Genomic DNA, 144179 nt, shown 5'->3' with positions numbered 1-144179 from the left:
TAGTGGGCCTAGAGCAGTGGTGTGCAGGTGTGTGATAGAACATCTGTGGTGGGGCCATGTGGATCTGCCATTGGCTTCCAAATGGCTTGTGACTGACATGGTGCAGCGAGCAGACCCTTCTATGTAAAGGCATCTTGTTATATGGAGAGGTTTCAGGGCAATGTTCAGAATCAGGTTGCTATGGTCAAGGGGGCAAGCTCTGTGGGATAGAAGCCTGGCTGGTGCATTCTCCTAGGACCTTGACCCACCACACGTGACAGAACTCCCTCCAGCACTGTGTCCCAGTGGAACTCCTTGTATTTCCTGAAGCAAATTCCAAACTCCCAGTGCAGCAGCAAGAAACACCACGAAAAGTGGAGGATGACCAAATGGCTTCACAGTCCACACAGGGAGACACTTAGACCCCAGTGGCCACAGTTTACCTGCAAAGAGAGAATTCAGCACTTCTGCCTCATGTTCATTGGAAAATCAGAAACCATGTCCTCCAGGTCACATAGATGCAGACCTGGTTTGATGGTCTCACTACAAAGGAAGCTAAAGCTCCTGACAACAACATATATTTCAAGTGCCCAACCTCAGAAGCAGTTTCTCACGAAGTCTTTAGGCCAGCAGAGCTCCACGTTTGTGGAGTGTTTACCCTGTCCCTTACTCATGGAAAGTAGTCTACCACCTCCAAGGTTGTGAACTCCTGAGCATTTTCCATTCCACATATGTATTCACAGCATTTCTAACTCTTCTCCTCAAATTGTGTCTTACTTATTGTGAAGGTAATGTCAAGGCAATGTTCTGGATGAGAGTGGGAAGATTTTTTTGTAGCACATATTGGCCTACACATTGGATTCATTTTCCTATTTTCCGTTCGAAATACTGAATCCCTGACACTAACCCATACCCTACTAGATTGTGACTACGAATACTAATATGATGGAGAAAAATAACTCAAACAGAATAGAAATACAGGCAGTTCAGAGGAGGCCTGGTGTATAGTTGGACTGGCCTTTGGCATTATAAAGGGTAGGTGTTATAAATCTAGTCCAATTTAGTAGAAATAGTTCTCCATGTGTTTTGAATGTTAACAAATATGTGAATTCCTGTCTCCCTTTCTCTGTAGCCTATTCAGCAACATGCATTTTTACATGCACATATAGAATCCTACCTCCTATCCCACGTCCATTCTTGTGAGGTGGCTGACTTGGCAGATACAAACTGTGAGAAGAGATCACTCCTCCTAAACGCTGTTGGAACTGAAAATTCAACCTCCAGGTGAGCTTCCCACATGAACAACATGATACATAAATACATGTTCAGTAAAATAAATATTTTTGGATCTGTGGATGATAAATATTTCATGATGAATTTCGATTGGCATATATATTTCTACTCTTTAATGTCTGTGTTTGTGTGTGTGTTTTTCTTTTGTGTATATATATATATATATATATATATATATATATATATATATATATATATATATACATATACACACACACACACACACATACACACACTCTCCAGATTTTTCAAAATATGAAATGTATGTGTCATATTATATACTCCCTAAATTCATTCATGTTCATATATGTGGATTTATAATCAACTTTTCACAAGATTATTCTCAGAAATAGTCATCCACCTGAAATACATATTTGTTTCCTAGTGCTGAAATCCTAATATTTCTACAGTAACTGACCCAGTTTAACATGAATGCAAGTAGATTCCTATGGGACATGATGTGTATTTTGACGTTCATTTTTATTCAACACTGGTACATTACTATTTCTTCAGTTGATGCACATCATAGGATATGTATTTCATCCGCAAGTTCACAAATTTCTAGGCATTCATTTCCCTTTCAATCACTTCCTGCTTCAGAACACATGTATTCCTCCACGTTTCTTGACTGGTCTTTTCATGAGACTTCTTTCCAAACACATTCTTTTCCATTTCCATAATCCCTTGTGAAGCAAAACTCACACCCCCTTCATGGTAAACCATAACCCCAATATCACCATTAGATGTATAACTGGTTAGAATGAATGGTTGTGTATCAATATTAGATTTCCTATATATTTTCAGATATCAATGCAATCCATTATTTAAATTGGAACCTGTTATACTATTTATTCACAGTATGGTCTATTCATGCATTATCTCTATATTCATAGACCCAGGGTACACCTATTTGTACCCCCAAAGGCTAATTTATATGTCTTCAACATATTACTCCCAGAAATGGTGGAAGAAACACTCATGTCACCTGATCTACATATACATTTTATCACAGTGATATTCTGGACACAAAATGCAAAGGTCACACTTATGATTGCACCAACGCCTCATTGGAAAGTGAGCATGGATTACTAAAAACATCCTTGTCCAGGTTGCCTAATGCTCTCAAATGTCAATGCTATTGGTGACTACACATTTGTTTCTTCCTAAGATGATATATTCAACCTCAACCCTGTTGAAAATGTCTAATCCACTCACTCACTTTATACTTTGCCTGATTTCCTAATGTCTCTATTGATATCTGCTTTCCTACATATGTTCCCCAGTTCATCATTGTGACTGACTCTTCACATGTGCTGACGTTTACATTCACTCTCTAACCGACACCCTATTGCTAAAGAACTTTTGGTCCAAATTGCATACTCACTCTTCTTCCAAAACTTACCAACTATCTTCCTAATCCTACCTACTATCCCTTTTTGACTGGATGTTCTCTTCTACATTCAATCATCCAAGGTACAAGGTCCTATGCCATTGTGTACCGATTTATCTGAGACATCTGTGCAGAAAGTCATTCAAAGCTAAGTATCCCAATCAAGGGCCCAATGCCCTTCTGGCCTTCAAATCTTACTTGGATTTCTGTTTTCATACATATATTTCACCTATATATTATTATAAATATCCCAGGTTGCCAATACCATTCTTCATCCAGCAGAGTGATTCCTAAGCCACATCAAACAGGTTCTTAACCCTAACCATACACTGTTCCCTCAATCTAACTTTACAGAAGAGCAGGGACAGAGTGGGTCTTACAATACAGGAATGTGGGGGATCTTCCACCTGCTGAGAACCTCAAAGGTCCATGCAGAAATGATCCCTGGAGAAGATGTAGGCAGCTATGAAGGACCTGAGAGAGCAGAAGTCATCTTCCATGGCAAACAACCTGGTCAGGATGAAGGGATGTGTCTGAATGAGCCTCTCTCTTCTTAATGTAGACAAGATGGACCAAAGCAGGCCTGTGTGGAGAGCTGTTCCTTGGTGCCTATGGTTGATATTCCATTCTAACTTGTGAAAGTGTCACAGGAAGGAGGGGCAGCCTCCATCTCATGGGAGCCTTGGAAGCAACTGTTAGGACACAGTGGTTGCCAAGGCAGTGACCTCATTCAGTTCCTGAAGGAAGTGACCTCACCTCACTTCCTTGGTGATGGAACTCTCTGAACTTGGGATCCAGGAAGCCAGGCACCCAGAGCCAGTCCCAGTCCCAGTCCCAGTGGGCTCACTTGTTTGGATTTACCAAGGACAGAGTCAGTCTTTCTTGGTACCCACTGAGGTGAGGATTGCCAAATGCCAGGAAAGCTCTGCAGAGGGGCCTTTCCTGAGAAAGCAGGTAGTGGCTCACCGCTGGCTCCTGACAACTTCACAGAGTTGGCCAAGGAGGCCAGATGTGAGACAGGACAGGCCCTTTCGGGGGAACATAGTATGGCCCACCAGTCAGACGACACTCCGGGTAGTCACAGACCAACTTGGAAGGAGGTGCCTTTGTGGGTGTGGGTGTGAGTTTGTGGTTTTGTCTCATGTTCTGAGAATAGGTAGGAAAGGCGGTTTGTTTGGGTTGGAGTGGACTGTTTCTAGTAAGGCTTTTGACAAGGCGAGTGTTTCTATGTTTGTGTATCCCACTGTGTCCCTGGTTGTAGACATTAGAAAAGAGAATGCATCAATGGATGTGTCCTGTCTAGTAGAAAGCTTCCCAGCATTCATCCTGCCCAATTTATGAATGGACTGCGGCTTGCCTTATGGATGGGCAACGCCTACTATCTTCCTAAGTTCCTGTTTTCTTCCTGAATTCTGGCCACTCTCCAGAATAGGCTCATGGTTTTGTGTCCAAGATATGTACCACCTCCAAGCTCGGTGACATGGCCATGTACTGGATAGTTGAAAGAAATGGTGAGCATCTCAGAAAACTCAGATATCAGTGTGATCAGTAAAGTCTCCCTAGAGAAACCCTGCTTTGGGCCTTTGGCTTACCTATCCTTTTGTGGCCCTGAATGTCAGGAAGGCCTTTGCCTCAGGGCACCCCTTTGTGAAGCCTGAAGAAAACAAACAGTTTTCAAATGGAAATGAATGGGCATCACCTGTGGCTCTTTGCTTAATTGCTTTGCAAAGGGATGTGTCTGAATCAGCCTCTTGGCCCTGTGTGAGGCTGTGGCTTACATTGTCAGCACCTGGTGGATCCAAAGAAAGATCCCATGCGTGCATCCAAGGCCAAATTGGCACAAAAGCAGTCATCCTGGATGAGGTCTCTCGCCTTCCTCTGTAAGGTTCCTGACCTCCATCAAGTGAGAATAGGGATCCTTTGTGTCAAATGAGTCCTTCAAAGCCATGCAGAGGCTAGCCCATAGGTGCTTGGGTTTTCTCATGACTCCAGTTCACACAAAGAATCTATACCCGGCAGTCAGTAGGCCTCCAATTGGAGAAGTAGAGCAGTATTAAAGGCAGGCCTATTTGATCACTCCAGGTCCAAAGGAAGGGTGTCCAGGCCACCCTGACATTAGGCAAATGAGAGGCAAGGGAGCTTATTGTGGACACTGTCTTGGGCTGTGCCCCTCATGGAAACCTCCAGCCAGAGGTTATGATGAGTGTCTGTATGGAAGAAGATGAGGGCCATGTGGCAGTGTTTTGGTTTGAATTGTGGTGTGGCAGTGGGAAGAGATGACTGGGTCCACCTGGGCTTGAACTCTGGTGTGATTCCCCTTGGAGACTGAGTTCTGGAACTGACCTCAGAGAAGTATTGCCGTGAATTGTGTCGGGATGTTAGGAGGCCACGCATGAGAGTCGCCCTTGGAAACTGAGATCTAGGCCCAGGCTGGCTTTCCACAGAGCACTGGGAATCTCAGCCCGGATATCACATGATTTTATTCTTAAAGACCTGGCAGCCATCGTGGAGAGTCCAAACACACGTGGACCTCACATTGTAGACCTCAATGGGCCTGGCTTCCTGTGACCTTTTGGCCACTCCTTGGGAAGCCTTGTTTGTGAGAGTTCTCCAGAGCTTTCGTTGAAATGAGCTTCCTCACCATTTAATGGTTCCTGAAGGAATGGAAACCCACAGTGCCTCCAACTTCATCCTTTAAAAATGGCTAGCTAGATAAATACCATGACATTTTTGAAATTCCCATGACCAGGTGGCACTGGAGAACCTTTGGATGTCCTGTTGCTGATCATGAGTGTACCAGACAGTGCCTTGATTGACTGGGTTTCATGAAAATGGTGTAGAACAGAGATGCCAGTGAGTTGGGGCCTGCTGAGTAGTGGGCCTAGAGCAGTGGTGTGCAGGTGTGTGATAGAACATCTGTGGTGGGGCCATGTGGATCTGCCATTGGCTTCCAAATGGCTTGTGACTGACATGGTGCAGCGAGCAGACCCTTCTATGTAAAGGCATCTTGTTATATGGAGAGGTTTCAGGGCAATGTTCAGAATCAGGTTGCTATGGTCAAGGGGGCAAGCTCTGTGGGATAGAAGCCTGGCTGGTGCATTCTCCTAGGACCTTGACCCACCACACGTGACAGAACTCCCTCCAGCACTGTGTCCCAGTGGAACTCCTTGTATTTCCTGAAGCAAATTCCAAACTCCCAGTGCAGCAGCAAGAAACACCACGAAAAGTGGAGGATGACCAAATGGCTTCACAGTCCACACAGGGAGACACTTAGACCCCAGTGGCCACAGTTTACCTGCAAAGAGAGAATTCAGCACTTCTGCCTCATGTTCATTGGAAAATCAGAAACCATGTCCTCCAGGTCACATAGATGCAGACCTGGTTTGATGGTCTCACTACAAAGGAAGCTAAAGCTCCTGACAACAACATATATTTCAAGTGCCCAACCTCAGAAGCAGTTTCTCACGAAGTCTTTAGGCCAGCAGAGCTCCACGTTTGTGGAGTGTTTACCCTGTCCCTTACTCATGGAAAGTAGTCTACCACCTCCAAGGTTGTGAACTCCTGAGCATTTTCCATTCCACATATGTATTCACAGCATTTCTAACTCTTCTCCTCAAATTGTGTCTTACTTATTGTGAAGGTAATGTCAAGGCAATGTTCTGGATGAGAGTGGGAAGATTTTTTTGTAGCACATATTGGCCTACACATTGGATTCATTTTCCTATTTTCCGTTCGAAATACTGAATCCCTGACACTAACCCATACCCTACTAGATTGTGACTACGAATACTAATATGATGGAGAAAAATAACTCAAACAGAATAGAAATACAGGCAGTTCAGAGGAGGCCTGGTGTATAGTTGGACTGGCCTTTGGCATTATAAAGGGTAGGTGTTATAAATCTAGTCCAATTTAGTAGAAATAGTTCTCCATGTGTTTTGAATGTTAACAAATATGTGAATTCCTGTCTCCCTTTCTCTGTAGCCTATTCAGCAACATGCATTTTTACATGCACATATAGAATCCTACCTCCTATCCCACGTCCATTCTTGTGAGGTGGCTGACTTGGCAGATACAAACTGTGAGAAGAGATCACTCCTCCTAAACGCTGTTGGAACTGAAAATTCAACCTCCAGGTGAGCTTCCCACATGAACAACATGATACATAAATACATGTTCAGTAAAATAAATATTTTTGGATCTGTGGATGATAAATATTTCATGATGAATTTCGATTGGCATATATATTTCTACTCTTTAATGTCTGTGTTTGTGTGTGTGTTTTTCTTTTGTGTGTATATATATATATATATACATATATATATATATATATATATATATACATACACACACACACACACACACATACACACACTCTCCAGATTTTTCAAAATATGAAATGTATGTGTCATATTATATACTCCCTAAATTCATTCATGTTCATATATGTGGATTTATAATCAACTTTTCACAAGATTATTCTCAGAAATAGTCATCCACCTGAAATACATATTTGTTTCCTAGTGCTGAAATCCTAATATTTCTACAGTAACTGACCCAGTTTAACATGAATGCAAGTAGATTCCTATGGGACATGATGTGTATTTTGACGTTCATTTTTATTCAACACTGGTACATTACTATTTCTTCAGTTGATGCACATCATAGGATATGTATTTCATCCTCAAGTTCACAAATTTCTAGGCATTCATTTCCCTTTCAATCACTTCCTGCTTCAGAACACATGTATTCCTCCACGTTTCTTGACTGGTCTTTTCATGAGACTTCTTTCCAAACACATTCTTTTCCATTTCCATAATCCCTTGTGAAGCAAAACTCACACCCCCTTCATGGTAAACCATAACCCCAATATCACCATTAGATGTATAACTGGTTAGAATGAATGGTTGTGTATCAATATTAGATTTCCTATATATTTTCAGATATCAATGCAATCCATTATTTAAATTGGAACCTGTTATATTATTTATTCACAGTATGGTCTATTCATGCATTATCTCTATATTCATAGACCCAGGGTACACCTATTTGTACCCCCAAAGGCTAATTTATATGTCTTCAACATATTACTCCCAGAAATGGTGGAAGAAACACTCATGTCACCTGATCTACATATACATTTTATCACAGTGATATTCTGGACACAAAATGCAAAGGTCACACTTATGATTGCACCAACGCCTCATTGGAAAGTGAGCATGGATTACTAAAAACATCCTTGTCCAGGTTGCCTAATGCTCTCAAATGTCAATGCTATTGGTGACTACACATTTGTTTCTTCCTAAGATGATATATTCAACCTCAACCCTGTTGAAAATGTCTAATCCACTCACTCACTTTATACTTTGCCTGATTTCCTAATGTCTCTATTGATATCTGCTTTCCTACATATGTTCCCCAGTTCATCATTGTGACTGACTCTTCACATGTGCTGACGTTTACATTCACTCTCTAACCGACACCCTATTGCTAAAGAACTTTTGGTCCAAATTGCATACTCACTCTTCTTCCAAAACTTACCAACTATCTTCCTAATCCTACCTACTATCCCTTTTTGACTGGATGTTCTCTTCTACATTCAATCATCCAAGGTACAAGGTCCTATGCCATTGTGTACCGATTTATCTGAGACATCTGTGCAGAAAGTCATTCAAAGCTAAGTATCCCAATCAAGGGCCCAATGCCCTTCTGGCCTTCAAATCTTACTTGGATTTCTGTTTTCATACATATATTTCACCTATATATTATTATAAATATCCCAGGTTGCCAATACCATTCTTCATCCAGCAGAGTGATTCCTAAGCCACATCAAACAGGTTCTTAACCCTAACCATACACTGTTCCCTCAATCTAACTTTACAGAAGAGCAGGGACAGAGTGGGTCTTACAATACAGGAATGTGGGGGATCTTCCACCTGCTGAGAACCTCAAAGGTCCATGCAGAAATGATCCCTGGAGAAGATGTAGGCAGCTATGAAGGACCTGAGAGAGCAGAAGTCATCTTCCATGGCAAACAACCTGGTCAGGATGAAGGGATGTGTCTGAATGAGCCTCTCTCTTCTTAATGTAGACAAGATGGACCAAAGCAGGCCTGTGTGGAGAGCTGTTCCTTGGTGCCTATGGTTGATATTCCATTCTAACTTGTGAAAGTGTCACAGGAAGGAGGGGCAGCCTCCATCTCATGGGAGCCTTGGAAGCAACTGTTAGGACACAGTGGTTGCCAAGGCAGTGACCTCATTCAGTTCCTGAAGGAAGTGACCTCACCTCACTTCCTTGGTGATGGAACTCTCTGAACTTGGGATCCAGGAAGCCAGGCACCCAGAGCCAGTCCCAGTCCCAGTCCCAGTGGGCTCACTTGTTTGGATTTACCAAGGACAGAGTCAGTCTTTCTTGGTACCCACTGAGGTGAGGATTGCCAAATGCCAGGAAAGCTCTGCAGAGGGGCCTTTCCTGAGAAAGCAGGTAGTGGCTCACCGCTGGCTCCTGACAACTTCACAGAGTTGGCCAAGGAGGCCAGATGTGAGACAGGACAGGCCCTTTCGGGGGAACATAGTATGGCCCACCAGTCAGACGACACTCCGGGTAGTCACAGACCAACTTGGAAGGAGGTGCCTTTGTGGGTGTGGGTGTGAGTTTGTGGTTTTGTCTCATGTTCTGAGAATAGGTAGGAAAGGCGGTTTGTTTGGGTTGGAGTGGACTGTTTCTAGTAAGGCTTTTGACAAGGCGAGTGTTTCTATGTTTGTGTATCCCACTGTGTCCCTGGTTGTAGACATTAGAAAAGAGAATGCATCAATGGATGTGTCCTGTCTAGTAGAAAGCTTCCCAGCATTCATCCTGCCCAATTTATGAATGGACTGCGGCTTGCCTTATGGATGGGCAACGCCTACTATCTTCCTAAGTTCCTGTTTTCTTCCTGAATTCTGGCCACTCTCCAGAATAGGCTCATGGTTTTGTGTCCAAGATATGTACCACCTCCAAGCTCGGTGACATGGCCATGTACTGGATAGTTGAAAGAAATGGTGAGCATCTCAGAAAACTCAGATATCAGTGTGATCAGTAAAGTCTCCCTAGAGAAACCCTGCTTTGGGCCTTTGGCTTACCTATCCTTTTGTGGCCCTGAATGTCAGGAAGGCCTTTGCCTCAGGGCACCCCTTTGTGAAGCCTGAAGAAAACAAACAGTTTTCAAATGGAAATGAATGGGCATCACCTGTGGCTCTTTGCTTAATTGCTTTGCAAAGGGATGTGTCTGAATCAGCCTCTTGGCCCTGTGTGAGGCTGTGGCTTACATTGTCAGCACCTGGTGGATCCAAAGAAAGATCCCATGCGTGCATCCAAGGCCAAATTGGCACAAAAGCAGTCATCCTGGATGAGGTCTCTCGCCTTCCTCTGTAAGGTTCCTGACCTCCATCAAGTGAGAATAGGGATCCTTTGTGTCAAATGAGTCCTTCAAAGCCATGCAGAGGCTAGCCCATAGGTGCTTGGGTTTTCTCATGACTCCAGTTCACACAAAGAATCTATACCCGGCAGTCAGTAGGCCTCCAATTGGAGAAGTAGAGCAGTATTAAAGGCAGGCCTATTTGATCACTCCAGGTCCAAAGGAAGGGTGTCCAGGCCACCCTGACATTAGGCAAATGAGAGGCAAGGGAGCTTATTGTGGACACTGTCTTGGGCTGTGCCCCTCATGGAAACCTCCAGCCAGAGGTTATGATGAGTGTCTGTATGGAAGAAGATGAGGGCCATGTGGCAGTGTTTTGGTTTGAATTGTGGTGTGGCAGTGGGAAGAGATGACTGGGTCCACCTGGGCTTGAACTCTGGTGTGATTCCCCTTGGAGACTGAGTTCTGGAACTGACCTCAGAGAAGTATTGCCGTGAATTGTGTCGGGATGTTAGGAGGCCACGCATGAGAGTCGCCCTTGGAAACTGAGATCTAGGCCCAGGCTGGCTTTCCACAGAGCACTGGGAATCTCAGCCCGGATATCACATGATTTTATTCTTAAAGACCTGGCAGCCATCGTGGAGAGTCCAAACACACGTGGACCTCACATTGTAGACCTCAATGGGCCTGGCTTCCTGTGACCTTTTGGCCACTCCTTGGGAAGCCTTGTTTGTGAGAGTTCTCCAGAGCTTTCGTTGAAATGAGCTTCCTCACCATTTAATGGTTCCTGAAGGAATGGAAACCCACAGTGCCTCCAACTTCATCCTTTAAAAATGGCTAGCTAGATAAATACCATGACATTTTTGAAATTCCCATGACCAGGTGGCACTGGAGAACCTTTGGATGTCCTGTTGCTGATCATGAGTGTACCAGACAGTGCCTTGATTGACTGGGTTTCATGAAAATGGTGTAGAACAGAGATGCCAGTGAGTTGGGGCCTGCTGAGTAGTGGGCCTAGAGCAGTGGTGTGCAGGTGTGTGATAGAACATCTGTGGTGGGGCCATGTGGATCTGCCATTGGCTTCCAAATGGCTTGTGACTGACATGGTGCAGCGAGCAGACCCTTCTATGTAAAGGCATCTTGTTATATGGAGAGGTTTCAGGGCAATGTTCAGAATCAGGTTGCTATGGTCAAGGGGGCAAGCTCTGTGGGATAGAAGCCTGGCTGGTGCATTCTCCTAGGACCTTGACCCACCACACGTGACAGAACTCCCTCCAGCACTGTGTCCCAGTGGAACTCCTTGTATTTCCTGAAGCAAATTCCAAACTCCCAGTGCAGCAGCAAGAAACACCACGAAAAGTGGAGGATGACCAAATGGCTTCACAGTCCACACAGGGAGACACTTAGACCCCAGTGGCCACAGTTTACCTGCAAAGAGAGAATTCAGCACTTCTGCCTCATGTTCATTGGAAAATCAGAAACCATGTCCTCCAGGTCACATAGATGCAGACCTGGTTTGATGGTCTCACTACAAAGGAAGCTAAAGCTCCTGACAACAACATATATTTCAAGTGCCCAACCTCAGAAGCAGTTTCTCACGAAGTCTTTAGGCCAGCAGAGCTCCACGTTTGTGGAGTGTTTACCCTGTCCCTTACTCATGGAAAGTAGTCTACCACCTCCAAGGTTGTGAACTCCTGAGCATTTTCCATTCCACATATGTATTCACAGCATTTCTAACTCTTCTCCTCAAATTGTGTCTTACTTATTGTGAAGGTAATGTCAAGGCAATGTTCTGGATGAGAGTGGGAAGATTTTTTTGTAGCACATATTGGCCTACACATTGGATTCATTTTCCTATTTTCCGTTCGAAATACTGAATCCCTGACACTAACCCATACCCTACTAGATTGTGACTACGAATACTAATATGATGGAGAAAAATAACTCAAACAGAATAGAAATACAGGCAGTTCAGAGGAGGCCTGGTGTATAGTTGGACTGGCCTTTGGCATTATAAAGGGTAGGTGTTATAAATCTAGTCCAATTTAGTAGAAATAGTTCTCCATGTGTTTTGAATGTTAACAAATATGTGAATTCCTGTCTCCCTTTCTCTGTAGCCTATTCAGCAACATGCATTTTTACATGCACATATAGAATCCTACCTCCTATCCCACGTCCATTCTTGTGAGGTGGCTGACTTGGCAGATACAAACTGTGAGAAGAGATCACTCCTCCTAAACGCTGTTGGAACTGAAAATTCAACCTCCAGGTGAGCTTCCCACATGAACAACATGATACATAAATACATGTTCAGTAAAATAAATATTTTTGGATCTGTGGATGATAAATATTTCATGATGAATTTCGATTGGCATATATATTTCTACTCTTTAATGTCTGTGTTTGTGTGTGTGTTTTTCTTTTGTGTATATATATATATATATATATATATATATATATATATATATACATATACACACACACACACACACATACACACACACACACACACACATACACACACTCTCCAGATTTTTCAAAATATGAAATGTATGTGTCATATTATATACTCCCTAAATTCATTCATGTTCATATATGTGGATTTATAATCAACTTTTCACAAGATTATTCTCAGAAATAGTCATCCACCTGAAATACATATTTGTTTCCTAGTGCTGAAATCCTAATATTTCTACAGTAACTGACCCAGTTTAACATGAATGCAAGTAGATTCCTATGGGACATGATGTGTATTTTGACGTTCATTTTTATTCAACACTGGTACATTACTATTTCTTCAGTTGATGCACATCATAGGATATGTATTTCATCCGCAAGTTCACAAATTTCTAGGCATTCATTTCCCTTTCAATCACTTCCTGCTTCAGAACACATGTATTCCTCCACGTTTCTTGACTGGTCTTTTCATGAGACTTCTTTCCAAACACATTCTTTTCCATTTCCATAATCCCTTGTGAAGCAAAACTCACACCCCCTTCATGGTAAACCATAACCCCAATATCACCATTAGATGTATAACTGGTTAGAATGAATGGTTGTGTATCAATATTAGATTTCCTATATATTTTCAGATATCAATGCAATCCATTATTTAAATTGGAACCTGTTATACTATTTATTCACAGTATGGTCTATTCATGCATTATCTCTATATTCATAGACCCAGGGTACACCTATTTGTACCCCCAAAGGCTAATTTATATGTCTTCAACATATTACTCCCAGAAATGGTGGAAGAAACACTCATGTCACCTGATCTACATATACATTTTATCACAGTGATATTCTGGACACAAAATGCAAAGGTCACACTTATGATTGCACCAACGCCTCATTGGAAAGTGAGCATGGATTACTAAAAACATCCTTGTCCAGGTTGCCTAATGCTCTCAAATGTCAATGCTATTGGTGACTACACATTTGTTTCTTCCTAAGATGATATATTCAACCTCAACCCTGTTGAAAATGTCTAATCCACTCACTCACTTTATACTTTGCCTGATTTCCTAATGTCTCTATTGATATCTGCTTTCCTACATATGTTCCCCAGTTCATCATTGTGACTGACTCTTCACATGTGCTGACGTTTACATTCACTCTCTAACCGACACCCTATTGCTAAAGAACTTTTGGTCCAAATTGCATACTCACTCTTCTTCCAAAACTTACCAACTATCTTCCTAATCCTACCTACTATCCCTTTTTGACTGGATGTTCTCTTCTACATTCAATCATCCAAGGTACAAGGTCCTATGCCATTGTGTACCGATTTATCTGAGACATCTGTGCAGAAAGTCATTCAAAGCTAAGTATCCCAATCAAGGGCCCAATGCCCTTCTGGCCTTCAAATCTTACTTGGATTTCTGTTTTCATACATATATTTCACCTATATATTATTATAAATATCCCAGGTTCCCAATACCATTCTTCATCCAGCAGAGTGATTCCTAAGCCACATCAAACAGGTTCTTAACCCTAACCATACACTGTTCCCTCAATCTAACTTTACAGAAGAGCAGGGACAGAGTGGGTCTTACAATACAGGAATGTGGGGGATCTTCCACCTGCTGAGAACCTCAAAGGTCCATGCAGAAATGATCCCTGGAGAAGATGTAGGCAGCTATGAAGGACCTGAGAGAGCAGAAGTCATCTTCCATGGCAAACAACCTGGTCAGGATGAAGGGATGTGTCTGAATGAGCCTCTCTCTTCTTAATGTAGACAAGATGGACCAAAGCAGGCCTGTGTGGAGAGCTGTTCCTTGGTGCCTATGGTTGATATTCCATTCTAACTTGTGAAAGTGTCACAGGAAGGAGGGGCAGCCTCCATCTCATGGGAGCCTTGGAAGCAACTGTTAGGACACAGTGGTTGCCAAGGCAGTGACCTCATTCAGTTCCTGAAGGAAGTGACCTCACCTCACTTCCTTGGTGATGGAACTCTCTGAACTTGGGATCCAGGAAGCCAGGCACCCAGAGCCAGTCCCAGTCCCAGTCCCAGTGGGCTCACTTGTTTGGATTTACCAAGGACAGAGTCAGTCTTTCTTGGTACCCACTGAGGTGAGGATTGCCAAATGCCAGGAAAGCTCTGCAGAGGGGCCTTTCCTGAGAAAGCAGGTAGTGGCTCACCGCTGGCTCCTGACAACTTCACAGAGTTGGCCAAGGAGGCCAGATGTGAGACAGGACAGGCCCTTTCGGGGGAACATAGTATGGCCCACCAGTCAGACGACACTCCGGGTAGTCACAGACCAACTTGGAAGGAGGTGCCTTTGTGGGTGTGGGTGTGAGTTTGTGGTTTTGTCTCATGTTCTGAGAATAGGTAGGAAAGGCGGTTTGTTTGGGTTGGAGTGGACTGTTTCTAGTAAGGCTTTTGACAAGGCGAGTGTTTCTATGTTTGTGTATCCCACTGTGTCCCTGGTTGTAGACATTAGAAAAGAGAATGCATCAATGGATGTGTCCTGTCTAGTAGAAAGCTTCCCAGCATTCATCCTGCCCAATTTATGAATGGACTGCGGCTTGCCTTATGGATGGGCAACGCCTACTATCTTCCTAAGTTCCTGTTTTCTTCCTGAATTCTGGCCACTCTCCAGAATAGGCTCATGGTTTTGTGTCCAAGATATGTACCACCTCCAAGCTCGGTGACATGGCCATGTACTGGATAGTTGAAAGAAATGGTGAGCATCTCAGAAAACTCAGATATCAGTGTGATCAGTAAAGTCTCCCTAGAGAAACCCTGCTTTGGGCCTTTGGCTTACCTATCCTTTTGTGGCCCTGAATGTCAGGAAGGCCTTTGCCTCAGGGCACCCCTTTGTGAAGCCTGAAGAAAACAAACAGTTTTCAAATGGAAATGAATGGGCATCACCTGTGGCTCTTTGCTTAATTGCTTTGCAAAGGGATGTGTCTGAATCAGCCTCTTGGCCCTGTGTGAGGCTGTGGCTTACATTGTCAGCACCTGGTGGATCCAAAGAAAGATCCCATGCGTGCATCCAAGGCCAAATTGGCACAAAAGCAGTCATCCTGGATGAGGTCTCTCGCCTTCCTCTGTAAGGTTCCTGACCTCCATCAAGTGAGAATAGGGATCCTTTGTGTCAAATGAGTCCTTCAAAGCCATGCAGAGGCTAGCCCATAGGTGCTTGGGTTTTCTCATGACTCCAGTTCACACAAAGAATCTATACCCGGCAGTCAGTAGGCCTCCAATTGGAGAAGTAGAGCAGTATTAAAGGCAGGCCTATTTGATCACTCCAGGTCCAAAGGAAGGGTGTCCAGGCCACCCTGACATTAGGCAAATGAGAGGCAAGGGAGCTTATTGTGGACACTGTCTTGGGCTGTGCCCCTCATGGAAACCTCCAGCCAGAGGTTATGATGAGTGTCTGTATGGAAGAAGATGAGGGCCATGTGGCAGTGTTTTGGTTTGAATTGTGGTGTGGCAGTGGGAAGAGATGACTGGGTCCACCTGGGCTTGAACTCTGGTGTGATTCCCCTTGGAGACTGAGTTCTGGAACTGACCTCAGAGAAGTATTGCCGTGAATTGTGTCGGGATGTTAGGAGGCCACGCATGAGAGTCGCCCTTGGAAACTGAGATCTAGGCCCAGGCTGGCTTTCCACAGAGCACTGGGAATCTCAGCCCGGATATCACATGATTTTATTCTTAAAGACCTGGCAGCCATCGTGGAGAGTCCAAACACACGTGGACCTCACATTGTAGACCTCAATGGGCCTGGCTTCCTGTGACCTTTTGGCCACTCCTTGGGAAGCCTTGTTTGTGAGAGTTCTCCAGAGCTTTCGTTGAAATGAGCTTCCTCACCATTTAATGGTTCCTGAAGGAATGGAAACCCACAGTGCCTCCAACTTCATCCTTTAAAAATGGCTAGCTAGATAAATACCATGACATTTTTGAAATTCCCATGACCAGGTGGCACTGGAGAACCTTTGGATGTCCTGTTGCTGATCATGAGTGTACCAGACAGTGCCTTGATTGACTGGGTTTCATGAAAATGGTGTAGAACAGAGATGCCAGTGAGTTGGGGCCTGCTGAGTAGTGGGCCTAGAGCAGTGGTGTGCAGGTGTGTGATAGAACATCTGTGGTGGGGCCATGTGGATCTGCCATTGGCTTCCAAATGGCTTGTGACTGACATGGTGCAGCGAGCAGACCCTTCTATGTAAAGGCATCTTGTTATATGGAGAGGTTTCAGGGCAATGTTCAGAATCAGGTTGCTATGGTCAAGGGGGCAAGCTCTGTGGGATAGAAGCCTGGCTGGTGCATTCTCCTAGGACCTTGACCCACCACACGTGACAGAACTCCCTCCAGCACTGTGTCCCAGTTGAACTCCTTGTATTTCCTGAAGCAAATTCCAAACTCCCAGTGCAGCAGCAAGAAACACCACGAAAAGTGGAGGATGACCAAATGGCTTCACAGTCCACACAGGGAGACACTTAGACCCCAGTGGCCACAGTTTACCTGCAAAGAGAGAATTCAGCACTTCTGCCTCATGTTCATTGGAAAATCAGAAACCATGTCCTCCAGGTCACATAGATGCAGACCTGGTTTGATGGTCTCACTACAAAGGAAGCTAAAGCTCCTGACAACAACATATATTTCAAGTGCCCAACCTCAGAAGCAGTTTCTCACGAAGTCTTTAGGCCAGCAGAGCTCCACGTTTGTGGAGTGTTTACCCTGTCCCTTACTCATGGAAAGTAGTCTACCACCTCCAAGGTTGTGAACTCCTGAGCATTTTCCATTCCACATATGTATTCACAGCATTTCTAACTCTTCTCCTCAAATTGTGTCTTACTTATTGTGAAGGTAATGTCAAGGCAATGTTCTGGATGAGAGTGGGAAGATTTTTTTGTAGCACATATTGGCCTACACATTGGATTCATTTTCCTATTTTCCGTTCGAAATACTGAATCCCTGACACTAACCCATACCCTACTAGATTGTGACTACGAATACTAATATGATGGAGAAAAATAACTCAAACAGAATAGAAATACAGGCAGTTCAGAGGAGGCCTGGTGTATAGTTGGACTGGCCTTTGGCATTATAAAGGGTAGGTGTTATAAATCTAGTCCAATTTAGTAGAAATAGTTCTCCATGTGTTTTGAATGTTAACAAATATGTGAATTCCTGTCTCCCTTTCTCTGTAGCCTATTCAGCAACATGCATTTTTACATGCACATATAGAATCCTACCTCCTATCCCACGTCCATTCTTGTGAGGTGGCTGACTTGGCAGATACAAACTGTGAGAAGAGATCACTCCTCCTAAACGCTGTTGGAACTGAAAATTCAACCTCCAGGTGAGCTTCCCACATGAACAACATGATACATAAATACATGTTCAGTAAAATAAATATTTTTGGATCTGTGGATGATAAATATTTCATGATGAATTTCGATTGGCATATATATTTCTACTCTTTAATGTCTGTGTTTGTGTGTGTGTTTTTCTTTTGTGTATATATATATATATATATATATATATATATATATACATATACACACACACACACACACATACACACACACACACACACACATACACACACTCTCCAGATTTTTCAAAATATGAAATGTATGTGTCATATTATATACTCCCTAAATTCATTCATGTTCATATATGTGGATTTATAATCAACTTTTCACAAGATTATTCTCAGAAATAGTCATCCACCTGAAATACATATTTGTTTCCTAGTGCTGAAATCCTAATATTTCTACAGTAACTGACCCAGTTTAACATGAATGCAAGTAGATTCCTATGGGACATGATGTGTATTTTGACGTTCATTTTTATTCAACACTGGTACATTACTATTTCTTCAGTTGATGCACATCATAGGATATGTATTTCATCCGCAAGTTCACAAATTTCTAGGCATTCATTTCCCTTTCAATCACTTCCTGCTTCAGAACACATGTATTCCTCCACGTTTCTTGACTGGTCTTTTCATGAGACTTCTTTCCAAACACATTCTTTTCCATTTCCATAATCCCTTGTGAAGCAAAACTCACACCCCCTTCATGGTAAACCATAACCCCAATATCACCATTAGATGTATAACTGGTTAGAATGAATGGTTGTGTATCAATATTAGATTTCCTATATATTTTCAGATATCAATGCAATCCATTATTTAAATTGGAACCTGTTATACTATTTATTCACAGTATGGTCTATTCATGCATTATCTCTATATTCATAGACCCAGGGTACACCTATTTGTACCCCCAAAGGCTAATTTATATGTCTTCAACATATTACTCCCAGAAATGGTGGAAGAAACACTCATGTCACCTGATCTACATATACATTTTATCACAGTGATATTCTGGACACAAAATGCAAAGGTCACACTTATGATTGCACCAACGCCTCATTGGAAAGTGAGCATGGATTACTAAAAACATCCTTGTCCAGGTTGCCTAATGCTCTCAAATGTCAATGCTATTGGTGACTACACATTTGTTTCTTCCTAAGATGATATATTCAACCTCAACCCTGTTGAAAATGTCTAATCCACTCACTCACTTTATACTTTGCCTGATTTCCTAATGTCTCTATTGATATCTGCTTTCCTACATATGTTCCCCAGTTCATCATTGTGACTGACTCTTCACATGTGCTGACGTTTACATTCACTCTCTAACCGACACCCTATTGCTAAAGAACTTTTGGTCCAAATTGCATACTCACTCTTCTTCCAAAACTTACCAACTATCTTCCTAATCCTACCTACTATCCCTTTTTGACTGGATGTTCTCTTCTACATTCAATCATCCAAGGTACAAGGTCCTATGCCATTGTGTACCGATTTATCTGAGACATCTGTGCAGAAAGTCATTCAAAGCTAAGTATCCCAATCAAGGGCCCAATGCCCTTCTGGCCTTCAAATCTTACTTGGATTTCTGTTTTCATACATATATTTCACCTATATATTATTATAAATATCCCAGGTTCCCAATACCATTCTTCATCCAGCAGAGTGATTCCTAAGCCACATCAAACAGGTTCTTAACCCTAACCATACACTGTTCCCTCAATCTAACTTTACAGAAGAGCAGGGACAGAGTGGGTCTTACAATACAGGAATGTGGGGGATCTTCCACCTGCTGAGAACCTCAAAGGTCCATGCAGAAATGATCCCTGGAGAAGATGTAGGCAGCTATGAAGGACCTGAGAGAGCAGAAGTCATCTTCCATGGCAAACAACCTGGTCAGGATGAAGGGATGTGTCTGAATGAGCCTCTCTCTTCTTAATGTAGACAAGATGGACCAAAGCAGGCCTGTGTGGAGAGCTGTTCCTTGGTGCCTATGGTTGATATTCCATTCTAACTTGTGAAAGTGTCACAGGAAGGAGGGGCAGCCTCCATCTCATGGGAGCCTTGGAAGCAACTGTTAGGACACAGTGGTTGCCAAGGCAGTGACCTCATTCAGTTCCTGAAGGAAGTGACCTCACCTCACTTCCTTGGTGATGGAACTCTCTGAACTTGGGATCCAGGAAGCCAGGCACCCAGAGCCAGTCCCAGTCCCAGTCCCAGTGGGCTCACTTGTTTGGATTTACCAAGGACAGAGTCAGTCTTTCTTGGTACCCACTGAGGTGAGGATTGCCAAATGCCAGGAAAGCTCTGCAGAGGGGCCTTTCCTGAGAAAGCAGGTAGTGGCTCACCGCTGGCTCCTGACAACTTCACAGAGTTGGCCAAGGAGGCCAGATGTGAGACAGGACAGGCCCTTTCGGGGGAACATAGTATGGCCCACCAGTCAGACGACACTCCGGGTAGTCACAGACCAACTTGGAAGGAGGTGCCTTTGTGGGTGTGGGTGTGAGTTTGTGGTTTTGTCTCATGTTCTGAGAATAGGTAGGAAAGGCGGTTTGTTTGGGTTGGAGTGGACTGTTTCTAGTAAGGCTTTTGACAAGGCGAGTGTTTCTATGTTTGTGTATCCCACTGTGTCCCTGGTTGTAGACATTAGAAAAGAGAATGCATCAATGGATGTGTCCTGTCTAGTAGAAAGCTTCCCAGCATTCATCCTGCCCAATTTATGAATGGACTGCGGCTTGCCTTATGGATGGGCAACGCCTACTATCTTCCTAAGTTCCTGTTTTCTTCCTGAATTCTGGCCACTCTCCAGAATAGGCTCATGGTTTTGTGTCCAAGATATGTACCACCTCCAAGCTCGGTGACATGGCCATGTACTGGATAGTTGAAAGAAATGGTGAGCATCTCAGAAAACTCAGATATCAGTGTGATCAGTAAAGTCTCCCTAGAGAAACCCTGCTTTGGGCCTTTGGCTTACCTATCCTTTTGTGGCCCTGAATGTCAGGAAGGCCTTTGCCTCAGGGCACCCCTTTGTGAAGCCTGAAGAAAACAAACAGTTTTCAAATGGAAATGAATGGGCATCACCTGTGGCTCTTTGCTTAATTGCTTTGCAAAGGGATGTGTCTGAATCAGCCTCTTGGCCCTGTGTGAGGCTGTGGCTTACATTGTCAGCACCTGGTGGATCCAAAGAAAGATCCCATGCGTGCATCCAAGGCCAAATTGGCACAAAAGCAGTCATCCTGGATGAGGTCTCTCGCCTTCCTCTGTAAGGTTCCTGACCTCCATCAAGTGAGAATAGGGATCCTTTGTGTCAAATGAGTCCTTCAAAGCCATGCAGAGGCTAGCCCATAGGTGCTTGGGTTTTCTCATGACTCCAGTTCACACAAAGAATCTATACCCGGCAGTCAGTAGGCCTCCAATTGGAGAAGTAGAGCAGTATTAAAGGCAGGCCTATTTGATCACTCCAGGTCCAAAGGAAGGGTGTCCAGGCCACCCTGACATTAGGCAAATGAGAGGCAAGGGAGCTTATTGTGGACACTGTCTTGGGCTGTGCCCCTCATGGAAACCTCCAGCCAGAGGTTATGATGAGTGTCTGTATGGAAGAAGATGAGGGCCATGTGGCAGTGTTTTGGTTTGAATTGTGGTGTGGCAGTGGGAAGAGATGACTGGGTCCACCTGGGCTTGAACTCTGGTGTGATTCCCCTTGGAGACTGAGTTCTGGAACTGACCTCAGAGAAGTATTGCCGTGAATTGTGTCGGGATGTTAGGAGGCCACGCATGAGAGTCGCCCTTGGAAACTGAGATCTAGGCCCAGGCTGGCTTTCCACAGAGCACTGGGAATCTCAGCCCGGATATCACATGATTTTATTCTTAAAGACCTGGCAGCCATCGTGGAGAGTCCAAACACACGTGGACCTCACATTGTAGACCTCAATGGGCCTGGCTTCCTGTGACCTTTTGGCCACTCCTTGGGAAGCCTTGTTTGTGAGAGTTCTCCAGAGCTTTCGTTGAAATGAGCTTCCTCACCATTTAATGGTTCCTGAAGGAATGGAAACCCACAGTGCCTCCAACTTCATCCTTTAAAAATGGCTAGCTAGATAAATACCATGACATTTTTGAAATTCCCATGACCAGGTGGCACTGGAGAACCTTTGGATGTCCTGTTGCTGATCATGAGTGTACCAGACAGTGCCTTGATTGACTGGGTTTCATGAAAATGGTGTAGAACAGAGATGCCAGTGAGTTGGGGCCTGCTGAGTAGTGGGCCTAGAGCAGTGGTGTGCAGGTGTGTGATAGAACATCTGTGGTGGGGCCATGTGGATCTGCCATTGGCTTCCAAATGGCTTGTGACTGACATGGTGCAGCGAGCAGACCCTTCTATGTAAAGGCATCTTGTTATATGGAGAGGTTTCAGGGCAATGTTCAGAATCAGGTTGCTATGGTCAAGGGGGCAAGCTCTGTGGGATAGAAGCCTGGCTGGTGCATTCTCCTAGGACCTTGACCCACCACACGTGACAGAACTCCCTCCAGCACTGTGTCCCAGTTGAACTCCTTGTATTTCCTGAAGCAAATTCCAAACTCCCAGTGCAGCAGCAAGAAACACCACGAAAAGTGGAGGATGACCAAATGGCTTCACAGTCCACACAGGGAGACACTTAGACCCCAGTGGCCACAGTTTACCTGCAAAGAGAGAATTCAGCACTTCTGCCTCATGTTCATTGGAAAATCAGAAACCATGTCCTCCAGGTCACATAGATGCAGACCTGGTTTGATGGTCTCACTACAAAGGAAGCTAAAGCTCCTGACAACAACATATATTTCAAGTGCCCAACCTCAGAAGCAGTTTCTCACGAAGTCTTTAGGCCAGCAGAGCTCCACGTTTGTGGAGTGTTTACCCTGTCCCTTACTCATGGAAAGTAGTCTACCACCTCCAAGGTTGTGAACTCCTGAGCATTTTCCATTCCACATATGTATTCACAGCATTTCTAACTCTTCTCCTCAAATTGTGTCTTACTTATTGTGAAGGTAATGTCAAGGCAATGTTCTGGATGAGAGTGGGAAGATTTTTTTGTAGCACATATTGGCCTACACATTGGATTCATTTTCCTATTTTCCGTTCGAAATACTGAATCCCTGACACTAACCCATACCCTACTAGATTGTGACTACGAATACTAATATGATGGAGAAAAATAACTCAAACAGAATAGAAATACAGGCAGTTCAGAGGAGGCCTGGTGTATAGTTGGACTGGCCTTTGGCATTATAAAGGGTAGGTGTTATAAATCTAGTCCAATTTAGTAGAAATAGTTCTCCATGTGTTTTGAATGTTAACAAATATGTGAATTCCTGTCTCCCTTTCTCTGTAGCCTATTCAGCAACATGCATTTTTACATGCACATATAGAATCCTACCTCCTATCCCACGTCCATTCTTGTGAGGTGGCTGACTTGGCAGATACAAACTGTGAGAAGAGATCACTCCTCCTAAACGCTGTTGGAACTGAAAATTCAACCTCCAGGTGAGCTTCCCACATGAACAACATGATACATAAATACATGTTCAGTAAAATAAATATTTTTGGATCTGTGGATGATAAATATTTCATGATGAATTTCGATTGGCATATATATTTCTACTCTTTAATGTCTGTGTTTGTGTGTGTGTTTTTCTTTTGTGTATATATATATATATATATATATATATATATATATATACATATACACACACACACACACACATACACACACACACACACACACATACACACACTCTCCAGATTTTTCAAAATATGAAATGTATGTGTCATATTATATACTCCCTAAATTCATTCATGTTCATATATGTGGATTTATAATCAACTTTTCACAAGATTATTCTCAGAAATAGTCATCCACCTGAAATACATATTTGTTTCCTAGTGCTGAAATCCTAATATTTCTACAGTAACTGACCCAGTTTAACATGAATGCAAGTAGATTCCTATGGGACATGATGTGTATTTTGACGTTCATTTTTATTCAACACTGGTACATTACTATTTCTTCAGTTGATGCACATCATAGGATATGTATTTCATCCGCAAGTTCACAAATTTCTAGGCATTCATTTCCCTTTCAATCACTTCCTGCTTCAGAACACATGTATTCCTCCACGTTTCTTGACTGGTCTTTTCATGAGACTTCTTTCCAAACACATTCTTTTCCATTTCCATAATCCCTTGTGAAGCAAAACTCACACCCCCTTCATGGTAAACCATAACCCCAATATCACCATTAGATGTATAACTGGTTAGAATGAATGGTTGTGTATCAATATTAGATTTCCTATATATTTTCAGATATCAATGCAATCCATTATTTAAATTGGAACCTGTTATACTATTTATTCACAGTATGGTCTATTCATGCATTATCTCTATATTCATAGACCCAGGGTACACCTATTTGTACCCCCAAAGGCTAATTTATATGTCTTCAACATATTACTCCCAGAAATGGTGGAAGAAACACTCATGTCACCTGATCTACATATACATTTTATCACAGTGATATTCTGGACACAAAATGCAAAGGTCACACTTATGATTGCACCAACGCCTCATTGGAAAGTGAGCATGGATTACTAAAAACATCCTTGTCCAGGTTGCCTAATGCTCTCAAATGTCAATGCTATTGGTGACTACACATTTGTTTCTTCCTAAGATGATATATTCAACCTCAACCCTGTTGAAAATGTCTAATCCACTCACTCACTTTATACTTTGCCTGATTTCCTAATGTCTCTATTGATATCTGCTTTCCTACATATGTTCCCCAGTTCATCATTGTGACTGACTCTTCACATGTGCTGACGTTTACATTCACTCTCTAACCGACACCCTATTGCTAAAGAACTTTTGGTCCAAATTGCATACTCACTCTTCTTCCAAAACTTACCAACTATCTTCCTAATCCTACCTACTATCCCTTTTTGACTGGATGTTCTCTTCTACATTCAATCATCCAAGGTACAAGGTCCTATGCCATTGTGTACCGATTTATCTGAGACATCTGTGCAGAAAGTCATTCAAAGCTAAGTATCCCAATCAAGGGCCCAATGCCCTTCTGGCCTTCAAATCTTACTTGGATTTCTGTTTTCATACATATATTTCACCTATATATTATTATAAATATCCCAGGTTCCCAATACCATTCTTCATCCAGCAGAGTGATTCCTAAGCCACATCAAACAGGTTCTTAACCCTAACCATACACTGTTCCCTCAATCTAACTTTACAGAAGAGCAGGGACAGAGTGGGTCTTACAATACAGGAATGTGGGGGATCTTCCACCTGCTGAGAACCTCAAAGGTCCATGCAGAAATGATCCCTGGAGAAGATGTAGGCAGCTATGAAGGACCTGAGAGAGCAGAAGTCATCTTCCATGGCAAACAACCTGGTCAGGATGAAGGGATGTGTCTGAATGAGCCTCTCTCTTCTTAATGTAGACAAGATGGACCAAAGCAGGCCTGTGTGGAGAGCTGTTCCTTGGTGCCTATGGTTGATATTCCATTCTAACTTGTGAAAGTGTCACAGGAAGGAGGGGCAGCCTCCATCTCATGGGAGCCTTGGAAGCAACTGTTAGGACACAGTGGTTGCCAAGGCAGTGACCTCATTCAGTTCCTGAAGGAAGTGACCTCACCTCACTTCCTTGGTGATGGAACTCTCTGAACTTGGGATCCAGGAAGCCAGGCACCCAGAGCCAGTCCCAGTCCCAGTCCCAGTGGGCTCACTTGTTTGGATTTACCAAGGACAGAGTCAGTCTTTCTTGGTACCCACTGAGGTGAGGATTGCCAAATGCCAGGAAAGCTCTGCAGAGGGGCCTTTCCTGAGAAAGCAGGTAGTGGCTCACCGCTGGCTCCTGACAACTTCACAGAGTTGGCCAAGGAGGCCAGATGTGAGACAGGACAGGCCCTTTCGGGGGAACATAGTATGGCCCACCAGTCAGACGACACTCCGGGTAGTCACAGACCAACTTGGAAGGAGGTGCCTTTGTGGGTGTGGGTGTGAGTTTGTGGTTTTGTCTCATGTTCTGAGAATAGGTAGGAAAGGCGGTTTGTTTGGGTTGGAGTGGACTGTTTCTAGTAAGGCTTTTGACAAGGCGAGTGTTTCTATGTTTGTGTATCCCACTGTGTCCCTGGTTGTAGACATTAGAAAAGAGAATGCATCAATGGATGTGTCCTGTCTAGTAGAAAGCTTCCCAGCATTCATCCTGCCCAATTTATGAATGGACTGCGGCTTGCCTTATGGATGGGCAACGCCTACTATCTTCCTAAGTTCCTGTTTTCTTCCTGAATTCTGGCCACTCTCCAGAATAGGCTCATGGTTTTGTGTCCAAGATATGTACCACCTCCAAGCTCGGTGACATGGCCATGTACTGGATAGTTGAAAGAAATGGTGAGCATCTCAGAAAACTCAGATATCAGTGTGATCAGTAAAGTCTCCCTAGAGAAACCCTGCTTTGGGCCTTTGGCTTACCTATCCTTTTGTGGCCCTGAATGTCAGGAAGGCCTTTGCCTCAGGGCACCCCTTTGTGAAGCCTGAAGAAAACAAACAGTTTTCAAATGGAAATGAATGGGCATCACCTGTGGCTCTTTGCTTAATTGCTTTGCAAAGGGATGTGTCTGAATCAGCCTCTTGGCCCTGTGTGAGGCTGTGGCTTACATTGTCAGCACCTGGTGGATCCAAAGAAAGATCCCATGCGTGCATCCAAGGCCAAATTGGCACAAAAGCAGTCATCCTGGATGAGGTCTCTCGCCTTCCTCTGTAAGGTTCCTGACCTCCATCAAGTGAGAATAGGGATCCTTTGTGTCAAATGAGTCCTTCAAAGCCATGCAGAGGCTAGCCCATAGGTGCTTGGGTTTTCTCATGACTCCAGTTCACACAAAGAATCTATACCCGGCAGTCAGTAGGCCTCCAATTGGAGAAGTAGAGCAGTATTAAAGGCAGGCCTATTTGATCACTCCAGGTCCAAAGGAAGGGTGTCCAGGCCACCCTGACATTAGGCAAATGAGAGGCAAGGGAGCTTATTGTGGACACTGTCTTGGGCTGTGCCCCTCATGGAAACCTCCAGCCAGAGGTTATGATGAGTGTCTGTATGGAAGAAGATGAGGGCCATGTGGCAGTGTTTTGGTTTGAATTGTGGTGTGGCAGTGGGAAGAGATGACTGGGTCCACCTGGGCTTGAACTCTGGTGTGATTCCCCTTGGAGACTGAGTTCTGGAACTGACCTCAGAGAAGTATTGCCGTGAATTGTGTCGGGATGTTAGGAGGCCACGCATGAGAGTCGCCCTTGGAAACTGAGATCTAGGCCCAGGCTGGCTTTCCACAGAGCACTGGGAATCTCAGCCCGGATATCACATGATTTTATTCTTAAAGACCTGGCAGCCATCGTGGAGAGTCCAAACACACGTGGACCTCACATTGTAGACCTCAATGGGCCTGGCTTCCTGTGACCTTTTGGCCACTCCTTGGGAAGCCTTGTTTGTGAGAGTTCTCCAGAGCTTTCGTTGAAATGAGCTTCCTCACCATTTAATGGTTCCTGAAGGAATGGAAACCCACAGTGCCTCCAACTTCATCCTTTAAAAATGGCTAGCTAGATAAATACCATGACATTTTTGAAATTCCCATGACCAGGTGGCACTGGAGAACCTTTGGATGTCCTGTTGCTGATCATGAGTGTACCAGACAGTGCCTTGATTGACTGGGTTTCATGAAAATGGTGTAGAACAGAGATGCCAGTGAGTTGGGGCCTGCTGAGTAGTGGGCCTAGAGCAGTGGTGTGCAGGTGTGTGATAGAACATCTGTGGTGGGGCCATGTGGATCTGCCATTGGCTTCCAAATGGCTTGTGACTGACATGGTGCAGCGAGCAGACCCTTCTATGTAAAGGCATCTTGTTATATGGAGAGGTTTCAGGGCAATGTTCAGAATCAGGTTGCTATGGTCAAGGGGGCAAGCTCTGTGGGATAGAAGCCTGGCTGGTGCATTCTCCTAGGACCTTGACCCACCACACGTGACAGAACTCCCTCCAGCACTGTGTCCCAGTGGAACTCCTTGTATTTCCTGAAGCAAATTCCAAACTCCCAGTGCAGCAGCAAGAAACACCACGAAAAGTGGAGGATGACCAAATGGCTTCACAGTCCACACAGGGAGACACTTAGACCCCAGTGGCCACAGTTTACCTGCAAAGAGAGAATTCAGCACTTCTGCCTCATGTTCATTGGAAAATCAGAAACCATGTCCTCCAGGTCACATAGATGCAGACCTGGTTTGATGGTCTCACTACAAAGGAAGCTAAAGCTCCTGACAACAACATATATTTCAAGTGCCCAACCTCAGAAGCAGTTTCTCACGAAGTCTTTAGGCCAGCAGAGCTCCACGTTTGTGGAGTGTTTACCCTGTCCCTTACTCATGGAAAGTAGTCTACCACCTCCAAGGTTGTGAACTCCTGAGCATTTTCCATTCCACATATGTATTCACAGCATTTCTAACTCTTCTCCTCAAATTGTGTCTTACTTATTGTGAAGGTAATGTCAAGGCAATGTTCTGGATGAGAGTGGGAAGATTTTTTTGTAGCACATATTGGCCTACACATTGGATTCATTTTCCTATTTTCCGTTCGAAATACTGAATCCCTGACACTAACCCATACCCTACTAGATTGTGACTACGAATACTAATATGATGGAGAAAAATAACTCAAACAGAATAGAAATACAGGCAGTTCAGAGGAGGCCTGGTGTATAGTTGGACTGGCCTTTGGCATTATAAAGGGTAGGTGTTATAAATCTAGTCCAATTTAGTAGAAATAGTTCTCCATGTGTTTTGAATGTTAACAAATATGTGAATTCCTGTCTCCCTTTCTCTGTAGCCTATTCAGCAACATGCATTTTTACATGCACATATAGAATCCTACCTCCTATCCCACGTCCATTCTTGTGAGGTGGCTGACTTGGCAGATACAAACTGTGAGAAGAGATCACTCCTCCTAAACGCTGTTGGAACTGAAAATTCAACCTCCAGGTGAGCTTCCCACATGAACAACATGATACATAAATACATGTTCAGTAAAATAAATATTTTTGGATCTGTGGATGATAAATATTTCATGATGAATTTCGATTGGCATATATATTTCTACTCTTTAATGTCTGTGTTTGTGTGTGTGTTTTTCTTTTGTGTATATATATATATATATATATATATATATATATATATATATATATATATATACATATACACACACACACACACACATACACACACTCTCCAGATTTTTCAAAATATGAAATGTATGTGTCATATTATATACTCCCTAAATTCATTCATGTTCATATATGTGGATTTATAATCAACTTTTCACAAGATTATTCTCAGAAATAGTCATCCACCTGAAATACATATTTGTTTCCTAGTGCTGAAATCCTAATATTTCTACAGTAACTGACCCAGTTTAACATGAATGCAAGTAGATTCCTATGGGACATGATGTGTATTTTGACGTTCATTTTTATTCAACACTGGTACATTACTATTTCTTCAGTTGATGCACATCATAGGATATGTATTTCATCCTCAAGTTCACAAATTTCTAGGCATTCATTTCCCTTTCAATCACTTCCTGCTTCAGAACACATGTATTCCTCCACGTTTCTTGACTGGTCTTTTCATGAGACTTCTTTCCAAACACATTCTTTTCCATTTCCATAATCCCTTGTGAAGCAAAACTCACACCCCCTTCATGGTAAACCATAACCCCAATATCACCATTAGATGTATAACTGGTTAGAATGAATGGTTGTGTATCAATATTAGATTTCCTATATATTTTCAGATATCAATGCAATCCATTATTTAAATTGGAACCTGTTATACTATTTATTCACAGTATGGTCTATTCATGCATTATCTCTATATTCATAGACCCAGGGTACACCTATTTGTACCCCCAAAGGCTAATTTATATGTCTTCAACATATTACTCCCAGAAATGGTGGAAGAAACACTCATGTCACCTGATCTACATATACATTTTATCACAGTGATATTCTGGACACAAAATGCAAAGGTCACACTTATGATTGCACCAACGCCTCATTGGAAAGTGAGCATGGATTACTAAAAACATCCTTGTCCAGGTTGCCTAATGCTCTCAAATGTCAATGCTATTGGTGACTACACATTTGTTTCTTCCTAAGATGATATATTCAACCTCAACCCTGTTGAAAATGTCTAATCCACTCACTCACTTTATACTTTGCCTGATTTCCTAATGTCTCTATTGATATCTGCTTTCCTACATATGTTCCCCAGTTCATCATTGTGACTGACTCTTCACATGTGCTGACGTTTACATTCACTCTCTAACCGACACCCTATTGCTAAAGAACTTTTGGTCCAAATTGCATACTCACTCTTCTTCCAAAACTTACCAACTATCTTCCTAATCCTACCTACTATCCCTTTTTGACTGGATGTTCTCTTCTACATTCAATCATCCAAGGTACAAGGTCCTATGCCATTGTGTACCGATTTATCTGAGACATCTGTGCAGAAAGTCATTCAAAGCTAAGTATCCCAATCAAGGGCCCAATGCCCTTCTGGCCTTCAAATCTTACTTGGATTTCTGTTTTCATACATATATTTCACCTATATATTATTATAAATATCCCAGGTTGCCAATACCATTCTTCATCCAGCAGAGTGATTCCTAAGCCACATCAAACAGGTTCTTAACCCTAACCATACACTGTTCCCTCAATCTAACTTTACAGAAGAGCAGGGACAGAGTGGGTCTTACAATACAGGAATGTGGGGGATCTTCCACCTGCTGAGAACCTCAAAGGTCCATGCAGAAATGATCCCTGGAGAAGATGTAGGCAGCTATGAAGGACCTGAGAGAGCAGAAGTCATCTTCCATGGCAAACAACCTGGTCAGGATGAAGGGATGTGTCTGAATGAGCCTCTCTCTTCTTAATGTAGACAAGATGGACCAAAGCAGGCCTGTGTGGAGAGCTGTTCCTTGGTGCCTATGGTTGATATTCCATTCTAACTTGTGAAAGTGTCACAGGAAGGAGGGGCAGCCTCCATCTCATGGGAGCCTTGGAAGCAACTGTTAGGACACAGTGGTTGCCAAGGCAGTGACCTCATTCAGTTCCTGAAGGAAGTGACCTCACCTCACTTCCTTGGTGATGGAACTCTCTGAACTTGGGATCCAGGAAGCCAGGCACCCAGAGCCAGTCCCAGTCCCAGTCCCAGTGGGCTCACTTGTTTGGATTTACCAAGGACAGAGTCAGTCTTTCTTGGTACCCACTGAGGTGAGGATTGCCAAATGCCAGGAAAGCTCTGCAGAGGGGCCTTTCCTGAGAAAGCAGGTAGTGGCTCACCGCTGGCTCCTGACAACTTCACAGAGTTGGCCAAGGAGGCCAGATGTGAGACAGGACAGGCCCTTTCGGGGGAACATAGTATGGCCCACCAGTCAGACGACACTCCGGGTAGTCACAGACCAACTTGGAAGGAGGTGCCTTTGTGGGTGTGGGTGTGAGTTTGTGGTTTTGTCTCATGTTCTGAGAATAGGTAGGAAAGGCGGTTTGTTTGGGTTGGAGTGGACTGTTTCTAGTAAGGCTTTTGACAAGGCGAGTGTTTCTATGTTTGTGTATCCCACTGTGTCCCTGGTTGTAGACATTAGAAAAGAGAATGCATCAATGGATGTGTCCTGTCTAGTAGAAAGCTTCCCAGCATTCATCCTGCCCAATTTATGAATGGACTGCGGCTTGCCTTATGGATGGGCAACGCCTACTATCTTCCTAAGTTCCTGTTTTCTTCCTGAATTCTGGCCACTCTCCAGAATAGGCTCATGGTTTTGTGTCCAAGATATGTACCACCTCCAAGCTCGGTGACATGGCCATGTACTGGATAGTTGAAAGAAATGGTGAGCATCTCAGAAAACTCAGATATCAGTGTGATCAGTAAAGTCTCCCTAGAGAAACCCTGCTTTGGGCCTTTGGCTTACCTATCCTTTTGTGGCCCTGAATGTCAGGAAGGCCTTTGCCTCAGGGCACCCCTTTGTGAAGCCTGAAGAAAACAAACAGTTTTCAAATGGAAATGAATGGGCATCACCTGTGGCTCTTTGCTTAATTGCTTTGCAAAGGGATGTGTCTGAATCAGCCTCTTGGCCCTGTGTGAGGCTGTGGCTTACATTGTCAGCACCTGGTGGATCCAAAGAAAGATCCCATGCGTGCATCCAAGGCCAAATTGGCACAAAAGCAGTCATCCTGGATGAGGTCTCTCGCCTTCCTCTGTAAGGTTCCTGACCTCCATCAAGTGAGAATAGGGATCCTTTGTGTCAAATGAGTCCTTCAAAGCCATGCAGAGGCTAGCCCATAGGTGCTTGGGTTTTCTCATGACTCCAGTTCACACAAAGAATCTATACCCGGCAGTCAGTAGGCCTCCAATTGGAGAAGTAGAGCAGTATTAAAGGCAGGCCTATTTGATCACTCCAGGTCCAAAGGAAGGGTGTCCAGGCCACCCTGACATTAGGCAAATGAGAGGCAAGGGAGCTTATTGTGGACACTGTCTTGGGCTGTGCCCCTCATGGAAACCTCCAGCCAGAGGTTATGATGAGTGTCTGTATGGAAGAAGATGAGGGCCATGTGGCAGTGTTTTGGTTTGAATTGTGGTGTGGCAGTGGGAAGAGATGACTGGGTCCACCTGGGCTTGAACTCTGGTGTGATTCCCCTTGGAGACTGAGTTCTGGAACTGACCTCAGAGAAGTATTGCCGTGAATTGTGTCGGGATGTTAGGAGGCCACGCATGAGAGTCGCCCTTGGAAACTGAGATCTAGGCCCAGGCTGGCTTTCCACAGAGCACTGGGAATCTCAGCCCGGATATCACATGATTTTATTCTTAAAGACCTGGCAGCCATCGTGGAGAGTCCAAACACACGTGGACCTCACATTGTAGACCTCAATGGGCCTGGCTTCCTGTGACCTTTTGGCCACTCCTTGGGAAGCCTTGTTTGTGAGAGTTCTCCAGAGCTTTCGTTGAAATGAGCTTCCTCACCATTTAATGGTTCCTGAAGGAATGGAAACCCACAGTGCCTCCAACTTCATCCTTTAAAAATGGCTAGCTAGATAAATACCATGACATTTTTGAAATTCCCATGACCAGGTGGCACTGGAGAACCTTTGGATGTCCTGTTGCTGATCATGAGTGTACCAGACAGTGCCTTGATTGACTGGGTTTCATGAAAATGGTGTAGAACAGAGATGCCAGTGAGTTGGGGCCTGCTGAGTAGTGGGCCTAGAGCAGTGGTGTGCAGGTGTGTGATAGAACATCTGTGGTGGGGCCATGTGGATCTGCCATTGGCTTCCAAATGGCTTGTGACTGACATGGTGCAGCGAGCAGACCCTTCTATGTAAAGGCATCTTGTTATATGGAGAGGTTTCAGGGCAATGTTCAGAATCAGGTTGCTATGGTCAAGGGGGCAAGCTCTGTGGGATAGAAGCCTGGCTGGTGCATTCTCCTAGGACCTTGACCCACCACACGTGACAGAACTCCCTCCAGCACTGTGTCCCAGTGGAACTCCTTGTATTTCCTGAAGCAAATTCCAAACTCCCAGTGCAGCAGCAAGAAACACCACGAAAAGTGGAGGATGACCAAATGGCTTCACAGTCCACACAGGGAGACACTTAGACCCCAGTGGCCACAGTTTACCTGCAAAGAGAGAATTCAGCACTTCTGCCTCATGTTCATTGGAAAATCAGAAACCATGTCCTCCAGGTCACATAGATGCAGACCTGGTTTGATGGTCTCACTACAAAGGAAGCTAAAGCTCCTGACAACAACATATATTTCAAGTGCCCAACCTCAGAAGCAGTTTCTCACGAAGTCTTTAGGCCAGCAGAGCTCCACGTTTGTGGAGTGTTTACCCTGTCCCTTACTCATGGAAAGTAGTCTACCACCTCCAAGGTTGTGAACTCCTGAGCATTTTCCATTCCACATATGTATTCACAGCATTTCTAACTCTTCTCCTCAAATTGTGTCTTACTTATTGTGAAGGTAATGTCAAGGCAATGTTCTGGATGAGAGTGGGAAGATTTTTTTGTAGCACATATTGGCCTACACATTGGATTCATTTTCCTATTTTCCGTTCGAAATACTGAATCCCTGACACTAACCCATACCCTACTAGATTGTGACTACGAATACTAATATGATGGAGAAAAATAACTCAAACAGAATAGAAATACAGGCAGTTCAGAGGAGGCCTGGTGTATAGTTGGACTGGCCTTTGGCATTATAAAGGGTAGGTGTTATAAATCTAGTCCAATTTAGTAGAAATAGTTCTCCATGTGTTTTGAATGTTAACAAATATGTGAATTCCTGTCTCCCTTTCTCTGTAGCCTATTCAGCAACATGCATTTTTACATGCACATATAGAATCCTACCTCCTATCCCACGTCCATTCTTGTGAGGTGGCTGACTTGGCAGATACAAACTGTGAGAAGAGATCACTCCTCCTAAACGCTGTTGGAACTGAAAATTCAACCTCCAGGTGAGCTTCCCACATGAACAACATGATACATAAATACATGTTCAGTAAAATAAATATTTTTGGATCTGTGGATGATAAATATTTCATGATGAATTTCGATTGGCATATATATTTCTACTCTTTAATGTCTGTGTTTGTGTGTGTGTTTTTCTTTTGTGTGTGTATATATATATATATATATATATATATATATATATATATATATATATATATATATATACACACACACACACACACACACACACATACACACACTCTCCAGATTTTTCAAAATATGAAATGTATGTGTCATATTATATACTCCCTAAATTCATTCATGTTCATATATGTGGATTTATAATCAACTTTTCACAAGATTATTCTCAGAAATAGTCATCCACCTGAAATACATATTTGTTTCCTAGTGCTGAAATCCTAATATTTCTACAGTAACTGACCCAGTTTAACATGAATGCAAGTAGATTCCTATGGGACATGATGTGTATTTTGACGTTCATTTTTATTCAACACTGGTACATTACTATTTCTTCAGTTGATGCACATCATAGGATATGTATTTCATCCTCAAGTTCACAAATTTCTAGGCATTCATTTCCCTTTCAATCACTTCCTGCTTCAGAACACATGTATTCCTCCACGTTTCTTGACTGGTCTTTTCATGAGACTTCTTTCCAAACACATTCTTTTCCATTTCCATAATCCCTTGTGAAGCAAAACTCACACCCCCTTCATGGTAAACCATAACCCCAATATCACCATTAGATGTATAACTGGTTAGAATGAATGGTTGTGTATCAATATTAGATTTCCTATATATTTTCAGATATCAATGCAATCCATTATTTAAATTGGAACCTGTTATACTATTTATTCACAGTATGGTCTATTCATGCATTATCTCTATATTCATAGACCCAGGGTACACCTATTTGTACCCCCAAAGGCTAATTTATATGTCTTCAACATATTACTCCCAGAAATGGTGGAAGAAACACTCATGTCACCTGATCTACATATACATTTTATCACAGTGATATTCTGGACACAAAATGCAAAGGTCACACTTATGATTGCACCAACGCCTCATTGGAAAGTGAGCATGGATTACTAAAAACATCCTTGTCCAGGTTGCCTAATGCTCTCAAATGTCAATGCTATTGGTGACTACACATTTGTTTCTTCCTAAGATGATATATTCAACCTCAACCCTGTTGAAAATGTCTAATCCACTCACTCACTTTATACTTTGCCTGATTTCCTAATGTCTCTATTGATATCTGCTTTCCTACATATGTTCCCCAGTTCATCATTGTGACTGACTCTTCACATGTGCTGACGTTTACATTCACTCTCTAACCGACACCCTATTGCTAAAGAACTTTTGGTCCAAATTGCATACTCACTCTTCTTCCAAAACTTACCAACTATCTTCCTAATCCTACCTACTATCCCTTTTTGACTGGATGTTCTCTTCTACATTCAATCATCCAAGGTACAAGGTCCTATGCCATTGTGTACCGATTTATCTGAGACATCTGTGCAGAAAGTCATTCAAAGCTAAGTATCCCAATCAAGGGCCCAATGCCCTTCTGGCCTTCAAATCTTACTTGGATTTCTGTTTTCATACATATATTTCACCTATATATTATTATAAATATCCCAGGTTGCCAATACCATTCTTCATCCAGCAGAGTGATTCCTAAGCCACATCAAACAGGTTCTTAACCCTAACCATACACTGTTCCCTCAATCTAACTTTACAGAAGAGCAGGGACAGAGTGGGTCTTACAATACAGGAATGTGGGGGATCTTCCACCTGCTGAGAACCTCAAAGGTCCATGCAGAAATGATCCCTGGAGAAGATGTAGGCAGCTATGAAGGACCTGAGAGAGCAGAAGTCATCTTCCATGGCAAACAACCTGGTCAGGATGAAGGGATGTGTCTGAATGAGCCTCTCTCTTCTTAATGTAGACAAGATGGACCAAAGCAGGCCTGTGTGGAGAGCTGTTCCTTGGTGCCTATGGTTGATATTCCATTCTAACTTGTGAAAGTGTCACAGGAAGGAGGGGCAGCCTCCATCTCATGGGAGCCTTGGAAGCAACTGTTAGGACACAGTGGTTGCCAAGGCAGTGACCTCATTCAGTTCCTGAAGGAAGTGACCTCACCTCACTTCCTTGGTGATGGAACTCTCTGAACTTGGGATCCAGGAAGCCAGGCACCCAGAGCCAGTCCCAGTCCCAGTCCCAGTGGGCTCACTTGTTTGGATTTACCAAGGACAGAGTCAGTCTTTCTTGGTACCCACTGAGGTGAGGATTGCCAAATGCCAGGAAAGCTCTGCAGAGGGGCCTTTCCTGAGAAAGCAGGTAGTGGCTCACCGCTGGCTCCTGACAACTTCACAGAGTTGGCCAAGGAGGCCAGATGTGAGACAGGACAGGCCCTTTCGGGGGAACATAGTATGGCCCACCAGTCAGACGACACTCCGGGTAGTCACAGACCAACTTGGAAGGAGGTGCCTTTGTGGGTGTGGGTGTGAGTTTGTGGTTTTGTCTCATGTTCTGAGAATAGGTAGGAAAGGCGGTTTGTTTGGGTTGGAGTGGACTGTTTCTAGTAAGGCTTTTGACAAGGCGAGTGTTTCTATGTTTGTGTATCCCACTGTGTCCCTGGTTGTAGACATTAGAAAAGAGAATGCATCAATGGATGTGTCCTGTCTAGTAGAAAGCTTCCCAGCATTCATCCTGCCCAATTTATGAATGGACTGCGGCTTGCCTTATGGATGGGCAACGCCTACTATCTTCCTAAGTTCCTGTTTTCTTCCTGAATTCTGGCCACTCTCCAGAATAGGCTCATGGTTTTGTGTCCAAGATATGTACCACCTCCAAGCTCGGTGACATGGCCATGTACTGGATAGTTGAAAGAAATGGTGAGCATCTCAGAAAACTCAGATATCAGTGTGATCAGTAAAGTCTCCCTAGAGAAACCCTGCTTTGGGCCTTTGGCTTACCTATCCTTTTGTGGCCCTGAATGTCAGGAAGGCCTTTGCCTCAGGGCACCCCTTTGTGAAGCCTGAAGAAAACAAACAGTTTTCAAATGGAAATGAATGGGCATCACCTGTGGCTCTTTGCTTAATTGCTTTGCAAAGGGATGTGTCTGAATCAGCCTCTTGGCCCTGTGTGAGGCTGTGGCTTACATTGTCAGCACCTGGTGGATCCAAAGAAAGATCCCATGCGTGCATCCAAGGCCAAATTGGCACAAAAGCAGTCATCCTGGATGAGGTCTCTCGCCTTCCTCTGTAAGGTTCCTGACCTCCATCAAGTGAGAATAGGGATCCTTTGTGTCAAATGAGTCCTTCAAAGCCATGCAGAGGCTAGCCCATAGGTGCTTGGGTTTTCTCATGACTCCAGTTCACACAAAGAATCTATACCCGGCAGTCAGTAGGCCTCCAATTGGAGAAGTAGAGCAGTATTAAAGGCAGGCCTATTTGATCACTCCAGGTCCAAAGGAAGGGTGTCCAGGCCACCCTGACATTAGGCAAATGAGAGGCAAGGGAGCTTATTGTGGACACTGTCTTGGGCTGTGCCCCTCATGGAAACCTCCAGCCAGAGGTTATGATGAGTGTCTGTATGGAAGAAGATGAGGGCCATGTGGCAGTGTTTTGGTTTGAATTGTGGTGTGGCAGTGGGAAGAGATGACTGGGTCCACCTGGGCTTGAACTCTGGTGTGATTCCCCTTGGAGACTGAGTTCTGGAACTGACCTCAGAGAAGTATTGCCGTGAATTGTGTCGGGATGTTAGGAGGCCACGCATGAGAGTCGCCCTTGGAAACTGAGATCTAGGCCCAGGCTGGCTTTCCACAGAGCACTGGGAATCTCAGCCCGGATATCACATGATTTTATTCTTAAAGACCTGGCAGCCATCGTGGAGAGTCCAAACACACGTGGACCTCACATTGTAGACCTCAATGGGCCTGGCTTCCTGTGACCTTTTGGCCACTCCTTGGGAAGCCTTGTTTGTGAGAGTTCTCCAGAGCTTTCGTTGAAATGAGCTTCCTCACCATTTAATGGTTCCTGAAGGAATGGAAACCCACAGTGCCTCCAACTTCATCCTTTAAAAATGGCTAGCTAGATAAATACCATGACATTTTTGAAATTCCCATGACCAGGTGGCACTGGAGAACCTTTGGATGTCCTGTTGCTGATCATGAGTGTACCAGACAGTGCCTTGATTGACTGGGTTTCATGAAAATGGTGTAGAACAGAGATGCCAGTGAGTTGGGGCCTGCTGAGTAGTGGGCCTAGAGCAGTGGTGTGCAGGTGTGTGATAGAACATCTGTGGTGGGGCCATGTGGATCTGCCATTGGCTTCCAAATGGCTTGTGACTGACATGGTGCAGCGAGCAGACCCTTCTATGTAAAGGCATCTTGTTATATGGAGAGGTTTCAGGGCAATGTTCAGAATCAGGTTGCTATGGTCAAGGGGGCAAGCTCTGTGGGATAGAAGCCTGGCTGGTGCATTCTCCTAGGACCTTGACCCACCACACGTGACAGAACTCCCTCCAGCACTGTGTCCCAGTGGAACTCCTTGTATTTCCTGAAGCAAATTCCAAACTCCCAGTGCAGCAGCAAGAAACACCACGAAAAGTGGAGGATGACCAAATGGCTTCACAGTCCACACAGGGAGACACTTAGACCCCAGTGGCCACAGTTTACCTGCAAAGAGAGAATTCAGCACTTCTGCCTCATGTTCATTGGAAAATCAGAAACCATGTCCTCCAGGTCACATAGATGCAGACCTGGTTTGATGGTCTCACTACAAAGGAAGCTAAAGCTCCTGACAACAACATATATTTCAAGTGCCCAACCTCAGAAGCAGTTTCTCACGAAGTCTTTAGGCCAGCAGAGCTCCACGTTTGTGGAGTGTTTACCCTGTCCCTTACTCATGGAAAGTAGTCTACCACCTCCAAGGTTGTGAACTCCTGAGCATTTTCCATTCCACATATGTATTCACAGCATTTCTAACTCTTCTCCTCAAATTGTGTCTTACTTATTGTGAAGGTAATGTCAAGGCAATGTTCTGGATGAGAGTGGGAAGATTTTTTTGTAGCACATATTGGCCTACACATTGGATTCATTTTCCTATTTTCCGTTCGAAATACTGAATCCCTGACACTAACCCATACCCTACTAGATTGTGACTACGAATACTAATATGATGGAGAAAAATAACTCAAACAGAATAGAAATACAGGCAGTTCAGAGGAGGCCTGGTGTATAGTTGGACTGGCCTTTGGCATTATAAAGGGTAGGTGTTATAAATCTAGTCCAATTTAGTAGAAATAGTTCTCCATGTGTTTTGAATGTTAACAAATATGTGAATTCCTGTCTCCCTTTCTCTGTAGCCTATTCAGCAACATGCATTTTTACATGCACATATAGAATCCTACCTCCTATCCCACGTCCATTCTTGTGAGGTGGCTGACTTGGCAGATACAAACTGTGAGAAGAGATCACTCCTCCTAAACGCTGTTGGAACTGAAAATTCAACCTCCAGGTGAGCTTCCCACATGAACAACATGATACATAAATACATGTTCAGTAAAATAAATATTTTTGGATCTGTGGATGATAAATATTTCATGATGAATTTCGATTGGCATATATATTTCTACTCTTTAATGTCTGTGTTTGTGTGTGTGTTTTTCTTTTGTGTATATATATATATATATATATATATATATATATATATACATATACACACACACACACACACATACACACACACACACACACACATACACACACTCTCCAGATTTTTCAAAATATGAAATGTATGTGTCATATTATATACTCCCTAAATTCATTCATGTTCATATATGTGGATTTATAATCAACTTTTCACAAGATTATTCTCAGAAATAGTCATCCACCTGAAATACATATTTGTTTCCTAGTGCTGAAATCCTAATATTTCTACAGTAACTGACCCAGTTTAACATGAATGCAAGTAGATTCCTATGGGACATGATGTGTATTTTGACGTTCATTTTTATTCAACACTGGTACATTACTATTTCTTCAGTTGATGCACATCATAGGATATGTATTTCATCCGCAAGTTCACAAATTTCTAGGCATTCATTTCCCTTTCAATCACTTCCTGCTTCAGAACACATGTATTCCTCCACGTTTCTTGACTGGTCTTTTCATGAGACTTCTTTCCAAACACATTCTTTTCCATTTCCATAATCCCTTGTGAAGCAAAACTCACACCCCCTTCATGGTAAACCATAACCCCAATATCACCATTAGATGTATAACTGGTTAGAATGAATGGTTGTGTATCAATATTAGATTTCCTATATATTTTCAGATATCAATGCAATCCATTATTTAAATTGGAACCTGTTATACTATTTATTCACAGTATGGTCTATTCATGCATTATCTCTATATTCATAGACCCAGGGTACACCTATTTGTACCCCCAAAGGCTAATTTATATGTCTTCAACATATTACTCCCAGAAATGGTGGAAGAAACACTCATGTCACCTGATCTACATATACATTTTATCACAGTGATATTCTGGACACAAAATGCAAAGGTCACACTTATGATTGCACCAACGCCTCATTGGAAAGTGAGCATGGATTACTAAAAACATCCTTGTCCAGGTTGCCTAATGCTCTCAAATGTCAATGCTATTGGTGACTACACATTTGTTTCTTCCTAAGATGATATATTCAACCTCAACCCTGTTGAAAATGTCTAATCCACTCACTCACTTTATACTTTGCCTGATTTCCTAATGTCTCTATTGATATCTGCTTTCCTACATATGTTCCCCAGTTCATCATTGTGACTGACTCTTCACATGTGCTGACGTTTACATTCACTCTCTAACCGACACCCTATTGCTAAAGAACTTTTGGTCCAAATTGCATACTCACTCTTCTTCCAAAACTTACCAACTATCTTCCTAATCCTACCTACTATCCCTTTTTGACTGGATGTTCTCTTCTACATTCAATCATCCAAGGTACAAGGTCCTATGCCATTGTGTACCGATTTATCTGAGACATCTGTGCAGAAAGTCATTCAAAGCTAAGTATCCCAATCAAGGGCCCAATGCCCTTCTGGCCTTCAAATCTTACTTGGATTTCTGTTTTCATACATATATTTCACCTATATATTATTATAAATATCCCAGGTTGCCAATACCATTCTTCATCCAGCAGAGTGATTCCTAAGCCACATCAAACAGGTTCTTAACCCTAACCATACACTGTTCCCTCAATCTAACTTTACAGAAGAGCAGGGACAGAGTGGGTCTTACAATACAGGAATGTGGGGGATCTTCCACCTGCTGAGAACCTCAAAGGTCCATGCAGAAATGATCCCTGGAGAAGATGTAGGCAGCTATGAAGGACCTGAGAGAGCAGAAGTCATCTTCCATGGCAAACAACCTGGTCAGGATGAAGGGATGTGTCTGAATGAGCCTCTCTCTTCTTAATGTAGACAAGATGGACCAAAGCAGGCCTGTGTGGAGAGCTGTTCCTTGGTGCCTATGGTTGATATTCCATTCTAACTTGTGAAAGTGTCACAGGAAGGAGGGGCAGCCTCCATCTCATGGGAGCCTTGGAAGCAACTGTTAGGACACAGTGGTTGCCAAGGCAGTGACCTCATTCAGTTCCTGAAGGAAGTGACCTCACCTCACTTCCTTGGTGATGGAACTCTCTGAACTTGGGATCCAGGAAGCCAGGCACCCAGAGCCAGTCCCAGTCCCAGTCCCAGTGGGCTCACTTGTTTGGATTTACCAAGGACAGAGTCAGTCTTTCTTGGTACCCACTGAGGTGAGGATTGCCAAATGCCAGGAAAGCTCTGCAGAGGGGCCTTTCCTGAGAAAGCAGGTAGTGGCTCACCGCTGGCTCCTGACAACTTCACAGAGTTGGCCAAGGAGGCCAGATGTGAGACAGGACAGGCCCTTTCGGGGGAACATAGTATGGCCCACCAGTCAGACGACACTCCGGGTAGTCACAGACCAACTTGGAAGGAGGTGCCTTTGTGGGTGTGGGTGTGAGTTTGTGGTTTTGTCTCATGTTCTGAGAATAGGTAGGAAAGGCGGTTTGTTTGGGTTGGAGTGGACTGTTTCTAGTAAGGCTTTTGACAAGGCGAGTGTTTCTATGTTTGTGTATCCCACTGTGTCCCTGGTTGTAGACATTAGAAAAGAGAATGCATCAATGGATGTGTCCTGTCTAGTAGAAAGCTTCCCAGCATTCATCCTGCCCAATTTATGAATGGACTGCGGCTTGCCTTATGGATGGGCAACGCCTACTATCTTCCTAAGTTCCTGTTTTCTTCCTGAATTCTGGCCACTCTCCAGAATAGGCTCATGGTTTTGTGTCCAAGATATGTACCACCTCCAAGCTCGGTGACATGGCCATGTACTGGATAGTTGAAAGAAATGGTGAGCATCTCAGAAAACTCAGATATCAGTGTGATCAGTAAAGTCTCCCTAGAGAAACCCTGCTTTGGGCCTTTGGCTTACCTATCCTTTTGTGGCCCTGAATGTCAGGAAGGCCTTTGCCTCAGGGCACCCCTTTGTGAAGCCTGAAGAAAACAAACAGTTTTCAAATGGAAATGAATGGGCATCACCTGTGGCTCTTTGCTTAATTGCTTTGCAAAGGGATGTGTCTGAATCAGCCTCTTGGCCCTGTGTGAGGCTGTGGCTTACATTGTCAGCACCTGGTGGATCCAAAGAAAGATCCCATGCGTGCATCCAAGGCCAAATTGGCACAAAAGCAGTCATCCTGGATGAGGTCTCTCGCCTTCCTCTGTAAGGTTCCTGACCTCCATCAAGTGAGAATAGGGATCCTTTGTGTCAAATGAGTCCTTCAAAGCCATGCAGAGGCTAGCCCATAGGTGCTTGGGTTTTCTCATGACTCCAGTTCACACAAAGAATCTATACCCGGCAGTCAGTAGGCCTCCAATTGGAGAAGTAGAGCAGTATTAAAGGCAGGCCTATTTGATCACTCCAGGTCCAAAGGAAGGGTGTCCAGGCCACCCTGACATTAGGCAAATGAGAGGCAAGGGAGCTTATTGTGGACACTGTCTTGGGCTGTGCCCCTCATGGAAACCTCCAGCCAGAGGTTATGATGAGTGTCTGTATGGAAGAAGATGAGGGCCATGTGGCAGTGTTTTGGTTTGAATTGTGGTGTGGCAGTGGGAAGAGATGACTGGGTCCACCTGGGCTTGAACTCTGGTGTGATTCCCCTTGGAGACTGAGTTCTGGAACTGACCTCAGAGAAGTATTGCCGTGAATTGTGTCGGGATGTTAGGAGGCCACGCATGAGAGTCGCCCTTGGAAACTGAGATCTAGGCCCAGGCTGGCTTTCCACAGAGCACTGGGAATCTCAGCCCGGATATCACATGATTTTATTCTTAAAGACCTGGCAGCCATCGTGGAGAGTCCAAACACACGTGGACCTCACATTGTAGACCTCAATGGGCCTGGCTTCCTGTGACCTTTTGGCCACTCCTTGGGAAGCCTTGTTTGTGAGAGTTCTCCAGAGCTTTCGTTGAAATGAGCTTCCTCACCATTTAATGGTTCCTGAAGGAATGGAAACCCACAGTGCCTCCAACTTCATCCTTTAAAAATGGCTAGCTAGATAAATACCATGACATTTTTGAAATTCCCATGACCAGGTGGCACTGGAGAACCTTTGGATGTCCTGTTGCTGATCATGAGTGTACCAGACAGTGCCTTGATTGACTGGGTTTCATGAAAATGGTGTAGAACAGAGATGCCAGTGAGTTGGGGCCTGCTGAGTAGTGGGCCTAGAGCAGTGGTGTGCAGGTGTGTGATAGAACATCTGTGGTGGGGCCATGTGGATCTGCCATTGGCTTCCAAATGGCTTGTGACTGACATGGTGCAGCGAGCAGACCCTTCTATGTAAAGGCATCTTGTTATATGGAGAGGTTTCAGGGCAATGTTCAGAATCAGGTTGCTATGGTCAAGGGGGCAAGCTCTGTGGGATAGAAGCCTGGCTGGTGCATTCTCCTAGGACCTTGACCCACCACACGTGACAGAACTCCCTCCAGCACTGTGTCCCAGTTGAACTCCTTGTATTTCCTGAAGCAAATTCCAAACTCCCAGTGCAGCAGCAAGAAACACCACGAAAAGTGGAGGATGACCAAATGGCTTCACAGTCCACACAGGGAGACACTTAGACCCCAGTGGCCACAGTTTACCTGCAAAGAGAGAATTCAGCACTTCTGCCTCATGTTCATTGGAAAATCAGAAACCATGTCCTCCAGGTCACATAGATGCAGACCTGGTTTGATGGTCTCACTACAAAGGAAGCTAAAGCTCCTGACAACAACATATATTTCAAGTGCCCAACCTCAGAAGCAGTTTCTCACGAAGTCTTTAGGCCAGCAGAGCTCCACGTTTGTGGAGTGTTTACCCTGTCCCTTACTCATGGAAAGTAGTCTACCACCTCCAAGGTTGTGAACTCCTGAGCATTTTCCATTCCACATATGTATTCACAGCATTTCTAACTCTTCTCCTCAAATTGTGTCTTACTTATTGTGAAGGTAATGTCAAGGCAATGTTCTGGATGAGAGTGGGAAGATTTTTTTGTAGCACATATTGGCCTACACATTGGATTCATTTTCCTATTTTCCGTTCGAAATACTGAATCCCTGACACTAACCCATACCCTACTAGATTGTGACTACGAATACTAATATGATGGAGAAAAATAACTCAAACAGAATAGAAATACAGGCAGTTCAGAGGAGGCCTGGTGTATAGTTGGACTGGCCTTTGGCATTATAAAGGGTAGGTGTTATAAATCTAGTCCAATTTAGTAGAAATAGTTCTCCATGTGTTTTGAATGTTAACAAATATGTGAATTCCTGTCTCCCTTTCTCTGTAGCCTATTCAGCAACATGCATTTTTACATGCACATATAGAATCCTACCTCCTATCCCACGTCCATTCTTGTGAGGTGGCTGACTTGGCAGATACAAACTGTGAGAAGAGATCACTCCTCCTAAACGCTGTTGGAACTGAAAATTCAACCTCCAGGTGAGCTTCCCACATGAACAACATGATACATAAATACATGTTCAGTAAAATAAATATTTTTGGATCTGTGGATGATAAATATTTCATGATGAATTTCGATTGGCATATATATTTCTACTCTTTAATGTCTGTGTTTGTGTGTGTGTTTTTCTTTTGTGTATATATATATATATATATATATATATATATACATATACACACACACACACACACATACACACACACACACACACACATACACACACTCTCCAGATTTTTCAAAATATGAAATGTATGTGTCATATTATATACTCCCTAAATTCATTCATGTTCATATATGTGGATTTATAATCAACTTTTCACAAGATTATTCTCAGAAATAGTCATCCACCTGAAATACATATTTGTTTCCTAGTGCTGAAATCCTAATATTTCTACAGTAACTGACCCAGTTTAACATGAATGCAAGTAGATTCCTATGGGACATGATGTGTATTTTGACGTTCATTTTTATTCAACACTGGTACATTACTATTTCTTCAGTTGATGCACATCATAGGATATGTATTTCATCCGCAAGTTCACAAATTTCTAGGCATTCATTTCCCTTTCAATCACTTCCTGCTTCAGAACACATGTATTCCTCCACGTTTCTTGACTGGTCTTTTCATGAGACTTCTTTCCAAACACATTCTTTTCCATTTCCATAATCCCTTGTGAAGCAAAACTCACACCCCCTTCATGGTAAACCATAACCCCAATATCACCATTAGATGTATAACTGGTTAGAATGAATGGTTGTGTATCAATATTAGATTTCCTATATATTTTCAGATATCAATGCAATCCATTATTTAAATTGGAACCTGTTATACTATTTATTCACAGTATGGTCTATTCATGCATTATCTCTATATTCATAGACCCAGGGTACACCTATTTGTACCCCCAAAGGCTAATTTATATGTCTTCAACATATTACTCCCAGAAATGGTGGAAGAAACACTCATGTCACCTGATCTACATATACATTTTATCACAGTGATATTCTGGACACAAAATGCAAAGGTCACACTTATGATTGCACCAACGCCTCATTGGAAAGTGAGCATGGATTACTAAAAACATCCTTGTCCAGGTTGCCTAATGCTCTCAAATGTCAATGCTATTGGTGACTACACATTTGTTTCTTCCTAAGATGATATATTCAACCTCAACCCTGTTGAAAATGTCTAATCCACTCACTCACTTTATACTTTGCCTGATTTCCTAATGTCTCTATTGATATCTGCTTTCCTACATATGTTCCCCAGTTCATCATTGTGACTGACTCTTCACATGTGCTGACGTTTACATTCACTCTCTAACCGACACCCTATTGCTAAAGAACTTTTGGTCCAAATTGCATACTCACTCTTCTTCCAAAACTTACCAACTATCTTCCTAATCCTACCTACTATCCCTTTTTGACTGGATGTTCTCTTCTACATTCAATCATCCAAGGTACAAGGTCCTATGCCATTGTGTACCGATTTATCTGAGACATCTGTGCAGAAAGTCATTCAAAGCTAAGTATCCCAATCAAGGGCCCAATGCCCTTCTGGCCTTCAAATCTTACTTGGATTTCTGTTTTCATACATATATTTCACCTATATATTATTATAAATATCCCAGGTTCCCAATACCATTCTTCATCCAGCAGAGTGATTCCTAAGCCACATCAAACAGGTTCTTAACCCTAACCATACACTGTTCCCTCAATCTAACTTTACAGAAGAGCAGGGACAGAGTGGGTCTTACAATACAGGAATGTGGGGGATCTTCCACCTGCTGAGAACCTCAAAGGTCCATGCAGAAATGATCCCTGGAGAAGATGTAGGCAGCTATGAAGGACCTGAGAGAGCAGAAGTCATCTTCCATGGCAAACAACCTGGTCAGGATGAAGGGATGTGTCTGAATGAGCCTCTCTCTTCTTAATGTAGACAAGATGGACCAAAGCAGGCCTGTGTGGAGAGCTGTTCCTTGGTGCCTATGGTTGATATTCCATTCTAACTTGTGAAAGTGTCACAGGAAGGAGGGGCAGCCTCCATCTCATGGGAGCCTTGGAAGCAACTGTTAGGACACAGTGGTTGCCAAGGCAGTGACCTCATTCAGTTCCTGAAGGAAGTGACCTCACCTCACTTCCTTGGTGATGGAACTCTCTGAACTTGGGATCCAGGAAGCCAGGCACCCAGAGCCAGTCCCAGTCCCAGTCCCAGTGGGCTCACTTGTTTGGATTTACCAAGGACAGAGTCAGTCTTTCTTGGTACCCACTGAGGTGAGGATTGCCAAATGCCAGGAAAGCTCTGCAGAGGGGCCTTTCCTGAGAAAGCAGGTAGTGGCTCACCGCTGGCTCCTGACAACTTCACAGAGTTGGCCAAGGAGGCCAGATGTGAGACAGGACAGGCCCTTTCGGGGGAACATAGTATGGCCCACCAGTCAGACGACACTCCGGGTAGTCACAGACCAACTTGGAAGGAGGTGCCTTTGTGGGTGTGGGTGTGAGTTTGTGGTTTTGTCTCATGTTCTGAGAATAGGTAGGAAAGGCGGTTTGTTTGGGTTGGAGTGGACTGTTTCTAGTAAGGCTTTTGACAAGGCGAGTGTTTCTATGTTTGTGTATCCCACTGTGTCCCTGGTTGTAGACATTAGAAAAGAGAATGCATCAATGGATGTGTCCTGTCTAGTAGAAAGCTTCCCAGCATTCATCCTGCCCAATTTATGAATGGACTGCGGCTTGCCTTATGGATGGGCAACGCCTACTATCTTCCTAAGTTCCTGTTTTCTTCCTGAATTCTGGCCACTCTCCAGAATAGGCTCATGGTTTTGTGTCCAAGATATGTACCACCTCCAAGCTCGGTGACATGGCCATGTACTGGATAGTTGAAAGAAATGGTGAGCATCTCAGAAAACTCAGATATCAGTGTGATCAGTAAAGTCTCCCTAGAGAAACCCTGCTTTGGGCCTTTGGCTTACCTATCCTTTTGTGGCCCTGAATGTCAGGAAGGCCTTTGCCTCAGGGCACCCCTTTGTGAAGCCTGAAGAAAACAAACAGTTTTCAAATGGAAATGAATGGGCATCACCTGTGGCTCTTTGCTTAATTGCTTTGCAAAGGGATGTGTCTGAATCAGCCTCTTGGCCCTGTGTGAGGCTGTGGCTTACATTGTCAGCACCTGGTGGATCCAAAGAAAGATCCCATGCGTGCATCCAAGGCCAAATTGGCACAAAAGCAGTCATCCTGGATGAGGTCTCTCGCCTTCCTCTGTAAGGTTCCTGACCTCCATCAAGTGAGAATAGGGATCCTTTGTGTCAAATGAGTCCTTCAAAGCCATGCAGAGGCTAGCCCATAGGTGCTTGGGTTTTCTCATGACTCCAGTTCACACAAAGAATCTATACCCGGCAGTCAGTAGGCCTCCAATTGGAGAAGTAGAGCAGTATTAAAGGCAGGCCTATTTGATCACTCCAGGTCCAAAGGAAGGGTGTCCAGGCCACCCTGACATTAGGCAAATGAGAGGCAAGGGAGCTTATTGTGGACACTGTCTTGGGCTGTGCCCCTCATGGAAACCTCCAGCCAGAGGTTATGATGAGTGTCTGTATGGAAGAAGATGAGGGCCATGTGGCAGTGTTTTGGTTTGAATTGTGGTGTGGCAGTGGGAAGAGATGACTGGGTCCACCTGGGCTTGAACTCTGGTGTGATTCCCCTTGGAGACTGAGTTCTGGAACTGACCTCAGAGAAGTATTGCCGTGAATTGTGTCGGGATGTTAGGAGGCCACGCATGAGAGTCGCCCTTGGAAACTGAGATCTAGGCCCAGGCTGGCTTTCCACAGAGCACTGGGAATCTCAGCCCGGATATCACATGATTTTATTCTTAAAGACCTGGCAGCCATCGTGGAGAGTCCAAACACACGTGGACCTCACATTGTAGACCTCAATGGGCCTGGCTTCCTGTGACCTTTTGGCCACTCCTTGGGAAGCCTTGTTTGTGAGAGTTCTCCAGAGCTTTCGTTGAAATGAGCTTCCTCACCATTTAATGGTTCCTGAAGGAATGGAAACCCACAGTGCCTCCAACTTCATCCTTTAAAAATGGCTAGCTAGATAAATACCATGACATTTTTGAAATTCCCATGACCAGGTGGCACTGGAGAACCTTTGGATGTCCTGTTGCTGATCATGAGTGTACCAGACAGTGCCTTGATTGACTGGGTTTCATGAAAATGGTGTAGAACAGAGATGCCAGTGAGTTGGGGCCTGCTGAGTAGTGGGCCTAGAGCAGTGGTGTGCAGGTGTGTGATAGAACATCTGTGGTGGGGCCATGTGGATCTGCCATTGGCTTCCAAATGGCTTGTGACTGACATGGTGCAGCGAGCAGACCCTTCTATGTAAAGGCATCTTGTTATATGGAGAGGTTTCAGGGCAATGTTCAGAATCAGGTTGCTATGGTCAAGGGGGCAAGCTCTGTGGGATAGAAGCCTGGCTGGTGCATTCTCCTAGGACCTTGACCCACCACACGTGACAGAACTCCCTCCAGCACTGTGTCCCAGTTGAACTCCTTGTATTTCCTGAAGCAAATTCCAAACTCCCAGTGCAGCAGCAAGAAACACCACGAAAAGTGGAGGATGACCAAATGGCTTCACAGTCCACACAGGGAGACACTTAGACCCCAGTGGCCACAGTTTACCTGCAAAGAGAGAATTCAGCACTTCTGCCTCATGTTCATTGGAAAATCAGAAACCATGTCCTCCAGGTCACATAGATGCAGACCTGGTTTGATGGTCTCACTACAAAGGAAGCTAAAGCTCCTGACAACAACATATATTTCAAGTGCCCAACCTCAGAAGCAGTTTCTCACGAAGTCTTTAGGCCAGCAGAGCTCCACGTTTGTGGAGTGTTTACCCTGTCCCTTACTCATGGAAAGTAGTCTACCACCTCCAAGGTTGTGAACTCCTGAGCATTTTCCATTCCACATATGTATTCACAGCATTTCTAACTCTTCTCCTCAAATTGTGTCTTACTTATTGTGAAGGTAATGTCAAGGCAATGTTCTGGATGAGAGTGGGAAGATTTTTTTGTAGCACATATTGGCCTACACATTGGATTCATTTTCCTATTTTCCGTTCGAAATACTGAATCCCTGACACTAACCCATACCCTACTAGATTGTGACTACGAATACTAATATGATGGAGAAAAATAACTCAAACAGAATAGAAATACAGGCAGTTCAGAGGAGGCCTGGTGTATAGTTGGACTGGCCTTTGGCATTATAAAGGGTAGGTGTTATAAATCTAGTCCAATTTAGTAGAAATAGTTCTCCATGTGTTTTGAATGTTAACAAATATGTGAATTCCTGTCTCCCTTTCTCTGTAGCCTATTCAGCAACATGCATTTTTACATGCACATATAGAATCCTACCTCCTATCCCACGTCCATTCTTGTGAGGTGGCTGACTTGGCAGATACAAACTGTGAGAAGAGATCACTCCTCCTAAACGCTGTTGGAACTGAAAATTCAACCTCCAGGTGAGCTTCCCACATGAACAACATGATACATAAATACATGTTCAGTAAAATAAATATTTTTGGATCTGTGGATGATAAATATTTCATGATGAATTTCGATTGGCATATATATTTCTACTCTTTAATGTCTGTGTTTGTGTGTGTGTTTTTCTTTTGTGTATATATATATATATATATATATATATATATATATATATATATACATATACACACACACACACACACATACACACACACACACACACACATACACACACTCTCCAGATTTTTCAAAATATGAAATGTATGTGTCATATTATATACTCCCTAAATTCATTCATGTTCATATATGTGGATTTATAATCAACTTTTCACAAGATTATTCTCAGAAATAGTCATCCACCTGAAATACATATTTGTTTCCTAGTGCTGAAATCCTAATATTTCTACAGTAACTGACCCAGTTTAACATGAATGCAAGTAGATTCCTATGGGACATGATGTGTATTTTGACGTTCATTTTTATTCAACACTGGTACATTACTATTTCTTCAGTTGATGCACATCATAGGATATGTATTTCATCCGCAAGTTCACAAATTTCTAGGCATTCATTTCCCTTTCAATCACTTCCTGCTTCAGAACACATGTATTCCTCCACGTTTCTTGACTGGTCTTTTCATGAGACTTCTTTCCAAACACATTCTTTTCCATTTCCATAATCCCTTGTGAAGCAAAACTCACACCCCCTTCATGGTAAACCATAACCCCAATATCACCATTAGATGTATAACTGGTTAGAATGAATGGTTGTGTATCAATATTAGATTTCCTATATATTTTCAGATATCAATGCAATCCATTATTTAAATTGGAACCTGTTATACTATTTATTCACAGTATGGTCTATTCATGCATTATCTCTATATTCATAGACCCAGGGTACACCTATTTGTACCCCCAAAGGCTAATTTATATGTCTTCAACATATTACTCCCAGAAATGGTGGAAGAAACACTCATGTCACCTGATCTACATATACATTTTATCACAGTGATATTCTGGACACAAAATGCAAAGGTCACACTTATGATTGCACCAACGCCTCATTGGAAAGTGAGCATGGATTACTAAAAACATCCTTGTCCAGGTTGCCTAATGCTCTCAAATGTCAATGCTATTGGTGACTACACATTTGTTTCTTCCTAAGATGATATATTCAACCTCAACCCTGTTGAAAATGTCTAATCCACTCACTCACTTTATACTTTGCCTGATTTCCTAATGTCTCTATTGATATCTGCTTTCCTACATATGTTCCCCAGTTCATCATTGTGACTGACTCTTCACATGTGCTGACGTTTACATTCACTCTCTAACCGACACCCTATTGCTAAAGAACTTTTGGTCCAAATTGCATACTCACTCTTCTTCCAAAACTTACCAACTATCTTCCTAATCCTACCTACTATCCCTTTTTGACTGGATGTTCTCTTCTACATTCAATCATCCAAGGTACAAGGTCCTATGCCATTGTGTACCGATTTATCTGAGACATCTGTGCAGAAAGTCATTCAAAGCTAAGTATCCCAATCAAGGGCCCAATGCCCTTCTGGCCTTCAAATCTTACTTGGATTTCTGTTTTCATACATATATTTCACCTATATATTATTATAAATATCCCAGGTTCCCAATACCATTCTTCATCCAGCAGAGTGATTCCTAAGCCACATCAAACAGGTTCTTAACCCTAACCATACACTGTTCCCTCAATCTAACTTTACAGAAGAGCAGGGACAGAGTGGGTCTTACAATACAGGAATGTGGGGGATCTTCCACCTGCTGAGAACCTCAAAGGTCCATGCAGAAATGATCCCTGGAGAAGATGTAGGCAGCTATGAAGGACCTGAGAGAGCAGAAGTCATCTTCCATGGCAAACAACCTGGTCAGGATGAAGGGATGTGTCTGAATGAGCCTCTCTCTTCTTAATGTAGACAAGATGGACCAAAGCAGGCCTGTGTGGAGAGCTGTTCCTTGGTGCCTATGGTTGATATTCCATTCTAACTTGTGAAAGTGTCACAGGAAGGAGGGGCAGCCTCCATCTCATGGGAGCCTTGGAAGCAACTGTTAGGACACAGTGGTTGCCAAGGCAGTGACCTCATTCAGTTCCTGAAGGAAGTGACCTCACCTCACTTCCTTGGTGATGGAACTCTCTGAACTTGGGATCCAGGAAGCCAGGCACCCAGAGCCAGTCCCAGTCCCAGTCCCAGTGGGCTCACTTGTTTGGATTTACCAAGGACAGAGTCAGTCTTTCTTGGTACCCACTGAGGTGAGGATTGCCAAATGCCAGGAAAGCTCTGCAGAGGGGCCTTTCCTGAGAAAGCAGGTAGTGGCTCACCGCTGGCTCCTGACAACTTCACAGAGTTGGCCAAGGAGGCCAGATGTGAGACAGGACAGGCCCTTTCGGGGGAACATAGTATGGCCCACCAGTCAGACGACACTCCGGGTAGTCACAGACCAACTTGGAAGGAGGTGCCTTTGTGGGTGTGGGTGTGAGTTTGTGGTTTTGTCTCATGTTCTGAGAATAGGTAGGAAAGGCGGTTTGTTTGGGTTGGAGTGGACTGTTTCTAGTAAGGCTTTTGACAAGGCGAGTGTTTCTATGTTTGTGTATCCCACTGTGTCCCTGGTTGTAGACATTAGAAAAGAGAATGCATCAATGGATGTGTCCTGTCTAGTAGAAAGCTTCCCAGCATTCATCCTGCCCAATTTATGAATGGACTGCGGCTTGCCTTATGGATGGGCAACGCCTACTATCTTCCTAAGTTCCTGTTTTCTTCCTGAATTCTGGCCACTCTCCAGAATAGGCTCATGGTTTTGTGTCCAAGATATGTACCACCTCCAAGCTCGGTGACATGGCCATGTACTGGATAGTTGAAAGAAATGGTGAGCATCTCAGAAAACTCAGATATCAGTGTGATCAGTAAAGTCTCCCTAGAGAAACCCTGCTTTGGGCCTTTGGCTTACCTATCCTTTTGTGGCCCTGAATGTCAGGAAGGCCTTTGCCTCAGGGCACCCCTTTGTGAAGCCTGAAGAAAACAAACAGTTTTCAAATGGAAATGAATGGGCATCACCTGTGGCTCTTTGCTTAATTGCTTTGCAAAGGGATGTGTCTGAATCAGCCTCTTGGCCCTGTGTGAGGCTGTGGCTTACATTGTCAGCACCTGGTGGATCCAAAGAAAGATCCCATGCGTGCATCCAAGGCCAAATTGGCACAAAAGCAGTCATCCTGGATGAGGTCTCTCGCCTTCCTCTGTAAGGTTCCTGACCTCCATCAAGTGAGAATAGGGATCCTTTGTGTCAAATGAGTCCTTCAAAGCCATGCAGAGGCTAGCCCATAGGTGCTTGGGTTTTCTCATGACTCCAGTTCACACAAAGAATCTATACCCGGCAGTCAGTAGGCCTCCAATTGGAGAAGTAGAGCAGTATTAAAGGCAGGCCTATTTGATCACTCCAGGTCCAAAGGAAGGGTGTCCAGGCCACCCTGACATTAGGCAAATGAGAGGCAAGGGAGCTTATTGTGGACACTGTCTTGGGCTGTGCCCCTCATGGAAACCTCCAGCCAGAGGTTATGATGAGTGTCTGTATGGAAGAAGATGAGGGCCATGTGGCAGTGTTTTGGTTTGAATTGTGGTGTGGCAGTGGGAAGAGATGACTGGGTCCACCTGGGCTTGAACTCTGGTGTGATTCCCCTTGGAGACTGAGTTCTGGAACTGACCTCAGAGAAGTATTGCCGTGAATTGTGTCGGGATGTTAGGAGGCCACGCATGAGAGTCGCCCTTGGAAACTGAGATCTAGGCCCAGGCTGGCTTTCCACAGAGCACTGGGAATCTCAGCCCGGATATCACATGATTTTATTCTTAAAGACCTGGCAGCCATCGTGGAGAGTCCAAACACACGTGGACCTCACATTGTAGACCTCAATGGGCCTGGCTTCCTGTGACCTTTTGGCCACTCCTTGGGAAGCCTTGTTTGTGAGAGTTCTCCAGAGCTTTCGTTGAAATGAGCTTCCTCACCATTTAATGGTTCCTGAAGGAATGGAAACCCACAGTGCCTCCAACTTCATCCTTTAAAAATGGCTAGCTAGATAAATACCATGACATTTTTGAAATTCCCATGACCAGGTGGCACTGGAGAACCTTTGGATGTCCTGTTGCTGATCATGAGTGTACCAGACAGTGCCTTGATTGACTGGGTTTCATGAAAATGGTGTAGAACAGAGATGCCAGTGAGTTGGGGCCTGCTGAGTAGTGGGCCTAGAGCAGTGGTGTGCAGGTGTGTGATAGAACATCTGTGGTGGGGCCATGTGGATCTGCCATTGGCTTCCAAATGGCTTGTGACTGACATGGTGCAGCGAGCAGACCCTTCTATGTAAAGGCATCTTGTTATATGGAGAGGTTTCAGGGCAATGTTCAGAATCAGGTTGCTATGGTCAAGGGGGCAAGCTCTGTGGGATAGAAGCCTGGCTGGTGCATTCTCCTAGGACCTTGACCCACCACACGTGACAGAACTCCCTCCAGCACTGTGTCCCAGTGGAACTCCTTGTATTTCCTGAAGCAAATTCCAAACTCCCAGTGCAGCAGCAAGAAACACCACGAAAAGTGGAGGATGACCAAATGGCTTCACAGTCCACACAGGGAGACACTTAGACCCCAGTGGCCACAGTTTACCTGCAAAGAGAGAATTCAGCACTTCTGCCTCATGTTCATTGGAAAATCAGAAACCATGTCCTCCAGGTCACATAGATGCAGACCTGGTTTGATGGTCTCACTACAAAGGAAGCTAAAGCTCCTGACAACAACATATATTTCAAGTGCCCAACCTCAGAAGCAGTTTCTCACGAAGTCTTTAGGCCAGCAGAGCTCCACGTTTGTGGAGTGTTTACCCTGTCCCTTACTCATGGAAAGTAGTCTACCACCTCCAAGGTTGTGAACTCCTGAGCATTTTCCATTCCACATATGTATTCACAGCATTTCTAACTCTTCTCCTCAAATTGTGTCTTACTTATTGTGAAGGTAATGTCAAGGCAATGTTCTGGATGAGAGTGGGAAGATTTTTTTGTAGCACATATTGGCCTACACATTGGATTCATTTTCCTATTTTCCGTTCGAAATACTGAATCCCTGACACTAACCCATACCCTACTAGATTGTGACTACGAATACTAATATGATGGAGAAAAATAACTCAAACAGAATAGAAATACAGGCAGTTCAGAGGAGGCCTGGTGTATAGTTGGACTGGCCTTTGGCATTATAAAGGGTAGGTGTTATAAATCTAGTCCAATTTAGTAGAAATAGTTCTCCATGTGTTTTGAATGTTAACAAATATGTGAATTCCTGTCTCCCTTTCTCTGTAGCCTATTCAGCAACATGCATTTTTACATGCACATATAGAATCCTACCTCCTATCCCACGTCCATTCTTGTGAGGTGGCTGACTTGGCAGATACAAACTGTGAGAAGAGATCACTCCTCCTAAACGCTGTTGGAACTGAAAATTCAACCTCCAGGTGAGCTTCCCACATGAACAACATGATACATAAATACATGTTCAGTAAAATAAATATTTTTGGATCTGTGGATGATAAATATTTCATGATGAATTTCGATTGGCATATATATTTCTACTCTTTAATGTCTGTGTTTGTGTGTGTGTTTTTCTTTTGTGTGTATATATATATATATATATATACATATATATATATATATATATACATACACACACACACACACACACATACACACACTCTCCAGATTTTTCAAAATATGAAATGTATGTGTCATATTATATACTCCCTAAATTCATTCATGTTCATATATGTGGATTTATAATCAACTTTTCACAAGATTATTCTCAGAAATAGTCATCCACCTGAAATACATATTTGTTTCCTAGTGCTGAAATCCTAATATTTCTACAGTAACTGACCCAGTTTAACATGAATGCAAGTAGATTCCTATGGGACATGATGTGTATTTTGACGTTCATTTTTATTCAACACTGGTACATTACTATTTCTTCAGTTGATGCACATCATAGGATATGTATTTCATCCTCAAGTTCACAAATTTCTAGGCATTCATTTCCCTTTCAATCACTTCCTGCTTCAGAACACATGTATTCCTCCACGTTTCTTGACTGGTCTTTTCATGAGACTTCTTTCCAAACACATTCTTTTCCATTTCCATAATCCCTTGTGAAGCAAAACTCACACCCCCTTCATGGTAAACCATAACCCCAATATCACCATTAGATGTATAACTGGTTAGAATGAATGGTTGTGTATCAATATTAGATTTCCTATATATTTTCAGATATCAATGCAATCCATTATTTAAATTGGAACCTGTTATACTATTTATTCACAGTATGGTCTATTCATGCATTATCTCTATATTCATAGACCCAGGGTACACCTATTTGTACCCCCAAAGGCTAATTTATATGTCTTCAACATATTACTCCCAGAAATGGTGGAAGAAACACTCATGTCACCTGATCTACATATACATTTTATCACAGTGATATTCTGGACACAAAATGCAAAGGTCACACTTATGATTGCACCAAAGCCTCATTGGAAAGTGAGCATGGATTACTAAAAACATCCTTGTCCAGGTTGCCTAATGCTCTCAAATGTCAATGCTATTGGTGACTACACATTTGTTTCTTCCTAAGATGATATATTCAACCTCAACCCTGTTGAAAATGTCTAATCCACTCACTCACTTTATACTTTGCCTGATTTCCTAATGTCTCTATTGATATCTGCTTTCCTACATATGTTCCCCAGTTCATCATTGTGACTGACTCTTCACATGTGCTGACGTTTACATTCACTCTCTAACCGACACCCTATTGCTAAAGAACTTTTGGTCCAAATTGCATACTCACTCTTCTTCCAAAACTTACCAACTATCTTCCTAATCCTACCTACTATCCCTTTTTGACTGGATGTTCTCTTCTACATTCAATCATCCAAGGTACAAGGTCCTATGCCATTGTGTACCGATTTATCTGAGACATCTGTGCAGAAAGTCATTCAAAGCTAAGTATCCCAATCAAGGGCCCAATGCCCTTCTGGCCTTCAAATCTTACTTGGATTTCTGTTTTCATACATATATTTCACCTATATATTATTATAAATATCCCAGGTTCCCAATACCATTCTTCATCCAGCAGAGTGATTCCTAAGCCACATCAAACAGGTTCTTAACCCTAACCATACACTGTTCCCTCAATCTAACTTTACAGAAGAGCAGGGACAGAGTGGGTCTTACAATACAGGAATGTGGGGGATCTTCCACCTGCTGAGAACCTCAAAGGTCCATGCAGAAATGATCCCTGGAGAAGATGTAGGCAGCTATGAAGGACCTGAGAGAGCAGAAGTCATCTTCCATGGCAAACAACCTGGTCAGGATGAAGGGATGTGTCTGAATGAGCCTCTCTCTTCTTAATGTAGACAAGATGGACCAAAGCAGGCCTGTGTGGAGAGCTGTTCCTTGGTGCCTATGGTTGATATTCCATTCTAACTTGTGAAAGTGTCACAGGAAGGAGGGGCAGCCTCCATCTCATGGGAGCCTTGGAAGCAACTGTTAGGACACAGTGGTTGCCAAGGCAGTGACCTCATTCAGTTCCTGAAGGAAGTGACCTCACCTCACTTCCTTGGTGATGGAACTCTCTGAACTTGGGATCCAGGAAGCCAGGCACCCAGAGCCAGTCCCAGTCCCAGTCCCAGTGGGCTCACTTGTTTGGATTTACCAAGGACAGAGTCAGTCTTTCTTGGTACCCACTGAGGTGAGGATTGCCAAATGCCAGGAAAGCTCTGCAGAGGGGCCTTTCCTGAGAAAGCAGGTAGTGGCTCACCGCTGGCTCCTGACAACTTCACAGAGTTGGCCAAGGAGGCCAGATGTGAGACAGGACAGGCCCTTTCGGGGGAACATAGTATGGCCCACCAGTCAGACGACACTCCGGGTAGTCACAGACCAACTTGGAAGGAGGTGCCTTTGTGGGTGTGGGTGTGAGTTTGTGGTTTTGTCTCATGTTCTGAGAATAGGTAGGAAAGGCGGTTTGTTTGGGTTGGAGTGGACTGTTTCTAGTAAGGCTTTTGACAAGGCGAGTGTTTCTATGTTTGTGTATCCCACTGTGTCCCTGGTTGTAGACATTAGAAAAGAGAATGCATCAATGGATGTGTCCTGTCTAGTAGAAAGCTTCCCAGCATTCATCCTGCCCAATTTATGAATGGACTGCGGCTTGCCTTATGGATGGGCAACGCCTACTATCTTCCTAAGTTCCTGTTTTCTTCCTGAATTCTGGCCACTCTCCAGAATAGGCTCATGGTTTTGTGTCCAAGATATGTACCACCTCCAAGCTCGGTGACATGGCCATGTACTGGATAGTTGAAAGAAATGGTGAGCATCTCAGAAAACTCAGATATCAGTGTGATCAGTAAAGTCTCCCTAGAGAAACCCTGCTTTGGGCCTTTGGCTTACCTATCCTTTTGTGGCCCTGAATGTCAGGAAGGCCTTTGCCTCAGGGCACCCCTTTGTGAAGCCTGAAGAAAACAAACAGTTTTCAAATGGAAATGAATGGGCATCACCTGTGGCTCTTTGCTTAATTGCTTTGCAAAGGGATGTGTCTGAATCAGCCTCTTGGCCCTGTGTGAGGCTGTGGCTTACATTGTCAGCACCTGGTGGATCCAAAGAAAGATCCCATGCGTGCATCCAAGGCCAAATTGGCACAAAAGCAGTCATCCTGGATGAGGTCTCTCGCCTTCCTCTGTAAGGTTCCTGACCTCCATCAAGTGAGAATAGGGATCCTTTGTGTCAAATGAGTCCTTCAAAGCCATGCAGAGGCTAGCCCATAGGTGCTTGGGTTTTCTCATGACTCCAGTTCACACAAAGAATCTATACCCGGCAGTCAGTAGGCCTCCAATTGGAGAAGTAGAGCAGTATTAAAGGCAGGCCTATTTGATCACTCCAGGTCCAAAGGAAGGGTGTCCAGGCCACCCTGACATTAGGCAAATGAGAGGCAAGGGAGCTTATTGTAGACACTGTCTTGGGCTGTGCCCCTCATGGAAACCTCCAGCCAGAGGTTATGATGAGTGTCTGTATGGAAGAAGATGAGGGCCATGTGGCAGTGTTTTGGTTTGAATTGTGGTGTGGCAGTGGGAAGAGATGACTGGGTCCACCTGGGCTTGAACTCTGGTGTGATTCCCCTTGGAGACTGAGTTCTGGAACTGACCTCAGAGAAGTATTGCCGTGAATTGTGTCGGGATGTTAGGAGGCCACGCATGAGAGTCGCCCTTGGAAACTGAGATCTAGGCCCAGGCTGGCTTTCCACAGAGCACTGGGAATCTCAGCCCGGATATCACATGATTTTATTCTTAAAGACCTGGCAGCCATCGTGGAGAGTCCAAACACACGTGGACCTCACATTGTAGACCTCAATGGGCCTGGCTTCCTGTGACCTTTTGGCCACTCCTTGGGAAGCCTTGTTTGTGAGAGTTCTCCAGAGCTTTCGTTGAAATGAGCTTCCTCACCATTTAATGGTTCCTGAAGGAATGGAAACCCACAGTGCCTCCAACTTCATCCTTTAAAAATGGCTAGCTAGATAAATACCATGACATTTTTGAAATTCCCATGACCAGGTGGCACTGGAGAACCTTTGGATGTCCTGTTGCTGATCATGAGTGTACCAGACAGTGCCTTGATTGACTGGGTTTCATGAAAATGGTGTAGAACAGAGATGCCAGTGAGTTGGGGCCTGCTGAGTAGTGGGCCTAGAGCAGTGGTGTGCAGGTGTGTGATAGAACATCTGTGGTGGGGCCATGTGGATCTGCCATTGGCTTCCAAATGGCTTGTGACTGACATGGTGCAGCGAGCAGACCCTTCTATGTAAAGGCATCTTGTTATATGGAGAGGTTTCAGGGCAATGTTCAGAATCAGGTTGCTATGGTCAAGGGGGCAAGCTCTGTGGGATAGAAGCCTGGCTGGTGCATTCTCCTAGGACCTTGACCCACCACACGTGACAGAACTCCCTCCAGCACTGTGTCCCAGTGGAACTCCTTGTATTTCCTGAAGCAAATTCCAAACTCCCAGTGCAGCAGCAAGAAACACCACGAAAAGTGGAGGATGACCAAATGGCTTCACAGTCCACACAGGGAGACACTTAGACCCCAGTGGCCACAGTTTACCTGCAAAGAGAGAATTCAGCACTTCTGCCTCATGTTCATTGGAAAATCAGAAACCATGTCCTCCAGGTCACATAGATGCAGACCTGGTTTGATGGTCTCACTACAAAGGAAGCTAAAGCTCCTGACAACAACATATATTTCAAGTGCCCAACCTCAGAAGCAGTTTCTCACGAAGTCTTTAGGCCAGCAGAGCTCCACGTTTGTGGAGTGTTTACCCTGTCCCTTACTCATGGAAAGTAGTCTACCACCTCCAAGGTTGTGAACTCCTGAGCATTTTCCATTCCACATATGTATTCACAGCATTTCTAACTCTTCTCCTCAAATTGTGTCTTACTTATTGTGAAGGTAATGTCAAGGCAATGTTCTGGATGAGAGTGGGAAGATTTTTTTGTAGCACATATTGGCCTACACATTGGATTCATTTTCCTATTTTCCGTTCGAAATACTGAATCCCTGACACTAACCCATACCCTACTAGATTGTGACTACGAATACTAATATGATGGAGAAAAATAACTCAAACAGAATAGAAATACAGGCAGTTCAGAGGAGGCCTGGTGTATAGTTGGACTGGCCTTTGGCATTATAAAGGGTAGGTGTTATAAATCTAGTCCAATTTAGTAGAAATAGTTCTCCATGTGTTTTGAATGTTAACAAATATGTGAATTCCTGTCTCCCTTTCTCTGTAGCCTATTCAGCAACATGCATTTTTACATGCACATATAGAATCCTACCTCCTATCCCACGTCCATTCTTGTGAGGTGGCTGACTTGGCAGATACAAACTGTGAGAAGAGATCACTCCTCCTAAACGCTGTTGGAACTGAAAATTCAACCTCCAGGTGAGCTTCCCACATGAACAACATGATACATAAATACATGTTCAGTAAAATAAATATTTTTGGATCTGTGGATGATAAATATTTCATGATGAATTTCGATTGGCATATATATTTCTACTCTTTAATGTCTGTGTTTGTGTGTGTGTTTTTCTTTTGTGTATATATATATATATATATATATATATATATATACACACACACACACACACATACACACACACACACACACACATACACACACTCTCCAGATTTTTCAAAATATGAAATGTATGTGTCATATTATATACTCCCTAAATTCATTCATGTTCATATATGTGGATTTATAATCAACTTTTCACAAGATTATTCTCAGAAATAGTCATCCACCTGAAATACATATTTGTTTCCTAGTGCTGAAATCCTAATATTTCTACAGTAACTGACCCAGTTTAACATGAATGCAAGTAGATTCCTATGGGACATGATGTGTATTTTGACGTTCATTTTTATTCAACACTGGTACATTACTATTTCTTCAGTTGATGCACATCATAGGATATGTATTTCATCCGCAAGTTCACAAATTTCTAGGCATTCATTTCCCTTTCAATCACTTCCTGCTTCAGAACACATGTATTCCTCCACGTTTCTTGACTGGTCTTTTCATGAGACTTCTTTCCAAACACATTCTTTTCCATTTCCATAATCCCTTGTGAAGCAAAACTCACACCCCCTTCATGGTAAACCATAACCCCAATATCACCATTAGATGTATAACTGGTTAGAATGAATGGTTGTGTATCAATATTAGATTTCCTATATATTTTCAGATATCAATGCAATCCATTATTTAAATTGGAACCTGTTATACTATTTATTCACAGTATGGTCTATTCATGCATTATCTCTATATTCATAGACCCAGGGTACACCTATTTGTACCCCCAAAGGCTAATTTATATGTCTTCAACATATTACTCCCAGAAATGGTGGAAGAAACACTCATGTCACCTGATCTACATATACATTTTATCACAGTGATATTCTGGACACAAAATGCAAAGGTCACACTTATGATTGCACCAAAGCCTCATTGGAAAGTGAGCATGGATTACTAAAAACATCCTTGTCCAGGTTGCCTAATGCTCTCAAATGTCAATGCTATTGGTGACTACACATTTGTTTCTTCCTAAGATGATATATTCAACCTCAACCCTGTTGAAAATGTCTAATCCACTCACTCACTTTATACTTTGCCTGATTTCCTAATGTCTCTATTGATATCTGCTTTCCTACATATGTTCCCCAGTTCATCATTGTGACTGACTCTTCACATGTGCTGACGTTTACATTCACTCTCTAACCGACACCCTATTGCTAAAGAACTTTTGGTCCAAATTGCATACTCACTCTTCTTCCAAAACTTACCAACTATCTTCCTAATCCTACCTACTATCCCTTTTTGACTGGATGTTCTCTTCTACATTCAATCATCCAAGGTACAAGGTCCTATGCCATTGTGTACCGATTTATCTGAGACATCTGTGCAGAAAGTCATTCAAAGCTAAGTATCCCAATCAAGGTCCCAATGCCCTTCTGGCCTTCAAATCTTACTTGGATTTCTGTTTTCATACATATATTTCACCTATATATTATTATAAATATCCCAGGTTCCCAATACCATTCTTCATCCAGCAGAGTGATTCCTAAGCCACATCAAACAGGTTCTTAACCCTAACCATACACTGTTCCCTCAATCTAACTTTACAGAAGAGCAGGGACAGAGTGGGTCTTACAATACAGGAATGTGGGGGATCTTCCACCTGCTGAGAACCTCAAAGGTCCATGCAGAAATGATCCCTGGAGAAGATGTAGGCAGCTATGAAGGACCTGAGAGAGCAGAAGTCATCTTCCATGGCAAACAACCTGGTCAGGATGAAGGGATGTGTCTGAATGAGCCTCTCTCTTCTTAATGTAGACAAGATGGACCAAAGCAGGCCTGTGTGGAGAGCTGTTCCTTGGTGCCTATGGTTGATATTCCATTCTAACTTGTGAAAGTGTCACAGGAAGGAGGGGCAGCCTCCATCTCATGGGAGCCTTGGAAGCAACTGTTAGGACACAGTGGTTGCCAAGGCAGTGACCTCATTCAGTTCCTGAAGGAAGTGACCTCACCTCACTTCCTTGGTGATGGAACTCTCTGAACTTGGGATCCAGGAAGCCAGGCACCCAGAGCCAGTCCCAGTCCCAGTCCCAGTGGGCTCACTTGTTTGGATTTACCAAGGACAGAGTCAGTCTTTCTTGGTACCCACTGAGGTGAGGATTGCCAAATGCCAGGAAAGCTCTGCAGAGGGGCCTTTCCTGAGAAAGCAGGTAGTGGCTCACCGCTGGCTCCTGACAACTTCACAGAGTTGGCCAAGGAGGCCAGATGTGAGACAGGACAGGCCCTTTCGGGGGAACATAGTATGGCCCACCAGTCAGACGACACTCCGGGTAGTCACAGACCAACTTGGAAGGAGGTGCCTTTGTGGGTGTGGGTGTGAGTTTGTGGTTTTGTCTCATGTTCTGAGAATAGGTAGGAAAGGCGGTTTGTTTGGGTTGGAGTGGACTGTTTCTAGTAAGGCTTTTGACAAGGCGAGTGTTTCTATGTTTGTGTATCCCACTGTGTCCCTGGTTGTAGACATTAGAAAAGAGAATGCATCAATGGATGTGTCCTGTCTAGTAGAAAGCTTCCCAGCATTCATCCTGCCCAATTTATGAATGGACTGCGGCTTGCCTTATGGATGGGCAACGCCTACTATCTTCCTAAGTTCCTGTTTTCTTCCTGAATTCTGGCCACTCTCCAGAATAGGCTCATGGTTTTGTGTCCAAGATATGTACCACCTCCAAGCTCGGTGACATGGCCATGTACTGGATAGTTGAAAGAAATGGTGAGCATCTCAGAAAACTCAGATATCAGTGTGATCAGTAAAGTCTCCCTAGAGAAACCCTGCTTTGGGCCTTTGGCTTACCTATCCTTTTGTGGCCCTGAATGTCAGGAAGGCCTTTGCCTCAGGGCACCCCTTTGTGAAGCCTGAAGAAAACAAACAGTTTTCAAATGGAAATGAATGGGCATCACCTGTGGCTCTTTGCTTAATTGCTTTGCAAAGGGATGTGTCTGAATCAGCCTCTTGGCCCTGTGTGAGGCTGTGGCTTACATTGTCAGCACCTGGTGGATCCAAAGAAAGATCCCATGCGTGCATCCAAGGCCAAATTGGCACAAAAGCAGTCATCCTGGATGAGGTCTCTCGCCTTCCTCTGTAAGGTTCCTGACCTCCATCAAGTGAGAATAGGGATCCTTTGTGTCAAATGAGTCCTTCAAAGCCATGCAGAGGCTAGCCCATAGGTGCTTGGGTTTTCTCATGACTCCAGTTCACACAAAGAATCTATACCCGGCAGTCAGTAGGCCTCCAATTGGAGAAGTAGAGCAGTATTAAAGGCAGGCCTATTTGATCACTCCAGGTCCAAAGGAAGGGTGTCCAGGCCACCCTGACATTAGGCAAATGAGAGGCAAGGGAGCTTATTGTGGACACTGTCTTGGGCTGTGCCCCTCATGGAAACCTCCAGCCAGAGGTTATGATGAGTGTCTGTATGGAAGAAGATGAGGGCCATGTGGCAGTGTTTTGGTTTGAATTGTGGTGTGGCAGTGGGAAGAGATGACTGGGTCCACCTGGGCTTGAACTCTGGTGTGATTCCCCTTGGAGACTGAGTTCTGGAACTGACCTCAGAGAAGTATTGCCGTGAATTGTGTCGGGATGTTAGGAGGCCACGCATGAGAGTCGCCCTTGGAAACTGAGATCTAGGCCCAGGCTGGCTTTCCACAGAGCACTGGGAATCTCAGCCCGGATATCACATGATTTTATTCTTAAAGACCTGGCAGCCATCGTGGAGAGTCCAAACACACGTGGACCTCACATTGTAGACCTCAATGGGCCTGGCTTCCTGTGACCTTTTGGCCACTCCTTGGGAAGCCTTGTTTGTGAGAGTTCTCCAGAGCTTTCGTTGAAATGAGCTTCCTCACCATTTAATGGTTCCTGAAGGAATGGAAACCCACAGTGCCTCCAACTTCATCCTTTAAAAATGGCTAGCTAGATAAATACCATGACATTTTTGAAATTCCCATGACCAGGTGGCACTGGAGAACCTTTGGATGTCCTGTTGCTGATCATGAGTGTACCAGACAGTGCCTTGATTGACTGGGTTTCATGAAAATGGTGTAGAACAGAGATGCCAGTGAGTTGGGGCCTGCTGAGTAGTGGGCCTAGAGCAGTGGTGTGCAGGTGTGTGATAGAACATCTGTGGTGGGGCCATGTGGATCTGCCATTGGCTTCCAAATGGCTTGTGACTGACATGGTGCAGCGAGCAGACCCTTCTATGTAAAGGCATCTTGTTATATGGAGAGGTTTCAGGGCAATGTTCAGAATCAGGTTGCTATGGTCAAGGGGGCAAGCTCTGTGGGATAGAAGCCTGGCTGGTGCATTCTCCTAGGACCTTGACCCACCACACGTGACAGAACTCCCTCCAGCACTGTGTCCCAGTGGAACTCCTTGTATTTCCTGAAGCAAATTCCAAACTCCCAGTGCAGCAGCAAGAAACACCACGAAAAGTGGAGGATGACCAAATGGCTTCACAGTCCACACAGGGAGACACTTAGACCCCAGTGGCCACAGTTTACCTGCAAAGAGAGAATTCAGCACTTCTGCCTCATGTTCATTGGAAAATCAGAAACCATGTCCTCCAGGTCACATAGATGCAGACCTGGTTTGATGGTCTCACTACAAAGGAAGCTAAAGCTCCTGACAACAACATATATTTCAAGTGCCCAACCTCAGAAGCAGTTTCTCACGAAGTCTTTAGGCCAGCAGAGCTCCACGTTTGTGGAGTGTTTACCCTGTCCCTTACTCATGGAAAGTAGTCTACCACCTCCAAGGTTGTGAACTCCTGAGCATTTTCCATTCCACATATGTATTCACAGCATTTCTAACTCTTCTCCTCAAATTGTGTCTTACTTATTGTGAAGGTAATGTCAAGGCAATGTTCTGGATGAGAGTGGGAAGATTTTTTTGTAGCACATATTGGCCTACACATTGGATTCATTTTCCTATTTTCCGTTCGAAATACTGAATCCCTGACACTAACCCATACCCTACTAGATTGTGACTACGAATACTAATATGATGGAGAAAAATAACTCAAACAGAATAGAAATACAGGCAGTTCAGAGGAGGCCTGGTGTATAGTTGGACTGGCCTTTGGCATTATAAAGGGTAGGTGTTATAAATCTAGTCCAATTTAGTAGAAATAGTTCTCCATGTGTTTTGAATGTTAACAAATATGTGAATTCCTGTCTCCCTTTCTCTGTAGCCTATTCAGCAACATGCATTTTTACATGCACATATAGAATCCTACCTCCTATCCCACGTCCATTCTTGTGAGGTGGCTGACTTGGCAGATACAAACTGTGAGAAGAGATCACTCCTCCTAAACGCTGTTGGAACTGAAAATTCAACCTCCAGGTGAGCTTCCCACATGAACAACATGATACATAAATACATGTTCAGTAAAATAAATATTTTTGGATCTGTGGATGATAAATATTTCATGATGAATTTCGATTGGCATATATATTTCTACTCTTTAATGTCTGTGTTTGTGTGTGTGTTTTTCTTTTGTGTGTATATATATATATATATATATACATATATATATATATATATATACATACACACACACACACACACACATACACACACTCTCCAGATTTTTCAAAATATGAAATGTATGTGTCATATTATATACTCCCTAAATTCATTCATGTTCATATATGTGGATTTATAATCAACTTTTCACAAGATTATTCTCAGAAATAGTCATCCACCTGAAATACATATTTGTTTCCTAGTGCTGAAATCCTAATATTTCTACAGTAACTGACCCAGTTTAACATGAATGCAAGTAGATTCCTATGGGACATGATGTGTATTTTGACGTTCATTTTTATTCAACACTGGTACATTACTATTTCTTCAGTTGATGCACATCATAGGATATGTATTTCATCCTCAAGTTCACAAATTTCTAGGCATTCATTTCCCTTTCAATCACTTCCTGCTTCAGAACACATGTATTCCTCCACGTTTCTTGACTGGTCTTTTCATGAGACTTCTTTCCAAACACATTCTTTTCCATTTCCATAATCCCTTGTGAAGCAAAACTCACACCCCCTTCATGGTAAACCATAACCCCAATATCACCATTAGATGTATAACTGGTTAGAATGAATGGTTGTGTATCAATATTAGATTTCCTATATATTTTCAGATATCAATGCAATCCATTATTTAAATTGGAACCTGTTATACTATTTATTCACAGTATGGTCTATTCATGCATTATCTCTATATTCATAGACCCAGGGTACACCTATTTGTACCCCCAAAGGCTAATTTATATGTCTTCAACATATTACTCCCAGAAATGGTGGAAGAAACACTCATGTCACCTGATCTACATATACATTTTATCACAGTGATATTCTGGACACAAAATGCAAAGGTCACACTTATGATTGCACCAAAGCCTCATTGGAAAGTGAGCATGGATTACTAAAAACATCCTTGTCCAGGTTGCCTAATGCTCTCAAATGTCAATGCTATTGGTGACTACACATTTGTTTCTTCCTAAGATGATATATTCAACCTCAACCCTGTTGAAAATGTCTAATCCACTCACTCACTTTATACTTTGCCTGATTTCCTAATGTCTCTATTGATATCTGCTTTCCTACATATGTTCCCCAGTTCATCATTGTGACTGACTCTTCACATGTGCTGACGTTTACATTCACTCTCTAACCGACACCCTATTGCTAAAGAACTTTTGGTCCAAATTGCATACTCACTCTTCTTCCAAAACTTACCAACTATCTTCCTAATCCTACCTACTATCCCTTTTTGACTGGATGTTCTCTTCTACATTCAATCATCCAAGGTACAAGGTCCTATGCCATTGTGTACCGATTTATCTGAGACATCTGTGCAGAAAGTCATTCAAAGCTAAGTATCCCAATCAAGGGCCCAATGCCCTTCTGGCCTTCAAATCTTACTTGGATTTCTGTTTTCATACATATATTTCACCTATATATTATTATAAATATCCCAGGTTCCCAATACCATTCTTCATCCAGCAGAGTGATTCCTAAGCCACATCAAACAGGTTCTTAACCCTAACCATACACTGTTCCCTCAATCTAACTTTACAGAAGAGCAGGGACAGAGTGGGTCTTACAATACAGGAATGTGGGGGATCTTCCACCTGCTGAGAACCTCAAAGGTCCATGCAGAAATGATCCCTGGAGAAGATGTAGGCAGCTATGAAGGACCTGAGAGAGCAGAAGTCATCTTCCATGGCAAACAACCTGGTCAGGATGAAGGGATGTGTCTGAATGAGCCTCTCTCTTCTTAATGTAGACAAGATGGACCAAAGCAGGCCTGTGTGGAGAGCTGTTCCTTGGTGCCTATGGTTGATATTCCATTCTAACTTGTGAAAGTGTCACAGGAAGGAGGGGCAGCCTCCATCTCATGGGAGCCTTGGAAGCAACTGTTAGGACACAGTGGTTGCCAAGGCAGTGACCTCATTCAGTTCCTGAAGGAAGTGACCTCACCTCACTTCCTTGGTGATGGAACTCTCTGAACTTGGGATCCAGGAAGCCAGGCACCCAGAGCCAGTCCCAGTCCCAGTCCCAGTGGGCTCACTTGTTTGGATTTACCAAGGACAGAGTCAGTCTTTCTTGGTACCCACTGAGGTGAGGATTGCCAAATGCCAGGAAAGCTCTGCAGAGGGGCCTTTCCTGAGAAAGCAGGTAGTGGCTCACCGCTGGCTCCTGACAACTTCACAGAGTTGGCCAAGGAGGCCAGATGTGAGACAGGACAGGCCCTTTCGGGGGAACATAGTATGGCCCACCAGTCAGACGACACTCCGGGTAGTCACAGACCAACTTGGAAGGAGGTGCCTTTGTGGGTGTGGGTGTGAGTTTGTGGTTTTGTCTCATGTTCTGAGAATAGGTAGGAAAGGCGGTTTGTTTGGGTTGGAGTGGACTGTTTCTAGTAAGGCTTTTGACAAGGCGAGTGTTTCTATGTTTGTGTATCCCACTGTGTCCCTGGTTGTAGACATTAGAAAAGAGAATGCATCAATGGATGTGTCCTGTCTAGTAGAAAGCTTCCCAGCATTCATCCTGCCCAATTTATGAATGGACTGCGGCTTGCCTTATGGATGGGCAACGCCTACTATCTTCCTAAGTTCCTGTTTTCTTCCTGAATTCTGGCCACTCTCCAGAATAGGCTCATGGTTTTGTGTCCAAGATATGTACCACCTCCAAGCTCGGTGACATGGCCATGTACTGGATAGTTGAAAGAAATGGTGAGCATCTCAGAAAACTCAGATATCAGTGTGATCAGTAAAGTCTCCCTAGAGAAACCCTGCTTTGGGCCTTTGGCTTACCTATCCTTTTGTGGCCCTGAATGTCAGGAAGGCCTTTGCCTCAGGGCACCCCTTTGTGAAGCCTGAAGAAAACAAACAGTTTTCAAATGGAAATGAATGGGCATCACCTGTGGCTCTTTGCTTAATTGCTTTGCAAAGGGATGTGTCTGAATCAGCCTCTTGGCCCTGTGTGAGGCTGTGGCTTACATTGTCAGCACCTGGTGGATCCAAAGAAAGATCCCATGCGTGCATCCAAGGCCAAATTGGCACAAAAGCAGTCATCCTGGATGAGGTCTCTCGCCTTCCTCTGTAAGGTTCCTGACCTCCATCAAGTGAGAATAGGGATCCTTTGTGTCAAATGAGTCCTTCAAAGCCATGCAGAGGCTAGCCCATAGGTGCTTGGGTTTTCTCATGACTCCAGTTCACACAAAGAATCTATACCCGGCAGTCAGTAGGCCTCCAATTGGAGAAGTAGAGCAGTATTAAAGGCAGGCCTATTTGATCACTCCAGGTCCAAAGGAAGGGTGTCCAGGCCACCCTGACATTAGGCAAATGAGAGGCAAGGGAGCTTATTGTGGACACTGTCTTGGGCTGTGCCCCTCATGGAAACCTCCAGCCAGAGGTTATGATGAGTGTCTGTATGGAAGAAGATGAGGGCCATGTGGCAGTGTTTTGGTTTGAATTGTGGTGTGGCAGTGGGAAGAGATGACTGGGTCCACCTGGGCTTGAACTCTGGTGTGATTCCCCTTGGAGACTGAGTTCTGGAACTGACCTCAGAGAAGTATTGCCGTGAATTGTGTCGGGATGTTAGGAGGCCACGCATGAGAGTCGCCCTTGGAAACTGAGATCTAGGCCCAGGCTGGCTTTCCACAGAGCACTGGGAATCTCAGCCCGGATATCACATGATTTTATTCTTAAAGACCTGGCAGCCATCGTGGAGAGTCCAAACACACGTGGACCTCACATTGTAGACCTCAATGGGCCTGGCTTCCTGTGACCTTTTGGCCACTCCTTGGGAAGCCTTGTTTGTGAGAGTTCTCCAGAGCTTTCGTTGAAATGAGCTTCCTCACCATTTAATGGTTCCTGAAGGAATGGAAACCCACAGTGCCTCCAACTTCATCCTTTAAAAATGGCTAGCTAGATAAATACCATGACATTTTTGAAATTCCCATGACCAGGTGGCACTGGAGAACCTTTGGATGTCCTGTTGCTGATCATGAGTGTACCAGACAGTGCCTTGATTGACTGGGTTTCATGAAAATGGTGTAGAACAGAGATGCCAGTGAGTTGGGGCCTGCTGAGTAGTGGGCCTAGAGCAGTGGTGTGCAGGTGTGTGATAGAACATCTGTGGTGGGGCCATGTGGATCTGCCATTGGCTTCCAAATGGCTTGTGACTGACATGGTGCAGCGAGCAGACCCTTCTATGTAAAGGCATCTTGTTATATGGAGAGGTTTCAGGGCAATGTTCAGAATCAGGTTGCTATGGTCAAGGGGGCAAGCTCTGTGGGATAGAAGCCTGGCTGGTGCATTCTCCTAGGACCTTGACCCACCACACGTGACAGAACTCCCTCCAGCACTGTGTCCCAGTGGAACTCCTTGTATTTCCTGAAGCAAATTCCAAACTCCCAGTGCAGCAGCAAGAAACACCACGAAAAGTGGAGGATGACCAAATGGCTTCACAGTCCACACAGGGAGACACTTAGACCCCAGTGGCCACAGTTTACCTGCAAAGAGAGAATTCAGCACTTCTGCCTCATGTTCATTGGAAAATCAGAAACCATGTCCTCCAGGTCACATAGATGCAGACCTGGTTTGATGGTCTCACTACAAAGGAAGCTAAAGCTCCTGACAACAACATATATTTCAAGTGCCCAACCTCAGAAGCAGTTTCTCACGAAGTCTTTAGGCCAGCAGAGCTCCACGTTTGTGGAGTGTTTACCCTGTCCCTTACTCATGGAAAGTAGTCTACCACCTCCAAGGTTGTGAACTCCTGAGCATTTTCCATTCCACATATGTATTCACAGCATTTCTAACTCTTCTCCTCAAATTGTGTCTTACTTATTGTGAAGGTAATGTCAAGGCAATGTTCTGGATGAGAGTGGGAAGATTTTTTTGTAGCACATATTGGCCTACACATTGGATTCATTTTCCTATTTTCCGTTCGAAATACTGAATCCCTGACACTAACCCATACCCTACTAGATTGTGACTACGAATACTAATATGATGGAGAAAAATAACTCAAACAGAATAGAAATACAGGCAGTTCAGAGGAGGCCTGGTGTATAGTTGGACTGGCCTTTGGCATTATAAAGGGTAGGTGTTATAAATCTAGTCCAATTTAGTAGAAATAGTTCTCCATGTGTTTTGAATGTTAACAAATATGTGAATTCCTGTCTCCCTTTCTCTGTAGCCTATTCAGCAACATGCATTTTTACATGCACATATAGAATCCTACCTCCTATCCCACGTCCATTCTTGTGAGGTGGCTGACTTGGCAGATACAAACTGTGAGAAGAGATCACTCCTCCTAAACGCTGTTGGAACTGAAAATTCAACCTCCAGGTGAGCTTCCCACATGAACAACATGATACATAAATACATGTTCAGTAAAATAAATATTTTTGGATCTGTGGATGATAAATATTTCATGATGAATTTCGATTGGCATATATATTTCTACTCTTTAATGTCTGTGTTTGTGTGTGTGTTTTTCTTTTGTGTATATATATATATATATATATATATATATATATATACATATACACACACACACACACACATACACACACACACACACACACATACACACACTCTCCAGATTTTTCAAAATATGAAATGTATGTGTCATATTATATACTCCCTAAATTCATTCATGTTCATATATGTGGATTTATAATCAACTTTTCACAAGATTATTCTCAGAAATAGTCATCCACCTGAAATACATATTTGTTTCCTAGTGCTGAAATCCTAATATTTCTACAGTAACTGACCCAGTTTAACATGAATGCAAGTAGATTCCTATGGGACATGATGTGTATTTTGACGTTCATTTTTATTCAACACTGGTACATTACTATTTCTTCAGTTGATGCACATCATAGGATATGTATTTCATCCGCAAGTTCACAAATTTCTAGGCATTCATTTCCCTTTCAATCACTTCCTGCTTCAGAACACATGTATTCCTCCACGTTTCTTGACTGGTCTTTTCATGAGACTTCTTTCCAAACACATTCTTTTCCATTTCCATAATCCCTTGTGAAGCAAAACTCACACCCCCTTCATGGTAAACCATAACCCCAATATCACCATTAGATGTATAACTGGTTAGAATGAATGGTTGTGTATCAATATTAGATTTCCTATATATTTTCAGATATCAATGCAATCCATTATTTAAATTGGAACCTGTTATACTATTTATTCACAGTATGGTCTATTCATGCATTATCTCTATATTCATAGACCCAGGGTACACCTATTTGTACCCCCAAAGGCTAATTTATATGTCTTCAACATATTACTCCCAGAAATGGTGGAAGAAACACTCATGTCACCTGATCTACATATACATTTTATCACAGTGATATTCTGGACACAAAATGCAAAGGTCACACTTATGATTGCACCAACGCCTCATTGGAAAGTGAGCATGGATTACTAAAAACATCCTTGTCCAGGTTGCCTAATGCTCTCAAATGTCAATGCTATTGGTGACTACACATTTGTTTCTTCCTAAGATGATATATTCAACCTCAACCCTGTTGAAAATGTCTAATCCACTCACTCACTTTATACTTTGCCTGATTTCCTAATGTCTCTATTGATATCTGCTTTCCTACATATGTTCCCCAGTTCATCATTGTGACTGACTCTTCACATGTGCTGACGTTTACATTCACTCTCTAACCGACACCCTATTGCTAAAGAACTTTTGGTCCAAATTGCATACTCACTCTTCTTCCAAAACTTACCAACTATCTTCCTAATCCTACCTACTATCCCTTTTTGACTGGATGTTCTCTTCTACATTCAATCATCCAAGGTACAAGGTCCTATGCCATTGTGTACCGATTTATCTGAGACATCTGTGCAGAAAGTCATTCAAAGCTAAGTATCCCAATCAAGGGCCCAATGCCCTTCTGGCCTTCAAATCTTACTTGGATTTCTGTTTTCATACATATATTTCACCTATATATTATTATAAATATCCCAGGTTCCCAATACCATTCTTCATCCAGCAGAGTGATTCCTAAGCCACATCAAACAGGTTCTTAACCCTAACCATACACTGTTCCCTCAATCTAACTTTACAGAAGAGCAGGGACAGAGTGGGTCTTACAATACAGGAATGTGGGGGATCTTCCACCTGCTGAGAACCTCAAAGGTCCATGCAGAAATGATCCCTGGAGAAGATGTAGGCAGCTATGAAGGACCTGAGAGAGCAGAAGTCATCTTCCATGGCAAACAACCTGGTCAGGATGAAGGGATGTGTCTGAATGAGCCTCTCTCTTCTTAATGTAGACAAGATGGACCAAAGCAGGCCTGTGTGGAGAGCTGTTCCTTGGTGCCTATGGTTGATATTCCATTCTAACTTGTGAAAGTGTCACAGGAAGGAGGGGCAGCCTCCATCTCATGGGAGCCTTGGAAGCAACTGTTAGGACACAGTGGTTGCCAAGGCAGTGACCTCATTCAGTTCCTGAAGGAAGTGACCTCACCTCACTTCCTTGGTGATGGAACTCTCTGAACTTGGGATCCAGGAAGCCAGGCACCCAGAGCCAGTCCCAGTCCCAGTCCCAGTGGGCTCACTTGTTTGGATTTACCAAGGACAGAGTCAGTCTTTCTTGGTACCCACTGAGGTGAGGATTGCCAAATGCCAGGAAAGCTCTGCAGAGGGGCCTTTCCTGAGAAAGCAGGTAGTGGCTCACCGCTGGCTCCTGACAACTTCACAGAGTTGGCCAAGGAGGCCAGATGTGAGACAGGACAGGCCCTTTCGGGGGAACATAGTATGGCCCACCAGTCAGACGACACTCCGGGTAGTCACAGACCAACTTGGAAGGAGGTGCCTTTGTGGGTGTGGGTGTGAGTTTGTGGTTTTGTCTCATGTTCTGAGAATAGGTAGGAAAGGCGGTTTGTTTGGGTTGGAGTGGACTGTTTCTAGTAAGGCTTTTGACAAGGCGAGTGTTTCTATGTTTGTGTATCCCACTGTGTCCCTGGTTGTAGACATTAGAAAAGAGAATGCATCAATGGATGTGTCCTGTCTAGTAGAAAGCTTCCCAGCATTCATCCTGCCCAATTTATGAATGGACTGCGGCTTGCCTTATGGATGGGCAACGCCTACTATCTTCCTAAGTTCCTGTTTTCTTCCTGAATTCTGGCCACTCTCCAGAATAGGCTCATGGTTTTGTGTCCAAGATATGTACCACCTCCAAGCTCGGTGACATGGCCATGTACTGGATAGTTGAAAGAAATGGTGAGCATCTCAGAAAACTCAGATATCAGTGTGATCAGTAAAGTCTCCCTAGAGAAACCCTGCTTTGGGCCTTTGGCTTACCTATCCTTTTGTGGCCCTGAATGTCAGGAAGGCCTTTGCCTCAGGGCACCCCTTTGTGAAGCCTGAAGAAAACAAACAGTTTTCAAATGGAAATGAATGGGCATCACCTGTGGCTCTTTGCTTAATTGCTTTGCAAAGGGATGTGTCTGAATCAGCCTCTTGGCCCTGTGTGAGGCTGTGGCTTACATTGTCAGCACCTGGTGGATCCAAAGAAAGATCCCATGCGTGCATCCAAGGCCAAATTGGCACAAAAGCAGTCATCCTGGATGAGGTCTCTCGCCTTCCTCTGTAAGGTTCCTGACCTCCATCAAGTGAGAATAGGGATCCTTTGTGTCAAATGAGTCCTTCAAAGCCATGCAGAGGCTAGCCCATAGGTGCTTGGGTTTTCTCATGACTCCAGTTCACACAAAGAATCTATACCCGGCAGTCAGTAGGCCTCCAATTGGAGAAGTAGAGCAGTATTAAAGGCAGGCCTATTTGATCACTCCAGGTCCAAAGGAAGGGTGTCCAGGCCACCCTGACATTAGGCAAATGAGAGGCAAGGGAGCTTATTGTGGACACTGTCTTGGGCTGTGCCCCTCATGGAAACCTCCAGCCAGAGGTTATGATGAGTGTCTGTATGGAAGAAGATGAGGGCCATGTGGCAGTGTTTTGGTTTGAATTGTGGTGTGGCAGTGGGAAGAGATGACTGGGTCCACCTGGGCTTGAACTCTGGTGTGATTCCCCTTGGAGACTGAGTTCTGGAACTGACCTCAGAGAAGTATTGCCGTGAATTGTGTCGGGATGTTAGGAGGCCACGCATGAGAGTCGCCCTTGGAAACTGAGATCTAGGCCCAGGCTGGCTTTCCACAGAGCACTGGGAATCTCAGCCCGGATATCACATGATTTTATTCTTAAAGACCTGGCAGCCATCGTGGAGAGTCCAAACACACGTGGACCTCACATTGTAGACCTCAATGGGCCTGGCTTCCTGTGACCTTTTGGCCACTCCTTGGGAAGCCTTGTTTGTGAGAGTTCTCCAGAGCTTTCGTTGAAATGAGCTTCCTCACCATTTAATGGTTCCTGAAGGAATGGAAACCCACAGTGCCTCCAACTTCATCCTTTAAAAATGGCTAGCTAGATAAATACCATGACATTTTTGAAATTCCCATGACCAGGTGGCACTGGAGAACCTTTGGATGTCCTGTTGCTGATCATGAGTGTACCAGACAGTGCCTTGATTGACTGGGTTTCATGAAAATGGTGTAGAACAGAGATGCCAGTGAGTTGGGGCCTGCTGAGTAGTGGGCCTAGAGCAGTGGTGTGCAGGTGTGTGATAGAACATCTGTGGTGGGGCCATGTGGATCTGCCATTGGCTTCCAAATGGCTTGTGACTGACATGGTGCAGCGAGCAGACCCTTCTATGTAAAGGCATCTTGTTATATGGAGAGGTTTCAGGGCAATGTTCAGAATCAGGTTGCTATGGTCAAGGGGGCAAGCTCTGTGGGATAGAAGCCTGGCTGGTGCATTCTCCTAGGACCTTGACCCACCACACGTGACAGAACTCCCTCCAGCACTGTGTCCCAGTGGAACTCCTTGTATTTCCTGAAGCAAATTCCAAACTCTCAGTGCAGCAGCAAGAAACACCACGAAAAGTGGAGGATGACCAAATGGCTTCACAGTCCACACAGGGAGACACTTAGACCCCAGTGGCCACAGTTTACCTGCAAAGAGAGAATTCAGCACTTCTGCCTCATGTTCATTGGAAAATCAGAAACCATGTCCTCCAGGTCACATAGATGCAGACCTGGTTTGATGGTCTCACTACAAAGGAAGCTAAAGCTCCTGACAACAACATATATTTCAAGTGCCCAACCTCAGAAGCAGTTTCTCACGAAGTCTTTAGGCCAGCAGAGCTCCACGTTTGTGGAGTGTTTACCCTGTCCCTTACTCATGGAAAGTAGTCTACCACCTCCAAGGTTGTGAACTCCTGAGCATTTTCCATTCCACATATGTATTCACAGCATTTCTAACTCTTCTCCTCAAATTGTGTCTTACTTATTGTGAAGGTAATGTCAAGGCAATGTTCTGGATGAGAGTGGGAAGATTTTTTTGTAGCACATATTGGCCTACACATTGGATTCATTTTCCTATTTTCCGTTCGAAATACTGAATCCCTGACACTAACCCATACCCTACTAGATTGTGACTACGAATACTAATATGATGGAGAAAAATAACTCAAACAGAATAGAAATACAGGCAGTTCAGAGGAGGCCTGGTGTATAGTTGGACTGGCCTTTGGCATTATAAAGGGTAGGTGTTATAAATCTAGTCCAATTTAGTAGAAATAGTTCTCCATGTGTTTTGAATGTTAACAAATATGTGAATTCCTGTCTCCCTTTCTCTGTAGCCTATTCAGCAACATGCATTTTTACATGCACATATAGAATCCTACCTCCTATCCCACGTCCATTCTTGTGAGGTGGCTGACTTGGCAGATACAAACTGTGAGAAGAGATCACTCCTCCTAAACGCTGTTGGAACTGAAAATTCAACCTCCAGGTGAGCTTCCCACATGAACAACATGATACATAAATACATGTTCAGTAAAATAAATATTTTTGGATCTGTGGATGATAAATATTTCATGATGAATTTCGATTGGCATATATATTTCTACTCTTTAATGTCTGTGTTTGTGTGTGTGTTTTTCTTTTGTGTATATATATATATATATATATATATATATATATATATATACATATACACACACACACACACACACACACATACACACACTCTCCAGATTTTTCAAAATATGAAATGTATGTGTCATATTATATACTCCCTAAATTCATTCATGTTCATATATGTGGATTTATAATCAACTTTTCACAAGATTATTCTCAGAAATAGTCATCCACCTGAAATACATATTTGTTTCCTAGTGCTGAAATCCTAATATTTCTACAGTAACTGACCCAGTTTAACATGAATGCAAGTAGATTCCTATGGGACATGATGTGTATTTTGACGTTCATTTTTATTCAACACTGGTACATTACTATTTCTTCAGTTGATGCACATCATAGGATATGTATTTCATCCGCAAGTTCACAAATTTCTAGGCATTCATTTCCCTTTCAATCACTTCCTGCTTCAGAACACATGTATTCCTCCACGTTTCTTGACTGGTCTTTTCATGAGACTTCTTTCCAAACACATTCTTTTCCATTTCCATAATCCCTTGTGAAGCAAAACTCACACCCCCTTCATGGTAAACCATAACCCCAATATCACCATTAGATGTATAACTGGTTAGAATGAATGGTTGTGTATCAATATTAGATTTCCTATATATTTTCAGATATCAATGCAATCCATTATTTAAATTGGAACCTGTTATACTATTTATTCACAGTATGGTCTATTCATGCATTATCTCTATATTCATAGACCCAGGGTACACCTATTTGTACCCCCAAAGGCTAATTTATATGTCTTCAACATATTACTCCCAGAAATGGTGGAAGAAACACTCATGTCACCTGATCTACATATACATTTTATCACAGTGATATTCTGGACACAAAATGCAAAGGTCACACTTATGATTGCACCAACGCCTCATTGGAAAGTGAGCATGGATTACTAAAAACATCCTTGTCCAGGTTGCCTAATGCTCTCAAATGTCAATGCTATTGGTGACTACACATTTGTTTCTTCCTAAGATGATATATTCAACCTCAACCCTGTTGAAAATGTCTAATCCACTCACTCACTTTATACTTTGCCTGATTTCCTAATGTCTCTATTGATATCTGCTTTCCTACATATGTTCCCCAGTTCATCATTGTGACTGACTCTTCACATGTGCTGACGTTTACATTCACTCTCTAACCGACACCCTATTGCTAAAGAACTTTTGGTCCAAATTGCATACTCACTCTTCTTCCAAAACTTACCAACTATCTTCCTAATCCTACCTACTATCCCTTTTTGACTGGATGTTCTCTTCTACATTCAATCATCCAAGGTACAAGGTCCTATGCCATTGTGTACCGATTTATCTGAGACATCTGTGCAGAAAGTCATTCAAAGCTAAGTATCCCAATCAAGGGCCCAATGCCCTTCTGGCCTTCAAATCTTACTTGGATTTCTGTTTTCATACATATATTTCACCTATATATTATTATAAATATCCCAGGTTCCCAATACCATTCTTCATCCAGCAGAGTGATTCCTAAGCCACATCAAACAGGTTCTTAACCCTAACCATACACTGTTCCCTCAATCTAACTTTACAGAAGAGCAGGGACAGAGTGGGTCTTACAATACAGGAATGTGGGGGATCTTCCACCTGCTGAGAACCTCAAAGGTCCATGCAGAAATGATCCCTGGAGAAGATGTAGGCAGCTATGAAGGACCTGAGAGAGCAGAAGTCATCTTCCATGGCAAACAACCTGGTCAGGATGAAGGGATGTGTCTGAATGAGCCTCTCTCTTCTTAATGTAGACAAGATGGACCAAAGCAGGCCTGTGTGGAGAGCTGTTCCTTGGTGCCTATGGTTGATATTCCATTCTAACTTGTGAAAGTGTCACAGGAAGGAGGGGCAGCCTCCATCTCATGGGAGCCTTGGAAGCAACTGTTAGGACACAGTGGTTGCCAAGGCAGTGACCTCATTCAGTTCCTGAAGGAAGTGACCTCACCTCACTTCCTTGGTGATGGAACTCTCTGAACTTGGGATCCAGGAAGCCAGGCACCCAGAGCCAGTCCCAGTCCCAGTCCCAGTGGGCTCACTTGTTTGGATTTACCAAGGACAGAGTCAGTCTTTCTTGGTACCCACTGAGGTGAGGATTGCCAAATGCCAGGAAAGCTCTGCAGAGGGGCCTTTCCTGAGAAAGCAGGTAGTGGCTCACCGCTGGCTCCTGACAACTTCACAGAGTTGGCCAAGGAGGCCAGATGTGAGACAGGACAGGCCCTTTCGGGGGAACATAGTATGGCCCACCAGTCAGACGACACTCCGGGTAGTCACAGACCAACTTGGAAGGAGGTGCCTTTGTGGGTGTGGGTGTGAGTTTGTGGTTTTGTCTCATGTTCTGAGAATAGGTAGGAAAGGCGGTTTGTTTGGGTTGGAGTGGACTGTTTCTAGTAAGGCTTTTGACAAGGCGAGTGTTTCTATGTTTGTGTATCCCACTGTGTCCCTGGTTGTAGACATTAGAAAAGAGAATGCATCAATGGATGTGTCCTGTCTAGTAGAAAGCTTCCCAGCATTCATCCTGCCCAATTTATGAATGGACTGCGGCTTGCCTTATGGATGGGCAACGCCTACTATCTTCCTAAGTTCCTGTTTTCTTCCTGAATTCTGGCCACTCTCCAGAATAGGCTCATGGTTTTGTGTCCAAGATATGTACCACCTCCAAGCTCGGTGACATGGCCATGTACTGGATAGTTGAAAGAAATGGTGAGCATCTCAGAAAACTCAGATATCAGTGTGATCAGTAAAGTCTCCCTAGAGAAACCCTGCTTTGGGCCTTTGGCTTACCTATCCTTTTGTGGCCCTGAATGTCAGGAAGGCCTTTGCCTCAGGGCACCCCTTTGTGAAGCCTGAAGAAAACAGTTTTCAAATGGAAATGAATGGGCATCACCTGTGGCTCTTTGCTTAATTGCTTTGCAAAGGGATGTGTCTGAATCAGCCTCTTGGCCCTGTGTGAGGCTGTGGCTTACATTGTCAGCACCTGATGGATCCAAAGAAAGATCCCATGCGTGCATCCAAGGCCAAATTGGCACAAAAGCAGTCATCCTGGATGAGGTCTCTCGCCTTCCTCTGTAAGGTTCCTGACCTCCATCAAGTGAGAATAGGGATCCTTTGTGTCAAATGAGTCCTTCAAAGCCATGCAGAGGCTAGCCCATAGGTGCTTGGGTTTTCTCATGACTCCAGTTCACACAAAGAATCTATACCCGGCAGTCAGTAGGCCTCCAATTGGAGAAGTAGAGCAGTATTAAAGGCAGGCCTATTTGATCACTCCAGGTCCAAAGGAAGGGTGTCCAGGCCACCCTGACATTAGGCAAATGAGAGGCAAGGGAGCTTATTGTGGACACTGTCTTGGGCTGTGCCCCTCATGGAAACCTCCAGCCAGAGGTTATGATGAGTGTCTGTATGGAAGAAGATGAGGGCCATGTGGCAGTGTTTTGGTTTGAATTGTGGTGTGGCAGTGGGAAGAGATGACTGGGTCCACCTGGGCTTGAACTCTGGTGTGATTCCCCTTGGAGACTGAGTTCTGGAACTGACCTCAGAGAAGTATTGCCGTGAATTGTGTCGGGATGTTAGGAGGCCACGCATGAGAGTCGCCCTTGGAAACTGAGATCTAGGCCCAGGCTGGCTTTCCACAGAGCACTGGGAATCTCAGCCCGGATATCACATGATTTTATTCTTAAAGACCTGGCAGCCATCGTGGAGAGTCCAAACACACGTGGACCTCACATTGTAGACCTCAATGGGCCTGGCTTCCTGTGACCTTTTGGCCACTCCTTGGGAAGCCTTGTTTGTGAGAGTTCTCCAGAGCTTTCGTTGAAATGAGCTTCCTCACCATTTAATGGTTCCTGAAGGAATGGAAACCCACAGTGCCTCCAACTTCATCCTTTAAAAATGGCTAGCTAGATAAATACCATGACATTTTTGAAATTCCCATGACCAGGTGGCACTGGAGAACCTTTGGATGTCCTGTTGCTGATCATGAGTGTACCAGACAGTGCCTTGATTGACTGGGTTTCATGAAAATGGTGTAGAACAGAGATGCCAGTGAGTTGGGGCCTGCTGAGTAGTGGGCCTAGAGCAGTGGTGTGCAGGTGTGTGATAGAACATCTGTGGTGGGGCCATGTGGATCTGCCATTGGCTTCCAAATGGCTTGTGACTGACATGGTGCAGCGAGCAGACCCTTCTATGTAAAGGCATCTTGTTATATGGAGAGGTTTCAGGGCAATGTTCAGAATCAGGTTGCTATGGTCAAGGGGGCAAGCTCTGTGGGATAGAAGCCTGGCTGGTGCATTCTCCTAGGACCTTGACCCACCACACGTGACAGAACTCCCTCCAGCACTGTGTCCCAGTTGAACTCCTTGTATTTCCTGAAGCAAATTCCAAACTCCCAGTGCAGCAGCAAGAAACACCACGAAAAGTGGAGGATGACCAAATGGCTTCACAGTCCACACAGGGAGACACTTAGACCCCAGTGGCCACAGTTTACCTGCAAAGAGAGAATTCAGCACTTCTGCCTCATGTTCATTGGAAAATCAGAAACCATGTCCTCCAGGTCACATAGATGCAGACCTGGTTTGATGGTCTCACTACAAAGGAAGCTAAAGCTCCTGACAACAACATATATTTCAAGTGCCCAACCTCAGAAGCAGTTTCTCACGAAGTCTTTAGGCCAGCAGAGCTCCACGTTTGTGGAGTGTTTACCCTGTCCCTTACTCATGGAAAGTAGTCTACCACCTCCAAGGTTGTGAACTCCTGAGCATTTTCCATTCCACATATGTATTCACAGCATTTCTAACTCTTCTCCTCAAATTGTGTCTTACTTATTGTGAAGGTAATGTCAAGGCAATGTTCTGGATGAGAGTGGGAAGATTTTTTTGTAGCACATATTGGCCTACACATTGGATTCATTTTCCTATTTTCCGTTCGAAATACTGAATCCCTGACACTAACCCATACCCTACTAGATTGTGACTACGAATACTAATATGATGGAGAAAAATAACTCAAACAGAATAGAAATACAGGCAGTTCAGAGGAGGCCTGGTGTATAGTTGGACTGGCCTTTGGCATTATAAAGGGTAGGTGTTATAAATCTAGTCCAATTTAGTAGAAATAGTTCTCCATGTGTTTTGAATGTTAACAAATATGTGAATTCCTGTCTCCCTTTCTCTGTAGCCTATTCAGCAACATGCATTTTTACATGCACATATAGAATCCTACCTCCTATCCCACGTCCATTCTTGTGAGGTGGCTGACTTGGCAGATACAAACTGTGAGAAGAGATCACTCCTCCTAAACGCTGTTGGAACTGAAAATTCAACCTCCAGGTGAGCTTCCCACATGAACAACATGATACATAAATACATGTTCAGTAAAATAAATATTTTTGGATCTGTGGATGATAAATATTTCATGATGAATTTCGATTGGCATATATATTTCTACTCTTTAATGTCTGTGTTTGTGTGTGTGTTTTTCTTTTGTGTATATATATATATATATATATATATATATATATATATATATATATATATATACATATACACACACACACACACACACATACACACACTCTCCAGATTTTTCAAAATATGAAATGTATGTGTCATATTATATACTCCCTAAATTCATTCATGTTCATATATGTGGATTTATAATCAACTTTTCACAAGATTATTCTCAGAAATAGTCATCCACCTGAAATACATATTTGTTTCCTAGTGCTGAAATCCTAATATTTCTACAGTAACTGACCCAGTTTAACATGAATGCAAGTAGATTCCTATGGGACATGATGTGTATTTTGACGTTCATTTTTATTCAACACTGGTACATTACTATTTCTTCAGTTGATGCACATCATAGGATATGTATTTCATCCTCAAGTTCACAAATTTCTAGGCATTCATTTCCCTTTCAATCACTTCCTGCTTCAGAACACATGTATTCCTCCACGTTTCTTGACTGGTCTTTTCATGAGACTTCTTTCCAAACACATTCTTTTCCATTTCCATAATCCCTTGTGAAGCAAAACTCACACCCCCTTCATGGTAAACCATAACCCCAATATCACCATTAGATGTATAACTGGTTAGAATGAATGGTTGTGTATCAATATTAGATTTCCTATATATTTTCAGATATCAATGCAATCCATTATTTAAATTGGAACCTGTTATACTATTTATTCACAGTAGGGTCTATTCATGCATTATCTCTATATTCATAGACCCAGGGTACACCTATTTGTACCCCCAAAGGCTAATTTATATGTCTTCAACATATTACTCCCAGAAATGGTGGAAGAAACACTCATGTCACCTGATCTACATATACATTTTATCACAGTGATATTCTGGACACAAAATGCAAAGGTCACACTTATGATTGCACCAACGCCTCATTGGAAAGTGAGCATGGATTACTAAAAACATCCTTGTCCAGGTTGCCTAATGCTCTCAAATGTCAATGCTATTGGTGACTACACATTTGTTTCTTCCTAAGATGATATATTCAACCTCAACCCTGTTGAAAATGTCTAATCCACTCACTCACTTTATACTTTGCCTGATTTCCTAATGTCTCTATTGATATCTGCTTTCCTACATATGTTCCCCAGTTCATCATTGTGACTGACTCTTCACATGTGCTGACGTTTACATTCACTCTCTAACCGACACCCTATTGCTAAAGAACTTTTGGTCCAAATTGCATACTCACTCTTCTTCCAAAACTTACCAACTATCTTCCTAATCCTACCTACTATCCCTTTTTGACTGGATGTTCTCTTCTACATTCAATCATCCAAGGTACAAGGTCCTATGCCATTGTGTACCGATTTATCTGAGACATCTGTGCAGAAAGTCATTCAAAGCTAAGTATCCCAATCAAGGGCCCAATGCCCTTCTGGCCTTCAAATCTTACTTGGATTTCTGTTTTCATACATATATTTCACCTATATATTATTATAAATATCCCAGGTTCCCAATACCATTCTTCATCCAGCAGAGTGATTCCTAAGCCACATCAAACAGGTTCTTAACCCTAACCATACACTGTTCCCTCAATCTAACTTTACAGAAGAGCAGGGACAGAGTGGGTCTTACAATACAGGAATGTGGGGGATCTTCCACCTGCTGAGAACCTCAAAGGTCCATGCAGAAATGATCCCTGGAGAAGATGTAGGCAGCTATGAAGGACCTGAGAGAGCAGAAGTCATCTTCCATGGCAAACAACCTGGTCAGGATGAAGGGATGTGTCTGAATGAGCCTCTCTCTTCTTAATGTAGACAAGATGGACCAAAGCAGGCCTGTGTGGAGAGCTGTTCCTTGGTGCCTATGGTTGATATTCCATTCTAACTTGTGAAAGTGTCACAGGAAGGAGGGGCAGCCTCCATCTCATGGGAGCCTTGGAAGCAACTGTTAGGACACAGTGGTTGCCAAGGCAGTGACCTCATTCAGTTCCTGAAGGAAGTGACCTCACCTCACTTCCTTGGTGATGGAACTCTCTGAACTTGGGATCCAGGAAGCCAGGCACCCAGAGCCAGTCCCAGTCCCAGTCCCAGTGGGCTCACTTGTTTGGATTTACCAAGGACAGAGTCAGTCTTTCTTGGTACCCACTGAGGTGAGGATTGCCAAATGCCAGGAAAGCTCTGCAGAGGGGCCTTTCCTGAGAAAGCAGGTAGTGGCTCACCGCTGGCTCCTGACAACTTCACAGAGTTGGCCAAGGAGGCCAGATGTGAGACAGGACAGGCCCTTTCGGGGGAACATAGTATGGCCCACCAGTCAGACGACACTCCGGGTAGTCACAGACCAACTTGGAAGGAGGTGCCTTTGTGGGTGTGGGTGTGAGTTTGTGGTTTTGTCTCATGTTCTGAGAATAGGTAGGAAAGGCGGTTTGTTTGGTTTGGAGTGGACTGTTTCTAGTAAGGCTTTTGACAAGGCGAGTGTTTCTATGTTTGTGTATCCCACTGTGTCCCTGGTTGTAGACATTAGAAAAGAGAATGCATCAATGGATGTGTCCTGTCTAGTAGAAAGCTTCCCAGCATTCATCCTGCCCAATTTATGAATGGACTGCGGCTTGCCTTATGGATGGGCAACGCCTACTATCTTCCTAAGTTCCTGTTTTCTTCCTGAATTCTGGCCACTCTCCAGAATAGGCTCATGGTTTTGTGTCCAAGATATGTACCACCTCCAAGCTCGGTGACATGGCCATGTACTGGATAGTTGAAAGAAATGGTGAGCATCTCAGAAAACTCAGATATCAGTGTGATCAGTAAAGTCTCCCTAGAGAAACCCTGCTTTGGGCCTTTGGCTTACCTATCCTTTTGTGGCCCTGAATGTCAGGAAGGCCTTTGCCTCAGGGCACCCCTTTGTGAAGCCTGAAGAAAACAGTTTTCAAATGGAAATGAATGGGCATCACCTGTGGCTCTTTGCTTAATTGCTTTGCAAAGGGATGTGTCTGAATCAGCCTCTTGGCCCTGTGTGAGGCTGTGGCTTACATTGTCAGCACCTGATGGATCCAAAGAAAGATCCCATGCGTGCATCCAAGGCCAAATTGGCACAAAAGCAGTCATCCTGGATGAGGTCTCTCGCCTTCCTCTGTAAGGTTCCTGACCTCCATCAAGTGAGAATAGGGATCCTTTGTGTCAAATGAGTCCTTCAAAGCCATGCAGAGGCTAGCCCATAGGTGCTTGGGTTTTCTCATGACTCCAGTTCACACAAAGAATCTATACCCGGCAGTCAGTAGGCCTCCAATTGGAGAAGTAGAGCAGTATTAAAGGCAGGCCTATTTGATCACTCCAGGTCCAAAGGAAGGGTGTCCAGGCCACCCTGACATTAGGCAAATGAGAGGCAAGGGAGCTTATTGTGGACACTGTCTTGGGCTGTGCCCCTCATGGAAACCTCCAGCCAGAGGTTATGATGAGTGTCTGTATGGAAGAAGATGAGGGCCATGTGGCAGTGTTTTGGTTTGAATTGTGGTGTGGCAGTGGGAAGAGATGACTGGGTCCACCTGGGCTTGAACTCTGGTGTGATTCCCCTTGGAGACTGAGTTCTGGAACTGACCTCAGAGAAGTATTGCCGTGAATTGTGTCGGGATGTTAGGAGGCCACGCATGAGAGTCGCCCTTGGAAACTGAGATCTAGGCCCAGGCTGGCTTTCCACAGAGCACTGGGAATCTCAGCCCGGATATCACATGATTTTATTCTTAAAGACCTGGCAGCCATCGTGGAGAGTCCAAACACACGTGGACCTCACATTGTAGACCTCAATGGGCCTGGCTTCCTGTGACCTTTTGGCCACTCCTTGGGAAGCCTTGTTTGTGAGAGTTCTCCAGAGCTTTCGTTGAAATGAGCTTCCTCACCATTTAATGGTTCCTGAAGGAATGGAAACCCACAGTGCCTCCAACTTCATCCTTTAAAAATGGCTAGCTAGATAAATACCATGACATTTTTGAAATTCCCATGACCAGGTGGCACTGGAGAACCTTTGGATGTCCTGTTGCTGATCATGAGTGTACCAGACAGTGCCTTGATTGACTGGGTTTCATGAAAATGGTGTAGAACAGAGATGCCAGTGAGTTGGGGCCTGCTGAGTAGTGGGCCTAGAGCAGTGGTGTGCAGGTGTGTGATAGAACATCTGTGGTGGGGCCATGTGGATCTGCCATTGGCTTCCAAATGGCTTGTGACTGACATGGTGCAGCGAGCAGACCCTTCTATGTAAAGGCATCTTGTTATATGGAGAGGTTTCAGGGCAATGTTCAGAATCAGGTTGCTATGGTCAAGGGGGCAAGCTCTGTGGGATAGAAGCCTGGCTGGTGCATTCTCCTAGGACCTTGACCCACCACACGTGACAGAACTCCCTCCAGCACTGTGTCCCAGTGGAACTCCTTGTATTTCCTGAAGCAAATTCCAAACTCCCAGTGCAGCAGCAAGAAACACCACGAAAAGTGGAGGATGACCAAATGGCTTCACAGTCCACACAGGGAGACACTTAGACCCCAGTGGCCACAGTTTACCTGCAAAGAGAGAATTCAGCACTTCTGCCTCATGTTCATTGGAAAATCAGAAACCATGTCCTCCAGGTCACATAGATGCAGACCTGGTTTGATGGTCTCACTACAAAGGAAGCTAAAGCTCCTGACAACAACATATATTTCAAGTGCCCAACCTCAGAAGCAGTTTCTCACGAAGTCTTTAGGCCAGCAGAGCTCCACGTTTGTGGAGTGTTTACCCTGTCCCTTACTCATGGAAAGTAGTCTACCACCTCCAAGGTTGTGAACTCCTGAGCATTTTCCATTCCACATATGTATTCACAGCATTTCTAACTCTTCTCCTCAAATTGTGTCTTACTTATTGTGAAGGTAATGTCAAGGCAATGTTCTGGATGAGAGTGGGAAGATTTTTTTGTAGCACATATTGGCCTACACATTGGATTCATTTTCCTATTTTCCGTTCGAAATACTGAATCCCTGACACTAACCCATACCCTACTAGATTGTGACTACGAATACTAATATGATGGAGAAAAATAACTCAAACAGAATAGAAATACAGGCAGTTCAGAGGAGGCCTGGTGTATAGTTGGACTGGCCTTTGGCATTATAAAGGGTAGGTGTTATAAATCTAGTCCAATTTAGTAGAAATAGTTCTCCATGTGTTTTGAATGTTAACAAATATGTGAATTCCTGTCTCCCTTTCTCTGTAGCCTATTCAGCAACATGCATTTTTACATGCACATATAGAATCCTACCTCCTATCCCACGTCCATTCTTGTGAGGTGGCTGACTTGGCAGATACAAACTGTGAGAAGAGATCACTCCTCCTAAACGCTGTTGGAACTGAAAATTCAACCTCCAGGTGAGCTTCCCACATGAACAACATGATACATAAATACATGTTCAGTAAAATAAATATTTTTGGATCTGTGGATGATAAATATTTCATGATGAATTTCGATTGGCATATATATTTCTACTCTTTAATGTCTGTGTTTGTGTGTGTGTTTTTCTTTTGTGTATATATATATATATATATATATATATACATATACACACACACACACACACACATACACACACTCTCCAGATTTTTCAAAATATGAAATGTATGTGTCATATTATATACTCCCTAAATTCATTCATGTTCATATATGTGGATTTATAATCAACTTTTCACAAGATTATTCTCAGAAATAGTCATCCACCTGAAATACATATTTGTTTCCTAGTGCTGAAATCCTAATATTTCTACAGTAACTGACCCAGTTTAACATGAATGCAAGTAGATTCCTATGGGACATGATGTGTATTTTGACGTTCATTTTTATTCAACACTGGTACATTACTATTTCTTCAGTTGATGCACATCATAGGATATGTATTTCATCCTCAAGTTCACAAATTTCTAGGCATTCATTTCCCTTTCAATCACTTCCTGCTTCAGAACACATGTATTCCTCCACGTTTCTTGACTGGTCTTTTCATGAGACTTCTTTCCAAACACATTCTTTTCCATTTCCATAATCCCTTGTGAAGCAAAACTCACACCCCCTTCATGGTAAACCATAACCCCAATATCACCATTAGATGTATAACTGGTTAGAATGAATGGTTGTGTATCAATATTAGATTTCCTATATATTTTCAGATATCAATGCAATCCATTATTTAAATTGGAACCTGTTATACTATTTATTCACAGTATGGTCTATTCATGCATTATCTCTATATTCATAGACCCAGGGTACACCTATTTATACCCCCAAAGGCTAATTTATATGTCTTCAACATATTACTCCCAGAAATGGTGGAAGAAACACTCATGTCACCTGATCTACATATACATTTTATCACAGTGATATTCTGGACACAAAATGCAAAGGTCACACTTATGATTGCACCAACGCCTCATTGGAAAGTGAGCATGGATTACTAAAAACATCCTTGTCCAGGTTGCCTAATGCTCTCAAATGTCAATGCTATTGGTGACTACACATTTGTTTCTTCCTAAGATGATATATTCAACCTCAACCCTGTTGAAAATGTCTAATCCACTCACTCACTTTATACTTTGCCTGATTTCCTAATGTCTCTATTGATATCTGCTTTCCTACATATGTTCCCCAGTTCATCATTGTGACTGACTCTTCACATGTGCTGACGTTTACATTCACTCTCTAACCGACACCCTATTGCTAAAGAACTTTTGGTCCAAATTGCATACTCACTCTTCTTCCAAAACTTACCAACTATCTTCCTAATCCTACCTACTATCCCTTTTTGACTGGATGTTCTCTTCTACATTCAATCATCCAAGGTACAAGGTCCTATGCCATTGTGTACCGATTTATCTGAGACATCTGTGCAGAAAGTCATTCAAAGCTAAGTATCCCAATCAAGGGCCCAATGCCCTTCTGGCCTTCAAATCTTACTTGGATTTCTGTTTTCATACATATATTTCACCTATATATTATTATAAATATCCCAGGTTCCCAATACCATTCTTCATCCAGCAGAGTGATTCCTAAGCCACATCAAACAGGTTCTTAACCCTAACCATACACTGTTCCCTCAATCTAACTTTACAGAAGAGCAGGGACAGAGTGGGTCTTACAATACAGGAATGTGGGGGATCTTCCACCTGCTGAGAACCTCAAAGGTCCATGCAGAAATGATCCCTGGAGAAGATGTAGGCAGCTATGAAGGACCTGAGAGAGCAGAAGTCATCTTCCATGGCAAACAACCTGGTCAGGATGAAGGGATGTGTCTGAATGAGCCTCTCTCTTCTTAATGTAGACAAGATGGACCAAAGCAGGCCTGTGTGGAGAGCTGTTCCTTGGTGCCTATGGTTGATATTCCATTCTAACTTGTGAAAGTGTCACAGGAAGGAGGGGCAGCCTCCATCTCATGGGAGCCTTGGAAGCAACTGTTAGGACACAGTGGTTGCCAAGGCAGTGACCTCATTCAGTTCCTGAAGGAAGTGACCTCACCTCACTTCCTTGGTGATGGAACTCTCTGAACTTGGGATCCAGGAAGCCAGGCACCCAGAGCCAGTCCCAGTCCCAGTCCCAGTGGGCTCACTTGTTTGGATTTACCAAGGACAGAGTCAGTCTTTCTTGGTACCCACTGAGGTGAGGATTGCCAAATGCCAGGAAAGCTCTGCAGAGGGGCCTTTCCTGAGAAAGCAGGTAGTGGCTCACCGCTGGCTCCTGACAACTTCACAGAGTTGGCCAAGGAGGCCAGATGTGAGACAGGACAGGCCCTTTCGGGGGAACATAGTATGGCCCACCAGTCAGACGACACTCCGGGTAGTCACAGACCAACTTGGAAGGAGGTGCCTTTGTGGGTGTGGGTGTGAGTTTGTGGTTTTGTCTCATGTTCTGAGAATAGGTAGGAAAGGCGGTTTGTTTGGGTTGGAGTGGACTGTTTCTAGTAAGGCTTTTGACAAGGCGAGTGTTTCTATGTTTGTGTATCCCACTGTGTCCCTGGTTGTAGACATTAGAAAAGAGAATGCATCAATGGATGTGTCCTGTCTAGTAGAAAGCTTCCCAGCATTCATCCTGCCCAATTTATGAATGGACTGCGGCTTGCCTTATGGATGGGCAACGCCTACTATCTTCCTAAGTTCCTGTTTTCTTCCTGAATTCTGGCCACTCTCCAGAATAGGCTCATGGTTTTGTGTCCAAGATATGTACCACCTCCAAGCTCGGTGACATGGCCATGTACTGGATAGTTGAAAGAAATGGTGAGCATCTCAGAAAACTCAGATATCAGTGTGATCAGTAAAGTCTCCCTAGAGAAACCCTGCTTTGGGCCTTTGGCTTACCTATCCTTTTGTGGCCCTGAATGTCAGGAAGGCCTTTGCCTCAGGGCACCCCTTTGTGAAGCCTGAAGAAAACAGTTTTCAAATGGAAATGAATGGGCATCACCTGTGGCTCTTTGCTTAATTGCTTTGCAAAGGGATGTGTCTGAATCAGCCTCTTGGCCCTGTGTGAGGCTGTGGCTTACATTGTCAGCACCTGGTGGATCCAAAGAAAGATCCCATGCGTGCATCCAAGGCCAAATTGGCACAAAAGCAGTCATCCTGGATGAGGTCTCTCGCCTTCCTCTGTAAGGTTCCTGACCTCCATCAAGTGAGAATAGGGATCCTTTGTGTCAAATGAGTCCTTCAAAGCCATGCAGAGGCTAGCCCATAGGTGCTTGGGTTTTCTCATGACTCCAGTTCACACAAAGAATCTATACCCGGCAGTCAGTAGGCCTCCAATTGGAGAAGTAGAGCAGTATTAAAGGCAGGCCTATTTGATCACTCCAGGTCCAAAGGAAGGGTGTCCAGGCCACCCTGACATTAGGCAAATGAGAGGCAAGGGAGCTTATTGTGGACACTGTCTTGGGCTGTGCCCCTCATGGAAACCTCCAGCCAGAGGTTATGATGAGTGTCTGTATGGAAGAAGATGAGGGCCATGTGGCAGTGTTTTGGTTTGAATTGTGGTGTGGCAGTGGGAAGAGATGACTGGGTCCACCTGGGCTTGAACTCTGGTGTGATTCCCCTTGGAGACTGAGTTCTGGAACTGACCTCAGAGAAGTATTGCCGTGAATTGTGTCGGGATGTTAGGAGGCCACGCATGAGAGTCGCCCTTGGAAACTGAGATCTAGGCCCAGGCTGGCTTTCCACAGAGCACTGGGAATCTCAGCCCGGATATCACATGATTTTATTCTTAAAGACCTGGCAGCCATCGTGGAGAGTCCAAACACACGTGGACCTCACATTGTAGACCTCAATGGGCCTGGCTTCCTGTGACCTTTTGGCCACTCCTTGGGAAGCCTTGTTTGTGAGAGTTCTCCAGAGCTTTCGTTGAAATGAGCTTCCTCACCATTTAATGGTTCCTGAAGGAATGGAAACCCACAGTGCCTCCAACTTCATCCTTTAAAAATGGCTAGCTAGATAAATACCATGACATTTTTGAAATTCCCATGACCAGGTGGCACTGGAGAACCTTTGGATGTCCTGTTGCTGATCATGAGTGTACCAGACAGTGCCTTGATTGACTGGGTTTCATGAAAATGGTGTAGAACAGAGATGCCAGTGAGTTGGGGCCTGCTGAGTAGTGGGCCTAGAGCAGTGGTGTGCAGGTGTGTGATAGAACATCTGTGGTGGGGCCATGTGGATCTGCCATTGGCTTCCAAATGGCTTGTGACTGACATGGTGCAGCGAGCAGACCCTTCTATGTAAAGGCATCTTGTTATATGGAGAGGTTTCAGGGCAATGTTCAGAATCAGGTTGCTATGGTCAAGGGGGCAAGCTCTGTGGGATAGAAGCCTGGCTGGTGCATTCTCCTAGGACCTTGACCCACCACACGTGACAGAACTCCCTCCAGCACTGTGTCCCAGTTGAACTCCTTGTATTTCCTGAAGCAAATTCCAAACTCCCAGTGCAGCAGCAAGAAACACCACGAAAAGTGGAGGATGACCAAATGGCTTCACAGTCCACACAGGGAGACACTTAGACCCCAGTGGCCACAGTTTACCTGCAAAGAGAGAATTCAGCACTTCTGCCTCATGTTCATTGGAAAATCAGAAACCATGTCCTCCAGGTCACATAGATGCAGACCTGGTTTGATGGTCTCACTACAAAGGAAGCTAAAGCTCCTGACAACAACATATATTTCAAGTGCCCAACCTCAGAAGCAGTTTCTCACGAAGTCTTTAGGCCAGCAGAGCTCCACGTTTGTGGAGTGTTTACCCTGTCCCTTACTCATGGAAAGTAGTCTACCACCTCCAAGGTTGTGAACTCCTGAGCATTTTCCATTCCACATATGTATTCACAGCATTTCTAACTCTTCTCCTCAAATTGTGTCTTACTTATTGTGAAGGTAATGTCAAGGCAATGTTCTGGATGAGAGTGGGAAGATTTTTTTGTAGCACATATTGGCCTACACATTGGATTCATTTTCCTATTTTCCGTTCGAAATACTGAATCCCTGACACTAACCCATACCCTACTAGATTGTGACTACGAATACTAATATGATGGAGAAAAATAACTCAAACAGAATAGAAATACAGGCAGTTCAGAGGAGGCCTGGTGTATAGTTGGACTGGCCTTTGGCATTATAAAGGGTAGGTGTTATAAATCTAGTCCAATTTAGTAGAAATAGTTCTCCATGTGTTTTGAATGTTAACAAATATGTGAATTCCTGTCTCCCTTTCTCTGTAGCCTATTCAGCAACATGCATTTTTACATGCACATATAGAATCCTACCTCCTATCCCACGTCCATTCTTGTGAGGTGGCTGACTTGGCAGATACAAACTGTGAGAAGAGATCACTCCTCCTAAACGCTGTTGGAACTGAAAATTCAACCTCCAGGTGAGCTTCCCACATGAACAACATGATACATAAATACATGTTCAGTAAAATAAATATTTTTGGATCTGTGGATGATAAATATTTCATGATGAATTTCGATTGGCATATATATTTCTACTCTTTAATGTCTGTGTTTGTGTGTGTGTTTTTCTTTTGTGTATATATATATATATATATATATATATATATATATATACATATACACACACACACACACACATACACACACTCTCCAGATTTTTCAAAATATGAAATGTATGTGTCATATTATATACTCCCTAAATTCATTCATGTTCATATATGTGGATTTATAATCAACTTTTCACAAGATTATTCTCAGAAATAGTCATCCACCTGAAATACATATTTGTTTCCTAGTGCTGAAATCCTAATATTTCTACAGTAACTGACCCAGTTTAACATGAATGCAAGTAGATTCCTATGGGACATGATGTGTATTTTGACGTTCATTTTTATTCAACACTGGTACATTACTATTTCTTCAGTTGATGCACATCATAGGATATGTATTTCATCCTCAAGTTCACAAATTTCTAGGCATTCATTTCCCTTTCAATCACTTCCTGCTTCAGAACACATGTATTCCTCCACGTTTCTTGACTGGTCTTTTCATGAGACTTCTTTCCAAACACATTCTTTTCCATTTCCATAATCCCTTGTGAAGCAAAACTCACACCCCCTTCATGGTAAACCATAACCCCAATATCACCATTAGATGTATAACTGGTTAGAATGAATGGTTGTGTATCAATATTAGATTTCCTATATATTTTCAGATATCAATGCAATCCATTATTTAAATTGGAACCTGTTATACTATTTATTCACAGTATGGTCTATTCATGCATTATCTCTATATTCATAGACCCAGGGTACACCTATTTATACCCCCAAAGGCTAATTTATATGTCTTCAACATATTACTCCCAGAAATGGTGGAAGAAACACTCATGTCACCTGATCTACATATACATTTTATCACAGTGATATTCTGGACACAAAATGCAAAGGTCACACTTATGATTGCACCAACGCCTCATTGGAAAGTGAGCATGGATTACTAAAAACATCCTTGTCCAGGTTGCCTAATGCTCTCAAATGTCAATGCTATTGGTGACTACACATTTGTTTCTTCCTAAGATGATATATTCAACCTCAACCCTGTTGAAAATGTCTAATCCACTCACTCACTTTATACTTTGCCTGATTTCCTAATGTCTCTATTGATATCTGCTTTCCTACATATGTTCCCCAGTTCATCATTGTGACTGACTCTTCACATGTGCTGACGTTTACATTCACTCTCTAACCGACACCCTATTGCTAAAGAACTTTTGGTCCAAATTGCATACTCACTCTTCTTCCAAAACTTACCAACTATCTTCCTAATCCTACCTACTATCCCTTTTTGACTGGATGTTCTCTTCTACATTCAATCATCCAAGGTACAAGGTCCTATGCCATTGTGTACCGATTTATCTGAGACATCTGTGCAGAAAGTCATTCAAAGCTAAGTATCCCAATCAAGGGCCCAATGCCCTTCTGGCCTTCAAATCTTACTTGGATTTCTGTTTTCATACATATATTTCACCTATATATTATTATAAATATCCCAGGTTCCCAATACCATTCTTCATCCAGCAGAGTGATTCCTAAGCCACATCAAACAGGTTCTTAACCCTAACCATACACTGTTCCCTCAATCTAACTTTACAGAAGAGCAGGGACAGAGTGGGTCTTACAATACAGGAATGTGGGGGATCTTCCACCTGCTGAGAACCTCAAAGGTCCATGCAGAAATGATCCCTGGAGAAGATGTAGGCAGCTATGAAGGACCTGAGAGAGCAGAAGTCATCTTCCATGGCAAACAACCTGGTCAGGATGAAGGGATGTGTCTGAATGAGCCTCTCTCTTCTTAATGTAGACAAGATGGACCAAAGCAGGCCTGTGTGGAGAGCTGTTCCTTGGTGCCTATGGTTGATATTCCATTCTAACTTGTGAAAGTGTCACAGGAAGGAGGGGCAGCCTCCATCTCATGGGAGCCTTGGAAGCAACTGTTAGGACACAGTGGTTGCCAAGGCAGTGACCTCATTCAGTTCCTGAAGGAAGTGACCTCACCTCACTTCCTTGGTGATGGAACTCTCTGAACTTGGGATCCAGGAAGCCAGGCACCCAGAGCCAGTCCCAGTCCCAGTCCCAGTGGGCTCACTTGTTTGGATTTACCAAGGACAGAGTCAGTCTTTCTTGGTACCCACTGAGGTGAGGATTGCCAAATGCCAGGAAAGCTCTGCAGAGGGGCCTTTCCTGAGAAAGCAGGTAGTGGCTCACCGCTGGCTCCTGACAACTTCACAGAGTTGGCCAAGGAGGCCAGATGTGAGACAGGACAGGCCCTTTCGGGGGAACATAGTATGGCCCACCAGTCAGACGACACTCCGGGTAGTCACAGACCAACTTGGAAGGAGGTGCCTTTGTGGGTGTGGGTGTGAGTTTGTGGTTTTGTCTCATGTTCTGAGAATAGGTAGGAAAGGCGGTTTGTTTGGGTTGGAGTGGACTGTTTCTAGTAAGGCTTTTGACAAGGCGAGTGTTTCTATGTTTGTGTATCCCACTGTGTCCCTGGTTGTAGACATTAGAAAAGAGAATGCATCAATGGATGTGTCCTGTCTAGTAGAAAGCTTCCCAGCATTCATCCTGCCCAATTTATGAATGGACTGCGGCTTGCCTTATGGATGGGCAACGCCTACTATCTTCCTAAGTTCCTGTTTTCTTCCTGAATTCTGGCCACTCTCCAGAATAGGCTCATGGTTTTGTGTCCAAGATATGTACCACCTCCAAGCTCGGTGACATGGCCATGTACTGGATAGTTGAAAGAAATGGTGAGCATCTCAGAAAACTCAGATATCAGTGTGATCAGTAAAGTCTCCCTAGAGAAACCCTGCTTTGGGCCTTTGGCTTACCTATCCTTTTGTGGCCCTGAATGTCAGGAAGGCCTTTGCCTCAGGGCACCCCTTTGTGAAGCCTGAAGAAAACAGTTTTCAAATGGAAATGAATGGGCATCACCTGTGGCTCTTTGCTTAATTGCTTTGCAAAGGGATGTGTCTGAATCAGCCTCTTGGCCCTGTGTGAGGCTGTGGCTTACATTGTCAGCACCTGATGGATCCAAAGAAAGATCCCATGCGTGCATCCAAGGCCAAATTGGCACAAAAGCAGTCATCCTGGATGAGGTCTCTCGCCTTCCTCTGTAAGGTTCCTGACCTCCATCAAGTGAGAATAGGGATCCTTTGTGTCAAATGAGTCCTTCAAAGCCATGCAGAGGCTAGCCCATAGGTGCTTGGGTTTTCTCATGACTCCAGTTCACACAAAGAATCTATACCCGGCAGTCAGTAGGCCTCCAATTGGAGAAGTAGAGCAGTATTAAAGGCAGGCCTATTTGATCACTCCAGGTCCAAAGGAAGGGTGTCCAGGCCACCCTGACATTAGGCAAATGAGAGGCAAGGGAGCTTATTGTGGACACTGTCTTGGGCTGTGCCCCTCATGGAAACCTCCAGCCAGAGGTCATGATGAGTGTCTGTATGGAAGAAGATGAGGGCCATGTGGCAGTGTTTTGGTTTGAATTGTGGTGTGGCAGTGGGAAGAGATGACTGGGTCCACCTGGGCTTGAACTCTGGTGTGATTCCCCTTGGAGACTGAGTTCTGGAACTGACCTCAGAGAAGTATTGCCGTGAATTGTGTCGGGATGTTAGGAGGCCACGCATGAGAGTCGCCCTTGGAAACTGAGATCTAGGCCCAGGCTGGCTTTCCACAGAGCACTGGGAATCTCAGCCCGGATATCACATGATTTTATTCTTAAAGACCTGGCAGCCATCGTGGAGAGTCCAAACACACGTGGACCTCACATTGTAGACCTCAATGGGCCTGGCTTCCTGTGACCTTTTGGCCACTCCTTGGGAAGCCTTGTTTGTGAGAGTTCTCCAGAGCTTTCGTTGAAATGAGCTTCCTCACCATTTAATGGTTCCTGAAGGAATGGAAACCCACAGTGCCTCCAACTTCATCCTTTAAAAATGGCTAGCTAGATAAATACCATGACATTTTTGAAATTCCCATGACCAGGTGGCACTGGAGAACCTTTGGATGTCCTGTTGCTGATCATGAGTGTACCAGACAGTGCCTTGATTGACTGGGTTTCATGAAAATGGTGTAGAACAGAGATGCCAGTGAGTTGGGGCCTGCTGAGTAGTGGGCCTAGAGCAGTGGTGTGCAGGTGTGTGATAGAACATCTGTGGTGGGGCCATGTGGATCTGCCATTGGCTTCCAAATGGCTTGTGACTGACATGGTGCAGCGAGCAGACCCTTCTATGTAAAGGCATCTTGTTATATGGAGAGGTTTCAGGGCAATGTTCAGAATCAGGTTGCTATGGTCAAGGGGGCAAGCTCTGTGGGATAGAAGCCTGGCTGGTGCATTCTCCTAGGACCTTGACCCACCACACGTGACAGAACTCCCTCCAGCACTGTGTCCCAGTTGAACTCCTTGTATTTCCTGAAGCAAATTCCAAACTCCCAGTGCAGCAGCAAGAAACACCACGAAAAGTGGAGGATGACCAAATGGCTTCACAGTCCACACAGGGAGACACTTAGACCCCAGTGGCCACAGTTTACCTGCAAAGAGAGAATTCAGCACTTCTGCCTCATGTTCATTGGAAAATCAGAAACCATGTCCTCCAGGTCACATAGATGCAGACCTGGTTTGATGGTCTCACTACAAAGGAAGCTAAAGCTCCTGACAACAACATATATTTCAAGTGCCCAACCTCAGAAGCAGTTTCTCACGAAGTCTTTAGGCCAGCAGAGCTCCACGTTTGTGGAGTGTTTACCCTGTCCCTTACTCATGGAAAGTAGTCTACCACCTCCAAGGTTGTGAACTCCTGAGCATTTTCCATTCCACATATGTATTCACAGCATTTCTAACTCTTCTCCTCAAATTGTGTCTTACTTATTGTGAAGGTAATGTCAAGGCAATGTTCTGGATGAGAGTGGGAAGATTTTTTTGTAGCACATATTGGCCTACACATTGGATTCATTTTCCTATTTTCCGTTCGAAATACTGAATCCCTGACACTCACCCATACCCTACTAGATTGTGACTACGAATACTAATATGATGGAGAAAAATAACTCAAACAGAATAGAAATACAGGCAGTTCAGAGGAGGCCTGGTGTATAGTTGGACTGGCCTTTGGCATTATAAAGGGTAGGTGTTATAAATCTAGTCCAATTTAGTAGAAATAGTTCTCCATGTGTTTTGAATGTTAACAAATATGTGAATTCCTGTCTCCCTTTCTCTGTAGCCTATTCAGCAACATGCATTTTTACATGCACATATAGAATCCTACCTCCTATCCCACGTCCATTCTTGTGAGGTGGCTGACTTGGCAGATACAAACTGTGAGAAGAGATCACTCCTCCTAAACGCTGTTGGAACTGAAAATTCAACCTCCAGGTGAGCTTCCCACATGAACAACATGATACATAAATACATGTTCAGTAAAATAAATATTTTTGGATCTGTGGATGATAAATATTTCATGATGAATTTCGATTGGCATATATATTTCTACTCTTTAATGTCTGTGTTTGTGTGTGTGTTTTTCTTTTGTGTATATATATATATATATATATATATATATATATATATATATATATACACATACACACACACACACACACACATACACACACTCTCCAGATTTTTCAAAATATGAAATGTATGTGTCATATTATATACTCCCTAAATTCATTCATGTTCATATATGTGGATTTATAATCAACTTTTCACAAGATTATTCTCAGAAATAGTCATCCACCTGAAATACATATTTGTTTCCTAGTGCTGAAATCCTAATATTTCTACAGTAACTGACCCAGTTTAACATGAATGCAAGTAGATTCCTATGGGACATGATGTGTATTTTGACGTTCATTTTTATTCAACACTGGTACATTACTATTTCTTCAGTTGATGCACATCATAGGATATGTATTTCATCCTCAAGTTCACAAATTTCTAGGCATTCATTTCCCTTTCAATCACTTCCTGCTTCAGAACACATGTATTCCTCCACGTTTCTTGACTGGTCTTTTCATGAGACTTCTTTCCAAACACATTCTTTTCCATTTCCATAATCCCTTGTGAAGCAAAACTCACACCCCCTTCATGGTAAACCATAACCCCAATATCACCATTAGATGTATAACTGGTTAGAATGAATGGTTGTGTATCAATATTAGATTTCCTATATATTTTCAGATATCAATGCAATCCATTATTTAAATTGGAACCTGTTATACTATTTATTCACAGTATGGTCTATTCATGCATTATCTCTATATTCATAGACCCAGGGTACACCTATTTGTACCCCCAAAGGCTAATTTATATGTCTTCAACATATTACTCCCAGAAATGGTGGAAGAAACACTCATGTCACCTGATCTACATATACATTTTATCACAGTGATATTCTGGACACAAAATGCAAAGGTCACACTTATGATTGCACCAACGCCTCATTGGAAAGTGAGCATGGATTACTAAAAACATCCTTGTCCAGGTTGCCTAATGCTCTCAAATGTCAATGCTATTGGTGACTACACATTTGTTTCTTCCTAAGATGATATATTCAACCTCAACCCTGTTGAAAATGTCTAATCCACTCACTCACTTTATACTTTGCCTGATTTCCTAATGTCTCTATTGATATCTGCTTTCCTACATATGTTCCCCAGTTCATCATTGTGACTGACTCTTCACATGTGCTGACGTTTACATTCACTCTCTAACCGACACCCTATTGCTAAAGAACTTTTGGTCCAAATTGCATACTCACTCTTCTTCCAAAACTTACCAACTATCTTCCTAATCCTACCTACTATCCCTTTTTGACTGGATGTTCTCTTCTACATTCAATCATCCAAGGTACAAGGTCCTATGCCATTGTGTACCGATTTATCTGAGACATCTGTGCAGAAAGTCATTCAAAGCTAAGTATCCCAATCAAGGGCCCAATGCCCTTCTGGCCTTCAAATCTTACTTGGATTTCTGTTTTCATACATATATTTCACCTATATATTATTATAAATATCCCAGGTTCCCAATACCATTCTTCATCCAGCAGAGTGATTCCTAAGCCACATCAAACAGGTTCTTAACCCTAACCATACACTGTTCCCTCAATCTAACTTTACAGAAGAGCAGGGACAGAGTGGGTCTTACAATACAGGAATGTGGGGGATCTTCCACCTGCTGAGAACCTCAAAGGTCCATGCAGAAATGATCCCTGGAGAAGATGTAGGCAGCTATGAAGGACCTGAGAGAGCAGAAGTCATCTTCCATGGCAAACAACCTGGTCAGGATGAAGGGATGTGTCTGAATGAGCCTCTCTCTTCTTAATGTAGACAAGATGGACCAAAGCAGGCCTGTGTGGAGAGCTGTTCCTTGGTGCCTATGGTTGATATTCCATTCTAACTTGTGAAAGTGTCACAGGAAGGAGGGGCAGCCTCCATCTCATGGGAGCCTTGGAAGCAACTGTTAGGACACAGTGGTTGCCAAGGCAGTGACCTCATTCAGTTCCTGAAGGAAGTGACCTCACCTCACTTCCTTGGTGATGGAACTCTCTGAACTTGGGATCCAGGAAGCCAGGCACCCAGAGCCAGTCCCAGTCCCAGTCCCAGTGGGCTCACTTGTTTGGATTTACCAAGGACAGAGTCAGTCTTTCTTGGTACCCACTGAGGTGAGGATTGCCAAATGCCAGGAAAGCTCTGCAGAGGGGCCTTTCCTGAGAAAGCAGGTAGTGGCTCACCGCTGGCTCCTGACAACTTCACAGAGTTGGCCAAGGAGGCCAGATGTGAGACAGGACAGGCCCTTTCGGGGGAACATAGTATGGCCCACCAGTCAGACGACACTCCGGGTAGTCACAGACCAACTTGGAAGGAGGTGCCTTTGTGGGTGTGGGTGTGAGTTTGTGGTTTTGTCTCATGTTCTGAGAATAGGTAGGAAAGGCGGTTTGTTTGGGTTGGAGTGGACTGTTTCTAGTAAGGCTTTTGACAAGGCGAGTGTTTCTATGTTTGTGTATCCCACTGTGTCCCTGGTTGTAGACATTAGAAAAGAGAATGCATCAATGGATGTGTCCTGTCTAGTAGAAAGCTTCCCAGCATTCATCCTGCCCAATTTATGAATGGACTGCGGCTTGCCTTATGGATGGGCAACGCCTACTATCTTCCTAAGTTCCTGTTTTCTTCCTGAATTCTGGCCACTCTCCAGAATAGGCTCATGGTTTTGTGTCCAAGATATGTACCACCTCCAAGCTCGGTGACATGGCCATGTACTGGATAGTTGAAAGAAATGGTGAGCATCTCAGAAAACTCAGATATCAGTGTGATCAGTAAAGTCTCCCTAGAGAAACCCTGCTTTGGGCCTTTGGCTTACCTATCCTTTTGTGGCCCTGAATGTCAGGAAGGCCTTTGCCTCAGGGCACCCCTTTGTGAAGCCTGAAGAAAACAGTTTTCAAATGGAAATGAATGGGCATCACCTGTGGCTCTTTGCTTAATTGCTTTGCAAAGGGATGTGTCTGAATCAGCCTCTTGGCCCTGTGTGAGGCTGTGGCTTACATTGTCAGCACCTGATGGATCCAAAGAAAGATCCCATGCGTGCATCCAAGGCCAAATTGGCACAAAAGCAGTCATCCTGGATGAGGTCTCTCGCCTTCCTCTGTAAGGTTCCTGACCTCCATCAAGTGAGAATAGGGATCCTTTGTGTCAAATGAGTCCTTCAAAGCCATGCAGAGGCTAGCCCATAGGTGCTTGGGTTTTCTCATGACTCCAGTTCACACAAAGAATCTATACCCGGCAGTCAGTAGGCCTCCAATTGGAGAAGTAGAGCAGTATTAAAGGCAGGCCTATTTGATCACTCCAGGTCCAAAGGAAGGGTGTCCAGGCCACCCTGACATTAGGCAAATGAGAGGCAAGGGAGCTTATTGTGGACACTGTCTTGGGCTGTGCCCCTCATGGAAACCTCCAGCCAGAGGTCATGATGAGTGTCTGTATGGAAGAAGATGAGGGCCATGTGGCAGTGTTTTGGTTTGAATTGTGGTGTGGCAGTGGGAAGAGATGACTGGGTCCACCTGGGCTTGAACTCTGGTGTGATTCTCCTTGGAGACTGAGTTCTGGAACTGACCTCAGAGAAGTATTGCCGTGAATTGTGTCGGGATGTTAGGAGGCCACGCATGAGAGTCGCCCTTGGAAACTGAGATCTAGGCCCAGGCTGGCTTTCCACAGAGCACTGGGAATCTCAGCCCGGATATCACATGATTTTATTCTTAAAGACCTGGCAGCCATCGTGGAGAGTCCAAACACACGTGGACCTCACATTGTAGACCTCAATGGGCCTGGCTTCCTGTGACCTTTTGGCCACTCCTTGGGAAGCCTTGTTTGTGAGAGTTCTCCAGAGCTTTCGTTGAAATGAGCTTCCTCACCATTTAATGGTTCCTGAAGGAATGGAAACCCACAGTGCCTCCAACTTCATCCTTTAAAAATGGCTAGCTAGATAAATACCATGACATTTTTGAAATTCCCATGACCAGGTGGCACTGGAGAACCTTTGGATGTCCTGTTGCTGATCATGAGTGTACCAGACAGTGCCTTGATTGACTGGGTTTCATGAAAATGGTGTAGAACAGAGATGCCAGTGAGTTGGGGCCTGCTGAGTAGTGGGCCTAGAGCAGTGGTGTGCAGGTGTGTGATAGAACATCTGTGGTGGGGCCATGTGGATCTGCCATTGGCTTCCAAATGGCTTGTGACTGACATGGTGCAGCGAGCAGACCCTTCTATGTAAAGGCATCTTGTTATATGGAGAGGTTTCAGGGCAATGTTCAGAATCAGGTTGCTATGGTCAAGGGGGCAAGCTCTGTGGGATAGAAGCCTGGCTGGTGCATTCTCCTAGGACCTTGACCCACCACACGTGACAGAACTCCCTCCAGCACTGTGTCCCAGTTGAACTCCTTGTATTTCCTGAAGCAAATTCCAAACTCCCAGTGCAGCAGCAAGAAACACCACGAAAAGTGGAGGATGACCAAATGGCTTCACAGTCCACACAGGGAGACACTTAGACCCCAGTGGCCACAGTTTACCTGCAAAGAGAGAATTCAGCACTTCTGCCTCATGTTCATTGGAAAATCAGAAACCATGTCCTCCAGGTCACATAGATGCAGACCTGGTTTGATGGTCTCACTACAAAGGAAGCTAAAGCTCCTGACAACAACATATATTTCAAGTGCCCAACCTCAGAAGCAGTTTCTCACGAAGTCTTTAGGCCAGCAGAGCTCCACGTTTGTGGAGTGTTTACCCTGTCCCTTACTCATGGAAAGTAGTCTACCACCTCCAAGGTTGTGAACTCCTGAGCATTTTCCATTCCACATATGTATTCACAGCATTTCTAACTCTTCTCCTCAAATTGTGTCTTACTTATTGTGAAGGTAATGTCAAGGCAATGTTCTGGATGAGAGTGGGAAGATTTTTTTGTAGCACATATTGGCCTACACATTGGATTCATTTTCCTATTTTCCGTTCGAAATACTGAATCCCTGACACTAACCCATACCCTACTAGATTGTGACTACGAATACTAATATGATGGAGAAAAATAACTCAAACAGAATAGAAATACAGGCAGTTCAGAGGAGGCCTGGTGTATAGTTGGACTGGCCTTTGGCATTATAAAGGGTAGGTGTTATAAATCTAGTCCAATTTAGTAGAAATAGTTCTCCATGTGTTTTGAATGTTAACAAATATGTGAATTCCTGTCTCCCTTTCTCTGTAGCCTATTCAGCAACATGCATTTTTACATGCACATATAGAATCCTACCTCCTATCCCACGTCCATTCTTGTGAGGTGGCTGACTTGGCAGATACAAACTGTGAGAAGAGATCACTCCTCCTAAACGCTGTTGGAACTGAAAATTCAACCTCCAGGTGAGCTTCCCACATGAACAACATGATACATAAATACATGTTCAGTAAAATAAATATTTTTGGATCTGTGGATGATAAATATTTCATGATGAATTTCGATTGGCATATATATTTCTACTCTTTAATGTCTGTGTTTGTGTGTGTGTTTTTCTTTTGTGTATATATATATATATATATATATATATATATATATATATATACATATACACACACACACACACACACATACACACACTCTCCAGATTTTTCAAAATATGAAATGTATGTGTCATATTATATACTCCCTAAATTCATTCATGTTCATATATGTGGATTTATAATCAACTTTTCACAAGATTATTCTCAGAAATAGTCATCCACCTGAAATACATATTTGTTTCCTAGTGCTGAAATCCTAATATTTCTACAGTAACTGACCCAGTTTAACATGAATGCAAGTAGATTCCTATGGGACATGATGTGTATTTTGACGTTCATTTTTATTCAACACTGGTACATTACTATTTCTTCAGTTGATGCACATCATAGGATATGTATTTCATCCTCAAGTTCACAAATTTCTAGGCATTCATTTCCCTTTCAATCACTTCCTGCTTCAGAACACATGTATTCCTCCACGTTTCTTGACTGGTCTTTTCATGAGACTTCTTTCCAAACACATTCTTTTCCATTTCCATAATCCCTTGTGAAGCAAAACTCACACCCCCTTCATGGTAAACCATAACCCCAATATCACCATTAGATGTATAACTGGTTAGAATGAATGGTTGTGTATCAATATTAGATTTCCTATATATTTTCAGATATCAATGCAATCCATTATTTAAATTGGAACCTGTTATACTATTTATTCACAGTATGGTCTATTCATGCATTATCTCTATATTCATAGACCCAGGGTACACCTATTTGTACCCCCAAAGGCTAATTTATATGTCTTCAACATATTACTCCCAGAAATGGTGGAAGAAACACTCATGTCACCTGATCTACATATACATTTTATCACAGTGATATTCTGGACACAAAATGCAAAGGTCACACTTATGATTGCACCAACGCCTCATTGGAAAGTGAGCATGGATTACTAAAAACATCCTTGTCCAGGTTGCCTAATGCTCTCAAATGTCAATGCTATTGGTGACTACACATTTGTTTCTTCCTAAGATGATATATTCAACCTCAACCCTGTTGAAAATGTCTAATCCACTCACTCACTTTATACTTTGCCTGATTTCCTAATGTCTCTATTGATATCTGCTTTCCTACATATGTTCCCCAGTTCATCATTGTGACTGACTCTTCACATGTGCTGACGTTTACATTCACTCTCTAACCGACACCCTATTGCTAAAGAACTTTTGGTCCAAATTGCATACTCACTCTTCTTCCAAAACTTACCAACTATCTTCCTAATCCTACCTACTATCCCTTTTTGACTGGATGTTCTCTTCTACATTCAATCATCCAAGGTACAAGGTCCTATGCCATTGTGTACCGATTTATCTGAGACATCTGTGCAGAAAGTCATTCAAAGCTAAGTATCCCAATCAAGGGCCCAATGCCCTTCTGGCCTTCAAATCTTACTTGGATTTCTGTTTTCATACATATATTTCACCTATATATTATTATAAATATCCCAGGTTCCCAATACCATTCTTCATCCAGCAGAGTGATTCCTAAGCCACATCAAACAGGTTCTTAACCCTAACCATACACTGTTCCCTCAATCTAACTTTACAGAAGAGCAGGGACAGAGTGGGTCTTACAATACAGGAATGTGGGGGATCTTCCACCTGCTGAGAACCTCAAAGGTCCATGCAGAAATGATCCCTGGAGAAGATGTAGGCAGCTATGAAGGACCTGAGAGAGCAGAAGTCATCTTCCATGGCAAACAACCTGGTCAGGATGAAGGGATGTGTCTGAATGAGCCTCTCTCTTCTTAATGTAGACAAGATGGACCAAAGCAGGCCTGTGTGGAGAGCTGTTCCTTGGTGCCTATGGTTGATATTCCATTCTAACTTGTGAAAGTGTCACAGGAAGGAGGGGCAGCCTCCATCTCATGGGAGCCTTGGAAGCAACTGTTAGGACACAGTGGTTGCCAAGGCAGTGACCTCATTCAGTTCCTGAAGGAAGTGACCTCACCTCACTTCCTTGGTGATGGAACTCTCTGAACTTGGGATCCAGGAAGCCAGGCACCCAGAGCCAGTCCCAGTCCCAGTCCCAGTGGGCTCACTTGTTTGGATTTACCAAGGACAGAGTCAGTCTTTCTTGGTACCCACTGAGGTGAGGATTGCCAAATGCCAGGAAAGCTCTGCAGAGGGGCCTTTCCTGAGAAAGCAGGTAGTGGCTCACCGCTGGCTCCTGACAACTTCACAGAGTTGGCCAAGGAGGCCAGATGTGAGACAGGACAGGCCCTTTCGGGGGAACATAGTATGGCCCACCAGTCAGACGACACTCCGGGTAGTCACAGACCAACTTGGAAGGAGGTGCCTTTGTGGGTGTGGGTGTGAGTTTGTGGTTTTGTCTCATGTTCTGAGAATAGGTAGGAAAGGCGGTTTGTTTGGGTTGGAGTGGACTGTTTCTAGTAAGGCTTTTGACAAGGCGAGTGTTTCTATGTTTGTGTATCCCACTGTGTCCCTGGTTGTAGACATTAGAAAAGAGAATGCATCAATGGATGTGTCCTGTCTAGTAGAAAGCTTCCCAGCATTCATCCTGCCCAATTTATGAATGGACTGCGGCTTGCCTTATGGATGGGCAACGCCTACTATCTTCCTAAGTTCCTGTTTTCTTCCTGAATTCTGGCCACTCTCCAGAATAGGCTCATGGTTTTGTGTCCAAGATATGTACCACCTCCAAGCTCGGTGACATGGCCATGTACTGGATAGTTGAAAGAAATGGTGAGCATCTCAGAAAACTCAGATATCTGTGTGATCAGTAAAGTCTCCCTAGAGAAACCCTGCTTTGGGCCTTTGGCTTACCTATCCTTTTGTGGCCCTGAATGTCAGGAAGGCCTTTGCCTCAGGGCACCCCTTTGTGAAGCCTGAAGAAAACAGTTTTCAAATGGAAATGAATGGGCATCACCTGTGGCTCTTTGCTTAATTGCTTTGCAAAGGGATGTGTCTGAATCAGCCTCTTGGCCCTGTGTGAGGCTGTGGCTTACATTGTCAGCACCTGATGGATCCAAAGAAAGATCCCATGCGTGCATCCAAGGCCAAATTGGCACAAAAGCAGTCATCCTGGATGAGGTCTCTCGCCTTCCTCTGTAAGGTTCCTGACCTCCATCAAGTGAGAATAGGGATCCTTTGTGTCAAATGAGTCCTTCAAAGCCATGCAGAGGCTAGCCCATAGGTGCTTGGGTTTTCTCATGACTCCAGTTCACACAAAGAATCTATACCCGGCAGTCAGTAGGCCTCCAATTGGAGAAGTAGAGCAGTATTAAAGGCAGGCCTATTTGATCACTCCAGGTCCAAAGGAAGGGTGTCCAGGCCACCCTGACATTAGGCAAATGAGAGGCAAGGGAGCTTATTGTGGACACTGTCTTGGGCTGTGCCCCTCATGGAAACCTCCAGCCAGAGGTCATGATGAGTGTCTGTATGGAAGAAGATGAGGGCCATGTGGCAGTGTTTTGGTTTGAATTGTGGTGTGGCAGTGGGAAGAGATGACTGGGTCCACCTGGGCTTGAACTCTGGTGTGATTCTCCTTGGAGACTGAGTTCTGGAACTGACCTCAGAGAAGTATTGCCGTGAATTGTGTCGGGATGTTAGGAGGCCACGCATGAGAGTCGCCCTTGGAAACTGAGATCTAGGCCCAGGCTGGCTTTCCACAGAGCACTGGGAATCTCAGCCCGGATATCACATGATTTTATTCTTAAAGACCTGGCAGCCATCGTGGAGAGTCCAAACACACGTGGACCTCACATTGTAGACCTCAATGGGCCTGGCTTCCTGTGACCTTTTGGCCACTCCTTGGGAAGCCTTGTTTGTGAGAGTTCTCCAGAGCTTTCGTTGAAATGAGCTTCCTCACCATTTAATGGTTCCTGAAGGAATGGAAACCCACAGTGCCTCCAACTTCATCCTTTAAAAATGGCTAGCTAGATAAATACCATGACATTTTTGAAATTCCCATGACCAGGTGGCACTGGAGAACCTTTGGATGTCCTGTTGCTGATCATGAGTGTACCAGACAGTGCCTTGATTGACTGGGTTTCATGAAAATGGTGTAGAACAGAGATGCCAGTGAGTTGGGGCCTGCTGAGTAGTGGGCCTAGAGCAGTGGTGTGCAGGTGTGTGATAGAACATCTGTGGTGGGGCCATGTGGATCTGCCATTGGCTTCCAAATGGCTTGTGACTGACATGGTGCAGCGAGCAGACCCTTCTATGTAAAGGCATCTTGTTATATGGAGAGGTTTCAGGGCAATGTTCAGAATCAGGTTGCTATGGTCAAGGGGGCAAGCTCTGTGGGATAGAAGCCTGGCTGGTGCATTCTCCTAGGACCTTGACCCACCACACGTGACAGAACTCCCTCCAGCACTGTGTCCCAGTTGAACTCCTTGTATTTCCTGAAGCAAATTCCAAACTCCCAGTGCAGCAGCAAGAAACACCACGAAAAGTGGAGGATGACCAAATGGCTTCACAGTCCACACAGGGAGACACTTAGACCCCAGTGGCCACAGTTTACCTGCAAAGAGAGAATTCAGCACTTCTGCCTCATGTTCATTGGAAAATCAGAAACCATGTCCTCCAGGTCACATAGATGCAGACCTGGTTTGATGGTCTCACTACAAAGGAAGCTAAAGCTCCTGACAACAACATATATTTCAAGTGCCCAACCTCAGAAGCAGTTTCTCACGAAGTCTTTAGGCCAGCAGAGCTCCACGTTTGTGGAGTGTTTACCCTGTCCCTTACTCATGGAAAGTAGTCTACCACCTCCAAGGTTGTGAACTCCTGAGCATTTTCCATTCCACATATGTATTCACAGCATTTCTAACTCTTCTCCTCAAATTGTGTCTTACTTATTGTGAAGGTAATGTCAAGGCAATGTTCTGGATGAGAGTGGGAAGATTTTTTTGTAGCACATATTGGCCTACACATTGGATTCATTTTCCTATTTTCCGTTCGAAATACTGAATCCCTGACACTAACCCATACCCTACTAGATTGTGACTACGAATACTAATATGATGGAGAAAAATAACTCAAACAGAATAGAAATACAGGCAGTTCAGAGGAGGCCTGGTGTATAGTTGGACTGGCCTTTGGCATTATAAAGGGTAGGTGTTATAAATCTAGTCCAATTTAGTAGAAATAGTTCTCCATGTGTTTTGAATGTTAACAAATATGTGAATTCCTGTCTCCCTTTCTCTGTAGCCTATTCAGCAACATGCATTTTTACATGCACATATAGAATCCTACCTCCTATCCCACGTCCATTCTTGTGAGGTGGCTGACTTGGCAGATACAAACTGTGAGAAGAGATCACTCCTCCTAAACGCTGTTGGAACTGAAAATTCAACCTCCAGGTGAGCTTCCCACATGAACAACATGATACATAAATACATGTTCAGTAAAATAAATATTTTTGGATCTGTGGATGATAAATATTTCATGATGAATTTCGATTGGCATATATATTTCTACTCTTTAATGTCTGTGTTTGTGTGTGTGTTTTTCTTTTGTGTATATATATATATATATATATATATATATATATATATATATATATATATATACATATACACACACACACACACACACATACACACACTCTCCAGATTTTTCAAAATATGAAATGTATGTGTCATATTATATACTCCCTAAATTCATTCATGTTCATATATGTGGATTTATAATCAACTTTTCACAAGATTATTCTCAGAAATAGTCATCCACCTGAAATACATATTTGTTTCCTAGTGCTGAAATCCTAATATTTCTACAGTAACTGACCCAGTTTAACATGAATGCAAGTAGATTCCTATGGGACATGATGTGTATTTTGACGTTCATTTTTATTCAACACTGGTACATTACTATTTCTTCAGTTGATGCACATCATAGGATATGTATTTCATCCTCAAGTTCACAAATTTCTAGGCATTCATTTCCCTTTCAATCACTTCCTGCTTCAGAACACATGTATTCCTCCACGTTTCTTGACTGGTCTTTTCATGAGACTTCTTTCCAAACACATTCTTTTCCATTTCCATAATCCCTTGTGAAGCAAAACTCACACCCCCTTCATGGTAAACCATAACCCCAATATCACCATTAGATGTATAACTGGTTAGAATGAATGGTTGTGTATCAATATTAGATTTCCTATATATTTTCAGATATCAATGCAATCCATTATTTAAATTGGAACCTGTTATACTATTTATTCACAGTATGGTCTATTCATGCATTATCTCTATATTCATAGACCCAGGGTACACCTATTTGTACCCCCAAAGGCTAATTTATATGTCTTCAACATATTACTCCCAGAAATGGTGGAAGAAACACTCATGTCACCTGATCTACATATACATTTTATCACAGTGATATTCTGGACACAAAATGCAAAGGTCACACTTATGATTGCACCAACGCCTCATTGGAAAGTGAGCATGGATTACTAAAAACATCCTTGTCCAGGTTGCCTAATGCTCTCAAATGTCAATGCTATTGGTGACTACACATTTGTTTCTTCCTAAGATGATATATTCAACCTCAACCCTGTTGAAAATGTCTAATCCACTCACTCACTTTATACTTTGCCTGATTTCCTAATGTCTCTATTGATATCTGCTTTCCTACATATGTTCCCCAGTTCATCATTGTGACTGACTCTTCACATGTGCTGACGTTTACATTCACTCTCTAACCGACACCCTATTGCTAAAGAACTTTTGGTCCAAATTGCATACTCACTCTTCTTCCAAAACTTACCAACTATCTTCCTAATCCTACCTACTATCCCTTTTTGACTGGATGTTCTCTTCTACATTCAATCATCCAAGGTACAAGGTCCTATGCCATTGTGTACCGATTTATCTGAGACATCTGTGCAGAAAGTCATTCAAAGCTAAGTATCCCAATCAAGGGCCCAATGCCCTTCTGGCCTTCAAATCTTACTTGGATTTCTGTTTTCATACATATATTTCACCTATATATTATTATAAATATCCCAGGTTCCCAATACCATTCTTCATCCAGCAGAGTGATTCCTAAGCCACATCAAACAGGTTCTTAACCCTAACCATACACTGTTCCCTCAATCTAACTTTACAGAAGAGCAGGGACAGAGTGGGTCTTACAATACAGGAATGTGGGGGATCTTCCACCTGCTGAGAACCTCAAAGGTCCATGCAGAAATGATCCCTGGAGAAGATGTAGGCAGCTATGAAGGACCTGAGAGAGCAGAAGTCATCTTCCATGGCAAACAACCTGGTCAGGATGAAGGGATGTGTCTGAATGAGCCTCTCTCTTCTTAATGTAGACAAGATGGACCAAAGCAGGCCTGTGTGGAGAGCTGTTCCTTGGTGCCTATGGTTGATATTCCATTCTAACTTGTGAAAGTGTCACAGGAAGGAGGGGCAGCCTCCATCTCATGGGAGCCTTGGAAGCAACTGTTAGGACACAGTGGTTGCCAAGGCAGTGACCTCATTCAGTTCCTGAAGGAAGTGACCTCACCTCACTTCCTTGGTGATGGAACTCTCTGAACTTGGGATCCAGGAAGCCAGGCACCCAGAGCCAGTCCCAGTCCCAGTCCCAGTGGGCTCACTTGTTTGGATTTACCAAGGACAGAGTCAGTCTTTCTTGGTACCCACTGAGGTGAGGATTGCCAAATGCCAGGAAAGCTCTGCAGAGGGGCCTTTCCTGAGAAAGCAGGTAGTGGCTCACCGCTGGCTCCTGACAACTTCACAGAGTTGGCCAAGGAGGCCAGATGTGAGACAGGACAGGCCCTTTCGGGGGAACATAGTATGGCCCACCAGTCAGACGACACTCCGGGTAGTCACAGACCAACTTGGAAGGAGGTGCCTTTGTGGGTGTGGGTGTGAGTTTGTGGTTTTGTCTCATGTTCTGAGAATAGGTAGGAAAGGCGGTTTGTTTGGGTTGGAGTGGACTGTTTCTAGTAAGGCTTTTGACAAGGCGAGTGTTTCTATGTTTGTGTATCCCACTGTGTCCCTGGTTGTAGACATTAGAAAAGAGAATGCATCAATGGATGTGTCCTGTCTAGTAGAAAGCTTCCCAGCATTCATCCTGCCCAATTTATGAATGGACTGCGGCTTGCCTTATGGATGGGCAACGCCTACTATCTTCCTAAGTTCCTGTTTTCTTCCTGAATTCTGGCCACTCTCCAGAATAGGCTCATGGTTTTGTGTCCAAGATATGTACCACCTCCAAGCTCGGTGACATGGCCATGTACTGGATAGTTGAAAGAAATGGTGAGCATCTCAGAAAACTCAGATATCAGTGTGATCAGTAAAGTCTCCCTAGAGAAACCCTGCTTTGGGCCTTTGGCTTACCTATCCTTTTGTGGCCCTGAATGTCAGGAAGGCCTTTGCCTCAGGGCACCCCTTTGTGAAGCCTGAAGAAAACAGTTTTCAAATGGAAATGAATGGGCATCACCTGTGGCTCTTTGCTTAATTGCTTTGCAAAGGGATGTGTCTGAATCAGCCTCTTGGCCCTGTGTGAGGCTGTGGCTTACATTGTCAGCACCTGATGGATCCAAAGAAAGATCCCATGCGTGCATCCAAGGCCAAATTGGCACAAAAGCAGTCATCCTGGATGAGGTCTCTCGCCTTCCTCTGTAAGGTTCCTGACCTCCATCAAGTGAGAATAGGGATCCTTTGTGTCAAATGAGTCCTTCAAAGCCATGCAGAGGCTAGCCCATAGGTGCTTGGGTTTTCTCATGACTCCAGTTCACACAAAGAATCTATACCCGGCAGTCAGTAGGCCTCCAATTGGAGAAGTAGAGCAGTATTAAAGGCAGGCCTATTTGATCACTCCAGGTCCAAAGGAAGGGTGTCCAGGCCACCCTGACATTAGGCAAATGAGAGGCAAGGGAGCTTATTGTGGACACTGTCTTGGGCTGTGCCCCTCATGGAAACCTCCAGCCAGAGGTCATGATGAGTGTCTGTATGGAAGAAGATGAGGGCCATGTGGCAGTGTTTTGGTTTGAATTGTGGTGTGGCAGTGGGAAGAGATGACTGGGTCCACCTGGGCTTGAACTCTGGTGTGATTCCCCTTGGAGACTGAGTTCTGGAACTGACCTCAGAGAAGTATTGCCGTGAATTGTGTCGGGATGTTAGGAGGCCACGCATGAGAGTCGCCCTTGGAAACTGAGATCTAGGCCCAGGCTGGCTTTCCACAGAGCACTGGGAATCTCAGCCCGGATATCACATGATTTTATTCTTAAAGACCTGGCAGCCATCGTGGAGAGTCCAAACACACGTGGACCTCACATTGTAGACCTCAATGGGCCTGGCTTCCTGTGACCTTTTGGCCACTCCTTGGGAAGCCTTGTTTGTGAGAGTTCTCCAGAGCTTTCGTTGAAATGAGCTTCCTCACCATTTAATGGTTCCTGAAGGAATGGAAACCCACAGTGCCTCCAACTTCATCCTTTAAAAATGGCTAGCTAGATAAATACCATGACATTTTTGAAATTCCCATGACCAGGTGGCACTGGAGAACCTTTGGATGTCCTGTTGCTGATCATGAGTGTACCAGACAGTGCCTTGATTGACTGGGTTTCATGAAAATGGTGTAGAACAGAGATGCCAGTGAGTTGGGGCCTGCTGAGTAGTGGGCCTAGAGCAGTGGTGTGCAGGTGTGTGATAGAACATCTGTGGTGGGGCCATGTGGATCTGCCATTGGCTTCCAAATGGCTTGTGACTGACATGGTGCAGCGAGCAGACCCTTCTATGTAAAGGCATCTTGTTATATGGAGAGGTTTCAGGGCAATGTTCAGAATCAGGTTGCTATGGTCAAGGGGGCAAGCTCTGTGGGATAGAAGCCTGGCTGGTGCATTCTCCTAGGACCTTGACCCACCACACGTGACAGAACTCCCTCCAGCACTGTGTCCCAGTTGAACTCCTTGTATTTCCTGAAGCAAATTCCAAACTCCCAGTGCAGCAGCAAGAAACACCACGAAAAGTGGAGGATGACCAAATGGCTTCACAGTCCACACAGGGAGACACTTAGACCCCAGTGGCCACAGTTTACCTGCAAAGAGAGAATTCAGCACTTCTGCCTCATGTTCATTGGAAAATCAGAAACCATGTCCTCCAGGTCACATAGATGCAGACCTGGTTTGATGGTCTCACTACAAAGGAAGCTAAAGCTCCTGACAACAACATATATTTCAAGTGCCCAACCTCAGAAGCAGTTTCTCACGAAGTCTTTAGGCCAGCAGAGCTCCACGTTTGTGGAGTGTTTACCCTGTCCCTTACTCATGGAAAGTAGTCTACCACCTCCAAGGTTGTGAACTCCTGAGCATTTTCCATTCCACATATGTATTCACAGCATTTCTAACTCTTCTCCTCAAATTGTGTCTTACTTATTGTGAAGGTAATGTCAAGGCAATGTTCTGGATGAGAGTGGGAAGATTTTTTTGTAGCACATATTGGCCTACACATTGGATTCATTTTCCTATTTTCCGTTCGAAATACTGAATCCCTGACACTAACCCATACCCTACTAGATTGTGACTACGAATACTAATATGATGGAGAAAAATAACTCAAACAGAATAGAAATACAGGCAGTTCAGAGGAGGCCTGGTGTATAGTTGGACTGGCCTTTGGCATTATAAAGGGTAGGTGTTATAAATCTAGTCCAATTTAGTAGAAATAGTTCTCCATGTGTTTTGAATGTTAACAAATATGTGAATTCCTGTCTCCCTTTCTCTGTAGCCTATTCAGCAACATGCATTTTTACATGCACATATAGAATCCTACCTCCTATCCCACGTCCATTCTTGTGAGGTGGCTGACTTGGCAGATACAAACTGTGAGAAGAGATCACTCCTCCTAAACGCTGTTGGAACTGAAAATTCAACCTCCAGGTGAGCTTCCCACATGAAGAACATGATACATAAATACATAAATACATGTTCAGTAAAATAAATATTTTTGGATCTGTGGATGATAAATATTTCATGATGAATTTCGATTGGCATATATATTTCTACTCTTTAATGTCTGTGTTTGTGTGTGTGTTTTTCTTTTGTGTATATATATATATATATATATATATATATATATATATATATATATACATACACACACACACACACACACACATACACACACTCTCCAGATTTTTCAAAATATGAAATGTATGTGTCATATTATATACTCCCTAAATTCATTCATGTTCATATATGTGGATTTATAATCAACTTTTCACAAGATTATTCTCAGAAATAGTCATCCACCTGAAATACATATTTGTTTCCTAGTGCTGAAATCCTAATATTTCTACAGTAACTGACCCAGTTTAACATGAATGCAAGTAGATTCCTATGGGACATGATGTGTATTTTGACGTTCATTTTTATTCAACACTGGTACATTACTATTTCTTCAGTTGATGCACATCATAGGATATGTATTTCATCCTCAAGTTCACAAATTTCTAGGCATTCATTTCCCTTTCAATCACTTCCTGCTTCAGAACACATGTATTCCTCCACGTTTCTTGACTGGTCTTTTCATGAGACTTCTTTCCAAACACATTCTTTTCCATTTCCATAATCCCTTGTGAAGCAAAACTCACACCCCCTTCATGGTAAACCATAACCCCAATATCACCATTAGATGTATAACTGGTTAGAATGAATGGTTGTGTATCAATATTAGATTTCCTATATATTTTCAGATATCAATGCAATCCATTATTTAAATTGGAACCTGTTATACTATTTATTCACAGTATGGTCTATTCATGCATTATCTCTATATTCATAGACCCAGGGTACACCTATTTGTACCCCCAAAGGCTAATTTATATGTCTTCAACATATTACTCCCAGAAATGGTGGAAGAAACACTCATGTCACCTGATCTACATATACATTTTATCACAGTGATATTCTGGACACAAAATGCAAAGGTCACACTTATGATTGCACCAACGCCTCATTGGAAAGTGAGCATGGATTACTAAAAACATCCTTGTCCAGGTTGCCTAATGCTCTCAAATGTCAATGCTATTGGTGACTACACATTTGTTTCTTCCTAAGATGATATATTCAACCTCAACCCTGTTGAAAATGTCTAATCCACTCACTCACTTTATACTTTGCCTGATTTCCTAATGTCTCTATTGATATCTGCTTTCCTACATATGTTCCCCAGTTCATCATTGTGACTGACTCTTCACATGTGCTGACGTTTACATTCACTCTCTAACCGACACCCTATTGCTAAAGAACTTTTGGTCCAAATTGCATACTCACTCTTCTTCCAAAACTTACCAACTATCTTCCTAATCCTACCTACTATCCCTTTTTGACTGGATGTTCTCTTCTACATTCAATCATCCAAGGTACAAGGTCCTATGCCATTGTGTACCGATTTATCTGAGACATCTGTGCAGAAAGTCATTCAAAGCTAAGTATCCCAATCAAGGGCCCAATGCCCTTCTGGCCTTCAAATCTTACTTGGATTTCTGTTTTCATACATATATTTCACCTATATATTATTATAAATATCCCAGGTTCCCAATACCATTCTTCATCCAGCAGAGTGATTCCTAAGCCACATCAAACAGGTTCTTAACCCTAACCATACACTGTTCCCTCAATCTAACTTTACAGAAGAGCAGGGACAGAGTGGGTCTTACAATACAGGAATGTGGGGGATCTTCCACCTGCTGAGAACCTCAAAGGTCCATGCAGAAATGATCCCTGGAGAAGATGTAGGCAGCTATGAAGGACCTGAGAGAGCAGAAGTCATCTTCCATGGCAAACAACCTGGTCAGGATGAAGGGATGTGTCTGAATGAGCCTCTCTCTTCTTAATGTAGACAAGATGGACCAAAGCAGGCCTGTGTGGAGAGCTGTTCCTTGGTGCCTATGGTTGATATTCCATTCTAACTTGTGAAAGTGTCACAGGAAGGAGGGGCAGCCTCCATCTCATGGGAGCCTTGGAAGCAACTGTTAGGACACAGTGGTTGCCAAGGCAGTGACCTCATTCAGTTCCTGAAGGAAGTGACCTCACCTCACTTCCTTGGTGATGGAACTCTCTGAACTTGGGATCCAGGAAGCCAGGCACCCAGAGCCAGTCCCAGTCCCAGTCCCAGTGGGCTCACTTGTTTGGATTTACCAAGGACAGAGTCAGTCTTTCTTGGTACCCACTGAGGTGAGGATTGCCAAATGCCAGGAAAGCTCTGCAGAGGGGCCTTTCCTGAGAAAGCAGGTAGTGGCTCACCGCTGGCTCCTGACAACTTCACAGAGTTGGCCAAGGAGGCCAGATGTGAGACAGGACAGGCCCTTTCGGGGGAACATAGTATGGCCCACCAGTCAGACGACACTCCGGGTAGTCACAGACCAACTTGGAAGGAGGTGCCTTTGTGGGTGTGGGTGTGAGTTTGTGGTTTTGTCTCATGTTCTGAGAATAGGTAGGAAAGGCGGTTTGTTTGGGTTGGAGTGGACTGTTTCTAGTAAGGCTTTTGACAAGGCGAGTGTTTCTATGTTTGTGTATCCCACTGTGTCCCTGGTTGTAGACATTAGAAAAGAGAATGCATCAATGGATGTGTCCTGTCTAGTAGAAAGCTTCCCAGCATTCATCCTGCCCAATTTATGAATGGACTGCGGCTTGCCTTATGGATGGGCAACGCCTACTATCTTCCTAAGTTCCTGTTTTCTTCCTGAATTCTGGCCACTCTCCAGAATAGGCTCATGGTTTTGTGTCCAAGATATGTACCACCTCCAAGCTCGGTGACATGGCCATGTACTGGATAGTTGAAAGAAATGGTGAGCATCTCAGAAAACTCAGATATCTGTGTGATCAGTAAAGTCTCCCTAGAGAAACCCTGCTTTGGGCCTTTGGCTTACCTATCCTTTTGTGGCCCTGAATGTCAGGAAGGCCTTTGCCTCAGGGCACCCCTTTGTGAAGCCTGAAGAAAACAGTTTTCAAATGGAAATGAATGGGCATCACCTGTGGCTCTTTGCTTAATTGCTTTGCAAAGGGATGTGTCTGAATCAGCCTCTTGGCCCTGTGTGAGGCTGTGGCTTACATTGTCAGCACCTGATGGATCCAAAGAAAGATCCCATGCGTGCATCCAAGGCCAAATTGGCACAAAAGCAGTCATCCTGGATGAGGTCTCTCGCCTTCCTCTGTAAGGTTCCTGACCTCCATCAAGTGAGAATAGGGATCCTTTGTGTCAAATGAGTCCTTCAAAGCCATGCAGAGGCTAGCCCATAGGTGCTTGGGTTTTCTCATGACTCCAGTTCACACAAAGAATCTATACCCGGCAGTCAGTAGGCCTCCAATTGGAGAAGTAGAGCAGTATTAAAGGCAGGCCTATTTGATCACTCCAGGTCCAAAGGAAGGGTGTCCAGGCCACCCTGACATTAGGCAAATGAGAGGCAAGGGAGCTTATTGTGGACACTGTCTTGGGCTGTGCCCCTCATGGAAACCTCCAGCCAGAGGTCATGATGAGTGTCTGTATGGAAGAAGATGAGGGCCATGTGGCAGTGTTTTGGTTTGAATTGTGGTGTGGCAGTGGGAAGAGATGACTGGGTCCACCTGGGCTTGAACTCTGGTGTGATTCCCCTTGGAGACTGAGTTCTGGAACTGACCTCAGAGAAGTATTGCCGTGAATTGTGTCGGGATGTTAGGAGGCCACGCATGAGAGTCGCCCTTGGAAACTGAGATCTAGGCCCAGGCTGGCTTTCCACAGAGCACTGGGAATCTCAGCCCGGATATCACATGATTTTATTCTTAAAGACCTGGCAGCCATCGTGGAGAGTCCAAACACACGTGGACCTCACATTGTAGACCTCAATGGGCCTGGCTTCCTGTGACCTTTTGGCCACTCCTTGGGAAGCCTTGTTTGTGAGAGTTCTCCAGAGCTTTCGTTGAAATGAGCTTCCTCACCATTTAATGGTTCCTGAAGGAATGGAAACCCACAGTGCCTCCAACTTCATCCTTTAAAAATGGCTAGCTAGATAAATACCATGACATTTTTGAAATTCCCATGACCAGGTGGCACTGGAGAACCTTTGGATGTCCTGTTGCTGATCATGAGTGTACCAGACAGTGCCTTGATTGACTGGGTTTCATGAAAATGGTGTAGAACAGAGATGCCAGTGAGTTGGGGCCTGCTGAGTAGTGGGCCTAGAGCAGTGGTGTGCAGGTGTGTGATAGAACATCTGTGGTGGGGCCATGTGGATCTGCCATTGGCTTCCAAATGGCTTGTGACTGACATGGTGCAGCGAGCAGACCCTTCTATGTAAAGGCATCTTGTTATTTGGAGAGGTTTCAGGGCAATGTTCAGAATCAGGTTGCTATGGTCAAGGGGGCAAGCTCTGTGGGATAGAAGCCTGGCTGGTGCATTCTCCTAGGACCTTGACCCACCACACGTGACAGAACTCCCTCCAGCACTGTGTCCCAGTTGAACTCCTTGTATTTCCTGAAGCAAATTCCAAACTCCCAGTGCAGCAGCAAGAAACACCACGAAAAGTGGAGGATGACCAAATGGCTTCACAGTCCACACAGGGAGACACTTAGACCCCAGTGGCCACAGTTTACCTGCAAAGAGAGAATTCAGCACTTCTGCCTCATGTTCATTGGAAAATCAGAAACCATGTCCTCCAGGTCACATAGATGCAGACCTGGTTTGATGGTCTCACTACAAAGGAAGCTAAAGCTCCTGACAACAACATATATTTCAAGTGCCCAACCTCAGAAGCAGTTTCTCACGAAGTCTTTAGGCCAGCAGAGCTCCACGTTTGTGGAGTGTTTACCCTGTCCCTTACTCATGGAAAGTAGTCTACCACCTCCAAGGTTGTGAACTCCTGAGCATTTTCCATTCCACATATGTATTCACAGCATTTCTAACTCTTCTCCTCAAATTGTGTCTTACTTATTGTGAAGGTAATGTCAAGGCAATGTTCTGGATGAGAGTGGGAAGATTTTTTTGTAGCACATATTGGCCTACACATTGGATTCATTTTCCTATTTTCCGTTCGAAATACTGAATCCCTGACACTAACCCATACCCTACTAGATTGTGACTACGAATACTAATATGATGGAGAAAAATAACTCAAACAGAATAGAAATACAGGCAGTTCAGAGGAGGCCTGGTGTATAGTTGGACTGGCCTTTGGCATTATAAAGGGTAGGTGTTATAAATCTAGTCCAATTTAGTAGAAATAGTTCTCCATGTGTTTTGAATGTTAACAAATATGTGAATTCCTGTCTCCCTTTCTCTGTAGCCTATTCAGCAACATGCATTTTTACATGCACATATAGAATCCTACCTCCTATCCCACGTCCATTCTTGTGAGGTGGCTGACTTGGCAGATACAAACTGTGAGAAGAGATCACTCCTCCTAAACGCTGTTGGAACTGAAAATTCAACCTCCAGGTGAGCTTCCCACATGAAAAACATGATACATAAATACATGTTCAGTAAAATAAATATTTTTGGATCTGTGGATGATAAATATTTCATGATGAATTTCGATTGGCATATATATTTCTACTCTTTAATGTCTGTGTTTGTGTGTGTGTTTTTCTTTTGTGTATATATATATATATATATATATATATATATATATATATATATATATACATATACACACACACACACACACATACACACACTCTCCAGATTTTTCAAAATATGAAATGTATGTGTCATATTATATACTCCCTAAATTCATTCATGTTCATATATGTGGATTTATAATCAACTTTTCACAAGATTATTCTCAGAAATAGTCATCCACCTGAAATACATATTTGTTTCCTAGTGCTGAAATCCTAATATTTCTACAGTAACTGACCCAGTTTAACATGAATGCAAGTAGATTCCTATGGGACATGATGTGTATTTTGACGTTCATTTTTATTCAACACTGGTACATTACTATTTCTTCAGTTGATGCACATCATAGGATATGTATTTCATCCTCAAGTTCACAAATTTCTAGGCATTCATTTCCCTTTCAATCACTTCCTGCTTCAGAACACATGTATTCCTCCACGTTTCTTGACTGGTCTTTTCATGAGACTTCTTTCCAAACACATTCTTTTCCATTTCCATAATCCCTTGTGAAGCAAAACTCACACCCCCTTCATGGTAAACCATAACCCCAATATCACCATTAGATGTATAACTGGTTAGAATGAATGGTTGTGTATCAATATTAGATTTCCTATATATTTTCAGATATCAATGCAATCCATTATTTAAATTGGAACCTGTTATACTATTTATTCACAGTATGGTCTATTCATGCATTATCTCTATATTCATAGACCCAGGGTACACCTATTTGTACCCCCAAAGGCTAATTTATATGTCTTCAACATATTACTCCCAGAAATGGTGGAAGAAACACTCATGTCACCTGATCTACATATACATTTTATCACAGTGATATTCTGGACACAAAATGCAAAGGTCACACTTATGATTGCACCAACGCCTCATTGGAAAGTGAGCATGGATTACTAAAAACATCCTTGTCCAGGTTGCCTAATGCTCTCAAATGTCAATGCTATTGGTGACTACACATTTGTTTCTTCCTAAGATGATATATTCAACCTCAACCCTGTTGAAAATGTCTAATCCACTCACTCACTTTATACTTTGCCTGATTTCCTAATGTCTCTATTGATATCTGCTTTCCTACATATGTTCCCCAGTTCATCATTGTGACTGACTCTTCACATGTGCTGACGTTTACATTCACTCTCTAACCGACACCCTATTGCTAAAGAACTTTTGGTCCAAATTGCATACTCACTCTTCTTCCAAAACTTACCAACTATCTTCCTAATCCTACCTACTATCCCTTTTTGACTGGATGTTCTCTTCTACATTCAATCATCCAAGGTACAAGGTCCTATGCCATTGTGTACCGATTTATCTGAGACATCTGTGCAGAAAGTCATTCAAAGCTAAGTATCCCAATCAAGGGCCCAATGCCCTTCTGGCCTTCAAATCTTACTTGGATTTCTGTTTTCATACATATATTTCACCTATATATTATTATAAATATCCCAGGTTCCCAATACCATTCTTCATCCAGCAGAGTGATTCCTAAGCCACATCAAACAGGTTCTTAACCCTAACCATACACTGTTCCCTCAATCTAACTTTACAGAAGAGCAGGGACAGAGTGGGTCTTACAATACAGGAATGTGGGGGATCTTCCACCTGCTGAGAACCTCAAAGGTCCATGCAGAAATGATCCCTGGAGAAGATGTAGGCAGCTATGAAGGACCTGAGAGAGCAGAAGTCATCTTCCATGGCAAACAACCTGGTCAGGATGAAGGGATGTGTCTGAATGAGCCTCTCTCTTCTTAATGTAGACAAGATGGACCAAAGCAGGCCTGTGTGGAGAGCTGTTCCTTGGTGCCTATGGTTGATATTCCATTCTAACTTGTGAAAGTGTCACAGGAAGGAGGGGCAGCCTCCATCTCATGGGAGCCTTGGAAGCAACTGTTAGGACACAGTGGTTGCCAAGGCAGTGACCTCATTCAGTTCCTGAAGGAAGTGACCTCACCTCACTTCCTTGGTGATGGAACTCTCTGAACTTGGGATCCAGGAAGCCAGGCACCCAGAGCCAGTCCCAGTCCCAGTCCCAGTGGGCTCACTTGTTTGGATTTACCAAGGACAGAGTCAGTCTTTCTTGGTACCCACTGAGGTGAGGATTGCCAAATGCCAGGAAAGCTCTGCAGAGGGGCCTTTCCTGAGAAAGCAGGTAGTGGCTCACCGCTGGCTCCTGACAACTTCACAGAGTTGGCCAAGGAGGCCAGATGTGAGACAGGACAGGCCCTTTCGGGGGAACATAGTATGGCCCACCAGTCAGACGACACTCCGGGTAGTCACAGACCAACTTGGAAGGAGGTGCCTTTGTGGGTGTGGGTGTGAGTTTGTGGTTTTGTCTCATGTTCTGAGAATAGGTAGGAAAGGCGGTTTGTTTGGTTTGGAGTGGACTGTTTCTAGTAAGGCTTTTGACAAGGCGAGTGTTTCTATGTTTGTGTATCCCACTGTGTCCCTGGTTGTAGACATTAGAAAAGAGAATGCATCAATGGATGTGTCCTGTCTAGTAGAAAGCTTCCCAGCATTCATCCTGCCCAATTTATGAATGGACTGCGGCTTGCCTTATGGATGGGCAACGCCTACTATCTTCCTAAGTTCCTGTTTTCTTCCTGAATTCTGGCCACTCTCCAGAATAGGCTCATGGTTTTGTGTCCAAGATATGTACCACCTCCAAGCTCGGTGACATGGCCATGTACTGGATAGTTGAAAGAAATGGTGAGCATCTCAGAAAACTCAGATATCAGTGTGATCAGTAAAGTCTCCCTAGAGAAACCCTGCTTTGGGCCTTTGGCTTACCTATCCTTTTGTGGCCCTGAATGTCAGGAAGGCCTTTGCCTCAGGGCACCCCTTTGTGAAGCCTGAAGAAAACAGTTTTCAAATGGAAATGAATGGGCATCACCTGTGGCTCTTTGCTTAATTGCTTTGCAAAGGGATGTGTCTGAATCAGCCTCTTGGCCCTGTGTGAGGCTGTGGCTTACATTGTCAGCACCTGATGGATCCAAAGAAAGATCCCATGCGTGCATCCAAGGCCAAATTGGCACAAAAGCAGTCATCCTGGATGAGGTCTCTCGCCTTCCTCTGTAAGGTTCCTGACCTCCATCAAGTGAGAATAGGGATCCTTTGTGTCAAATGAGTCCTTCAAAGCCATGCAGAGGCTAGCCCATAGGTGCTTGGGTTTTCTCATGACTCCAGTTCACACAAAGAATCTATACCCGGCAGTCAGTAGGCCTCCAATTGGAGAAGTAGAGCAGTATTAAAGGCAGGCCTATTTGATCACTCCAGGTCCAAAGGAAGGGTGTCCAGGCCACCCTGACATTAGGCAAATGAGAGGCAAGGGAGCTTATTGTGGACACTGTCTTGGGCTGTGCCCCTCATGGAAACCTCCAGCCAGAGGTCATGATGAGTGTCTGTATGGAAGAAGATGAGGGCCATGTGGCAGTGTTTTGGTTTGAATTGTGGTGTGGCAGTGGGAAGAGATGACTGGGTCCACCTGGGCTTGAACTCTGGTGTGATTCCCCTTGGAGACTGAGTTCTGGAACTGACCTCAGAGAAGTATTGCCGTGAATTGTGTCGGGATGTTAGGAGGCCACGCATGAGAGTCGCCATTGGAAACTGAGATCTAGGCCCAGGCTGGCTTTCCACAGAGCACTGGGAATCTCAGCCCGGATATCACATGATTTTATTCTTAAAGACCTGGCAGCCATCGTGGAGAGTCCAAACACACGTGGACCTCACATTGTAGACCTCAATGGGCCTGGCTTCCTGTGACCTTTTGGCCACTCCTTGGGAAGCCTTGTTTGTGAGAGTTCTCCAGAGCTTTCGTTGAAATGAGCTTCCTCACCATTTAATGGTTCCTGAAGGAATGGAAACCCACAGTGCCTCCAACTTCATCCTTTAAAAATGGCTAGCTAGATAAATACCATGACATTTTTGAAATTCCCATGACCAGGTGGCACTGGAGAACCTTTGGATGTCCTGTTGCTGATCATGAGTGTACCAGACAGTGCCTTGATTGACTGGGTTTCATGAAAATGGTGTAGAACAGAGATGCCAGTGAGTTGGGGCCTGCTGAGTAGTGGGCCTAGAGCAGTGGTGTGCAGGTGTGTGATAGAACATCTGTGGTGGGGCCATGTGGATCTGCCATTGGCTTCCAAATGGCTTGTGACTGACATGGTGCAGCGAGCAGACCCTTCTATGTAAAGGCATCTTGTTATATGGAGAGGTTTCAGGGCAATGTTCAGAATCAGGTTGCTATGGTCAAGGGGGCAAGCTCTGTGGGATAGAAGCCTGGCTGGTGCATTCTCCTAGGACCTTGACCCACCACACGTGACAGAACTCCCTCCAGCACTGTGTCCCAGTTGAACTCCTTGTATTTCCTGAAGCAAATTCCAAACTCCCAGTGCAGCAGCAAGAAACACCACGAAAAGTGGAGGATGACCAAATGGCTTCACAGTCCACACAGGGAGACACTTAGACCCCAGTGGCCACAGTTTACCTGCAAAGAGAGAATTCAGCACTTCTGCCTCATGTTCATTGGAAAATCAGAAACCATGTCCTCCAGGTCACATAGATGCAGACCTGGTTTGATGGTCTCACTACAAAGGAAGCTAAAGCTCCTGACAACAACATATATTTCAAGTGCCCAACCTCAGAAGCAGTTTCTCACGAAGTCTTTAGGCCAGCAGAGCTCCACGTTTGTGGAGTGTTTACCCTGTCCCTTACTCATGGAAAGTAGTCTACCACCTCCAAGGTTGTGAACTCCTGAGCATTTTCCATTCCACATATGTATTCACAGCATTTCTAACTCTTCTCCTCAAATTGTGTCTTACTTATTGTGAAGGTAATGTCAAGGCAATGTTCTGGATGAGAGTGGGAAGATTTTTTTGTAGCACATATTGGCCTACACATTGGATTCATTTTCCTATTTTCCGTTCGAAATACTGAATCCCTGACACTAACCCATACCCTACTAGATTGTGACTACGAATACTAATATGATGGAGAAAAATAACTCAAACAGAATAGAAATACAGGCAGTTCAGAGGAGGCCTGGTGTATAGTTGGACTGGCCTTTGGCATTATAAAGGGTAGGTGTTATAAATCTAGTCCAATTTAGTAGAAATAGTTCTCCATGTGTTTTGAATGTTAACAAATATGTGAATTCCTGTCTCCCTTTCTCTGTAGCCTATTCAGCAACATGCATTTTTACATGCACATATAGAATCCTACCTCCTATCCCACGTCCATTCTTGTGAGGTGGCTGACTTGGCAGATACAAACTGTGAGAAGAGATCACTCCTCCTAAACGCTGTTGGAACTGAAAATTCAACCTCCAGGTGAGCTTCCCACATGAACAACATGATACATAAATACATGTTCAGTAAAATAAATATTTTTGGATCTGTGGATGATAAATATTTCATGATGAATTTCGATTGGCATATATATTTCTACTCTTTAATGTCTGTGTTTGTGTGTGTGTTTTTCTTTTGTGTATATATATATATATATATATATATATATATATATATATATATATATATATATATACATACACACACACACACACACACATACACACACTCTCCAGATTTTTCAAAATATGAAATGTATGTGTCATATTATATACTCCCTAAATTCATTCATGTTCATATATGTGGATTTATAATCAACTTTTCACAAGATTATTCTCAGAAATAGTCATCCACCTGAAATACATATTTGTTTCCTAGTGCTGAAATCCTAATATTTCTACAGTAACTGACCCAGTTTAACATGAATGCAAGTAGATTCCTATGGGACATGATGTGTATTTTGACGTTCATTTTTATTCAACACTGGTACATTACTATTTCTTCAGTTGATGCACATCATAGGATATGTATTTCATCCTCAAGTTCACAAATTTCTAGGCATTCATTTCCCTTTCAATCACTTCCTGCTTCAGAACACATGTATTCCTCCACGTTTCTTGACTGGTCTTTTCATGAGACTTCTTTCCAAACACATTCTTTTCCATTTCCATAATCCCTTGTGAAGCAAAACTCACACCCCCTTCATGGTAAACCATAACCCCAATATCACCATTAGATGTATAACTGGTTAGAATGAATGGTTGTGTATCAATATTAGATTTCCTATATATTTTCAGATATCAATGCAATCCATTATTTAAATTGGAACCTGTTATACTATTTATTCACAGTATGGTCTATTCATGCATTATCTCTATATTCATAGACCCAGGGTACACCTATTTGTACCCCCAAAGGCTAATTTATATGTCTTCAACATATTACTCCCAGAAATGGTGGAAGAAACACTCATGTCACCTGATCTACATATACATTTTATCACAGTGATATTCTGGACACAAAATGCAAAGGTCACACTTATGATTGCACCAACGCCTCATTGGAAAGTGAGCATGGATTACTAAAAACATCCTTGTCCAGGTTGCCTAATGCTCTCAAATGTCAATGCTATTGGTGACTACACATTTGTTTCTTCCTAAGATGATATATTCAACCTCAACCCTGTTGAAAATGTCTAATCCACTCACTCACTTTATACTTTGCCTGATTTCCTAATGTCTCTATTGATATCTGCTTTCCTACATATGTTCCCCAGTTCATCATTGTGACTGACTCTTCACATGTGCTGACGTTTACATTCACTCTCTAACCGACACCCTATTGCTAAAGAACTTTTGGTCCAAATTGCATACTCACTCTTCTTCCAAAACTTACCAACTATCTTCCTAATCCTACCTACTATCCCTTTTTGACTGGATGTTCTCTTCTACATTCAATCATCCAAGGTACAAGGTCCTATGCCATTGTGTACCGATTTATCTGAGACATCTGTGCAGAAAGTCATTCAAAGCTAAGTATCCCAATCAAGGGCCCAATGCCCTTCTGGCCTTCAAATCTTACTTGGATTTCTGTTTTCATACATATATTTCACCTATATATTATTATAAATATCCCAGGTTCCCAATACCATTCTTCATCCAGCAGAGTGATTCCTAAGCCACATCAAACAGGTTCTTAACCCTAACCATACACTGTTCCCTCAATCTAACTTTACAGAAGAGCAGGGACAGAGTGGGTCTTACAATACAGGAATGTGGGGGATCTTCCACCTGCTGAGAACCTCAAAGGTCCATGCAGAAATGATCCCTGGAGAAGATGTAGGCAGCTATGAAGGACCTGAGAGAGCAGAAGTCATCTTCCATGGCAAACAACCTGGTCAGGATGAAGGGATGTGTCTGAATGAGCCTCTCTCTTCTTAATGTAGACAAGATGGACCAAAGCAGGCCTGTGTGGAGAGCTGTTCCTTGGTGCCTATGGTTGATATTCCATTCTAACTTGTGAAAGTGTCACAGGAAGGAGGGGCAGCCTCCATCTCATGGGAGCCTTGGAAGCAACTGTTAGGACACAGTGGTTGCCAAGGCAGTGACCTCATTCAGTTCCTGAAGGAAGTGACCTCACCTCACTTCCTTGGTGATGGAACTCTCTGAACTTGGGATCCAGGAAGCCAGGCACCCAGAGCCAGTCCCAGTCCCAGTCCCAGTGGGCTCACTTGTTTGGATTTACCAAGGACAGAGTCAGTCTTTCTTGGTACCCACTGAGGTGAGGATTGCCAAATGCCAGGAAAGCTCTGCAGAGGGGCCTTTCCTGAGAAAGCAGGTAGTGGCTCACCGCTGGCTCCTGACAACTTCACAGAGTTGGCCAAGGAGGCCAGATGTGAGACAGGACAGGCCCTTTCGGGGGAACATAGTATGGCCCACCAGTCAGACGACACTCCGGGTAGTCACAGACCAACTTGGAAGGAGGTGCCTTTGTGGGTGTGGGTGTGAGTTTGTGGTTTTGTCTCATGTTCTGAGAATAGGTAGGAAAGGCGGTTTGTTTGGTTTGGAGTGGACTGTTTCTAGTAAGGCTTTTGACAAGGCGAGTGTTTCTATGTTTGTGTATCCCACTGTGTCCCTGGTTGTAGACATTAGAAAAGAGAATGCATCAATGGATGTGTCCTGTCTAGTAGAAAGCTTCCCAGCATTCATCCTGCCCAATTTATGAATGGACTCTGGCTTGCCTTATGGATGGGCAATGCCTACTATCTTCCTAAGTTCCTGTTTTCTTCCTGAATTCTGGCCACTCTCCAGAATAGGCTCATGGTTTTGTGTCCAAGATATGTACCACCTCCAAGCTCGGTGACATGGCCATGTACTGGATAGTTGAAAGAAATGGTGAGCATCTCAGAAAACTCAGATATCAGTGTGATCAGTAAAGTCTCCCTAGAAAAACCCTGCTTTGGGCCTTTGGCTTACCTATCCTTTTGTGGCCCTGAATGTCAGGAAGGCCTTTGCCTCAGGGCACCCCTTTGTGAAGCCTGAAGAAAACAGTTTTCAAATGGAAATGAATGGGCATCACCTGTGGCTCTTTGCTTAATTGCTTTGCAAAGGGATGTGTCTGAATCAGCCTCTTGGCCCTGTGTGAGGCTGTGGCTTACATTGTCAGCACCTGATGGATCCAAAGAAAGATCCCATGCGTGCATCCAAGGCCAAATTGGCACAAAAGCAGTCATCCTGGATGAGGTCTCTCGCCTTCCTCTGTAAGGTTCCTGACCTCCATCAAGTGAGAATAGGGATCCTTTGTGTCAAATGAGTCCTTCAAAGCCATGCAGAGGCTAGCCCATAGGTGCTTGGGTTTTCTCATGACTCCAGTTCACACAAAGAATCTATACCCGGCAGTCAGTAGGCCTCCAATTGGAGAAGTAGAGCAGTATTAAAGGCAGGCCTATTTGATCACTCCAGGTCCAAAGGAAGGGTGTCCAGGCCACCCTGACATTAGGCAAATGAGAGGCAAGGGAGCTTATTGTGGACACTGTCTTGGGCTGTGCCCCTCATGGAAACCTCCAGCCAGAGGTCATGATGAGTGTCTGTATGGAAGAAGATGAGGGCCATGTGGCAGTGTTTTGGTTTGAATTGTGGTGTGGCAGTGGGAAGAGATGACTGGGTCCACCTGGGCTTGAACTCTGGTGTGATTCCCCTTGGAGACTGAGTTCTGGAACTGACCTCAGAGAAGTATTGCCGTGAATTGTGTCGGGATGTTAGGAGGCCACGCATGAGAGTCGCCCTTGGAAACTGAGATCTAGGCCCAGGCTGGCTTTCCACAGAGCACTGGGAATCTCAGCCCGGATATCACATGATTTTATTCTTAAAGAACTGGCAGCCATCGTGGAGAGTCCAAACACACGTGGACCTCACATTGTAGACCTCAATGGGCCTGGCTTCCTGTGACCTTTTGGCCACTCCTTGGGAAGCCTTGTTTGTGAGAGTTCTCCAGAGCTTTCGTTGAAATGAGCTTCCTCACCATTTAATGGTTCCTGAAGGAATGGAAACCCACAGTGCCTCCAACTTCATCCTTTAAAAATGGCTAGCTAGATAAATACCATGACATTTTTGAAATTCCCATGACCAGGTGGCACTGGAGAACCTTTGGATGTCCTGTTGCTGATCATGAGTGTACCAGACAGTGCCTTGATTGACTGGGTTTCATGAAAATGGTGTAGAACAGAGATGCCAGTGAGTTGGGGCCTGCTGAGTAGTGGGCCTAGAGCAGTGGTGTGCAGGTGTGTGATAGAACATCTGTGGTGGGGCCATGTGGATCTGCCATTGGCTTCCAAATGGCTTGTGACTGACATGGTGCAGCGAGCAGACCCTTCTATGTAAAGGCATCTTGTTATATGGAGAGGTTTCAGGGCAATGTTCAGAATCAGGTTGCTATGGTCAAGGGGGCAAGCTCTGTGGGATAGAAGCCTGGCTGGTGCATTCTCCTAGGACCTTGACCCACCACACGTGACAGAACTCCCTCCAGCACTGTGTCCCAGTTGAACTCCTTGTATTTCCTGAAGCAAATTCCAAACTCCCAGTGCAGCAGCAAGAAACACCACGAAAAGTGGAGGATGACCAAATGGCTTCACAGTCCACACAGGGAGACACTTAGACCCCAGTGGCCACAGTTTACCTGCAAAGAGAGAATTCAGCACTTCTGCCTCATGTTCATTGGAAAATCAGAAACCATGTCCTCCAGGTCACATAGATGCAGACCTGGTTTGATGGTCTCACTACAAAGGAAGCTAAAGCTCCTGACAACAACATATATTTCAAGTGCCCAACCTCAGAAGCAGTTTCTCACGAAGTCTTTAGGCCAGCAGAGCTCCACGTTTGTGGAGTGTTTACCCTGTCCCTTACTCATGGAAAGTAGTCTACCACCTCCAAGGTTGTGAACTCCTGAGCATTTTCCATTCCACATATGTATTCACAGCATTTCTAACTCTTCTCCTCAAATTGTGTCTTACTTATTGTGAAGGTAATGTCAAGGCAATGTTCTGGATGAGAGTGGGAAGATTTTTTTGTAGCACATATTGGCCTACACATTGGATTCATTTTCCTATTTTCCGTTCGAAATACTGAATCCCTGACACTAACCCATACCCTACTAGATTGTGACTACGAATACTAATATGATGGAGAAAAATAACTCAAACAGAATAGAAATACAGGCAGTTCAGAGGAGGCCTGGTGTATAGTTGGACTGGCCTTTGGCATTATAAAGGGTAGGTGTTATAAATCTAGTCCAATTTAGTAGAAATAGTTCTCCATGTGTTTTGAATGTTAACAAATATGTGAATTCCTGTCTCCCTTTCTCTGTAGCCTATTCAGCAACATGCATTTTTACATGCACATATAGAATCCTACCTCCTATCCCACGTCCATTCTTGTGAGGTGGCTGACTTGGCAGATACAAACAGTGAGAAGAGATCACTCCTCCTAAACGCTGTTGGAACTGAAAATTCAACCTCCAGGTGAGCTTCCCACATGAAAAACATGATACATAAATACATGTTCAGTAAAATAAATATTTTTGGATCTGTGGATGATAAATATTTCATGATGAATTTCGATTGGCATATATATTTCTACTCTTTAATGTCTGTGTTTGTGTGTGTGTTTTTCTTTTGTGTATATATATATATATATATATATATATATATATATATATATATATATATATACATATACACACACACACACACACATACACACACTCTCCAGATTTTTCAAAATATGAAATATATGTGTCATATTATATACTCCCTAAATTCATTCATGTTCATATATGTGGATTTATAATCAACTTTTCACAAGATTATTCTCAGAAATAGTCATCCACCTGAAATACATATTTGTTTCCTAGTGCTGAAATCCTAATATTTCTACAGTAACTGACCCAGTTTAACATGAATGCAAGTAGATTCCTATGGGACATGATGTGTATTTTGACGTTCATTTTTATTCAACACTGGTACATTACTATTTCTTCAGTTGATGCACATCATAGGATATGTATTTCATCCTCAAGTTCACAAATTTCTAGGCATTCATTTCCCTTTCAATCACTTCCTGCTTCAGAACACATGTATTCCTCCACGTTTCTTGACTGGTCTTTTCATGAGACTTCTTTCCAAACACATTCTTTTCCATTTCCATAATCCCTTGTGAAGCAAAACTCACACCCCCTTCATGGTAAACCATAACCCCAATATCACCATTAGATGTATAACTGGTTAGAATGAATGGTTGTGTATCAATATTAGATTTCCTATATATTTTCAGATATCAATGCAATCCATTATTTAAATTGGAACCTGTTATACTATTTATTCACAGTATGGTCTATTCATGCATTATCTCTATATTCATAGACCCAGGGTACACCTATTTGTACCCCCAAAGGCTAATTTATATGTCTTCAACATATTACTCCCAGAAATGGTGGAAGAAACACTCATGTCACCTGATCTACATATACATTTTATCACAGTGATATTCTGGACACAAAATGCAAAGGTCACACTTATGATTGCACCAACGCCTCATTGGAAAGTGAGCATGGATTACTAAAAACATCCTTGTCCAGGTTGCCTAATGCTCTCAAATGTCAATGCTATTGGTGACTACACATTTGTTTCTTCCTAAGATGATATATTCAACCTCAACCCTGTTGAAAATGTCTAATCCACTCACTCACTTTATACTTTGCCTGATTTCCTAATGTCTCTATTGATATCTGCTTTCCTACATATGTTCCCCAGTTCATCATTGTGACTGACTCTTCACATGTGCTGACGTTTACATTCACTCTCTAACCGACACCCTATTGCTAAAGAACTTTTGGTCCAAATTGCATACTCACTCTTCTTCCAAAACTTACCAACTATCTTCCTAATCCTACCTACTATCCCTTTTTGACTGGATGTTCTCTTCTACATTCAATCATCCAAGGTACAAGGTCCTATGCCATTGTGTACCGATTTATCTGAGACATCTGTGCAGAAAGTCATTCAAAGCTAAGTATCCCAATCAAGGGCCCAATGCCCTTCTGGCCTTCAAATCTTACTTGGATTTCTGTTTTCATACATATATTTCACCTATATATTATTATAAATATCCCAGGTTCCCAATACCATTCTTCATCCAGCAGAGTGATTCCTAAGCCACATCAAACAGGTTCTTAACCCTAACCATACACTGTTCCCTCAATCTAACTTTACAGAAGAGCAGGGACAGAGTGGGTCTTACAATACAGGAATGTGGGGGATCTTCCACCTGCTGAGAACCTCAAAGGTCCATGCAGAAATGATCCCTGGAGAAGATGTAGGCAGCTATGAAGGACCTGAGAGAGCAGAAGTCATCTTCCATGGCAAACAACCTGGTCAGGATGAAGGGATGTGTCTGAATGAGCCTCTCTCTTCTTAATGTAGACAAGATGGACCAAAGCAGGCCTGTGTGGAGAGCTGTTCCTTGGTGCCTATGGTTGATATTCCATTCTAACTTGTGAAAGTGTCACAGGAAGGAGGGGCAGCCTCCATCTCATGGGAGCCTTGGAAGCAACTGTTAGGACACAGTGGTTGCCAAGGCAGTGACCTCATTCAGTTCCTGAAGGAAGTGACCTCACCTCACTTCCTTGGTGATGGAACTCTCTGAACTTGGGATCCAGGAAGCCAGGCACCCAGAGCCAGTCCCAGTCCCAGTCCCAGTGGGCTCACTTGTTTGGATTTACCAAGGACAGAGTCAGTCTTTCTTGGTACCCACTGAGGTGAGGATTGCCAAATGCCAGGAAAGCTCTGCAGAGGGGCCTTTCCTGAGAAAGCAGGTAGTGGCTCACCGCTGGCTCCTGACAACTTCACAGAGTTGGCCAAGGAGGCCAGATGTGAGACAGGACAGGCCCTTTCGGGGGAACATAGTATGGCCCACCAGTCAGACGACACTCCGGGTAGTCACAGACCAACTTGGAAGGAGGTGCCTTTGTGGGTGTGGGTGTGAGTTTGTGGTTTTGTCTCATGTTCTGAGAATAGGTAGGAAAGGCGGTTTGTTTGGTTTGGAGTGGACTGTTTCTAGTAAGGCTTTTGACAAGGCGAGTGTTTCTATGTTTGTGTATCCCACTGTGTCCCTGGTTGTAGACATTAGAAAAGAGAATGCATCAATGGATGTGTCCTGTCTAGTAGAAAGCTTCCCAGCATTCATCCTGCCCAATTTATGAATGGACTGCGGCTTGCCTTATGGATGGGCAACGCCTACTATCTTCCTAAGTTCCTGTTTTCTTCCTGAATTCTGGCCACTCTCCAGAATAGGCTCATGGTTTTGTGTCCAAGATATGTACCACCTCCAAGCTCGGTGACATGGCCATGTACTGGATAGTTGAAAGAAATGGTGAGCATCTCAGAAAACTCAGATATCTGTGTGATCAGTAAAGTCTCCCTAGAGAAACCCTGCTTTGGGCCTTTGGCTTACCTATCCTTTTGTGGCCCTGAATGTCAGGAAGGCCTTTGCCTCAGGGCACCCCTTTGTGAAGCCTGAAGAAAACAGTTTTCAAATGGAAATGAATGGGCATCACCTGTGGCTCTTTGCTTAATTGCTTTGCAAAGGGATGTGTCTGAATCAGCCTCTTGGCCCTGTGTGAGGCTGTGGCTTACATTGTCAGCACCTGATGGATCCAAAGAAAGATCCCATGCGTGCATCCAAGGCCAAATTGGCACAAAAGCAGTCATCCTGGATGAGGTCTCTCGCCTTCCTCTGTAAGGTTCCTGACCTCCATCAAGTGAGAATAGGGATCCTTTGTGTCAAATGAGTCCTTCAAAGCCATGCAGAGGCTAGCCCATAGGTGCTTGGGTTTTCTCATGACTCCAGTTCACACAAAGAATCTATACCCGGCAGTCAGTAGGCCTCCAATTGGAGAAGTAGAGCAGTATTAAAGGCAGGCCTATTTGATCACTCCAGGTCCAAAGGAAGGGTGTCCAGGCCACCCTGACATTAGGCAAATGAGAGGCAAGGGAGCTTATTGTGGACACTGTCTTGGGCTGTGCCCCTCATGGAAACCTCCAGCCAGAGGTCATGATGAGTGTCTGTATGGAAGAAGATGAGGGCCATGTGGCAGTGTTTTGGTTTGAATTGTGGTGTGGCAGTGGGAAGAGATGACTGGGTCCACCTGGGCTTGAACTCTGGTGTGATTCCCCTTGGAGACTGAGTTCTGGAACTGACCTCAGAGAAGTATTGCCGTGAATTGTGTCGGGATGTTAGGAGGCCACGCATGAGAGTCGCCCTTGGAAACTGAGATCTAGGCCCAGGCTGGCTTTCCACAGAGCACTGGGAATCTCAGCCCGGATATCACATGATTTTATTCTTAAAGACCTGGCAGCCATCGTGGAGAGTCCAAACACACGTGGACCTCACATTGTAGACCTCAATGGGCCTGGCTTCCTGTGACCTTTTGGCCACTCCTTGGGAAGCCTTGTTTGTGAGAGTTCTCCAGAGCTTTCGTTGAAATGAGCTTCCTCACCATTTAATGGTTCCTGAAGGAATGGAAACCCACAGTGCCTCCAACTTCATCCTTTAAAAATGGCTAGCTAGATAAATACCATGACATTTTTGAAATTCCCATGACCAGGTGGCACTGGAGAACCTTTGGATGTCCTGTTGCTGATCATGAGTGTACCAGACAGTGCCTTGATTGACTGGGTTTCATGAAAATGGTGTAGAACAGAGATGCCAGTGAGTTGGGGCCTGCTGAGTAGTGGGCCTAGAGCAGTGGTGTGCAGGTGTGTGATAGAACATCTGTGGTGGGGCCATGTGGATCTGCCATTGGCTTCCAAATGGCTTGTGACTGACATGGTGCAGCGAGCAGACCCTTCTATGTAAAGGCATCTTGTTATATGGAGAGGTTTCAGGGCAATGTTCAGAATCAGGTTGCTATGGTCAAGGGGGCAAGCTCTGTGGGATAGAAGCCTGGCTGGTGCATTCTCCTAGGACCTTGACCCACCACACGTGACAGAACTCCCTCCAGCACTGTGTCCCAGTTGAACTCCTTGTATTTCCTGAAGCAAATTCCAAACTCCCAGTGCAGCAGCAAGAAACACCACGAAAAGTGGAGGATGACCAAATGGCTTCACAGTCCACACAGGGAGACACTTAGACCCCAGTGGCCACAGTTTACCTGCAAAGAGAGAATTCAGCACTTCTGCCTCATGTTCATTGGAAAATCAGAAACCATGTCCTCCAGGTCACATAGATGCAGACCTGGTTTGATGGTCTCACTACAAAGGAAGCTAAAGCTCCTGACAACAACATATATTTCAAGTGCCCAACCTCAGAAGCAGTTTCTCACGAAGTCTTTAGGCCAGCAGAGCTCCACGTTTGTGGAGTGTTTACCCTGTCCCTTACTCATGGAAAGTAGTCTACCACCTCCAAGGTTGTGAACTCCTGAGCATTTTCCATTCCACATATGTATTCACAGCATTTCTAACTCTTCTCCTCAAATTGTGTCTTACTTATTGTGAAGGTAATGTCAAGGCAATGTTCTGGATGAGAGTGGGAAGATTTTTTTGTAGCACATATTGGCCTACACATTGGATTCATTTTCCTATTTTCCGTTCGAAATACTGAATCCCTGACACTAACCCATACCCTACTAGATTGTGACTACGAATACTAATATGATGGAGAAAAATAACTCAAACAGAATAGAAATACAGGCAGTTCAGAGGAGGCCTGGTGTATAGTTGGACTGGCCTTTGGCATTATAAAGGGTAGGTGTTATAAATCTAGTCCAATTTAGTAGAAATAGTTCTCCATGTGTTTTGAATGTTAACAAATATGTGAATTCCTGTCTCCCTTTCTCTGTAGCCTATTCAGCAACATGCATTTTTACATGCACATATAGAATCCTACCTCCTATCCCACGTCCATTCTTGTGAGGTGGCTGACTTGGCAGATACAAACTGTGAGAAGAGATCACTCCTCCTAAACGCTGTTGGAACTGAAAATTCAACCTCCAGGTGAGCTTCCCACATGAACAACATGATACATAAATACATGTTCAGTAAAATAAATATTTTTGGATCTGTGGATGATAAATATTTCATGATGAATTTCGATTGGCATATATATTTCTACTCTTTAATGTCTGTGTTTGTGTGTGTGTTTTTCTTTTGTGTATATATATATATATATATATATATATATATATATATATACACATACACACACACACACACACACATACACACACTCTCCAGATTTTTCAAAATATGAAATGTATGTGTCATATTATATACTCCCTAAATTCATTCATGTTCATATATGTGGATTTATAATCAACTTTTCACAAGATTATTCTCAGAAATAGTCATCCACCTGAAATACATATTTGTTTCCTAGTGCTGAAATCCTAATATTTCTACAGTAACTGACCCAGTTTAACATGAATGCAAGTAGATTCCTATGGGACATGATGTGTATTTTGACGTTCATTTTTATTCAACACTGGTACATTACTATTTCTTCAGTTGATGCACATCATAGGATATGTATTTCATCCTCAAGTTCACAAATTTCTAGGCATTCATTTCCCTTTCAATCACTTCCTGCTTCAGAACACATGTATTCCTCCACGTTTCTTGACTGGTCTTTTCATGAGACTTCTTTCCAAACACATTCTTTTCCATTTCCATAATCCCTTGTGAAGCAAAACTCACACCCCCTTCATGGTAAACCATAACCCCAATATCACCATTAGATGTATAACTGGTTAGAATGAATGGTTGTGTATCAATATTAGATTTCCTATATATTTTCAGATATCAATGCAATCCATTATTTAAATTGGAACCTGTTATACTATTTATTCACAGTATGGTCTATTCATGCATTATCTCTATATTCATAGACCCAGGGTACACCTATTTGTACCCCCAAAGGCTAATTTATATGTCTTCAACATATTACTCCCAGAAATGGTGGAAGAAACACTCATGTCACCTGATCTACATATACATTTTATCACAGTGATATTCTGGACACAAAATGCAAAGGTCACACTTATGATTGCACCAACGCCTCATTGGAAAGTGAGCATGGATTACTAAAAACATCCTTGTCCAGGTTGCCTAATGCTCTCAAATGTCAATGCTATTGGTGACTACACATTTGTTTCTTCCTAAGATGATATATTCAACCTCAACCCTGTTGAAAATGTCTAATCCACTCACTCACTTTATACTTTGCCTGATTTCCTAATGTCTCTATTGATATCTGCTTTCCTACATATGTTCCCCAGTTCATCATTGTGACTGACTCTTCACATGTGCTGACGTTTACATTCACTCTCTAACCGACACCCTATTGCTAAAGAACTTTTGGTCCAAATTGCATACTCACTCTTCTTCCAAAACTTACCAACTATCTTCCTAATCCTACCTACTATCCCTTTTTGACTGGATGTTCTCTTCTACATTCAATCATCCAAGGTACAAGGTCCTATGCCATTGTGTACCGATTTATCTGAGACATCTGTGCAGAAAGTCATTCAAAGCTAAGTATCCCAATCAAGGGCCCAATGCCCTTCTGGCCTTCAAATCTTACTTGGATTTCTGTTTTCATACATATATTTCACCTATATATTATTATAAATATCCCAGGTTCCCAATACCATTCTTCATCCAGCAGAGTGATTCCTAAGCCACATCAAACAGGTTCTTAACCCTAACCATACACTGTTCCCTCAATCTAACTTTACAGAAGAGCAGGGACAGAGTGGGTCTTACAATACAGGAATGTGGGGGATCTTCCACCTGCTGAGAACCTCAAAGGTCCATGCAGAAATGATCCCTGGAGAAGATGTAGGCAGCTATGAAGGACCTGAGAGAGCAGAAGTCATCTTCCATGGCAAACAACCTGGTCAGGATGAAGGGATGTGTCTGAATGAGCCTCTCTCTTCTTAATGTAGACAAGATGGACCAAAGCAGGCCTGTGTGGAGAGCTGTTCCTTGGTGCCTATGGTTGATATTCCATTCTAACTTGTGAAAGTGTCACAGGAAGGAGGGGCAGCCTCCATCTCATGGGAGCCTTGGAAGCAACTGTTAGGACACAGTGGTTGCCAAGGCAGTGACCTCATTCAGTTCCTGAAGGAAGTGACCTCACCTCACTTCCTTGGTGATGGAACTCTCTGAACTTGGGATCCAGGAAGCCAGGCACCCAGAGCCAGTCCCAGTCCCAGTCCCAGTGGGCTCACTTGTTTGGATTTACCAAGGACAGAGTCAGTCTTTCTTGGTACCCACTGAGGTGAGGATTGCCAAATGCCAGGAAAGCTCTGCAGAGGGGCCTTTCCTGAGAAAGCAGGTAGTGGCTCACCGCTGGCTCCTGACAACTTCACAGAGTTGGCCAAGGAGGCCAGATGTGAGACAGGACAGGCCCTTTCGGGGGAACATAGTATGGCCCACCAGTCAGACGACACTCCGGGTAGTCACAGACCAACTTGGAAGGAGGTGCCTTTGTGGGTGTGGGTGTGAGTTTGTGGTTTTGTCTCATGTTCTGAGAATAGGTAGGAAAGGCGGTTTGTTTGGTTTGGAGTGGACTGTTTCTAGTAAGGCTTTTGACAAGGCGAGTGTTTCTATGTTTGTGTATCCCACTGTGTCCCTGGTTGTAGACATTAGAAAAGAGAATGCATCAATGGATGTGTCCTGTCTAGTAGAAAGCTTCCCAGCATTCATCCTGCCCAATTTATGAATGGACTGCGGCTTGCCTTATGGATGGGCAACGCCTACTATCTTCCTAAGTTCCTGTTTTCTTCCTGAATTCTGGCCACTCTCCAGAATAGGCTCATGGTTTTGTGTCCAAGATATGTACCACCTCCAAGCTCGGTGACATGGCCATGTACTGGATAGTTGAAAGAAATGGTGAGCATCTCAGAAAACTCAGATATCTGTGTGATCAGTAAAGTCTCCCTAGAGAAACCCTGCTTTGGGCCTTTGGCTTACCTATCCTTTTGTGGCCCTGAATGTCAGGAAGGCCTTTGCCTCAGGGCACCCCTTTGTGAAGCCTGAAGAAAACAGTTTTCAAATGGAAATGAATGGGCATCACCTGTGGCTCTTTGCTTAATTGCTTTGCAAAGGGATGTGTCTGAATCAGCCTCTTGGCCCTGTGTGAGGCTGTGGCTTACATTGTCAGCACCTGATGGATCCAAAGAAAGATCCCATGCGTGCATCCAAGGCCAAATTGGCACAAAAGCAGTCATCCTGGATGAGGTCTCTCGCCTTCCTCTGTAAGGTTCCTGACCTCCATCAAGTGAGAATAGGGATCCTTTGTGTCAAATGAGTCCTTCAAAGCCATGCAGAGGCTAGCCCATAGGTGCTTGGGTTTTCTCATGACTCCAGTTCACACAAAGAATCTATACCCGGCAGTCAGTAGGCCTCCAATTGGAGAAGTAGAGCAGTATTAAAGGCAGGCCTATTTGATCACTCCAGGTCCAAAGGAAGGGTGTCCAGGCCACCCTGACATTAGGCAAATGAGAGGCAAGGGAGCTTATTGTGGACACTGTCTTGGGCTGTGCCCCTCATGGAAACCTCCAGCCAGAGGTCATGATGAGTGTCTGTATGGAAGAAGATGAGGGCCATGTGGCAGTGTTTTGGTTTGAATTGTGGTGTGGCAGTGGGAAGAGATGACTGGGTCCACCTGGGCTTGAACTCTGGTGTGATTCCCCTTGGAGACTGAGTTCTGGAACTGACCTCAGAGAAGTATTGCCGTGAATTGTGTCGGGATGTTAGGAGGCCACGCATGAGAGTCGCCCTTGGAAACTGAGATCTAGGCCCAGGCTGGCTTTCCACAGAGCACTGGGAATCTCAGCCCGGATATCACATGATTTTATTCTTAAAGACCTGGCAGCCATCGTGGAGAGTCCAAACACACGTGGACCTCACATTGTAGACCTCAATGGGCCTGGCTTCCTGTGACCTTTTGGCCACTCCTTGGGAAGCCTTGTTTGTGAGAGTTCTCCAGAGCTTTCGTTGAAATGAGCTTCCTCACCATTTAATGGTTCCTGAAGGAATGGAAACCCACAGTGCCTCCAACTTCATCCTTTAAAAATGGCTAGCTAGATAAATACCATGACATTTTTGAAATTCCCATGACCAGGTGGCACTGGAGAACCTTTGGATGTCCTGTTGCTGATCATGAGTGTACCAGACAGTGCCTTGATTGACTGGGTTTCATGAAAATGGTGTAGAACAGAGATGCCAGTGAGTTGGGGCCTGCTGAGTAGTGGGCCTAGAGCAGTGGTGTGCAGGTGTGTGATAGAACATCTGTGGTGGGGCCATGTGGATCTGCCATTGGCTTCCAAATGGCTTGTGACTGACATGGTGCAGCGAGCAGACCCTTCTATGTAAAGGCATCTTGTTATATGGAGAGGTTTCAGGGCAATGTTCAGAATCAGGTTGCTATGGTCAAGGGGGCAAGCTCTGTGGGATAGAAGCCTGGCTGGTGCATTCTCCTAGGACCTTGACCCACCACACGTGACAGAACTCCCTCCAGCACTGTGTCCCAGTTGAACTCCTTGTATTTCCTGAAGCAAATTCCAAACTCCCAGTGCAGCAGCAAGAAACACCACGAAAAGTGGAGGATGACCAAATGGC

This window comes from Spermophilus citellus (assembly GCF_964194105.1).
Source record: "Spermophilus citellus genome assembly, chromosome: 17".
NCBI lineage: Eukaryota > Metazoa > Chordata > Mammalia > Rodentia > Sciuridae > Spermophilus > Spermophilus citellus.
The sequence above is the reverse complement of the archived record's forward strand: the minus strand, read 5'-3'. Positions refer to the sequence as shown.